Raw genomic sequence first — 144,179 nt, 5'->3', positions numbered from 1 at the left:
TCGATACTGTTGTTTTTTTTTTTTTTAACTATAAGGATACATCATGAAATGTACCAGAAGTGGCACAGGCTTTACAGTCAGACAGACCCAGGTCCCAGTCCCACCTGATCTACCTACTAGCTGAGTGGCCTTTGACAAATCGGTAGCCTCAGTTGCTTCATGTGTGCAGTTGGGTTAACACTACCCCCCTGGCAGGGTCATCATGAGTGTTAAGGGCAATGAGCCCACGGCAGGCGTGCAATAAACAACAGCTCTTGATGCTCAAGAAATGTTATTCTGTGTTGGCTGTTGAACGTCAGTGAAGTTCCCTGTCTTCCTGAGTCCACAATCTTCTTTATTTTCAAAGGTGGTCCTGCTCCAAGGCTCAGCGATGCTGCTTACCACCCTCCTTATTCACGCTGTTCCAGCCATTCTGGCTTCCATGCTGTTCCTCAGACATGCCCAGCACGATCCATTCTCGTGGCCTTTGCACTTGCCATTCCCTCTGTCTAGAACACTCCCAGATGTCTGCACGCCTTGTTCCCTTACTTCATTCAGGTCTCTACCCAAATGTACCATCTTATGCAAGAGGCCTTTCCTCACCACCCTAAACAGACACTTCCCCGTCCCTCTCTATCACCCTAACCTGCTTTATTCTCATTTAAAGGCTTTGTCACCACCTGACATATGTATTGATATTTGTGTACTACATGTCTCCTTCCATTAGAATGTAAGCTCCAAGGAAGCAGAGCAGAGATTTTTGTCTCCTTTGTGAACTGCTGTATCCCTGGTGCCTAGAGCAGTAGATGCTCAACACATATTTGTTGAATGAATGAATGAGTACCTAGTCTAGCTGAGAAGAGAAGTAAATATTCAATTATAATGCAGTGTATTCAGAGCTCTGATCTGTTTGTACAGGGTAGGGGCCCCTAGTCTGGCTGGAGGCTGGAATGGGCGTAAGAATTATTTTAGAAAATTTTCTTGGGGCAAATACCATCTCAGCTGAATCTTGCAGCATGAATAGGAATTTCCACGTCTGGAAGGTGGGAGATCAAACAGTGTTGCAAAGTCCCATAGACTGGAGATCTCAGAAATTTTGATAGTTCAGTGTGACAGAAAGGAAGGATGGAGGGAAAGAGGGAGGAAGGGAGGGCGAGGGAAGGAAGAGGAGGGAGAGGAGGAAGAAGAAAGGAAGGGAGGGAAGGAAGGAAGAAGAGGAGGGAGACAGGAAGGAGGGAGGGAGGGAGGGGAGGAGGGAAGGGAGGAGGGAGGGGAGGAGGGAGGGGAGGAGGGAGGGAGGAAAGAAGGAAGGAAGGAAGGAAGGAAGGAAGGAAAGAAGGAAGGAAGGAAGGAAGGAAGGAAGGGAGTCTATGCTTTCAAGAAGCTCACAGTTTAGTCCAAGGGATAACCATATAAACAATTAAAATACAGTTTGTTAAAATTGGTGGTAGAGAGATTTTCAGGGTACTGTGGGAACCCATAGGGAGAGGTCCTCCCTCTGTGAAAGAGGCAGGAGCTGTGGAGGGAAAGAAAAGGCTTAGCAGAGAATCATTCACTAGGCAGACAAAGGGGAGCAGCCCCAACTGAAGAAGTACCAAGACTTGCAAAGATGGGCTTCCTTGACGGTCCAGTGGTTAAGACTCTGCGCTTCCACTGCAGGGGAAGCGAACACCAGCGATGTGAGAGGACTGGAATGCCCAGTGCTACAGAGGAGAGTGGGCCTTGGAGGCTCGTGGGCATAGAGACCTTTGGTGCCACAGGAGAGGGTCTGGATGGTATTCTAAGAACATTGGAAGCCACTGGGAAAATTTAAGTGGAGAGAGGTGAGAATGTTACAGATCCACGATTAGCTTCTAATCATTTCTATCTTCTATCTTCTCTAGGAAAAATCTGTTGCAAGTAAGATCAAGCCTAGAGCCAGGAGACCAGGTAGAAAGCTGCTGTAAATATCCAGGGATGACATGTTATGGTGGCCTAGACCCTGGCTACTCAAAGTGTGGTCCAAGACCAGCAGTGTGCGCGTCACCTGGGAGCTTGTCACACGACCAGAATCTCAGGCTCCACTCCACACCTGTGGAATCAGAATCTGCATTGTAATAAGATCCCCAGGTGATTGGTGTGCACATTAACATTGGAGAAGCATTGGCCAAGACTGAATGGGGATGGAGAGGAGGGTATAGACATGACAGAGCTATTAAGGTGGAATTGACAGGATCTAGCATCAGATGCAGTGATCCTTTCAAAATTAACTTATTTCTCCAGCTGCTGACATTTCCATACTTTCATCAGCGAGAGCTCCAGTTGACGGCACACTCTCCTGTACTGGGTTCACAGCGTGGCTGAGGAGCTAGCCTCTCTTTGGATTCAGAGCTAGCTGTAGACAGAAAGCTGGTTTCTTTACAGGAGCCCCAGCAGATGGCCCCTTAGGCAGCTCAAACTCAATAAAATGTAAAATAGACCAGTGTAGGATAATTCCACACTTTTTTTTGTTTTTGCCAAAGCAGATTTAGACTCCAGCTGTTTCAATAATTTCTTTAAATCTCTTCAAAGACAACAGTTGACTTTCATTTAAAAGCGCTGGAGGGGAGGGAGGAATTGAATTACCTTGAGAAGTTTGGAAAAGTAAAACGTGATCTCTTTATTCTAGTTGCAAAGGACAAAAGTTATCATTGCTTTCATTGTGGCTACATATCTTAAACTCAGGAGTTCACAGGTTTCTATAACTGCTGTTTAAAATATGGGGAATGGTGGGTGGGTTGATCTGCAGCATCCTTAAATACCAGAGGATCCAGAGAAGAATCCCTCCCCTTGAATAATAATTCCCATATGGCATTTTTAGAAGGGAACTGACTTCACCAATGCGTCAACATGTTTATTCCTATTAGATTAGGATAACAGTTGCTTCAGCTGCTGACCTCTTGTTTCTCTGTCCTCTGAAAACTCCAAGGAAAGCTGTCAATTAACGAAAAAGAATACTCTCCATTAGACCATGGCAGCCATGGTGGAAAAGCATGGGACTCCTTACTAATTTCGACTTAGGAGGAAACTTATTCAGCACATATTTGCTGAATGCCTTCCAAGTTCAAGGCATTGTGCTAAAAGTGTTCTTAGTTGCCATCAGCAGAAACTGACTCTGGTTAACCTAAGGAGAAAAGGAATTCACTGGCAGGAAATCAGGTAGCAAACGGAGTTGACAGGAAGGCCGGTGAAACAGGCTTGGAAACGGTCTGAGACTGAGGGAAGCTCAGGGGTCAGCATTCCAGCCAAGTTCACACCCCAGGAACAGACTGGACACTGCATGCTGGCACTGTCACCACCAACCACTGCCAGTGACCACATGGATGCTGCAGCTGCTGCCATCCGAAGGAATTCGGAACTGTCCCTTGCTTCTTTGCAACACTGGCTCCAGATTCAAAGTCCCGGACAGGAGTCCGAGGTTGACTGAGCCTAGGTCACTGCCTGTGTCTGGGCTGCTAGGGGTCAGGGACTGTGAGTGTCTAGCACAACTCATACAACGGGGGTTCCCTAACACACTCTCTCCCTAAGTGATCTCATCCTGCCCCTTGGATTTAAACACTACAACATACTCATGGCTCCCAAATTTCCCTCTCTAGCTAACATGTCTACTGAGCTTTAGACTCATATGTCTACACACCTTCACGACATCTCCATTTGGACGTCTAATTGGCAACTAAAACTTATCATGGCAGACAAGAAATTCTTGATTCCCTCGTCTCTGCTCCTATAAGCCTGCATCTCCCTCAGACATTCCTGCCTCAATGAACAGCACCACCAACCACTCAAGCCCCAGTCCTAGGAATTTCCCTCCCTTTCTCTCTTTCTCCCATCCTCCACATCTAATCCGTAAGGATGTCCTCTGGTTTCTACCTCCAAAATATATCTCAAATGGGGCCTCTTCTCACCATCTTTGTAGTGCAAGCCATCAGCATCTTTGCCTGTAACAACCATCTGTGCCATTCAGGGCACCAACAGATGGCACACTCAAAAGAGATAACCCCAAAAGACTCTAATGACTATTAACTATAAACCTTTGTATATTATTACTGTATATATTATATATTATTACCATAAACCATTATGTGTAAACCATTAACTATTGACTATTAACCAAGACGGGGGGCAAGCTTAAGAAAACAACCCAAAGATGGTGAAGTCCCAGTGAAAGCACCAGGAGCTGCAGGAACACAGCCCCAGACAGGACCTGGGTGAGGAAGGAAGGAAATGGGGCAGGGGGCAGTGGTAATGAGTACCCTCATCTCTCTGCTCTCAACTCTGATCTCCTGCCAGAGCCTCTCGTGGCCTAAGCTCAACTCAACCAGAAACCAGGCAGCAAAGGGGCCCTGGAGATGCTGTCTGCAGTTGTCAGCCTTCAGGGTCAGAGAAGGGCAGATAATGAAATGGTGTAAGAGATAACGAGGGTAAGGGGAATAACCAACACACCTTCTGACTGGTCACTTTGCTTCTCCTCTTCCCCATTCCCCAAATCGACTCTCCACAGAGCAACCAGAGTGATCCTTTATAATGCAAGTCATACCATGGGCCTGTTTAAACCCCTCCCGTGGTTTCTCATCACACATAAAATAAAATCCAAGCTCTTCACCACGGCCTATATGGCCTTACTTGATCTGGCCCTTCCTCTTTGATTCATCTTCCACCACTTTTCCCTTGCTCACGAAGTTCCAGGCATGTGCCAACCTATGCTCACTGCGTGGCGTCCTAATTACCCAAATTAAAACAGACCTTTGTCCAGTCATTTTCTATCACAAGACCGTCTTTCATTTTCTTCGTGGTGTCAAAGGATTTTGAGACCACCCTTCAATGTCTGAGTTCCATTTGAGATGCCTGTGTAATCACCCGTCAATTAAGTAGTTGGATATATGAAGTCTTTTTGTTGTTTCAGGCTTTGGGGCTTTGTGTTTTAATTTTCATTGTATCTTAATTTAATTTTAGTTTGTAAAAATTAATCAATCTTAAGTTTAATGAGTTATATACCTCTGCATAACCAACACCTCAATCAAGCCGTAAAACATTTCCATCACTCCAGAAAGTTCTTCCATGCCCCTCCCCCACCCAATGATCTGATTTCTATCCTGTAGATTTGTTTTGTCTGCTCTTGAACTTCATATAAATGAAATCATGCGGTATATACTCTTATGTCTGGCTTCTTTTGTTCAACATAATCTTTTTTTAAATATTTACTTATTTATTTTTGGCTGCGTTGGGTCTTCATTGCTGCACGTGGGCTTTCTCTAGTTGCAGCAAGAGGGGGCTACTCTTCGTTGCCTTGTGCGGGCTTCTCATTGCGGTGGCTTCTCTCATTGCAGAGCACGGGCTGTAAGCACGCAGGCTTCAGTAGTTGTGGCACATGTGCTCAGTAGCTGTGGCTCACGGGCTCTAGAGCGCAGTCTCAGTAGTTGTGGCGCACGGCATGTGGGATCTTCCTGGACCAGGGATCGAACCCATGACCCCTGCATTGGCAGGCGGATTCTTAACCACTGTGCCACCAGGGAAGTCCCCAACATAATATTTTTGAGGTTCATCCGTGTTGTCGCATGTATCAGTAGTTTGTTCCTTTTACTGGTGATTAATATTCCAGTGTATTAATTTACCACAGATTCCCCTTTTTCCTGTTGATGGATGTATGTTTTGGTCCTTCACCCCTAGTTTTTGACTATATGAATAAGGCTGCTGTAAGCATACTTATATGACTCTTTTTGTGGACCTATGATTATATTTATTTTGGATAAACAACCAGGAGTGAAATTGTTAGGTCATAGGAAAGATGTATATTTAACTTTAAAAGGATCTGGTAAACAGTTTTCCAAAGTGGTTTACCATTTTATATTCCCACTAGCAATGCGTGAGTTTTCCCATTGCACCACATCTTTGCTAACATTTTATGCTATCAATCTTTTTTATTTTAGCCATTCTAAAGAGCGTGAAATGGCATTTCACTGCAGTTGTAGTGTGCTTTTCCCTGATGACTAATAATGTTGAGAACCTTTTCATGTGTTTATTGGCCCTCCATCTACCTTCTTTTGTAGAGTGTCAAGTCTTTTGCCCATTTTTCTATTGGGTTTTTTGGTCTTTTGTCAGTTATATGTATTGTGAATATTTTCCCCAATCTGTGGCTTGACTGTTCATTCTCTTAATGGTGTCTTTTGATGAGAAATTTTTAATTTTGATGAAGTTTCATTTATCCTTATTTTTTCTTTTATGTCAGTGCTTTGTATATCTTGTCTAAAAACCTGTTGCCTATCCCCAGGTCATGAAACTATTCTCTTATATATTCTTCTAGAAGCATTATAGTTTTAATTATATCTAGCTGCATTTTGGTACATGAGGCATCTCAAATTAATTTTTAAGTAAACAGTGAGGTAGGGGGTCAAGGTTCATTTTTTTTCCTTAAGAATATCTGGCTGTTTCCAGTACCATTTGTTGAAAAGACTATCCTTTCCCTATTTAACTGCCTTTGCACCTTTGTTGAAAATCAACTATGTGTGTGTGTGTGTGTGTGTATATATATATATATATATATATATATATATATAGGCTCTCTATTCAGTTCCATTGATCTATTTGTCCATCTTTATGCCAGTACTACACAGTAGATTTAGAGTATGTATGTATGTATTAATTCATGTAGTGTACACCATCCAAAGTTTTTCTTTTTCAAGATTGTTTGGTCTAGGTCCTTTGCATTTTCATATAAATTTTAGAATCAACTTGACAATTTCTACAAGATAGATTTCTTGGGATTATAAATGGGACTGCATTAAATGCATAGATCAATTTGGGGAGAACTGACATCCTAACAATATTGATTCTACCAATCCATCAACATGATGTATCTCTCCACTTATTTAGGTCTTCTTTAATTTCTTTCAACAATGTGTTTCTTTTTCAGTCTAGAGAGCAAAAATGTCTTTTACTAGATTTTTCTCTGGCTGTTTGAAGTTTTTTTGATACTATCATAAGTAATAATGTGTTTTAATTTTTCTTTTCCCAATTTTTCATTGTTATATATAGAAATACAATTAATTTTGTATACTGACCTTTTATATTGTGACCTTACTTAATTTGCGTATTAGCTCTAGTGATTTTTTTTGATTCTTTAGATATTTTTCTATACACAATTATGTTATCTGAATAAAAAGTTTTACTTCTTTCTTTCTAATTTGTATGCTTCTTATTTCTTTTTCTTGACTTATTGCACTGGCTAGGACCTCCAGTATGATGTTGAATAAAGGTGATAAGAGTGGACATCCTTGCCTTGTTACCAATCTTAGGGAAAAGTACTCAATATTTCACCAGTAAATATGATGATATATAAGTCTCAGAGTGAATACTCTCTCTGCTGTGTGAAAAAAGGGCTCAGTGGATAAGAAAGGCTAGAGATAGAAATTTGTGACTTATAATTATAGATGGTATATAAAGCATGAGTCCTGAGGAATAATGAAATTTAGAGGTTGGGTAATAAATTAAGAATAAATCACTAACAGGATGGGAAAAATGAAAAAGATGCCATCAGAAGGCCAGAAATAATAATAGATACTTAAGTGCTTACTATTTACCATGAACTATTCTAAACACTTTTAATGTATTATCTTATTTATTCTTTGCATGAATAGAGAAAGACAGGGATCCAGCAAAAAGACACTGAAGGAGAAGCTTGAAGAAATTCAAGATGTGGGTGGTCACAGGAACCAAGAAAAGAGATTGTCCTAAGAAACAATGACTGACTTCTGGATATTGCTGAGACACAAGGTAAAAGACCGAAAAATGTTCCTTTGATTTGCCAACACGGAAGTTGGCTGCCTCGGCAAGGGTGGTTTCAGTAAAGTACAGTCTGGAAGATAGATTGAAATGGGTTGAGGAGTAGATGGGAGCTGAGGAGGAAGAAGCAGTGTTAAGGAGATGATCTTTGGAAAAGTTGGGCTATAAAGGGGGCAGGAAAAAAGAGTATCAGTTAGAGAGGACTGTGGGGTCAATGGAGGAATGTTCATGCCCCCAGGGCTCCTGCAGCACTGGCCTTCTCAGATTTCTTCCAAAGTTGCCTTTGTCCACACTATTCTTTCTACGTACAAAGTTCTGTCTCCACTCTTCTCCACCTGACAAGCTCTTATCCTTTAAGATCCATATCAAATGTCCACTCCTCTGTGAGGACTTCATTAAGTCATGGTAAAGTGAACCACTTTCTCCACCACGTTCCTAGGTACCACATACACAATTCTATTAGAACATTCAGCACGTAGATTTTAGTGTAAACATTTTGTTTGTCATTTGTCTCCCCTATTGAACTATGCCTTCCTCCAGCGCAGAGGGCAGCTCTTACTAATTTTTGCTTATTTCTTTGTTAAAAACCCTCCATTGGATGGAATATTACTCAGCCATAACAAAGAATGAAATAATAACATTTGCAGCAACATGGATGGACCTAGAGGTTATCATTCTAAGTGAAGTCAGAGAAAGACAAATATCATATGATGTCATTTATGTGTGGAATCTTTAAAAATGATTCAAATGAACTTATTTACAAAACAGAAAGAGACTCACAGACATAGAAAACAAACTTATGGTTACCAAAGGGCAATGGTGGGGGGAGGGATAAATTAGGAATTTGGGTTTACAAATACACACAACTATATATAAAATACATAAACAACAAGGACCTACTGTAAAGCACAGAGAACTATATTCAACATCTTGTAATAACCTATAATGGAAAAGAATCTGAAAAAGAATATATATATGTATATATATATATATCTGAATCACTTTGCTGTATACCTGAAACATTGTAAATCAACTATACTTCAGTTAAAAAAATAAAAAATAAAGAATAAAATTTTTTAAATTAAAAAAGAAGATGTGGGGCTTCCCTGGTGGCGCAGTGCTTGAGAATCTGCCTGCCAATGCAGGGGACACGGGTTCGAGCCCTGGTCTGGGAAGATCCCACATACCGCGGAGCAACTAAGCACGTGTGCCACAACTACTGAGCCTGCACTCTAGAGCCCATGAGCCACAACGACTGAGCCTGCGTGCCACAACTAGTGAAGCCCATGCGCCTAGAGCCCGTGCTCTGCAACAAGAGAAGCAACCGCGATGAGAAGCCCTCAACCGCAAGGAAGAGTAGCCCCGCAGGCTTCTCTGGTGGTGTAGTGATTAAAAATCTGCCTGCCAATGCAAGGGACACGGGTTCAAGCCCTGGTCCGGGAAGATCCCACATGCGGCGGAGCAACTCAGCCTGTGCGCCACAACTACTGAGCCTGAGCTCTAGAGCCCGCAAGCCACAACTACTGAGCTCACGTGCCACAGCTACTGAAGGCTGCGCGCCTAGAGTCCATGTTCCGCAACCAGAGAAGCCCGCGCACCACAACGAAGAGTAGCCCCCGCTCGCCGCAACTAGAGAAAGCCTGAGCACAGCAATGAAGACCTAACACAGCCCAAAATTTTTTTAATTAATTCATTTTTTTAAAAAAAAAAGAGTATCCCTGCTCGCCGCAACTAGAGAAAGACTGTGCGCAGCAACGAAGACCCAACACAGCCAAAAATGAATAAATAAATAAATTTATTTTTTTTAAAGATGTGGTATTTAAAAGAAAATCCTCCATTGGAAATGAGTGACTGGTTACACAGGTGTGGTCAGCTTGTGAGAATTCACCAAGCTCTACACTTACACTCAACAAAAAGGATTTTTTTTAATGCACAAACAATAAGAAAATAAAATACTGTTTCCCCTTCCCATTGTCTTCAGGTTAAAATCCAATTACTGAGCACCTACTGTGTTCCCAGCACTGTGCTAGGTTCTCAGATGATCCCAGCAAGCACCTTTCGGTCCCCCTGTCCCTCCCCAGCTCTTAGTCTATGCTGGCTGGAGCCTGGAGATATCATACTCATGTCCTGCTCTGGGACTGTGGGTTCCAGAATGGTCAAATCCTTGCTTGGCTCTGTAGGATACTTTACAAGGAGTTCAAAACTGCTGGATAAACAAAGAGAATGAATTTACAAATGTTTTGGGCTGCATGTTATACTTCTGTTAATATATTCTGGAAAATAGCAAGGTCTTTTGCAATAATATCTTCATATTTCACATTCTGCTTGTGAGCAATTATCTATACATTCCTGTTGGGCCGCATGCCATTAACCAAAGTTCTGAGAAATTGATTTCTGGACCAGTGTGATGGAATGTTCTACCTACTTTTTTTTTTTTAAACATCTTTATTAGAGTATAATTATTTACAGTGGTGTGTTAGTTTCTGCTATATAACAACGTGAATCAGCTATACGTATACATACATTCCCATATCCCCTCCCTCTTGTGTCTCCCTCCCACCCTCCTTATCCCACCCCTCTAGGTGGTCACGAAGCACCGAGCTGATCTCCCTGTGCTATGTGGCTGCTTCCCACTAGCTATCTATTTTACATTCGGTCTACCTACTTTTTTAAGGTTCAGCATAAACTTTCATATGTTTCTCCAAAAATGAAGACGCAACCATCTTATTTCTTCACTTACAGCACTGGAGTGTATTACTCACACTTAATCTGTGTTTAGCAATCTGAAATGGGACCTTAAGGCTGTTTGAATTCCTGGAGCCTTTCACATTTCCGGACTTCAATTGAGTGAGATGAACACACTACAAGAGTAGCCATCTGTAAACAGGGGAAATCATCCCATATTAAGCAATTAGAATCAGAATATGGCTTGTGTAACAGTCCGGTTTTGAAGTCTAGCCCTGGCTAAATGTCTGACTTCAGCTAGATTGTTTAATTTCCCTGCTCCTTAGGCTCTCCATTTTATAAAATGGAACAAATACTGTAATCTTTAAGATGAGTAGTTTGAAGGAATATGCTAACAATTATAGAGCTGTTTGCTCGGAGAGAGTATGATTACCCATATGAATCCCTTTATTTGAAGGAAAGAGAATAATTCTGTCCTCTGCTTACAAATCTCCTTAGGTGTTCTTAGGCAGACGTCTTTAAGAAAACATAGGGACACCGAGAACTGTACACTTAAAATGGGTGAATTTTACGGTATGTAATTGATCCCTTAACAAAGCTGCTTATGAAAATAGATATAGGTCCACTTCAGCACCATGTCCCCAGTCTAATAGGATTCATGAGAGAAATTTCTCTCAGGTTTCTATGCCAGGAAAAACTGAACTTATCCTGAGCAACACTATGGTTTATCTTATAGACAATATGAACTTGGTCTTGCTTCCTCCTTTCCTTTGTTCACCAGGAAGCCCATGTCTAGCTTTGAGACCCACTTGTAGCATTCTAGCATACTGTTTTAACTTGACTTTTGGTTTTATTTTTTTTTCCTACCTGAATTTTCCCTCGGTAGTGAACTTTATATATTGATTATTGTTTTATCCTGTTGTAATACATGGATTTACATGACCCATTTCACATCCTCTTTGGAAGTAGGCAGTATATAACTGACCAAACTACTACCTTAGTTACTTACTAGCAGAGGAAGGCAGTACAAACATAACAAATATTACTCCATGTTGAAAACACTGTCCCTAACCATTTTAGAGAAAGTGAAGGAGGAATGAACTCAAGCTCCACCTGGCTTACCAGGTTAAATGGTCGTAGTGATCTACAAGAGTGGGTCTGGGGAATTCCCTGGTGGTACAGTAGTTAGGACTCCACGCTTCCACTGCAGGGGGCATGGGTTCAATTCCTGGTTGAGGAACTAAGATCCCACAAGCCATGCAGCATGGTCAAAAAAAAAAAGAAAGAAAGAAAAAAAGAAAAAGTAGGTCTGCATATTCAAATGTTCAGTTGGACATCAGTGAAATTTTTAAAGCCAACACTAGTTTATTCTGCTTTCAGACATTTCACATTTGTTTTAAATTTTTATTGGAGTATAGTTGCTTTACAATGTTGTTAGTTTCTGCTGTACAGCAAAGTGAATCAGCTATACGTATACATATATCCCCTCTTTTTTGCATTTCCTTCCCATTTAGGTCACCACAGAGCATTGAGCAGAGTTCCCTGTGCTATACAGTAGGTTCTCCAGACATCTCACATTTCTCAACAACCCATACCCATTTTCCCAATGAAAGTTTACAGAGAAAGACTGTCTGGACCAAAAGAGCAAGGAACAGTAGACTGCATTTTTTTTCCTTTTTTTTCTTTTCTTTTTCTTTTCTCAGTGCATTTAGAATAAGAATCCTGTTCCTCATGCTGGGCTGGAGCTGGCCCTTGTGGGTTTCACCGAACTTGCTTCCTTCTAGTCTGCCTTTTGTTCACTAGGCCACACTGGCCACCTTTCTGGAAATGACCAGCTTTTTTCCATCTTGGAGACTTCAGATTTTCTGTTCCCACTGCTTGGAATGTTCTTTCCCCAGCTCTGGGCTTAGCTAGTTCCTTTTCACCCATGGAGCCTCAGCTGAAATAGCACCCCTTGGGAGAGGTCTTCTCTGACCATCCTTTGTTTCTTTGTTTGTTTCTTTTATCATAACCCACAATTAGGTTAATTCTTTTGTTTGCTTATTTGTAGTCTGTCTCCCTCACTAGAAGGAAAACTTCTCAGAGCAAGGCTGTCTTATTCCTATGAAAAATGTTGACCCCCCCCCAGTAGTATCCCCTGCCCCCCCATGGCTCTTACCATGCCTCCCTGTTTATTCCCATTGTAGCTGTCCTTACAACCTGAAATGCTCTTTCTTTCTTTTCTTGTTTATGGTCTGGCTCTCTACTAGACTCTGAGCTCCATGAGGGCACAGAATGGGCCTGTCTTATTCATTTCCATATCCCCTGTACCAGCACAGGCCTGGACACTGGATGAATGTCAGAGCCTTAGCATTTGTGTTTAGGACAAAACACCATGGTCACCTCTTCCTGAGTAAACACTGACTGCTTTTAACTGTCTAGTCTAGAATTGTGGTGGTGTTGGCTGCTAAGTCCAAAGGCATCTCAGTCTAGGCTGCCATAACAAATTACCACAGGCTGGTTAGCTTATGAACAACAGAAATTTATTTCTCACAGTTCTGGGGGCTGGAAGTACAAGATCAAGGTGCTGAGAGATTTGGTGTCTGGTGAGAGCCTTCTTCCTGGTTCACAGATAGCCATCTTCTCTCTGTGTCCTCACATGGTGGAATGAGCAAGAGAGCTCTCTGGAATCTCTTTTATAAGGGCACTAATCCCATTCATGAGGGCTCCACCCCCATGACCTAGCCACCTCCCAAAGGCCCCACCTCCTAATATCATCACATTGGGAATTAGGATTTCCACATATGAATTGTGGGGGGGCATACAAACATTCAGTCTAGCAAAAGAAATAAGAATAAACAAGAAATGATGTTTCCTATGCCGGTTGTGCATCTAAATCATGGAGAACTTAAGCACAACTTCTGAATGGTATCATAGGAATGCAGACGTGCATAATCAAGTGTTTAGGAGACTGGAAAACTATTTGTGTTACTTAGCAGCTGCAATGTTGAGAAACATATTTTATGCCTTGTGTGCACTGTGAAAATACAAACAATCTCTCATTTTTGAGCATTCTCCCAGCTCTTAATTTTTTAAATATTTTTCATATTACAGAAGTAGCCCTGAAGCCAAACCAGATAATACAAGCTACATTAACTAGCTTAGAAAATCCAGAGATTAACAGAGTTAATTGCTACAAGTTGGAGCAAACTGGGAGGGTCCCAAATTTTGAAGGAGATCTTCTTTGAGGTAGAGTACCTGCTGAGAGTTGTGGTGGGGTGGACCCAGCTCCCCACCTTGCCCCTCACCGCCACTAACATGACTCTTTTGTCTTCCACCCCTGTATCTGGCTTCTTGCCTTGGTAACTTTTCTTCATGCAGTTAACAGATCTTTTTTATTTTATGGACACAATATCATGTCATACTCAATAAGACTCTAAACTTAAATGCCTAGGAATTTGCAAACACTACACATGGATGAATGGACTTAGTCTATACCCTGCCTAGCAATTGCTGAGATGGTGGGGTTTATATGGAACCTTGCCTTGCTTGTGTCCTTTACCCATCTACTTTTCCTTAAAGTTAGATCTTCAGAGTTCCAAGAGGATTCAGGAAGTGGGCTTGCAGATTAAGTGTACTCTCAGTTGTTTTCAGCTAGGAACCAACATGTCTTTCTTGTTTTCTAATATATTGATGCAAAACTCCTTTGGCACTGCTTATAGACTGTTGTACAACTTGGTATAATACTTCTCAGGCACTGAGCCTTTTGAGTTATTGCTTTCTCAAATTCCAACCAAGTCTATGGGAATTCTGTACAAAATTCTGTTAAAATACCTTGTTCGACGGGCTTCCCTGGTGGCGCAGTGGTTGAGAGTCCACCTGCCGATGCAGGGGACGTGGGTTCGTGCCCCGGTTTGGAAAGATCCCAAATGCCGCGGAGCGGCTGGGCCCGTGAGCCATGGCCACTGAGCCTGCGCATCCGGAGCCTGTGCTCCGCAACGGGAGAGGCCACAACAGTGAGAGGCCCGCGTACCGCAAAAAAAAAAAAAAAAAAAAAAAAAAAATACCTTGTTCGAGAATATCCAGATCATGGTTTTTCAACTCTGTCTTTGATCCTGTTCTATTTGCTAAAGACAAAGAGAATGGAATCTTGGAAACCCTAAAGCTCTTAGGTCCAGCTAGAACAATCCCTACCCACCATCCCCACTAACCATTTACCTGGGGCTACACACATCAGCGTTACAGAGCTTGCCTGTGCTCCTGTAGCAAGCTGTCACCCTGCTTTCCATAAGGTTAAGTGGGTCCCACTCTATTCTGTCATTTTTGGGGCAGAAGAGACAAGAATGATATAGCTATTGTTTTATTGCCATCTAAGGAAGCATTTATTTTATAAATAAGCACCACCTTAGGAATCAGAAAGAATACAAGCTGGCCTTGCAAAAATGTGTCAAGATTTATTCATTCACTCACTCAACAAATATTTATCAAGTTTCTACAGGTGTCACTCACTGTGCTATATGAGGCAGATACTGTAGTGAACAAAATAGATAAGGTCCTTTCTTGGAAGGAGATTACATTCTAATGAGTCTCCTAACAGAAAAGGTCTTCGTGAATATAAATTGAATAAATCTGGTTGAACATTTGTTTGCCTGACCAGCCTAGTTTAGACCCTTATTATCTCTTGTCAGAGCTATTGCACCATCCTTCTAATTAAGTTTCAACCCTCTCCAGGTCAAACTTCACAACACATCCAGGGTTGGATTTTTTAATAATTGCATAATTTAAATGTGTATTATATAATGTATGAAAATTATAAAAACAAACAATTCAGAATCAAATATCACATAATGAAAAACTACAGTCCTCCTACTCACATTTTACCACACCCTAGTTCTGTTCCACAGAAGTAACCACTTAAATACTTTTTGCTGTTTCTGCTAGTAATTATGACCACATTTCTTTAAAGTATGATTTTATTGGTACTTCTAGGTTCACCAGTTTCAGACAACATCTATTGATTTCTTGTTACACTCAAAGAGCACTAAATAGATGAAGATCTAACAATCTTACACTATACAGTTCTGTTGTAATTATATTTTTAAATAAAACAAGTGTTTACACTGTTACAACTATGTTAATATCTTTTATTGTAGAGTCAAATAATATAATATTAGTTTTTTCCTGGCATGTCTAATTACCTACTGTTTTGTTTTCTTTTATTTTATCTATTAATCTACATACCCTAAATGTTCTACAACTTCTCCATAATATTAGATGTTTCATCAAGTACTCTTTTTTTCCCGCCATAAATCACGCTCCGAGGGTCTCCTATCTTCCCGCACCGGTCTAGACTTAAGGCCTGCTTAAGTTTTCATCCTGAAGCTTCCCCACACTACACTCCCAGGCGGGATCCAGTTTCCTGAATCCCATTTCTTCTCCAGTCTTGTTTAATTCCCTCATTTTGCTAGAACATATCTTCCAGTAGTTTCTAAGAAAGATGCGTGATCCTTTGCTTTTCTTGCATTGAATTAATGATTGAATATTATTTTTCCTCACATTTTTTATGGCATCGCTCCATTACTTTCTAGCCTCCAGTGTCGCTCTTGAGCACCCTGATAGTGTTCTGATTCTCCTTGGTATCATATGTGACTGGTTTTCCAGAAGGTTTAAGATATTTCCATAAGTCCCTATAGTTCTGACATTTCAGCCTCCTCTGTGCTGTGCCTGGTGTCTTCAAGTCATGAGCCTCTCTAGTCCATTTGCTTGGATCTCTTTCTTGAGGATGAGAGGTGTAGTTGTCGCTGTGTGATTCAGGGTGAGGGCGAGGGTGGCGGTGGAGGTAGGGTGGGGGTCAAGGATATCTGTCTAAGATGCAGTTCTGATCAGGTAATGCCCCTGCTCAAAAGCCTTCATGTTTCTTTCTTGCCCAGTAAAGCCAACTCCAAACTCTTTAGCATGGCATTCAATGCCCTCCAGGATATGGCCTAACTTTCCTGTCCTGATTTAGGGGGCCACTAAACCCCAGTGTTCACCTCCAGGCCAACTGGGGTCTTGACATCTCCCAAACACAACAAGGGCCTCTCATTTCCATTGTTTCTGCTGTGCATTGGTATCCCACACACAGCTAGAATGCTTCTCTCACTGAACGATACCTGTTAAAACTCCACTACCCTTCAACGCCTCAAATGGTGCCTGCCCAAATTAAGAATTGATCTTATCGTCATCAGAACTTTTAGTACCTCTTTGGGTTCAGTCTTCACTTTGTCTTCCATGTATTATAGTCATTGGTGCACATGACTGTACTGAAAACTCTTTGTGACGATTCTAATGTAAAATTTAGGGGGTTTGGCTCCAAAGTCACCTAGCACACCAAATGGCATAGAGTAGGTACTCTGTCAGTGTTTGTGAAATAAATAAATCTGCGAGTTTTGTAAATGTGGAAGAATACCGTCACATTTTAACAGCTTCATGGGAATATAATTCGCATACCAGGCAGTTCTGTATAGTTGAATGGTTTTTAGTATATTCATAGACTTGAGCAGCCATCACCACAGTCAGTTTTAGAACATTCTCATCCCCCCAAAGCAAAGCCCTGTAGCCGTTAGCAGACACTCCCCACCCCCCAAATCCCCAGCCCATGGCAAACACCTACTTCCTGTCTCTAATTCTGGACATTTATTAACCGAAACCATAAATATGTGTGTGTGTTTTTAATAAATTTATTTATTTATTTATTTTTGGCTGTGTTGGGTCTTCGTTTCTGTGCGCAGGCTTTCTCTAGTTGCGGCAAGCAGGGGCTGCTCTTTATCGCGGTGCGGGGGCTTCTCATTGTCATGGCTTCTCTTGTTGTGGAGCACGGGCTCTAGACGCGCAGGCTCAGTAGTTGTAGCTCGCGGGCTTAGTTGCTCCGCAGCATGTGGGATCTTCCCAGAGCAGGGCTCGAACCTGTGTCCCCTGCATTGGCAGGCAGATTCTTAACCACTGAGCCACCAGGGAAGCCCAATATGTGGGGTTTTGCAACTGGTTTATTTTACTTAGCATGTTTTCAAGGTTCATATCGTAGCATGTGTCAGTTCTTCATTCCTTTTTATTGACAAACAGTATTCCATTGTATAAATATACCACACTTCATCCGTTCATCAGTTGAACGACATTTAGTTTGTTTCCACTTTTTGGCTATTTTGAATAATGTCACTATGAACACAATATATATAGCACGTGTGTATACACAAACACATAGATACATATATGTGTGTGTGTGTACATATGTTTTCATTTTTCTTGGATATATACCTAGGGGTAAAATAGCTAGAACATATGTTAACTCCATGTTTAGCTTTTTGAGGAACTGCCGAACTGTTTTTCAATGTGGCTGCACAGTTTTTCCACCAGTAATATATGAAGGGTCCAGTTTCTTTACATCCTGGAGAATACGAGTTATTGTCTGTCTTTTTAATTATAGCCATCCTAGCAGGTGTGCATTGGTATCTCATTTTGATCTTCATTTCCCTAGTGGCTAATGATGTTGAACATTTTTTCACATGCTTATTGGCCATTTGTATATTTTCCTTGGAGAAGTATCTATTCAAATCCTTTGCCAATTTTAAAAATTATTTCTAATTGTATAAAATACACATAACATAAAATTGACCATCTTCACTATTTTCAAGCGTACGGTTGGGTGACCTTAAGTGCATTCACATTGCTGTACAGCCATCACCACCATCCATCTCCAGAACTCTTTCATCTTGCAAAACTGAAACTCTGTACCCATTAAACAAGGCGTCTCCCTTCCCTCCTCCCCTTAACCCCTGGCAACCATCATTCTACTTCTGTTTCTATGAATCTGACTACTCTAGGTACTTCATATAAGTGGAATCATACCGTATTTTTCTTTTTGTGACTGGCTTCTTTCACTTAGCATATTATCCTCAAGGTTCATCCATGTAGGAGCATGCCTCAGAATTTCATTCCTTTTTAAGGCTGAATAATGTTCCATTGTATGTGTATACTACATTTTATTTATCCATTCATCCATTGAGGGACACTTGGGTGCTTCCACCTTTTGACTGTTATGAGTAACGCTGCTATGAAAGTGTGCATTCAAATATCTCTTCAAGAGCCTGCTTTCAATTATTTGGGGTACATACCCAGAAGTGGAATTGTTGGATCATATAGTAATTCAATGTTTAAGTTTTTGAGGAACTGCCATACTGCTTTCCATAGTGCCTACATCATTTACATTTTCACCAACAGTGTACAGAGTTCCAATTTCTCCACATCCTTCTCCAACATTTATTTTCTTTTATAAAAATAATTTTTCACTTACTTTCTTTCCAGTTTTATTGAGATATAATTGACATATAACATTGTATTAGTTTAAGGTGTACAACATAATGATTTGATATATGTCACATTGCAAAATGATAGCACAATAAGTTTAGTTGACATCCATTAACTCACATAGTTACTATTTTTTTTCCTTGTGATGAGAACTTTTAAGATCTACTCTGTCACTGCGGTTTTGATTTGCATTTCCCTAATAATTAGTGATTTTGAGCATCTTTTCATGTGTTTATTGGCCGTTTGTATGTCTTCTTTGGAGAAATGTCTATTCAAGTCTTTTCTCCATTCTTTAATCGGGTTGTCTTTTTATTATGGAGTTGTATTTTTTATATATTCTGTTACAGGCACCTTCCAAGATATATGATTTGCAAATGTTTTCTCACGTGTGTTGTTTTTTCACTTCCTTGATGGTGCCCTTTTTTTATTGAAGTATAATAGTTGATTTACAATGCTGTGTTAATTCCTACTGTACAGCAAAGTGACAGTTATACATATATATACATTCTTTTTCTTATATTCTTTTCCATTATGGTTTATCCCAGGAGATTGGATATAGTTCCCTGTGCTATACAGTGGGACTTTGTTGTTTATCCATTCTAAGTAGAATACTTTGCATCTACTAACCCCAAACTCCCAGTCCATCCCTCTCGTACCCCCCCTCCCCCTTGGCAACTACAAGTCTGTTCTCTACGTCTGTGAGTCTCTTTCTGTTTCATAGATAAGTTCATTTGTGTCATATTTCAGATTACACGTATAATTGATATATGGTATTTGTCTTTCTCTGTACGACTTACTTCACTTAGTATGGTAATCTCTAGTTGCATCCATGTTGCTGCAAATGGCATTATTTCGTTCTTTTTCATGGCTGAGTAGTATTCCATTGTATATATGTATTGATGGTGCCCTTTTGAAGCACAAAATTTGTTAGTTTTGATGCATTCCAATTTATCTATTTTTTCTTTTGTCACTTGTGCCTTTGGTGTCATATCTAAGAAGGTTTCCCCTAACCCAAAGTCAGCAAGATATACTCCTATATTTTCTTCCAAGAGTTTTTTTTTCTCTTCATATTTTGGTTTATTTCCTTTCCATTTTAAATATTTGACTGTTATAAAGGGTACTAGTTTTGTTTCACTAAATTGTTATTGTTGAGCATAAGATTGTTTCTCATTTTAGAGTAAACATTCTCATAGTTAAAATATCGTATTTAATTTTTTTCTTTCTATTTTTAATGGTATTTATTGTTTTCTTTCTAATTTTATAAGCAATACCTATTCATAACAGACAACTAGAAATGCATAAAAGCATAAAGTAAAAAATAACATTCACCCATAACCCCCCCATCAAGATAACCCATTAGCATTTTGATACATTTCCTCCCAGTGTCTCCATATTTTTTTCTTTTTTAAAATTCTTTTCCATTATGGTTTATCACAGGATATTCAATATAGTTCCCTGTGCTATACATTAGGACCTTGTGGTTTATCCGTCAAGAGTTTTATAGTTTAGCTCTTACACTAAGGTCTTTGATCCATTCACAGTTAATATTTGTATATGGTGTGAGGTAGGGACCCGAGTTCATCCTTTCACATGTGGATATCCAGTTCTCCCCACATTTGTTGAAGAGACTATTCTTTCCCCACTGAATGGCCTTGGCACCCTTGTGAAGAATTAATTGATCATCCATGTTAATGGGTTAATTTTTTGACTCTCAATTCCATTCCGTTGTTCTATATGCCTGTCCTTATGCCAGTACCACACTGTTTTGATTGTTGTAGCTTTGTAGTAAGTTTCAATATTGGGAAGTGTGAGTCTTCCAACTTTATTTTTCTTTTTCAGTATTGTCTTGGCTATTCGGGATCACTTGTGATTCCATATGAATTTGAGGATAGGCTTTGCCATTTTTGCAAAACAAAAAAGCTGTTGGAATTTTGATAGGGATTGTATTGAGTTAGTGGATCAGTTGGGGAGTATTGCCATCTTAACCATGTTAAATCTTCTGGGGCTTCCCTGGTGGCTCAGTGGTTAAGAATCCGCCTGCCAATGCAGGGGACACGGGTTTGAGCTCTGATCTGGGAAGATCCCACATGCCGCGGAGCAATTATGCCCCTGCACCACAACTACTGAGGCTGCACTCTAGAACCCGTGAGCCACAACTACTGAGCCGGAGTACCACAGTTACTGAAGCCTGCGTGCCTAGAGCCCATGTTCTGCAACAAGAGAAGCCACCGCAATGAGAAGCCCATGCACCACAATGAAGAGTAGCCCCTGCTCGCTGCAACTAGAGAAGGCCCATGCACAGCAATGAAGACCCAATGCAGCCTAAAATGAATAAAATAAATTTTTAAAAAATTCTTTTAAAAAAAACTTCTGCTCCATTAATGTGGAATGTCCTAATTTATTTAGATTCTTCTTTAATTTCTTTGCACAATGTTTTGTACTTTTCAGAGTAGAAGTTTTATACCTTTTTTTTTTTTTTGCGGTACGCGGGCCTCTCACCGTTGTGGCCTCTCCCATTGTGGAGCACAGGCTCTGGACGCACAGGCTCAGCAGCCATGGCTCACGGGCCTAGCCGCTCCACAGCATGTGGGATCTTCCCGGACCGGGGCACGAACCCGTGTCCCCTGCATCGGCAGGTGGACCCTCAACCACTGCGCCACCAGGGGAGCCCTTATACCTCTTTTAAAAAATTTATTCCTAAGTATTTTATTCACTTTGATGCTATTGTAAATGGAATTTTTCTTAATTTTATTTTCAGATTGTTACTGTGACATTTTGAATAAGAGGTAAAAAATCACCATGAGCAACTTCTAAGTTTAAAATCAAACGTTGTTCATATTTTTATGTTGCTGTTTTCAAGGGGTCCCAATGTTTTACAATACTTTACACAGTAATACAGCTTTAAAAAATTATCTCATTAGTATGTTTTGGTAATGTGGAAACAATTGACTTCACTAATGGATTTAATATTATCATAAAAATTCCAAGCCAACCCCATCCTATCTGAGAAAAGTTAATGTGAAACTGCTTACTTTGGTTCTTCCAGAAACTTGTCTGCTAATAAAGTATTTAATATGTTTCTTTCATGAGTGGGTATTTCTATATAGTTTTCTAGAGGACATGGAAAATTCCTGGGTGCCAGTATTAATCTCCTCCTTTCTTTAATGAACTGAGAATCTGATCCAATGAGATTAAACTTTCCTCACAGACCAAGATCAGGACTCTGCTGTTAAAGTTCTGGATGAATTTTGGTTTTTGCACTGGACATAAATTCACAGCAACTCCTCACCTACAGAGGTTAATCTCTCTATCTCTTCTCCACCCTGACCTTAAGACATCACAGCTAGCATGCTCTCCTATCCTTAGATGGCTGGCTCCCCTTGCTCTATGTTTAATTAAATAGTGAACAACTTCATCAAGACATCTAGTATATTGGTCAGAACTCAAGTACACAGTGAATATTAATATATTTCCCTTGAAACAATGTCTTCTTTTGATATTAAAAAAAGGTTTCTGTGCTAATTAGGGGCTTTAAATTATTTATCCAGATTTTGTGTCAACTTTGAAAAAGAAATTTCATAGACTGGAGGCATTAGGGAAGTTGGAAGGAAACTTAGAAAGCCAGGGCAAGGGCCCATGAGCCAAGTTCAGCCTGTAGACATGTTTTATTTGGCCCCTGTGAATATTTTAAAACTATTTAGATTAGTTGCCAACATTGAAAAATCAGGCAGTTTCACATAAAAGTCTGGATTTCTGGCTTTTCTTGAAAAAGTGGGTAAACCTGGCCATGTCAGGCCCACACTGCAGCATGGCACATATGGGGGCAAGCATGCTCCCGGGTGTCAAGGTCCTCCCTGCCTGACCTGTCTGACCCCAGGAGGGCTTTGAGTCTGTGACTCCTGAGCTAATTCAATTCCCTCCTGAGGTGTGGAGACAGGCTTGGAGATTACTGCTCAAAACTAGTCATCAGCCGATTACTTATCAATTCCTCAATTTGTTTTGACTCAAATGCCAAGAGTATTATTCATAAACAGATAAAATTAGGGAAGAGCTAATTCTTCTAAATGTTCAAAGGATTTTCTTGCTTGAATGGCATCTCCATTGGTGTGTTTAGGCTTTTGAAATATAATTAACTGAGAGAGGAGCTAAAAGGAGCCACAGCTAAACAAAGATCAGACACATCTTAAAACAATAAAATGTGCTTGGAATCATTAGTTTTTAAACCTGTGTCCCACTTAAACTCTGACCTCCTCTTTACAATTTTCTTTCATTTTTCTCCTCTTCTTCTGAACTCGTAAGCTTTACTTATAGACCCGGGTAACAAGTAAGTTAGTACTTAAGCATTCATTCATTTAATAAATATTTATTTGAGCACTTACGAGATCTAGGCACTTGGGATGGCACAGAGGACAGAGACAAAAGTCCCTTGTGCAGTTTACAATATATTGGTCATGGCTTATATTTCTTGGGAGTCTTCCACAGCAGACTGCACAGTGTTAGACACTTAGTAGTACCTGAATAAATACTAATCAATTCATTAGCCAATTGATGGTTGAGTCAAGGACCCTGGACCGTCTTCTAGGAGCAGGCTGTCAGTAGGAGAGCCTGGTATGGCAGGGCTTAGGAATGCCCTATTTGCAAGAGATAATGTCCCTGGGATAAAACAAGGGGAATAAAGCAAGCATGAGGAGTTCTTCAGTCTTTTTACCTCTGACATAGGTCATGAGAACTCTGTAATACCTCTATGGAGAAGTGAGCAAACCTGCACATCAGCCCCTCAAACGTGAAAGGAGACGTTGTAACTGAATGTCATCCGTGTCCATCCTCTTGGGTATAAAAGATAGAAACAGGTCTCCTCCGAGAGGAGAAGCAGTGACCAGGTGGGGCTCTAGTGTTTGGCTGTGGACAAGCCTCTTGTCTGGCCCTTGGAGGACTGCGGGTAGCAGTTGGTGTGTGTATTGGTGAGGGGGAGGTTGGCCTCTGGAATCTGCTCGGACTATTGAAATAGTTCAGAAATTAAGACAGAAAACTCCCAGTAGAGATCAGAGAAACCAGAGATGGTCATATCTGATGATTACTAAATCGTATCTTAGTAAAAACTAGAGGGGTTCCACTGAGAACTCCTGGCTGCGGTCTCAGAGTTCTGAACCTTCCATTCCTTCTATTATTAAAAGTGACAGGGAGAAGGGAATCTTGCCGATCTATGATCCAAAATTCCCCCCAAACAATTATGTAAGTCAATGGTAAATCATGATCCAATATCTCTTTTAAAAATTATATGCAACGGTGAGGAACACATACATGAAAAGAAGTCAATCTGTGCAAGTGTAGTGGAGTCAGAGTGCCTAGGGTTGAATACCGGGCAGCCCTCTTGACTGTGCAAGCCTTGGTAAGTTGCTTAACTTCTCTGAACCTTCAGTTTCCTCATCTATTAAATAGGATAATACAGTACCTCCTCTGTAGGGTTGCTAGGTTGGCATATAAGCCTCAACTGGCCGACCTGCCTTTGGGTCTCATATTTTTATGGAGCTCCTGGACATAAGTAATTAAATTTGTTTTTCTCTTCTTAAAAAGAAAAAGATTCAGTGAGGTTGTACATGTAAAGCTCTTTTTAAAATGTCAGGCACAGAGTGGTCAACAAACATGAACTATTTTTCTTTCTTTATTCCCGCCTTGTTTTAAAAAATCACATAGAACTAAGGCAGTTTATATTTGTACTGAATTCGCAGCAATTAACAATGTGGTATGCGAGCTAAGAGACTGGGGGTTGGAGCAGATAAGAAAAAGTGATGCCTTAAAGCGATGGTAATTTCAGTCAGTCTCTTCTACTTCATGGCTATCTTCATAGTGAGTCTTGCAGAGAAGTGCCTCTTATCCAATTCCCAAATATAGACCTAACTTCACCGAGAATGGCTCTCACTCCTAAATCATTCCAGTCTAGAAAACAAGTCAAGAATTATTTTGCCTCCATTTTTGTTCAATTTTGCCAAACCCATTAATCAATAAACAACGTAAATCATCTAGCTCTTCAGAATTCAACTGCTGTTAACAGTCAGCCAACTCTAAGCTCGATTTAAACTGAGGGTGAGAGAGTGATGTGTATTCTTACTATAAGCATATATGGTAGGAGTCTGCATGTGATGATCTGGACTAAGAAAATAATTATACTGACATGATTTAATCCCAAACAGAACAAATCTCCCAAGCCTAAGCTGGCTTTTCCTCACTGGGTCTCTCTGGCCTCCGTCATCTCCAGTAATTCTAAAAAGGGAATGCTAGGCTATGATACGTGTGACCGCGTTTAAAAAAAAAAAAAAGTTTTACAGTTATCAGTGGCTTTCAGTTCTCAAGTAGCAGAAAAATGGTTGACTATTACACCTAAATATTCTGAATACGTATGTGCCTTTGTTTTGAATTGCTTTTTCTCCAATGATATTGTTTGCTATTAAACAGTGAACAACTGAAAAATTAATGGTTGAAAAGTAATGTTTAATTAACTTTTTATCAGACACCAAGTCCACTGCTATATTTAGCAACTGAACTAATAGAGAAAGCTGCTGCAGAATTAGTCAGCAAATCAACCTGTTAAATATCAAAGAGCAGAGGAGGCCTTTTGTCTCAGCGTTGAACCAGAGACTGAAAATGCATCTAATTTTAGCATTTCCAGAGGAGGATAAAAGGATGTGAAACACAATAATCGGGAAAAATGTCATGCACAGCCTAAGTATGTGTTTGTCAGAGGAGAAATGCTGGGAGAATGGCAACAGAAAGTAAGAGGCCTGCCCAGAAGCTAGAATTCATCATCACAAGTAAATTCTTTAAAATAATTTACCATTAAGCCAAGACTCCCATCTACACAAGAGGTCCTACAGACTAATACAGAATATTGATTAGGTGGCGGGTTTTTTTTCTAGAAGCAGTTGCACGTGGTCTACTTTCGCATTTAAGGGCTCCAGGGCATCATCAGTGCAATTGAAGGGAAGGATTAAAGGGATAAAGGAAAAGCTTTCTTTTCAGGGTGAGTTTTTATTTTCTATGGAAGAGCTTCTTTTATTTTGAGGGTGTATATCCAGGTACAGGTGGAGGGAGGAGAAAGTGGGTGAGATGGACACTCCAAGAGATCCCAGCAATCCTAATATATTTTAATGTTTTAATTGTATTATGAAGGCAAAGTTCACATTCTTAATGAACAAAGTGGAAAGAAAAAGAAATGTGAGCTTTGATTACTTATGATAATTTTTTTATTATTATTATTTTTAACATCTTTATTGGAGTATAATTGCTTTACAACGGTGTGTTAGTTTCTGCTTTATAACAAAGCCCAGAGGTAAACCTACACACCTATGGTCACCTTATTTTTGATAAAGGAGGCAAGAATATACAATGGAGAAAAGACAGCCTCTTCCATAAGTGGTGCTGGGAAAACTGGACAGCTGCATGTAAAAGAATGAAATTAGAACACTCCCTAACACCATGCACAAAAATAAACTCAAAATGGATTAAAGACCTAAATGTAAGGCCAGACACTATAAAACTCTTAGAGGAAAACATAGGCAGAACACTGTATGACATAAATCGCAGCAAGATCTTTTTTGACCCACCTCCTAGAGAAATGGAAATAGAAACAAAAATAAACAAGTGGGACCTAATGAAACTTAAAAGCTTTTGCACAGCAAAGGAAAACATAAGACGAAAAGACAACCCTCAGTGTGATAATTTCTTGAAATTTATTTCGGTATCCCAAGACTCTGGACCAGTGCTTGGCACATAGTAGGTCTCAATAAATATTTGCTGAATAAATGAATGAATGGTTTCATGTCAAGATGGTGAAGTGAGCATGTGCATAATTCTCCCCACACTATTTCAAACACATAGGAATGATCTATAAGGTCTTTAAAGATATATTTAAAAGTACATAATAATCAAATGTGAGAAGAAAATCAGCATGGATCTAAACTCCAGTGGTAAGCCACGAGCAGTCGGGGCCAGGACTTCAAGTCCGTGGGGGAATGGGGCCAAACTTGCCCAGTATGTGGTACAGGACTGGAACCAGGATCCCAGTGTGAAGCCAGAGTCTAGGACCATGCTTTTTCCCTGCAAGCAGTGGCTGAAAGACCTCTGCCTACCCACGAGGATTGCGCCAGGATCTCCTGCTTGTCTTAGGCGGTGGCTAAGGCAGAGAACTCTAACTAACATGGGACTTATACCTGGGCTTGTGCCATGTGGGTATGGGCATTAGGACTGCTAAATCTTGCAGGGAAGAAGCCTTGAGCTGAGCTCCTAGTAACCTGAGGCAGCTGAGAAACCACCCCCACAGGGATAGGCATGCTGAAGAAAAGCCCCAAAGAAGATTAGCTCCCAAACAAAACTGTTTAATTTATAGGAAGTTGGACACCATGAAAAGTAGTCAACAGACCCAATATCTGAGGAAACAGAGATAACAGAATGGTCTAAAAAGGACCGTTAAGCAAGCTTGTGTAAAATCTTCAAAGACTATATTGTGTTTGCACAATGTGAAATACCATTATATAGTATGCTAGCTTTTGTGTGAGAAAGAAAGAGAAATATGTATATATGCATCTGCTAATATCTGCAAAATATATTTTGCAGGAAGGATAAACCAGAAATTAAGGAAATTGATTGCCTAAAGTAAGTGGATATGAATGGGATGCAAGGGAAGGCAATGGGACTTCTCTGAGGGTATTTTTGTATATTTTGTCTGCTAATTACATTAATATTTTAGATTTTTTAAAAATAAAATTGAATCAGTATGAGAAAAAAACTAAACTTTAATATAAACAAATAAACTAACCTAACTGTATATCACATTGAAAATATAACTACATAGTAGAATAAAAAGGAATTAGTCCAATAACTTTTAACGCAGTACTCTCATTGTACACCCTCAGTAGGCTACATTATACAGATAAAAAATAGCTGCAAAGCAATCATGAACATTTTTAGTAGGTTTATTATTGGTAAAATATTGCTATAGCAATTCTGAAGCTATTTTGTACATATCATTGGATTGAGCAAATAAGTAAATATACTGTAAATGAGCAAATACATTGGGAGTCAGGATTCTCACTGTGGGTAAAGGGAAGTACAGACTACATTTTGGGGAAAAGAGAGGAAGAACCATGTGGTGTTAGACTGGCATATAGCTATTAGAATGAACTCATGATTTTAAAATATATATCTATCTACTAAAAGGGCTTAGAAGCAATGACATCCCAGTTGTGATGAGCACACAGCACCTTGATCTTGTACTCTAAATACCACATGCCTCGGGTTGAGTTCTCTGCAAACAGACATTGGGATGGAGTTCAAAGTACAAGATACTTACTAGGGATCAATAAATGTATAAAGATGGGGGAGGGGAGGAAGCAGTGTTGAGGAGAGAAAGAAGATTGCAAGCCTGCCAAAGCTTTAGTAAACCCAACAGGGAGCTCTGGAGCTGGTATTTTGCCCCCAAAGAGTGACCCACATCCAGGTGAAAAGCTGGGTCTTTATATCCTTGTCTCACTCAGTCACTGGATGTGGGCTCCTCCAGGAGGGCATACATATAGGTGAAGTGGTTTTGCAGCTGAGGCAGACCCTGAAGGAGCTGACAGCTAGAGGCTACCCACTGACTACACTCCCCACAGCTGGGCAGTAAGTCCTTTCCTACAGGGTGATCTGGACGGCACATCCCCATGACTACCATGCTATTCCTCACTAAAAGGAGCTAGATCTCCTTGGAAAAGGGGCTCATTCCATGTCCAGGGCAAGGAAAGAACAAAGTGAGCCTGGAACATCTTGTTATGTGAGAAAGTGAGGAAATACCCTAAATTTGATAGACTTTTGTAAAAAAAAAAAAAAAAAAGGAGCCAGCTAGAAGGGGCCCCCACTAGCCAACTTTGAGATAATGTGAGCATCAAAATGAATAAGGGCAGGAAAGAATTATAACACATTGAATAATAATAAATAAAGAGCCCATGAGTTCATACTGATACTGAAAAAAAGTTCCAAAAACAGTGGGAGGAAAAGGGAAAGCTCTTATTTATAGGAGAATTCCAACTAATCAATGTAGAAGAAATGATAGAAAGTCATTTTATAACCACCACACTAACAACTGATTCAGGCAAAAATCATCACTGGGGACTTCCCTGGTGGCACAGTGATTAAGAATCCTCCTGCCAACGCAGGGGACAGGGCTTCGAGCCCTGGTCCGGGAAGATCCCACATGCCACAGAGCAACTAAGCCCGTGCGCCATAACTACTGAGCCTGCGCTCTAGAGCCCGTGAGCCACAACTACTGAGCCCGCGCACCTAGAGACCGTGCTCCACAACAAGAGAAGCCACCACAATGAGAAGCCCGCGCACCGCAACGAAGAGTAGCCCCCAGTCGACACAACTAGAGAACGCCTGCGTGCAGCAACGAAGACCCAACGCAGCCAAAAAAAAAACAAAAAAACACATCACTGGATGCTAAAACTATCAGGTGAAAGCATTTTGAGGACTAGGACATTCACACTGTCTCAAAATATCACTTCACAGATCTTACTAATTACAAGGGGGGAAAGGAACCGTTACAATTGGGAAGTCTGGTGGAAACCACCTGAACCAAGTGGTCAAACCTTCCATTACAATAACGGGACAAGCCGACATCATGTGCCTTCCAATGTGATGCACTAAGGCACTAAGAACACATCACTTATGTTGTATCCCTGCCAAAATGTAAAAAGTCACACAAATCTAAACTGAGGTACATTCTAGAAGAAAAACTGACCTGGGCTTTTCAAATTGTCAATATTGTGAAAGCCAAAAAATAAAACTGGGAAATCATTCTAGAGCAAAGCAGACTAAAGAGACATGACATGTAATGCTGGATTCTTGATTGGATTCGGGATTAAAAACAGCTATAAAGGCTGTTATTGGAACAACTGGGGAAATTTGATTATGGGTGCAAACTCAATGATATTACATCAATGTTAAATTTCCCAAGTGTAATTATTGTACTGTGGTTATGTAGGCATATGCCCTAATTTTTAGAAAATGCATGTTGAAGTATTTAGGGGTGAAGTGTCATGTCACGTGTAACCACAGCTACCAAATAGTACAGGTAGGTAGATAGACACATAGATACATAGATACATAGATAGACGCATAGATAGATGGATATAGACATCCACACACAGATAAAGCAAATGTGGAAAGCTATTAACAGTTGGTGAATCTAAGTGAGGTATATATGGATTTTCATTATACTGTTCTTGCAACTTTTCGAAAGGTTTGAAATATTTCAAATTAAAAGTTGAGAAAAACAAAAAATACAAACAAAATACCCACAAAATTTCCAATGATAAAAAGGGGAAATTAGCATACATAAAATTATAATAATAGATTTTGAAATCAGAGCATGCAATTATAAATCAATTGAATAAAGAATAGAAGAACAATAGAACAAAACAAAAAGATGTTTCTTTGAAAATATCAACAAAATCGAAAGCCTTTAGTTAGAATGTTCAAGGGAAAAAAGTAGAGAAGACTCAAATTATTAAAATCTGAAATGAAGGAAGTTACATTACTACTGAACTTACAGAAATTAAAAGGATTATAAGTGAGTACTATGAACAAATATATGCCAACAAATTAACCTAGATGAAAAAGAAAAATTCCTAGAAAGACACAAACTACTGAAATTGACTCAAAAAAATAGGAAACCTGAAGAGAGCTATAATAAATAAAGAGACTGAATTAGTAATTTTAAAATTTCACACAAAGAAAAGCTCAGGACCAGATGTCTTCACTAGTGAATTTTATCAAATATTCAAAAAAGAATTAATATCAATTCTTCACAAACTCTTCTAAAAAGTGGAAGAGGAGGAAACCCATCCTGACTCATTCTATGAGGTGAGTATTACCCTGTTACCAAAGCCAAATGAAGACGTCACAAGAAAGAAAACTATACACCAGTATCTCTGATGAATATAGATGCAAAAATCCTCAACAAAGTACTAGCAAAACAAAGTCAGCAACATGTAAATATATAAGAAGTATTATACACCTGACCAAGTGGGATTTATCCCAGGAATGCAAGGTTAATTTAACATCGGAAAGGCAATTTATGTAATTCAACATATCAGTAGAATCAGTAGAATTGATATAGAATATCTATATCAGCAGAATAAAGGACATGTGATCATCTCAATACACTCAGAAAAAGCATTCTCAAAATCCAACATCCCTTCATGATAAAAACACTCAACAAACTAGCAAGATAAAGGACCTTCCTTTACAAAAAATCCACCACTAACATAATATGTAATGGTGAAAACCTGAAAGCTTTCGCTCTAAGAGCAGGTATAGGACAAGAATGTCCATTCTTATCACTTCTACTCTACCTTGTACTGGAGGTTCTAGCCAGTGTAATCAGGCTAGAAAAAGAAATAAAAGACGCGTCCAGGTTGGAGAGAAAGAAGTAAATCTATCACTACTTACAGATAACATGATCTTGTATGTGAAAGTGTGTACAGAGCCCACAAACAAACCTATTAGAACTAATAAATGTGTTCAAGAAAGTTGCAAGGTAGATGATCAATACATAAAAATCAATTGTAATTTGATACGCTAACAATGAACAGTCCAATAGTGAACTTAAGAAAACAATTCTGTTTATAACAACATCAAAAGGATAAAATACTCAGGGATAAATTTAACCAAAAAAGTATAAAACCTATACTCTGAAAACTATAAAATACTTTTAAAGTAGGCCCAAGTAAATGGAAAGACATCCCATGTTGATGGATTAGAGGACTTAATTTGTGACGATGACAATACATCCCAAATTGATCTACAAATTCAATGCAATCTCTACCAAAATCCCACCTGGCTTTTTTGCAGAGATTGACAAACATCATTAGTCATCAGGGAAATGCAAATGAAAACCACAGTGAGATACCACTTCACACATACCAGCATGGCTATACTAAAAAAGACAAGCAATAACAAGTGTTGGTGAGAATGTGGAGAAATTGGAACCTTCATATATTACGGGCGAAATTGTAAAATGGTGCAGCCACTTTGGAAAACAGTTTGTCGGTTCCCCAAAAGTTTAAACATAGAGTTACCATTTGACCCAGTATTTCCACTCCTAGGTCTATATCCAAGAGAATTGAAAACATATGTCCACACAAAAACTTGTACGCAAATATTCGTAGCAGTTTTATTCATAATAGCTAAAAAGTGGAAACAACTCAACTGTCCTTCAACTGATGTATGGATAAACAAAATGGAATGGACAAACTAAATATCCATGTAGTGGTCTGTTATTCGGCCCTGTAAAGGCTGAACCTTGAAAACACTGTGCTAAGTGAAAGAAGCCAGACACAAAAGGCCACATGTTGTGTAATTTCATTTATATGAAACATCCAGAATAAGCAAATGCATGGAGAAAGAAAGTAGATGAGTGGCTGCCAGGGGCTGGGAGTGGGACATGGGAAATTGCTAGCGGAGTGACTGCTCACGGGGTTTGTTTTTGGGTCATGAAGAGGTGCTGGCATTGGATAGTGGTGATGGTTGCAACTCTGTGAATATGCTAAAAACCAATGAATTATACACTTTTAAAGGGTGAATATTGATATGTCTCCGTAAGTGCATCAAGTGTGTGTAGAGCGGCATAAAAATAAATAAGTAAATAAAGGGTGAATTTTGTGGTAGGTGAATTAAATCTCAATTAAAAACCAACAGGTGTTAGTTAAGGCTATAATGGCAGTCATATTGTAGTATATAAATGTATCAAGTCAAGATGTTCTACGAAAACAGCAAAACAAAACTTGGAACTAAAATCATAAACAACAAAAACGTAAGAGTTGCAGGTGGAGGTGGGAGAAGTGGTTTGGGAGAAGGATAGAGATACTCATTCCAGTAGGCTAAATGATCTAAATAGAATGTATAACTTCTAAAATGATGGTGGCAGGGAGAGAAGGAGAGGAATAAAGTCATGATGTTGAGTCAAACAGATAAACAAAAATAAGTTGCAGAATGATATATACTAACGGTACCAGTATTGTACATCAAACATAAAATCGCAAAACAAAACCAACTCATAAGAGTGGTTGACTCAGGAGAGAGAAGGGAATAGAACTGAAGGCAGTGGCCAGTATTAAATATTAATCTGTACTATTTAATTATCTTATTTCCCAAAAGAGACTTAAAATATAAAGTGTTAACAGCTGTTAATTCTGAGTGGCAGAAGCATGAGTGTTTAGTCTATTACTCTTTGTACATTTATTTTAAATGTCTGAAAATTTAAAAAAATATATAGGGAAATGTCAAATTAGATTTTCAGCCCACTTTTATTGATTTCATGTGTAATCTTGAGCAAATCACATAACTTTTTTCTAACGTGATTTTTAGACTGTAAAAAAAAAAGATTTACCAATTGTACTTGTAAAAATGGGCATTTCGAGGTGGAAAGGTGGGGAAGGAATCTAATATTTGCCGACTGTATGTCTGACATTAGGCTCTGCTCTACATGTGGTATGTAATTTAATTCCATCTTCATATTAAGCCTGTGATTTAGATAATACCAGTCCCAAATTGCAGATGTGGAAACTGGGATGAGGAAATTAAGGCAAACTAGGTTACGAATATCACTGGGGATATGTGAAGAATTGCCAGGAGTTCATGCGCACATTGAGTTGTAAAGAAATCAACGTCTAGACCTTCAGCTCCCTAACATGGATCTGCAGAGAGCAGTGAATCTCCCGCAGGCGGGTTCTGCATTCCCACCTCCTCTTTCCCTAACAAAGGGACCAGCCAAAATAAAGGGTGTTGATGTGGAAAAACGAATGACCCTAATTACTGCTTAACAGGAACTTTTGCAGCAAAGGTGGATTCTAATGCTTTGTTTTCAACAAAATTGCTGAAGGATCTAATGGAGTTGTCAGTTAATAAAGCATTAAAATTAATTTTTGATGATAGATCACGATGGGATCTTGGGGATGCACCTCAGAAGAAATACAAAGAATTGTGTGACAATGCTGTGAGAAAAAAATTTCATTTCCTTCTGTTTCTGGGACCAAAGCTTCTTGGTGTTTACGTTCTTAAATAGTAAAAAAAAGAATCAAAATAAAATCGATACTGAACCCTATCTCATTCTAGCAATAAGTAATATTTATCCACAAATGCATGAACTAATTGAGAAACACCTTATCCATCTCTAAGATACATTTCCAAAACATTTTTACACTGTACATTTAAATTATTTTTCAAATTTTATAAAAGAGTTAATTTTTTTGATCAATTGTTTATTAAGGATAACTCTATTCAGATAACTTTTTTAAAACACATAGAGCCTTATGGTGATAGGAAATATTAAAATTTCAATTGAATTGCTCTGGCTGTTGGTGGGAATGTAAATTGGTGCAGCCACTATGGAAGACAGTATGTACGTTTTCAAAAAATTAAAAATAGAACTACCATATGATCCAGCAATTCCATTTCTGAGTATTTATCCAAACCAAAAACACTAACTTGAAAAGACAAATGTGGGACTTCCCTGGTGGCCCAGTGGGTAAGACTCCATGCTCCCAATGCAGGGGGCCCGGGTTCGAACCATGGTTGGGGAACTAGATCCCACATGCATGCTGCAACTAAGAGTTTGCACGCTGCAATGAAGATCCCGTCTGCCACAACTAGGATCCAGCACAGCCAAAATAATAAATAAATAAATATTTTTTAAAAGAAAAGATAAATGCACCCCCAGGTTCACTGCAGCATTATTTACAATAGCCAAAATAGGGAAACAACCTAACTGTCCATCAATGGATGAATGGATAAAGAAAATATGGTTTATGTATACAATGGAATATTATTCAGCCATAAGAAAGAATGGAATCTTGCCATTTGAAAAACATGGATGGACCCTGAGGGCATTACACTAAATGAAATAAGTCAGACAGAGAAAGACAAATACTGTATGATCTCTCTTATATATGGAATCTAAGAAAAAAAAAACACACAAAAAACAAGCTCATACATAGCACTGATTAGTGGTTGCCAGGGGCAGGGGGATCGAAAAGTAAAAATAAATTAAGTTTAATTCATGTTTTTATTTTTGTTGCAGAGAATTATATAGAGAGAGCGATCAGAAGCCAACTTACAAACATAAAATATGTTACATTAGGACAAAATTCTGTGGGAGAAGTGGAATGGAGATATGAGTTTAAGGAAATAAAAAGGAATGATGGTGGGTATGAAACGGCTATTGTATTCAGATTCAATTGGACAGACTCAAAAAGTGATGTAACCATTTTATTTTAGAATGTCAGTATTTACTTTACACCCCCAATAACTTCCCTTGTAACTATTTAAACATGGGATGAAAAACGTTTAGATATCAACTTCCAATACGTGAGTGGGTAAATAGGTTTTCAAAATTATTTTAGGGAGCATGTGAGCAAAAAATGTTTTACTTTAAAAATGTTTTGTTTTTAACCTTATTTTCTTTTTACTATAGTCACCAGAAGAAAGTTTGAAGACACCTGAGTTTATAATTTGCCCTAGATCTTACAGGCAACAGGTGGCCAAGCTCACTAGCTACAGAGCAGTGGTTACAGCACTTACTTCAAAGAGCTGGAAACTTTATAGGTGAGATAAGCTGTCCTGAGTATATTAAATGCAATCAGAGCAAGAGACATTTATGAAAAATGCTATGAGAAAAGGGAGAGGTTATTTTCAGCTGGGGTATCAGAGAGGAGTCTGAACAGGTTCTGGCATCAGAGAGATGGGTCTTTGTAAAATGGGTACAATTTGGATCAGGGGAGACGTGGGTGAGAGAAGGTATGAAGGATTAACTCATCCATCCATTCATCCAAGAACCATTAACTAGAAACATATCAACCAAATATAATAAATGAGCCTCAAAAATATCCTGATTGGAATAAACAAACTGTAAAAAACGTTTGGGAGACACCTGGGAAATTCTGAATCCTGACTGGGTATTTGTTGATATAAAGGGATTTTAGTTAATTGCTTTGAGGTGTGACAATGATATTGCACTTATGTTAAAAAAAAAAAGAAAATCTCTATCTTTTAGCAACATATACTGAAGTATTTCTGGATGGAATATGATGTGCTGCATTTGCTTTAAAATAGTACAGTGGGGCTTCCCTGGTGGTGCAGTAGTTAAGAATCCACCTGCCAATGCAGGGGACACGGATTCGAGCCCTGGTCCAGGAAGATCCCACATGCCACGGAGCAACTAAGCCCGTGCGCCACAACTACTGAGCCCACGAGCCACAACTACTGAGCCCACGTGCCACAACAACTGAAGCCCGCACACCTAGAGCTCGTGCTCCGCAACAAGAGAAGCCACCGCAATGAGAAGCCCGTGCACCGCAACGAAGAGCAGACCCCGCTCGCCGTAGAGAAAAGCCCGCACGCAACGAAGACCCAGCACAGCCAAAAATAATTAATTAATTAATTAAATTGTAAAAATTCCTTAAAAAAATAAAATAGAGTGTGTGTGCACGTTGGAGGAAATGGATAGGGAAATGTAAATGAAATAAATAAAACTGGTGTTGATAATTGTTGAAGATGGATGTTGGGTACATGTTAGTTCATTATACTATTTTCTCTGTTTTGTATACGTTTATATTTTATAATGAAATATTTTAAAACAAATATTAATTGAATGCCTACCATATTCCAAGTGACTAGAGGTATAAACAGGAAAGACACGTTGCCTGCCCTCAAGAAGCCTATGATCTGGTGGGGGAAAAATATCCCCCAAATCAACAGGTCTGTAAATGATCACCTGCTGTACTCACAGTATAAACCAATTGCCTTGGGAGCAACTAATTCTGACTGACTTGGTCAGGGTTTACTCTGAAGATAAGGTAAGGCTTGACTGTTTCACGAGTAGAATTTACAGGACTTGGAGACCTATTATACATAGAAGAAGTAGAAAGAAATGGAAGTTTACCTTGGGCACCAGGGCGGGGGTGGCACACCATTAACGAAGACAGGGAATACAGGAAGAGAAATGGGTCAGGGTAGGGGTAGGCATCAGGGGTATACCTTTGAAATGTAGAGATGTCCAGGAAGACGCTGAAACTGTGTTCTAGGCAGAAGTAACAAAGGTTTCCAAGGGGGATGTACAGGGTGCATTTCAAGACCCTCCTAGACCTCAGGCAGATGGCCCATAGGGTCTGAGAGGGAAGAGGTGGGAGGTAAGCCTGGCCAAAGCAGTAATGTGCTCACTGGGAGTTAAGCTGTACTCCACCATTGCCACCATGTGTGATGATCATGAAATGATGCAACTGTCAGTAAGCTTGAGGCCCCTTGTGGAAGAAGACAGTTGAACTCTGTGGGTTACAGGGATAGAGAAGTCATGAAGATGAAATATTCAGCATCACTTTGTAAAAAGAATCATTTACCAGAAAGAAGCAGCCACTTTGGATGACCACAGTAAAAGTGATTAACTCTCTTCTTTCATTGTTTTGGAAGTGTAGTATACTGATTTGGATTGTGGGCTCTGGATCCATGCTGCTTGGTTTTAAATCCCGGCTCCAAAGTTTCTTAACCTCTTTGAGCCTCAGTTTTCTCACCTGTACAGTGTGGATAATAGTGTCTAACGCAAAGAGTAAATAAAATGAGGAACAAATAAAATGATGCATATAAACTGTCAGGTATGTAATACAGTTTCAATAACTTAGAATCATTGGTCAGAATGCACTTTTTGAAGAGAAGGCAAAGGACTCGACTACTTCATATGCCGATAAATGCTTCATATTTCCTTCCCAGGGTGCTTTAAATTCTGTCGAAATCTAAGACCCTTCTCCTCAGGCCTATTTCATTACTCAAACAGAAATGAAAAAGATCAGATCTGAGATCATACCATCTGATTTCAGTCTGTTTAACTTCTTTTTGCTTCTTGATGCTGAAAACATGACCAGAATGTGGCACACAAGTTCACAAGTTGGGCCGCCTCTTTCTTTTCATCTGTTTTGCTTGTTCTGCAACACAATCTCCCACATATTTTAAGTGGAACATTGTGTTTCCATGACCCACAAAAGTTGAGTTCAAATCCAAGGAGATGAAGTGTTCAGAGGCAGACAGGGCGGGCCTAGGGTGTAGACCAAGCGTGGGCAACGTGGAAGATCTGGGCCTTGCACCTAGTAGGAGCACATCAGGAATATCTAAAGAATGGGGGAAGGGAGGAAAGAAGGTGGGGGGCGGAGAGGAGGGGGGAAGGAAAGATGGAGAAAGGAAGTGGGGAGGAAGAAAAGGATCTTGTGAGGAATGAACCACAACTAACACTGATGAGTGCCAAAGGATGGCCAGAAGGTTCCCTGGGAGAAGGCCCTTCATAGAGCCCTCCATCTTGGATGTCTCTTGGCTGTTTGGGGGCTGGGCGCTGGGCTGCTACTCTATTCCGGGAGTTGCCTGCAGCGGAGCTAATTGTTCAGAACCTTCTTGGGATCAGGGTCGGGCAGATCGACTTCTTTTCCTAGCAAGCATGAAGCCACAGCCTCTCCTGCCAACCAGAAAGACCAAACATCAGTGCTTCTGAGGGCTCGTTATGAGAAAATGGAAGGGCCACGCGCCTGGTGCCACGGGAGAGAAGGGAACCTTCCAAGGGCTTAGGCTTTCTCATAAGGGAGGCCAGCGCCCAGTTTGTGCACCCCTGGGGAAAATAGGAGTCATCAGACTGGATTTGCTTGATCTATACTTACGGCTGGCCGCCCTCCACCCAGCCCTCTGATCAGCATCTTAACAGTGGAGAATTCCTTTAAGCAGATGGAGGGCCCGTCTTCTTCGTGGACCCCAGCTGTCATTTCCTCTGGGCTAGGCAGGCTTCTCTCATCAGCAATCCCTCCCTACTGATTATCCCGCCACATGCTGTCATCTCTCAAATGAAAAAGAGAGAAAGGAATCTTCTCTTGTCCCTAATTGTCCCTCCCGTTCCACTCCACTTCTGTTCCCCTTTACAGTGAAACATCTCAAAACAATTGTCTATACTATGCTGTCTCTACTTCAACTCCAATTTCCTCTCCGAACCTGTTCCATCAAATCCTTCCACTTCCCTACACAGGCACCACCTTAATCGAACCACCATCCGCTTTGATAGGGACTATTGGGAAAGCATCTTAACTAGTTTTCCTGTTTCGATCCTCAGTCTCCTCTGAATCTTTCTCCACATGGTAGTCAAGGTAGTCTTTTAAACACATGAAAGGATGCTCAACATCACTGATCATTAGAAAAATGCAAATCAAAACTACAATGTGATATCATCTCACACCGGTCAGAATGGTCATAATCAAAAAATCTAGAAACAATAAATGCTGGAGAGGGTGTGGAGAAAAGAAAACCCTCTTGCACTGTTGGTGGGAATGTGAATTGGCACAGCCACTATGGAGAACAGTATGGAGGTTCCTTAAAAAACTACAAATAGAACTACCATATGACCCAGCAATCCCACTACTGGGCATATACCCTGAGAAAACCATAATTCAAAAAGAGTCATGGACCAAAATGTTCATTGCAGCTCTATTTACAATAGCCAGGACTTGGAAGGAACCTAAGTGTCCATCGACAGATGAATGGCTAAAGAAGATGTGGCACATATATACAATGGAATATTGCTCAGCCATAAAAAGAAACGAAATTGAGTTATTTGTAGTGAGATGGATGGACCTAGAGTCTGTCATACAGAGTGGAGTAAGTCAGAAAGAGAAAAACAAATACCGTATGCTAACACATATATGTGGAATGTAAAAAAAAAAAGGTCATGAAGAACCTAGGGGCAAGATGGGAATAAAGACGCAGACCTACTAGAGAATGGACTTGAGGATATGGGGAGGGGGAAGGGTAAGCTGTGACAAAGTGAGATAGTGGCATGGACATATATACACTACCAAATGTAAAATAGATAGCTAGTGGGAAGCAGTCGCATAGCACAGGGAGATCAGCTCGGTGCTTTGTGACCAGCTAGAAGGATGGGATAGGGAGGATGGGAGGGAGGGAGATGCAAGAGGGAAGAGATATTGGGGATATATGTATATGTATAACTGATTCACCTTGTTATAAAGCAGAAACTAACACACCATTGTAAAGCAATTATACTCCAATCAAAATGTTAAAAATAAATAAATAAAAGTACAAATAGGACCTAGAATACCACTCGACAATGAAAGAGAGCAAACTATGGATACAACTTGGATGACTCTCAAGGGAATTAAGCTGAGTGAAAAAACCAGTCCCCAAAGGTTACAAACTGTATGGCTCATTTACATAACATTCTTGACAGGGCAACATTGTAGAAATGGAGGACAGATGAATGACTGCCAATGGCAGGAGACTGGGGGAACTGGGGAGGGGGTTGAGGCTAAAGGAGCAACAGGATGGATTCTTGTAATGATGGAACTATTTTGTATCCTGACTGTGGTGGTGGATATATGAGTCTACACGTGATAAAGTTGGATAGAATTAAATACACACACGAGCACAAGTAAAACCAGGGAAATAATAAGATTTGTAGATTGTACTAATGTCAGTATTCTGGTTATGATCTTGTACTATAGTTTTGCATCGGGGGAAACTGGGTAAGGGGTACATAGGACTTCTCTGTATTATTTCTTACAAACGTATGTGAATCTACAATTATCCCAAAAGAAAAAATAAATAGGAAAGAAATATAAATCAGGTCATGTCATGCCCCAGGGGTGAAGCCATTCATTCACTAGCTTCCCATTGCTTTTGGAATAAAACCGTCTATTGACTAGGATGCAGTCCATGATCTGGTCTGTGTCAGCCTGTCCAGGCTTATGCTACCCTCCCCAGCTCTCCTGGTGCCAATCACAACCACCACCTCTTAGTCCTAAAGCAGCAAGATTTGCCCCCTCCTGGCTTTCATGTCTGCTCCCTCTTTTTGCAAGGCTTTTCCCTGGCTCTTCCTATGGTTGCTTCTTTCATAACTTTCAGGGCTCAGCTTAAATGCCACCTCCTCCTTTCCTAACCACACAATTTGCACCCTCTCCTTTTGCTGCACAGGCCTAATCCCAAATTTGATTATTTTCTCACTTTTTAATCGTCTGTCTCCCCACTAGATTGCAAGCTCCCAGGGCAGGGTGGCGGGTGTTCTGCTTGACTCTGCCATGTATCCTCAGCGCCTGGCACTGTGCCTGGCACACGGTGAGGGCTCAGTAAACCGAAGGTTGAGTGAATGAATGAGTAGCCACGTGCCGCTTTGCCATCAGTGCTTTTTCGAATGATGCAAAGCCCTCTGTATGGTAGCTTTGGGCTCATGATGGGGCTCCTTTCGCTCCCCCCCGGCCGATTACTAAGGGAAAGGGTCGCCAGTGGGTCCTTCGGCGTCCCTCAGAACCACGGGGCTCCTGCAGTCTGGGCCGAATCCGGGTGCGCTCCGGACACGGGCCGCTTTGCAGGGGGTGTGCTGGCTAGCGTAGGCCACCGGTGAGGCCACCTTCGCTCGACTCTCTTTGTTGCTCCCACCTCCCCAGCGCTGGCCGCGGCTGCCTGCAGTGACTCGTGACTCCCCGCCGGCCTCGAGGGCTGCGGCGCGAGGGCGGGGGGACCCCGGGCGCCCCCAGCCCGTCCTCCCCTCGGCCTCCGGGGCGGGAGCCGGCCCTCCAGGAAAGCGCTCGCCCCTGTCTCCTCGCAGCCACCTTCCCCGCGCGGCCGCGCCTTGCAGTCAGCCGGCCGCCCCCCGAGACGGAGGCACGTGGCCGCACGGGGTGCGTGGCGCCCTCGCCCGGCCCCCGGCCCCCGGCCGGGCCGGCTCCCGCGCGCGCGCGCGCGCCCCGCACCGCAGCCCCCGCAGGCCGAGACCCGGCTGGCGCACGCCCCGCCCCGCCCCGGGCCAGCCGCGCCCGCCCCCGCCCCCGCGCGCGCGCGCGCGCGCGCCCTCCCTCCCTGCCTCCCCCACGTGCCCCTCCCCTCGCGCCCCTCCCGCGCCCTAGATCCACCGCCCGGCCGAGGGGGCTCAGTCCGCAGCCGCCGACGCCGCCGCCGCGCCTTGGCCTCGGTGCAGGCAGCGGCCGCCGCCGAGACAGCCGCGCGGGCGAGCATCCCCAGGCAGTAAGCCCGCTTTCTCTCCGCGTGTGCGTGCATGCGTGTGTGCCTCCCGCCCAGCGGGCCCGCGTCCCGGGGGAGCGGCTGCCCTCCTGCCCCGCCGCCGCCGGTCGCGGGCTGGCCCCCGGGGCGGGTATCTGGGGCCTCGGGCCTCGGCCGGCCGGCCGGGGACGGGGGCTGCGGGATGGCCGGCCGCGGGGTCCCCTCCTCTGCCCTCCCGCCGGTGCGTGCCTCAGCCTCCCTCGGGCTCTCGCCGCAGGGGTGACGGGCGGAGGGGACCGGGAGCGCCTGGAGGTGGGGGAAGCGGGAGGGAGGAGGGGGCTCTCCCTGGTTTCCTCTGCGGAATGGTGGGGAGTGGAGAGAGAGGGAAGGGGTTCCCTGGGCTTTCTGCCCGAGGATGGCGGGCAGTGGCGGGGGGTGGGGCGAGGTGGGGGGCACCTCTTGGTTTTCTCAACGAGGATAGCCGGCTGGGAGAGAGATAGCCGGTGGGGAGAGCGGGTGAAGATGAAGTGGAGGGCTCCCCTCGGTTTCCTCCTCGAGGACGGGGAGAAAGTGAAGGGGAACCGGCCTCGGTTCGCACGACGAGGCGGGCGGGGGTGGGCGTGGGAGGGAGTGGAGGTGAGGGGCTTCCAAGGTTTGCTCGTCGGGGATGCTGTGGTGGGGAGGAGGGGGGAGCCGCGCTTGTTCTTATCTAAGGGTATGGCGGGGGGGGGTTGGCGAATGGGGGGGGAGGGGGGGTTCAGCTCCAGCGCGAAACCTAGGGAAGCAGGAGGAAGGTTTTGTAACATGGGTTGAGCCTTAGAAGGTGGATTTTCAAAACTGCAGGGTGTGACCTTTCCGTCTCAAAAAGCGTGAAATCCCTACAAGGTGCCGTCTGTTCTAGGCTCTGGGAGAGAGGTTTCTGCTTTCGAAGTTTCTCTTTCTCTTCCATTCCTCGCGGCCTCTTCTCAGGCATCCAGGACTAGGTGGAGGTTTGGAAATCAGCAAGGAAAGATTGTGTGTGGTTCGTGTTCGGTGCTATATTATCTTCTGCGTTTGAGACTGTGCGGGATTCTCAGGTTTGTTTTGATTGCCCTTTACAATAAAAACCCTGTACCAGCGAGACCCCTTGGGAAAAGAAGAGAACAAGGTTTATTAAGGGGACTCCAGGTTTGGTTTTTTAATTTCCTGAAGTGCAAGAGATACGTCGCTGTAGCATTTTGCTTGGCTTTCAGAAGACGTAGTAATAGAATAAACGTATGTCTTTGCTGGAAGTCCCCTATATTCATTTAAATTACTCCATCGGGATTATCTGAGCCCCCTTTGATTTGAATTTGGAATAGATCCAGATTTCCTAATTGGAGCCATCATTTTGTAATTGCCTGTAATTCTTTCCTGGGTTATCAAATCTATGGCAAGCTTATAGAGCACCAGGAATAATTTTTTTTCGTTATCTTGATTAAGACAGTTTTAATGTAAATTTTATGTTGTTCTTTGGAAATGTGAACATTTGCAGAATAGCATACATTTAAATTATGAGCCCCTTGGAATTTTGCAAAGCCTTTCCCTCCCCAGCTCGTCTCCAGGAACAGAACCCTCCCCATTCTTTACACTGAGGAAGGAAGGGCTTCTGGGATGGTGGCTTTGCCTTTGGAAACTCATGTTCATATTTGCTTAGGAAGAATACATATTGAAAAGGTTTAGGCCTTTAATGTGGTGGTGCTATACGTGCTTTCCCATTTTGGTTACATAAGGTTCCAATCTAGTCTTTACCTTCAGTCTTTAAAAATGCGTATTTAACATTTTTCAGAGCAAATATAATCTTTATGCAACAGGAAATTGGTCAGATACGCCATGATTTGTGTGAACCACCTACCAATAAGTATATAGTCTAAGACTACCATATGGATTCTGTAACCATATATGGTTTTTGAAATTCTAGGCTGCCATTCCCATATTGAATTTTTGGAGGAGGAAAGCGCTCTTTTGTTTTTTGGGTTTTTTTAACCAAGTCTAGATTTTTGAGTGAAACTTTTAAAAAATGGTGTAAGATTTAAATTGGGAAAATTCCTCTTATATGATACCAGGAAATTGAAGCTAATTTAATATGGATCAAACTAATGGACCACTTAAACATGATAATTTACTTGTGTACTGGAAATGATAAACTGGAAATGTTTTAAGTGGAAATAGAGGTTTTGGTCTCAAAGGTGGACGAGAATGCATTTATTGTTTTTTATAAATTTATTTATTTTATTTATTTAGTTTTGGCTGTGTTGGGTCTTCGTTGCTGCACATGGGCTTTCTCTAGTTGCGGCGAGCGGGGGCTACTCTTCGTTGTGGTGCGCGGGCTTCTAATTCCGGTGGCTTCTCTTGTTGCAGAGCACGGGCTCTAAGCGCGCGAGCTTCAGTAGTTGTGGCGCATGGGCTTAGTTGCTCCACGGCATGTGGGATCTTCCCGGACCAGGGCTCGAACCTGTGTCCCCTGCATTGGCAAGCGGATTCTTAACCACTGTGCCACCAGGGAAGCCCCGAGAATGCATTTAAACACTATTATTTGCACCATTTCTAATGTTAATGTGATACCCATTCTATATACTGGGCAATGATCTTAAAATAATACTTTAAGAATACAATTTAAATCTGACTGTTTTTTTCTCTTATGAATAGAATGCTGGGAGTGGTGAAATCTTTTGCAGAGAGAAGCATGTGATGGTGGTGGGCCTTAAGTCTCTCTAGACAAAAGGAGTAAATGGAGTGTCTTTTACGCAGCTTTTTAAGAACCTGTTGTTTGCCCTGCGGGACTGGAGGAGGGAAAAAAAAAGATAAGGAACCTTGAAAAATTAACAAAAATATGATCAGATACCTTTCTAAATATTCTTTAAATTTTTGCTCATATCCATTTGAAAAGTAATTTGTAAGTCAAGGCTTTGCGTAAGACATTGACTCTTACCTCTAAAGTTTTGACGTTAAAAAAAACCAAAAAACTGTTCACTGAAGGATGGCAGCTAACCTCCTGAGGCTGATCCATCCCTGTTTTCCTGCTTCCACCTCCCGGCTGCCTCCTTGCCCTCTTGTGCCAGCAACTTTGGCTTTTATAATCTTGTGGGAGTTGAACAAATGTTCGTGCTTGCTTGAACTTTGGGCCTTATCTGTTTGGCTGCTTTCCCCAACTTTTGCCTACAAAATTTTTTTGGTTAATTGAATTTTCCAGTTGTTTGGGTTTGGAGTAAAAGGGAGCAGACTGTAATTATTTTCTCTTAAAAGATCTTTTCTTTCAGCTCCTGTTGAACGAGAGCAAAGAAAGTTTCTTTTTTTTTTTTTTGTCAACAGAGTACTTAATTAAGCAGAATATATGACCATTTATTTATTCAACCAACATTTACCGAGTTACCGCCTCTGTTGGAGGCTCTGTGCTAGGTGCTGGGATGCACAGTGGATAAGAAATGGCTCCTGCTTTCTGGTGCAGTTATTAAAATGAAAAATAGACAGTGAATTCGTTGTGAATAATCAAGAGTTGTCCAGAGTCTTTTGGACTTTAACATAGCACTTTATGTACAGTAAACATGCTTCAGCCATGCAAACAGGGGAGCCGTTTCTTTCCAGGGTATTAGTCACTGCATAAATTCCATCTCACCTTCCCAATGAAGACATACTTAGTCAGTTTGGGTAATAACATGGTTTATAAGTCATCTTAAGGTCAATGACCTTTTAACGTTTTATGTAAAGTAATTAGGACATAGCAGATTCCTTGATATTAAAAGTTCAGCATTTTGTATGACTGTATAGAGTAGTGAAAAGACAACCAGGCCAGCATTCCTTCGTGTGACTTAAAGCAGCTTCTGACAGCAAATTGGGCCAAAAAATTTATTTTTCTATGGTCACCTTTGAATTACAGGTACTAATGAATGATGGAGCCCAGAGGAGTAGATAAGACTAAATGGGAGGGCGAGTAAACCTTTGTCCTCCTGCAAGGCTGCCTACCGAGGTGGCTGAGAATTCCCATCTGCAGAAAGTGCTAGACAAGTGGTTTTTAACTGGGGCAGTTTTGTCCCCTAGGAGACATTGAACAATGTCTGGAGACAGTTTTGGCAGTCACAGCTTGGGGTGTGTCTAGCGGGTAGAGGTCAGGCAAGGGGCTTAAACATTCTAGGATGCAAGGGGCAGTCCCCCGCAATGGAGAATCATCTGACCCAAATTGTCAATAGTGCTAAGGTTGATGTAATTTCCTCCATGAAATGCAGTAGAACTTAACTTCAGGAGAGTAGAGAACACTAACAGTGTCTTGATGTGACTGAGTTGTTGGCCAAGCTTACTTTACTAGTCTTTAAAGTGACTAGTACCTGAACATCGACCCAAATCATGAAGACCAATAGAAGCTACCATTTATGGTACTTAGCTCTGTGCCAGGCACTTGTATACATTGTCTAGTCTCTTCATTTTTTAAATTAAGAACCAGGCTCAGAGAGGTAAAGTAATTTGCCCTCGGTTGCACAGCTGGGCGCGGTTAGAAGACATCAAAATTAAGATTGTCTTACCCCTCAGAAGTTCATGGTTTTGAGCACAACGTCGTACTGTCTCCCTTGCGGTGTGCTCTATTCAAAGTCTTAACAAAATTAAAATTACTACATGTGCTATATACCATTGAGTTTGCTGGAGAGTAATTAAAACCATGAATGTTAAACTTGATCATACTTGGAGTAAGTGGCCAGGAGTAGGGGGCGAAAGGGAACTGGTTACTCGAAGGCCTACTCTAGTTCTAGAAAATATGTGGGTTGAATTTACACCCATTATGTAATTTGATCCTCAGAGGAACTCTGCAAAGTGGTTATGATGCACATTTCATAGATGAGGTTAGTTAAGTAACTTGTCTAAGATTGTACAACTAATAAGCGGCAGAGTTGGGATTTGAACTTCAGTCCTGTGACTAAGCCACTGTCCCTTGCTGCTTGGTCTGGAGCTTGGTGTTGCTGAAGGGGAGTGAGGCGAGGACCCTGCTGCAGAGAGGTGAGTGACTGGTCCTGGGTAAAAAGTCGTTTCGGAGGTAATGTGTTGTAGACACAGATCACATCCAGGTGGAGAATGGAGAGGTGAACTATTAATGCTATACCTTCCTCAACTGAGGAGAATTCAGCTGAACATGAAGTTTGTTCTAGAGATCTACCCTCACTGAGCCTGCAGTTGTCATTTTGGGGAACTTTATTGTCTATCTTCCTTGAAAATTGTACTTTTTATGGTGGTGAAGCTGGAAATTACCTAATTGTGTTTATATCTTTTCCGCAGCTTACTTTCAACCTTTTTTGGACTGTTGTATAGAACTTAACAATGATAGCATTTAGTTTTGTAGTCTTTGTACACAATTTAAACATTTATTTTTGCTGTGGACGTTGTTTTTATAACAAGCGTCATCAAATTCAATATTTGTGTTTTCCATATGGGGGGTGTGTTTTGTTTTGACAGCTAAATATTTATTTTAACTTTTGATGTGTTGTGTTTTAGAGCATAGCAAGAGAAAAAAAAAAAACAAAACCCAGCCCAATAGCAACCATATTTTGTCTGGAAAGCTTTTTTTTTTTTTTTTTTGTGGGTAGAAGAAGTACCTCATGTTTCATTTCATTTACTTTAAACTGGAAAGGAATTTTAACCATGCTTCTCAAGGGCCAGGATGCTGGGGAAAAAAAGTTATTTAGATAAAACGTATGTTTTGATTTCCACGTAGGACTGTGAGCCATAGATTCTGATTATAATAATAATGTCCTGATTCTGACTACAGCAGCCAGCCACTTGGGTAATCAACCACTGTGTGCAGACTCGCATTGTGATACTGTCTGACTTCATATCACCGCCCCCCCGTGATTTTAGAGTAGACTTGAGAGATCTGGTAAAACTTGCAAGAATGCACTAATCCTTTTGAAAATCTATTTTTTAAATGATAAGAGTGGTACTTTTTCATTGTAGGGAAATTTAGAAAATACAGACAAGCCTAAAGAAAATAAAAATCAGTTATAATCCACCACCCAGAAGTTAGTGACAATGTTTTGTATTTCTTTGTTAAATGCAGTGATTTTTTTCATGGTGGACTCAAGTCCATTGCAGAATCTCCAACTTATAAGTGTAGTCTAAGGTTTTTTAAAAATTTTACCAAAAGATCCACTGAATTACTGTTGCATCTCTAGATAGAAGTCATGGTCATGAAGAGTGAAATGGGAACGCCACCCGAGAGTTAGAGAATGATCATGTGGCCTCCTCATGTAAGCTCCTTAAAATTCTTTCTCCTCCAAGTTGAGTAGTAGAATTTCAGCGCTAGAAAGGGCTGTCAAGACCCCGCCCCCCCGCTTTGTTTTAGAGGTGAGAAAACTGAGGCTCAAAGGGGCCAAACACCTGATCCAAGGTCATGTGATGTGTTAATGTCAGAGTTCCAATTTGAAGTTTTAGGTCCTCCATACGTAGGTAAGTTTTATTTTCCTAATTAAAAACTCTTCACAGCCAGAACTTTTTGTTGGCTTGTCCCTCAAAAGAACAAGGTATTATGGTGAAAGTATATTAACTGTATACTGAAGGATACCAAAAAGGCCAATTTTTTCCTAATTTCAGAAAATGATCAAAACAGTTGTTTGCAGAAATTTATCATATTATTTGCTTTACTGAAATTGAATATTAGTGGTGGGGAGCCTCTTTTGTGCATCTAGCCTTTAATTTCCTCTGGCCTAGGGAGCAAGTACAAGTACCAAGGCCTATGGAATATGCATAGAGTCACAGAAATGCAGCAACGACTTCGTAAGAGTCTTTACACATACTAGCCTGAAAGACCCCAGTTGGAGCCATCGCTACATGAAAGTTTTCTTTTCCTTTATAAAACGAAGTGTCTGTTAAAATTGTGGTAAAGTTCAAATTGTGGGAAAGAAATTGTAAAGAGTGCATTTGCTTCCAAACTCAGGTAGGAAGTTAAGTTGTGGCAAATGCGGGCACAGGCGCATGCGTGCGCACCCTCACATGCGGTCGTTGTTTTAAATCTGGCGCTGTTAAAAAAAAATAAGTTCTTCAGCTTCCCGCCCTTTCTTTCTTCGCCCTCTTTGTGCTTTCTGTAGCTGTGTGGGCCCCTCTCTCTTCGTGTCTCCTTTGCCTGGGTGTCTATTTTACTCTCAGGGTGACCTTTTTTCGGTCTGATGGACTCTGCCCACTTTAATTTTTCCGGGCTCCAGAGTCGTCATCAAGTTTACCTGCCGCTGCGTCTTCCCCTTCCCGCATTTGCCAGTATTACAGTTACCCCCAACCTGGGCCAGGTCCGTTTTCCAGCCTAGGATGGTCAGGAAAGCTGCTCTCCAGAACAGGTGTCGGGTGAGATCTGGTGTCCCTTGATACAGAAATGTCACTGTTAGAATAGAATTAAACAAAATACATCTGGAGATTACATAGGCTGTGTACACATGTAAACCTGTGAACACAAAATCATCCCTTTTCTGTGGCCAGGGCCCCAGCAAACGCTAAAGCTACGTGAAATAATGAATGTGGATACTCACTGCCAAGGGCTTACTATTGGAACAAGTGAGAAAATTGTACCCTTGCCTATAGGGCTGTGCTGTGAAGTAGTTTCCCCTCCTGTTCCTCATTATTGCCTGCTAATGAATATGTGCATTGTCAGCGAGCCGCCAGCTCTTCCCAGCTTCCTGCGGCACACTGCACTGCTCTTCTGAAAATGGGTTTTGCTCTGTATTTAAACCAATGAGATTTGCTTGAGCTTCATTTTGGAGCTACTATGGGTGTAAAATACACAGATAGAAGATACACGTGTACCGGCTTTGTAAGTGCAGTGAAACCTAGGAAAAGAAAAGAGCAGTCAAAGTAAGTCTTGGTTGCCAGCACTCTACATTTTGTGGGATTTATATTTTATTCACGCACCTAAAAACTCTGGTTCTAGGGGCAGGACAGGAAGAAAGATGCAGCCGTAGAGAATGGACTTGAGGATACGGGGAGGGGGAAGGGTAAGCTGGGACGAAGTGAGAGAGTGGCATGGACATATGGACACTACCAAATGTAAAATAGATAGCTGGTGGGAAGCAGCCACATAGCACAGGGAGATCAGCTCGGTGCTTTGTGACCACCTAGAGGGGTGGGATAGGGAGGGTGGGAGGGAGGGAGACGCAAGAGGGAAGAGATATGGGAACGTATGTATATGTATAACTGATTCACTTTGTTATAAAGCAGAAACTAACACACCATTGTAAAGCAATTATACTCCAATAAAGATATATTAAAAAAAAAAAGCGAGTCATGTACCAGAATGTTCACTGCAGCTCTATTTACAATAGCCAGGAGATGGAAACAACCTAAATGTCCATCATCGGATGAATGGATAAAGAAGATGTGGCACATATATACAATGGAATATTACTCAGCCATAAAAAGAAACGAAATTGAGCTATTTGTAATGAGGTGGATGGACCTAGAGTCTGTCATACAGAGTGAAGTTAAGTCAGAAAGAGAAAGACAAATACCGTATGCTAACACATATATATGGAATTTAAGAAAAAAAAGTGTCATGAAGAACCTAGGGGTAACACAGGAATAAAGACACAGACCTACTAGAGAATGGACTTGAGGATATGGGGAGGCGGAAGGGTAAGTTGTGACAAAGCAAGAGAGTGGCATGGACATATATACACTACCAAACGTAAGGCAGATAGCTAGTGGGAAGCAGCCGCATAGCACAGGGAGATCAGCTCGGTGCTTCGTGACCACCTAGAGGGGTGGGATAGGGAGGGTGGGAGGGAGGGAGACGCAAGAGGGAAGAGATATGGGAACGTATGTATATGTATAACTGATTCACTTTGTTATAAAGCAGAAACTAACACACCATTGTAAAGCAATTATACTCCAATAAAGATATATTAAAAAAAAAAGCGAGTCATGTACCAGAATGTTCACTGCAGCTCTATTTACAATAGCCAGGAGATGGAAACAACCTAAATGTCCATCATCGGATAAATGGATAAAGAAGATGTGGCACATATATACAATGGAATATTACTCAGCCGTAAAAAGAAACAAAATTGAGCTATTTGTAATGAGGTGGATGGACCTAGAGTCTGTCATACAGAGTGAAGTAAGTCAGAAAGAGAAAGACAAATGCCGTATGCTAACACATATATATGGAATTTAAGGAAAAAAATGTCATGAAGAACCTAGGGGTAAGACAGGAATAAAGACACAGACCTACTAGAGAATGGACTTGAGGATATGGGGAGGGGGAAGGGTAAGTTGTGACAAAGTGAGAGAGAGGCATGGACATATATACACTACCAAATGTAAAATAGATAGCTAGTGGGAAGCAGCCGCATAGCACAGGGAGATCAGCTCGGTGCTTTGTGACCACCTAGAGGGGCGTGGGGTAGGGAGGGTGGGAGGGAGGGAGACGCAAGAGGGATGGGATATGGGGATGTATGTATGCATATAGGTGATTCACTTTGTTATACAGCAGAAACTAACACAACATTATAAAGCAATTATGCTCCAATAAAGATGTTAAAAAAATTAAATTAACAAACAAACCAAAAATAAAACAAACCAAAAAAACTGGTTCTTACATATATTCAAAGCATAAAATGTTCCATAGACCTTCTAATCACAAGAATCTGCAATATCCACCGAGTTCTAAATGTGCTTTTCAGTACTAAGGACATGATAGGTGGGAGTGTAGAGATGTTACCGGCAAGGTTGTTTTGACGAGGATGGTACAAAAGTAAATTTCTCTACTCGATTAACAAGTTTTGTTATTCACTTTCACTTTTAGAGTGCGGATTAGGCTGCTTGGCTCCTGTCAGATTAAAAATGTGTGATTTATTAGGAAGAGGTTAAGGGCTGGTTTTTCAGTGAATCTCTGCCGGGTCTAGTATTAGACTTTATTCTTGTTTGGGAAGCTGATGGCCAGCGTCTGTCTATAGACATAATCAGTCATCTGTGCTTTCGTGTGACCAGTTGAACTGAAGTAACAGGTGCCCCCCCCAGGTTCCTTAGAGACTAAAGCATACACACACACACACACACACACACACACACACGCACACAAATTCCAAAAATTTTTGTATCACTAAGCCATAGTAGTGGATTTAGACATTTGAATTAACAAAAATTAATGTTTTTCAATAGTTTGTAAGAAGCACCCTGTAAATAATGGTAGTTTCACATACTTAAAACGATTTTTATAAAAGGTCCTCAGGCAGATGGCTTCTAGAAGCTAAGGAGACACTTTAAGTTCCTTGTCAAAGGTTCTGTGTCTCCAGATGCCAGGGTCAGTTCAAATTTTCAAATTCTAGGCCCTTCCCTTCTAGGCCATAAGATGCAGAATTTTCCAGTGTAGTAAGCACACCTAACCACACTAAGGAAAGAAACCAAGCAGCCCAGCTAATAGGAGGTGAAAATGTATACTCGCATCTACAGATAAAGCAGTTGGCCTTTGTTAGAGACACTTTTAAAATATCAACCCCCCCCAATTTATTAAAGAATAACTAACAGATATAATTGTATATAGTTAAAGTGTACCACATGGTACAATAAATAAATCTATTTTAAATAAGTTACAATAGATAGATGAGTTTGGGATGAACAGATACACACTACCGTATACAAAACAGAGGTTCGACTGAGGGGAGGGACGCTTCAGGGAGAGGCTCAGCCACGGTCAGCAGGCTTGTTGCTTTTCTGGTCGCCACTCCCCCGGCCAGCCCGACAAGATGCGCCAGTAGCCCAGTAGCGTGGCACCGAGTCCTCTCGCTCTGAGCAGCCTCACCCTTTATACCGGAAAGCTGGAGGGCACTATGGGGAAAACAAAACAAGAAGAAAGTGGAGGAGGTGCTAGAAGAAGAGGAAGAAGAACAAGCGGTGGAAAAAGTTCTCGACTGTCAAGTGGTAAAGGGCCAAGTGGAGCACCTCCTAAAGTGGAAGGGGTCCTCAGATGAGGACAGCACATGGGAACCAGTAGAAAACCTGGATCGCCCCGGCCTCATTGCTGAGTTCCTGCAGTCACAGAAAACAGCACACGAGACAGATAAATCAGAGGGAGGCAAGTGCAAAGCTGATTCTGATGTGCAAGGTAAGGGGGAGGAGAGCAAACCAAAGAAGAAAGAAGAGTCAGAAAAGCCACGAGGCTTTGCCCGGGGTTTGGAACCGGAGCAGATTATTGGAACTACAGACTCCAGTGGAGAACTCATGTTCCTGATGAAGTGGGAAAACTCTGATGAGGCTGACCTGGTTCCTGCCAAGGAGGCCAATGTCAAGTGCCCACAGGTTGTCATATCCTTCTATGAGGAAAGGCTGACGTGGCATTCCTACCCCTCGGAGGATGATGACAAAAAAAGATGACAAGAATTAACTCTCCTGACTACCAGCCCCTGTCACATCTGACTGTGGGTTTCAAGTGGGGAAAGAAAGAGTTCTACTTGTCTTGACACCATAGAGGTGGCTTGAGAAGATGTCCTTTGAAGAGCCAGTATAGTTTCTGTGCCCTACAGCAGCCCAAGTGCTTTAAAGCCGCTCCATGCTGTATAGTTTGCACACCCATCCCAGTGGAGAGGAAGGTGGGTCAGTGTTTCAAGGCAACCCATTCTGAACTTTGCTGAGAAAAGCAAAGGGCCTTCTATGAAGGACAAAACTTGCAGAATGGGATGTGGGAGAGCTATAAAGATGCTGTGGATCTTCAAAGAGCATCTCCACAACCCACAGCCTTCTTCCCAATAGTGTTAACTCTGCACTTTTACAGCATAGCATGTATGTAGTTTTTGAGTATTACTGGTGTATTATTTGGGGTGGGAGGGATGAGGTGGGAAAGAAGGGAGATGGGTTAGGGTCATTTTTGTTCAAATTTGGGGCCTGATGGCGGAAGTGGTGAAACAAAGGAAAGAACAACTAATGATGATTTGGTTCTGTGTCCAGAATATTTCATCCTTTCAAAAAATGTCATTGGCAACCTAAATGAGGACTGAGACACTGTTTAAAAGCTGTGAATGCCTGAAACTTAGAAGCCAAGGTGTTCCCTGCCTGAGCTTAATGCTGTTCCCAACAAAGGACTAAGCCAGTTAAGAAGTTACCAAAGCTGTGGTCCGTGGGATGGAAACTGGTTGAGGAGGAAAAGTCTTATTGGAGTGTATACACAGGGAGATCATTCTGTCTTAGAGGTGCTAATTCTTGAAATTGACAAGAAGACCCTTTCTTTTCCAGTTATGAAGTTATAAATGTCAGCTTCTCCACCCAAGCCACTGGCTGAAGTATTTGGGGAAGGGCAGCGGGTGGTACAGGAGGTGGGAGAGTAGGGAAAGGCAAGGGCCAATGCTTTTAGGGTGGAAAACTCTTGGAGCCTCTGTTTTTTGAACTTTGAAACCATTGGTGGCAGGGTTCAGTCACTGACAGCATAAGTTCACTGAATCACTTCAGGAGTTGAATGATTTCTGAAGCCCTGGTCTCAGGAGAAGATTAAAATTTCATACTGGGGCAGTGGTTCACTTTAAAACAAAACAATTTTTTTTAATCCTAAGAATTAACTAAAACCCAAAATGCTGTCTTGAATCATGAGATCCATCAGTTCTTGACATCGTCTAGACCTGCATCTAGAACTCCATTGTAAAATCATTTTAGGCATGTGTTAGGTTTCTGTGAAAACTTTTGTTTAACTGTTAAACCTCATACCAACACTGTCAGTTTTTGTCTTAATGAAAGTATAGATTTATTAAAAAAACACTAAAAACAAAATAGATAACAAGGACCTACTGTATAGCACAGGGAACTATATTCCATATCTTGTAATGGAAAGGCATCTGAAAAAGAATAGCTACATTCATATATGGATAAGTGAATCACTTTGCTGTGCACCTGAAACTAACACAACATTGTAAGTTAACTATACTTCAATTTAAAAAATGGTTTAAAAAATAAGAAAACAGGAAAAAATGAAGTGTACAATGTGATGATTTGATATACATGTACATTGTGGAATGATTATCACGATAACTTAATACCACTGTATGGAGTATCATTTATGTACAATAAACTGCATCCAGTTAAGGCATACAACTCGACGAGTTGCGGCAGAGGCATAGAGCCTTTTGCAGCGCATCCTTCCCCAGGCAACCACTGATCTGCTTTTGTGTGAGAGCTGCTTTCTAAACTTAGATTTGAAAGTTTGTGGATCTTTCTCAATCCAAAGACCAGCTCTAAATCCAGAACGCTGTTTTCTTCTCTATATTTAAGATCAAATAATATGACAAGGAGATTCCAGGTTTGACTTCTTAGAACCTTTCCCTAGTGGCCTAAAGGCGAGTACTTAAGATTTTGCCTGCAAGTAAACCACAGTCTCTTTATTGAATAGCCTCATTACATACTTGGATTGAAGGGAAATCAGAGCCAAGAGAGAAACAATCCTGATAAAACAGAGAAGCAGTATATGTTCTTCTGAAGTAGGTAGGGTGAGATGTCAGATCCCCCAAGGACAGGACAAATAAACTAATTTGAATTTTGCTTCACACTTATTCATAAATTAAAAATGAAAGCATCAGAATAAATGTTTTACACCTGTAGGTCTATACCTCCAGCTAGTGTGTGTATGTAATCATTATTCAGGAATAACCCTATCCCTAGAGACTTCCAAAAGATTTGAAATGGGTTTCAGAGGGAATTTTCAGTGGATGGAAGGTGTACCATCTTTACACACTTACGTGCAAAGCCGTCTTTTAACATGCTGAACGTTGCTTTCCCATTGATATATTCAGTTGAATGAATGATTAGGCAATTTAAGGGCTAGAGTGTTGAGACGCACTTTGTCCCTTCCTCACTCACCCCCTCAAAATAATTCCTGTCACCGTCCTTTTATGTCTAGCTGGCTCTCCTTTCCATTGCTGCCGCTCTGTCCTGCATCTCGTGTCCATCTGCCACTCCCGATTTCGACTGTTTCTGCCCGTCCCTGCTTTCCTTTCCCAGTTTTCTTCCTCCTCTTTTCTGTCTCCCGATGCTACTTCTCTTACGCTGCTCTGCTTTCTCATGACAAAGCTGTTTTTATAAACATCTCCAGACCAAGTCATCAACAGACTAATTCCAACATGTCAGATGTCATCTTGGAGACTGCTTTTCTTACTTTTTGTTTTGTGGTCCAAGGATTTCTTCAGACTCGTTTTTTTGGGGCCATACTGGAGGTCTGAGAGTTGTGAATGGTTGGTTTTCACATAATCAGAGTTGAGTATGTTTGCAGGGCTATGTTATAGTCAGTCTTTGAAACCATGAATCATTGAAAAGAAATGAATGATGTACATTACAGCGTTCCTGTGAAACTTGCCTTTACAAAGCTACAGCAATTAAAATGGTCTTGAGGTAAGGAGATTTATTGTTCCTCAGAAGGTACTGGAAACGTTTTTTTTGGTTTGGTGTTTTTTTGTTTGTTTGTTTTTGGCCACACCACACGGCTTGTGGGATTTTAGTTCCCCTACCAGGGATCAAACCCGGGCACTGGGCAGTGGAAGTGTGGGAGTCTTAACCACTGGACCGCCAGGGAATTCCCGGAAAGGGTTGGGTTTTTTTGTTTTGTTTCAAAAAACAAAAAACTTCAACATCTGTCAAAATCTATAGAATGCACAGCAGAAAGAATGAACCCTAATGTAAACTATTGACATTAGTTAATAATAATGTATCAGTGATGGCTCATCAACTGTAAAAAAAAAAAATACAGTAATGCAGGATATTAAAGATAGAGGAAGCTGGGAAGGAGGTATTGTGGAGGTATGTGGAAACTACTTTCTGCTCTGTTGTTCTGTAAATCTAAAACTGCTTTTAAAAAATCTATTTTAAATCTATTATTTTTCACTTGGGATTCAGAAATACAATGAATATATCAGTCACTTTTTATTATTATTTTGTAGCTAAAAGCGCAGTGTTTGCTTTTAAGTACTAGTAATGTAAGAGAAGTGCCTCTTCGTGAGTGCCGTAACTTGTACTATGGGTTCCCTGAATAGTGAAAATGTGAGTTCCCGGGAGAGCTGCCCGACGCTCTTCACCACTGTCTGGTTGCACAAGAGTTACTGAGCAGGTTAGTGTGAGCACTGCGTCGGGACTTCGTCTGTCTGCCACCACTGGGGCATCGTGCCATCTTTGTGGTGGAGTGGAGCCCCGGGCTTGACAAATTCCGTGCCCTACAACCCAGTGAGCCCTTTTTTGACCCTTGCATTTGTGGTATCACTAGCAACAGTGACAATCGGTGAGCTCATGCCAACTCTTGCAGCCAATATCCAGGTCAGAGTTTGATTGCTTTCGGCCAAAGGCTGTTGCTTGGCTTGTAGTAGCATGGACCTGAGACCAGAACCTCTAGGCAATTACTCAGCATGGCCAGTGTGGCAGTAAAGCCATGTGAAAAGATGAGGTCTTTTAAGGTCGTATTGCCAATGGTTTCTGTATACTGGAACTGGGTGATTCTTTCTTTTTGACCTGGGTGATTCTTATGAGCAACTACAAGTACGTGTTGCTTCCTTGAGTTGGCTGTGTGAACAGAACGTTCTCTGTAGGCGTTAGTAGGTGGCGGGGGGGCGGTCAGGCCTGAGAAGGACATTGAGGCTGAGGGAGACAAGCAAACATTGGGATGGTGTTAAAGTCACTGGCAGAGGAAAAATTGAGAAAGCATCAAGAATTGGAATATAAATGACGGCAGTGAAGGAATCAAGGAATGGATGTCTTGGGGGTATGGTTGTTCATGGAATGTGTCCATCAGGTCTGTGATTAGACCAGGGTCAAAAACTTCATACAGTTAGCTGCGAAAATACTCATGAAGGGGGGAGTTGGTTATAGAGGTCACCTATTTAACTTATTAAATTTTATTGTATATCGGAGGAAAACTTTTAATGTATGGATCTGTTACGTATGCTCATTGTTATACCTGTTATTAGAGAAGCTTTCACGTATTTTTTTTCTTGATTCACTGCTTGACCGGTCAACTGTACATGTGGTCCTACCTCTGTTGGAAGCAGCAGATTTTAACGGGGGGAAGGGGAAAGAGGGGACCAGAGAGAACCTCTCCCTTGAGCCACAGTCCATGACGGAGGCTGGGGATTCCAGTTTGGCTGCCAAGGTCACGGGTTACTCTGGGCTGGTGGTGAACCAAGTGGTGGCACAGCCGCTGCATTCCTTGTGCTCACGTTCACGACTGACACCAGGTTCTGTGAGCTGACATGATTGTACAGCACTTCCTGTCCATTGTAGAGGCGGCAGAAGTCACCAGAGCATCCTGTGTTTGCCCCGCAGGTGTAGACAGGCCCGGTCAGTCAGGAGGCCGGGCCCAGTCATGCTCCTCTCAGCCGGGCTGCTGGAAATAGCTCGAAGGCCTGCGGAGGTGCAGTGGCGATGGCAGGCAGGGCGGGTGTGTCACACCGTCCTCTTGCCCCCCCGTTGCTCACCCAGTCGCCGCTTGCTGCCCTTCGGCTGCTCTTCATCTCCCTTCCCCTCTATCTCCTGTTTACCCTTGATTCAGTTACTTGTGGATTTTCTGCGAAGGAACAAGGAAGCAGGACCTCAGCACCAAAAAGTCATGGCCCCTTGGCTGAAGCAGTCCAGCCCAGACTTCCCCCACTGCCGGGCTGTTACAGCTGCGTGGGCCTGTTGGGTGTCAGATGGAACTTGGGGTACTTGTGAAAGTTTCTGACATATAACTTGAAAGTTGATTTGTGTCACCTTATAGACTTATCGCTCCTTCCACTTTTAAAACCCTATAATTTTCCTTTACGTGTGTGTGATTGTCCCTATAGCAGACACTGGCTGCGTGCATGCCGATGTGAAGGATTTATTCTGTGGCTAATTGATTGGAGCAGGGCCGCCCAGTGGCCAGCACGTAAGGAAACAGTTCATAGGATACCAAAGGCAGCTTCTAGAGTATGAGTCCGAACACTTCCTCAAATGAAATCAGCAAACGTCTACTGACTGCTTGCTCTACGTGCTAGATGCTGTGGGGAACGTCAAAAGCAAAAAGGATCTCTTCAAGGAAGGAACATCCATTCTAACTGGAGAAGCTGTTAAGGATGCATTAAGGATGTGGTGGGAAGAGTACTGAGCTGAGAGGGAGGAGGAGGGAGTCGGGAGTGTTGAATCCTGGCCCAAGTTCTACCGATAACCATCTGATCCCCTGGGCAAAGTACTTCCCCTCAGTACTTACTTTATAAAAAGGGAATCGGACTGGATAATCCCTAAGACTTTCTATAGATTGGTTCACAAACAAATGGGTTCAAAAGGTAAACAACAGTACAAGGCAGTAATAGGATTCCAGAAGACGTTACCTTCTCTTTTGCCAGATGAAGTATGCATATAATAGTTACTATTATGTGTAAATGATACATATATTTATACTGTATAACTATACTAGTTATGACTATAGACCAGTATTTCTCAAAGTAGGGTCCTTGGACCAGCAGCATCAGCATTACCTGGGAGCTCGTTAGAAATGCAGATTCAGGGGCCCCACCCCAGACCTACTGAATCAGAAGCACTGGGAATGCAGCTCAACACTTTGTGTTTTAATAATCCCCGCTGCCCCGGAGGTTGTCACGCCCACTAAACTTTGTGGGCTCTAGGAATTCGGGGCGGCGGTTCTCAAACTTGGCTGCACATTAGATTCCTCTGGGGGAACACGGGGGGCACCGAGACGTTACTAGTTGCTCTGGCTCCCCAGGTGCAGCCAATTTGAGAATCACTGGTGTAGGGACGGTGGCGTGCACCCGAGCGCCTGTTACTCAGTAGGGGTGACAGAGCTCAGAGGCACGGAGTCAGCCAGAACCAGAGCTGAGTGTGGGAGAAGGGGAAAAGTGGGTTCGAGTATGACTGGAAGGCCTTGAATTTCATGCTAGAAATTTGGCCTTTAGATTACAATGGAGGAAAGTTGGGGGGAAAGGGAATGAGCCGTTCAAGGTGGTACATTCGAAAGGTTATTCTGGCGGTTCTATGAAGACGGGAGTGCGTCCATAGTCAGGAAGTCTGGTGAAGTAGTCTAGGTGTGAAGTAATCATGAACCAAATTACGAGTGTAGAAATGTGATTAGAAGGAAGAAAAAGTAGGAAAGCTCTCTTGCAGGACAGATGGCTAGGATTTGGTGATAGCTGTGGGGTGAAGGCAGGGTTAGAATGAGGCTTTGGCTCAGGAGTTCCTCTCTTCTGGGACAGCCAGTGCTCTCCAGATGCAGCTATCAGAATGGTCACGTTTTATGCATCTGTACTTATCCTTTGTCCCTCATTGCTTTGATTTTGGAGTTCTAATTTGGGGGGTGTGTATTCCCCAGTGACTTACAGAAAGACACAAATTATAGTTGTCCACAAAGCTACCCATGGTCATCGGGGCGGGGTGGGGGGGAAAATCCTGTTTCTCTTGATGAAAGAATGCTTGGAGTTGTGGGAAAGTTGTAAACTTGGCAATGACTAATTCAAGCCTATCAGTCAATTAAGTGAATTTTTATTTTATCATTTGTTTTATTTGGGAACTGTTGTAATAGTCACTGAAAGAACATCAATCTCCATATTTTTAAAACAAAACGAAAATACCATTGAACATTAGGGCAAAGGGCAAGAATTTCGAGGTTTTACCTTTTGACTTTAGCAAATGTTTGCTGCTCCATTTTTCTTGCTGGATTTCACCATTTAATTTGTTTTTGGTTTGGGGCTTTTGGGGTTTTTTTTGCATTGTTCCAGCTTGTTCCTCATGCCTGATCATTTTAGTTCCCTTTATTCTGTTATTGATGGCTTTTTTATTCCTAAGTATTCTTAATGTTTTAGTTTTTTGTTTGTTTTTCTCCTTTTCTTTAGTCTTATAAAGCTCATTAGCCAGCAGTTATGTAAAGACATATGCAGAAAATAGGTATAGTCTGGGTTTTTTCTAACCTTTTGACCCCTTCACCCATTTCCCCACCCCCTGCCTCTGGCAACTGCCAATCTGTTCTCTGTACCGATGTGCTTGTTTTTTGTTTTTTAATTTTTAGATGCTGTGTATAAGAGAGATCATGCAGTATTCGTCTTTCTCTGACTAATTTCACTTAACATAATGCCCCGGAGGTCCATCCATGTTGTTGCAAATGGCAAGATTTCCTTCTTTTTATGTCTGAGTAGCATTCCATTGCGTATACATGTACTGCATCTTCTTTATCCATTCATCCATTGATAGGAACACGGGTTGTTCCATATCGTGGCTATTGTAAGTAGTGCTGCAGTGAACATGGGGGTGCAGATATCTCTTTGAGTTAGTTTCTTTGGATAAATACCCAGAAACAGAATTGCTGGATTATATGGTAGTTCTATTTTTTTAATTGTCAGAGGAACCTCCATACTGTTCTCCATAGTGACTGCACCAATTAACATTCCCACCAACAGTGTAAGAGGGTTCCTTTTTCTCTGCATCCTTGCCAACACTTGTTTTTTGTGGTGTTTTGATAATAGCCATTCTGACAGGTGTGAGGTGGTATCTCATTGTGGTTTTGATTTGCATTTCCCTGATGATTAGTGATGTTGAGCATCTTCTCATGTACCTGTTGGCCATGTGTTTGTTCTTTGTGAAAATGTCTATTCAGCTCCACTGCCCATTTTTTAAATTGGATTGTTTATTTTGATTGAGTTGTATGAGATCTTTGTATATTTTGGATACTAGTTCCTGATCAGATACATGATTTGCAAATATTTTTCTCCCATTCCGTAGATTGCCTTTTCATTTTGTTTATCATTTCCTTTGCTGTGCAGAAGCTTTTTTATTTGATATGGTCCCACTTGATTATTTTTGTGTTTGTAGCAAAAGTATTCTTCATGTTTTAGTGTGCCAGTTAAAAAGGAACGCGTATATCTTTATTTCTTATCCCCCCTTTGTGACCACAAATTCTGTAAATTTGCATCCAGAAATGGCCCATCGAAATTTCTCCTTAGAGCTTATTGGGGGCCTGGTGGGCACACTGCTTACCTTTCATCCTTTTGTTAGTTTACAGGTTGTGCCATATCTGGAAGGAAAGACCTTTTATTACTAGTTGCAAACCTGTAACAGCAAATTTGATATTTTAAAGTGTTCCATATATTCCAACGCAATATTTTAAAATGGTCACCACTCTAACTTTGGAAAAGTTGTGCACTTTTTAGTTTTCTGAAGGAACTATAAAAATCTAAGGATGACTCTAGAAGGATCACAACTTGAAATGTGTAGTATATCTAGTAGATACCTTTTAAAAATATAACCTCTCTTTTCCCAGACTGAGTAAAGATAAAACCTTTCTCTTTGCAAATTTTGAAGAATATTATATCATATAAAATAATAGATGTAGAAACTTGTGTGGAATAAATGGTCTTCCAGACATAGTATAGAGTATATTATACTCAGTCTAAGGACACAAAATTAGACTTTATTATATTTCTATAACATAATATCCTCTTGGATTTTGTTTATTAAGTTAATGTGCTGGTAAAGACTCGATGTTGCAGATCCTGATTATGTTGAAATTATTAAAATGAGGCATCTTTTATCTGAACCATTTATTTATACCAATTAATTATTTTGCCGGATAAGAGCCACTTTATCAGTTCTTCTGCTAAAGGAAAGAAGTCAGTGGCCATCTCGTTTGTATTTCCTGTTGCGTGTTATGGTAACATTTCAAATGTGTTTTTGGATGGTGCAAATGCCGATGTCTCTAACGACCATAGCAACGTAAGCATTTGAATCGAAGCAGGATAAATGAGAAGTCTAAGCGGCTGCTCAGTACCATCACAACCATCAGTAATTAAGAAGATATTTGGGGTTCACTGCTCTTTGGTTTCTTAGGTAGGAGAGAATATTCTGAAGGACATGATTAAGGAATGGTTACCATGACAATCGCATTCAAAGAGTTAGAGGAGACAGTGAATCTGTGGGGCTCATCCATTTTGATTGATTCAACTGGTCTTTTAGATTCATTCAAACAGCTGTTGTCTCTGGATTTTATTTTCCACGTAATTCACCCAATTGATTGGTGATTTGGGGATCATTTAAGCTTGGCTGTCCATAGTGATACGATTGACAGTGTCTGTGACCAAAATACCATTGTTAAACCTGAAGGAGAATGATTGTGTGTGTTAAATGTCACTAGAACACAGCTTCTGGCTTCTGGAATAACATAAATGGTTTGTCTAATTTCACTTATTAATTCTGTCAGGGTGGGATAAGATTAACGTGATTTATTTTAAAGCATGACTGACCCCAAAGTGTTTGGGTCTTATTTTGGATTACTTTGCTGTCATCACATTTTACCCAGTGTGTTTGGCTGCTGTTCTGTTTTTACTCTTTGACTTGCGCAATATCATCAACACAATTTGTGTTATGTCTGGTCGGAGCCACAGTTACACACTGCAGATTGAAAAGTGTACACAACTCTACGGCTCTGAGTGCCTTTATCCCCAACTCAGTGTTAAGCAGGACACAGTAACGTGAACTGGACGTAGAAATGCTGTTAAAATCTTGCTGTACGTTTTTATCTCTCTTTGTGGGCTAGTTCTTGATGGTCAAACTCTGAACTGTGCAACTCAAGACTCCTCTGGCAGGGGCCCAAGTTGGACCCCCATGCGAGAGCTCTGCCTGCTCAGCCTTTGGGCCTTTCTCTCTTCTGCCCTCTAGAGGCCATCAGGGAATATGACATTCAAGGACTTCCTCTGCGAGGGAGAGCCGGCATCTTGGTGCGGTTACTAGATGCCAAGTTCTCTGGCCTCCCCTGGCCCCATCAAAGCCTGAATTTGCAGAGGTAGGGAGCAGACAGAGAGAAGGAAGGGAAGGTACTGGCAGGGTTGGGGTCTCAGGGAGGAAGCTCTTCTGGTTCTTTAGAGAACGGGATTCCTTCAAGTAGAGCCCAGCGTGTATCAAATCCATCTCTAGGAAAAATTGGTTCTGGAAGGGTGAGTAAAATGGACTAGTATAATAAGGCTAGAGTGTGATGGATTCAGGTTCAAAGTTTAAGTTGGGTTCGCTCTAAGTAGGGGTATATTTGGGGCCAGGTGTCTGAGGCAGCATATGAAATGGTTATCCAATTTTGATAACCTTTTCACTCTGCGCCTGCTGTAATAGTAGTGTTAATTATGTATCTGGTATTCGGTGAGTACCTTGTATGCGTGAGGCCTTGTTAAGTGCTTTATATGCACTGCCCTGTTGCCACCTTACAGCCTCTCTGTGAGGTCAGCTAACATGAGGTTCGCAGAGGTTGTACAGTTAATATGAGGCGGGGCCATATGGGAACCCAGGCAGTCTGACTCTGGCGCCCTTGCTATGAACAGCTGCGCCATGCTGCATTCTCCCCGCAGCTGCATGAAAGGGTGTGGCACCTTCTAGAAACTGAGTTCTGTGTGAGTGGGGTGTGGGTGGTGGGAGAAGAGACTTAGCCAAGGCTTTTGTGTGTACATACCATGCTGAGTCCCGGGAGACAGAAGAGAAAGCAGGGATTTCTGTCCTTGTCACCAAGAAACTTAAAGTCCTGTAAGACAAATGAGGTCTAATATAAAACCAATGCTGCATTATTCATATGATAGAATAAGAAAATATTATCTCTACTTAAGTATAGGCGGGAAGGGGACTAGAAGGTATTCTATTGGAGTCAGTCACTTTCAAGCGTTTGCTTTTGAAAGTTAGCTCTTTGTCGCTGGCACAAATTTGCCTTCCTCTGGGCTTTTTTTTTTTTTTTTTTTTTTTTTTTGCGGTACACGGGCCTCTCACTGTTGTGGCCTCTCCCGTTGCGGAGCACAGGCTCCGGACGCGCAGGCTCCACGGCCATGGCTCACGGGCCCAGCCGCTCCACAGCATGTGGGATCTCCCCGGACCAGGGCACGAACCCGTGTCCCCTGCATCCGCAGGCGGACTCTCAACCACTGCGCCACCAGGGAAGCCCCCTCTGGGCTTTTGATCTGGCGGACAAGACCCCTGTCCCTATAGTCAGCAGACTTGTCCATTTCAAGTTTGGAAGAGTTGTCTTCAACTGTGACAGTTGTCATTAAGGTCTCTAAACAGATGAACCCATTAGCCTATTGAACTAACTGGACCAGTTACTTATTTTCCCATTAACAGTAAAAAAAAAAAAAAAAAAATCTCTCACCCGCTGCTTGTTCGATGATCAGCCTGGAACCGGTTGGTTGGGGCGCGGGGGGCAGTTATGAGCCTGGTTATAATCCTTGGTTTATGTTTGCCTTATTTCATTGGGTGGATGCTTCTTGAGCGCCTCCTGTGTTCCAGGCACTGTTCTGGGTGTGGGAATAGAGCAGTGAACAGAGGAGACGGGGCTGGGGGGGGCCCTCCTCTCTGGGAGCTGCCTTCTCCTCAGATTTCATTTGCTCGTGTACATTTTACAGTTCATATAAAAGTGCCTTTGGTGTGAGTTTCAGGATTTCACACGTTGGGGATGATACAGTGATCACACTGCCTTTCTCCTTAGCCCCAGCCAGTCCTTTCTGAATGATGGGGGGTGGCTAAGGTGGTCATGCCAGCGTGCCCGTGGGGAGGCCTCGCGGGTGCGGAGAGGGCAGCGTGTCAGGGTATATACCGTCTTTGTGTTGTGATGGGAAAAGCACAGGGCACACCTGTTTCCTAGGCATGCCTACCAGCCTGCATCCTAATCCTGTTGTTGATTGGAGATAACTTCAGTGGTCGCAAGGCACCTCATCTCCATGGCAACACCTCTAAATATTCCTCTGGTGACTTGTGCTCTACATTCTGTCTGGATCTGAGCCCTCCTGTGGCAAAATATTCTAGAGCTGTTAAAAGAGGGGGGAAAAAAGGCTCAACTAATAAATCTATTCTAAACGACTGAGTCATTTGTTTTGATTACCCGGGTGATTGCCAAATGTTAATTTAAAACTGAAATAGGCCATGAGCTCACTCCGCTAACAATGCTGAGTGTTTGAGCTAATACAGCTTGATAATGAGGGGGCCAGATCCACTGCCGGTGCGAATGTTATATGATAAACAGACATTTGGGGAAATATGCAGAGCATCTTGGCAGTTTTCCTTTAGCTCTAAGGGTTGTAAATACAAAGCAGAACGTGTTACCGTGAGCCATTTCAAAGGAAGTTGATTTTTGTTTTTGTTTTTTAGGAATTTCTAACTTTTCTTCTGAAAAGGTAACTTGACCTCTTGATTCTCATTGTTTCCTAACTTAGGTACGTTGGAGGTTGTTGTCAGCTGCGTCCCGCCCTCACTGAATACATCCCGTTCTGCACACATCCAGTGTGAGGTAAGTTTTCCGAATCGCCACACATTCTTAACACTGATCTCCACCTCCTGGTGTGTGGTGTTAGGCTCAACGTTGTACAAAGATCTCTGTCTGTACCGTAGCCTTGAAGGGGGTTTGTTTTAATTGAGCTGAGCGACATCACCGCTTACCCTAGATACTGGGTCTCTGGGGAATGCCTTTTCAAGGGCAGACACATCTCATTTGCTTTTCATTTGGGGGCATGGAACGTGAATGTGGCAAGCACAGCAGGATGGTCAGAGGCCTGCTTGAGGGTGTAGCTCTGCTCGTGCTGCTGCGTGAACAGTAGGGAGCAGGAAAGCCGCATGGAGCAGACCCTGGGCCGAAGCCCCGCAAGGCTGGGCCGCCCGGCCAGCTGTCAGGACTCTTCCGCCTGGGGTGAGCCGAGCCGACCTGTGGAGCTGCCACTGCAGAACCTGGTGATTTGGAGTGTTTCCATGGAGCCACACTAACGTGGGCCGCCAGATCTTTTTTCTCGCTAGGACTAAAGTTCTAAGCGCAGCCGCGTGGGTGTGAGCAGTGGGGTGCGCCAGGCCTTCCATTTAACATGCCCTGGATAGGCATCCTCCGTCCTCTTCCTTTCGCCTCGGCGGCTTCTGGACACTCTGTGATGGTGCCGGCTTACTCATTTCCCTCTCTTGAGAGGTGGGGGACGTTCACCTTTGGATGTGGAAAGGAAGGGAGTCTGCAAGACGGTTCCTCCAGGCACAGTGTAAGGCGCCACGGTCTTTCTGCTTTCCTGGGCCCCAGTCTCCTTGTGTTTATAAGAGAGGTGGTGACATTTGCTGCACCGGACCACTCAGGATTTCCACTTGCATCCATCGAAAGGTTGCTGCGTTTTTGCCTTCGCCTCCACCCCGCCCCATTCCATGCTCAGTCCCACATTCAATGTAGGGCCTTTTATTTCAGTTAGGGTTGATGCTTCCTAGGTGGTGAGAGTTGCCTTTCTTACATCTACTTGATGCAGGATTCTCCAGAGATTTTAAAATATATATGCAAGTATATTATATTAAATCCTAAATACGACTATAAAATATAAACCCTAAAGAGTGAAAAAGTAGGACAGCTTTTTAGAAGTGTTTAATCTGAATTTGATCAATTTCATCCATAACGATGGTCGCTGGCAGTCGTTCCCGGGGCCTGGGGCTTTAAACTGGCCCTGTGACAAAAGCTTCGGCAGTTTCCCTCAGCTGTCAGCCTCAGTCGGCTCTTCCATCTTCAGATTTAAGCCCTGGCATTACTATCATCCACAGCCTTCACTTAAAAGGGTTGTTTTCAAACTTTTTTTTAAATGATAAAAGCCTGTCTTCAAATAAAAACATGAGGTCTAAAACCCCAGCAGAGAATACCCAACCAGAGCTGCCTGGGCTCAAGTAGGAGGCTGCGACCCTTCTCCTCCAAGGAGCCCTAGGGCAGTTGAAAAGCAGTGCCCTGTTTAAGGAGCAGAGGTTTCCACTCTGTGCCCTTTCACAGCTCTTACTTTTATTTTTCCACAGCAAGAGAGACTAGATTGTTTAAGGACATACACAGATGAGTTAAAAACATCCTCCCATCAACTGAGTTGGAAATGCTGGCCAGGTGAACCTTGGCCATTCGCATGCATTGTTTGCCCTTAGTTATTCCACAGCAGTCTGCAGCCTTGACAAACTCTTGTCAGTAAGAAAACTTTAATAGAAACTATGTGTACAAGACTGTATTCCTAAAATGGAACATTTTAATTTGAAGTCCTTTGAACACACATTTGAAGTGGTTTTGTGATATTAAGAATACCTCAATGACATCTTTAATTTGACCAAAACTTAGCATCTTTGGGTTTTCTTTTAGAACAGTGAGTTTCTCAAGTGAGTTAATGAAATAGAATCCATTAAATTCTGTTTCACCGTGACAGAAATCTATGGGATTGATGTAACACAGTTCAACAGTCACGATGCAGTGGTATCTTATGATCTTTCTTCATTTCTTTCATTCATTCATTCGTTCAGCCCTACTGTGGACTAGGCCAGGAATGTAGGAGTGAGCAAAACAAAAAGAATGTGATACATTTTCGTCTGATATTCTTCAAGTATAGGACATCCCTAGATTACTTTCCTTTTGCAGAAGAGGAAACTGAAAATTGATTTTCCTATTTAAATTAAATTGCCCAGTATTGAGTAGACCAGTATGGGTTCAGGCGTACAAACCAAAGCCCCTGTCTCCAGTCTGCTCCTTGAGCCTGTGAATTATGCCCCCTCCGTATAAGCATGTGCAAATAATAAAGGATGCCTTAATTCCTGGGGATGCAGCTGTGCCTGGGACCCAAATGCCCCCCAAATGAAAACAAATGTAAACTGTATATTTCACACTCTAGTTTTTTAAAGTTTATTTGGAAAAATTGGACAGTTTAGGAAAATAGACTCTGCAGTTTCCACATGAGGATATATATTTTTTAATGGTAATGTGTCCCGTTTTATGTTCAGTACAGCATTTATCACAGGTAAACTTTATAATTCAGGGACTTGAAATTGTTCCATTTGGCTGCCCTTTAGGTATGGAATTACTTGGAACAAAAACTTGAACACAACATAATTCTTAATGCGTACTTGAGCTGGGTACTCTACGTATTTGTTTTTGTAGTAGAGACGATATTGTTAATGAGACATTTATTTCACATCTAGGAAATATTTGTATCATTGACATATGGTCACTTTCATGATTGATTTGGCAGTTTTTAATATTCACAAAACAAAATTTTTAAAAGCAGTAGTCATAGTTATTTGATTTGTACCATTGATCTTTTTTTTTTCTTTAACTTGGTTGACTTTTTTTTCCCTAACATCTTTATTGGAGTATAATTGCTTTACAGTGTTGTGTTAGTTTCTGCTTTATAACAAAGTGAATCAGTTATACATATACATATGTTCCCATATCCCCTCCCTCTTGCGTCTCCCTCCCACCCTCCCTATCACACCCCTCTAGGTGGCCACAAAGCACGAGCTGATCTCCCTGTGCTATGGGGCTGCTTCCCACTAGCTGTCTATTTGACATTTGATAGCGCATATATGTCAGTGCCATGTACCATTGATCTTGACGTGACCTCTCTTCTTGGTGCACAGATGGGTCACACAGGCTTAAAGAGTTTGGAAACCGTCCCTCTGGAGCCAAGGTCTGAAACTGGTGGGCTGGATCTGGCACACAGAGGGGGTTCCTTTAAAATTTTAAGTGAATTGCCAAGCATTTAGAAATTGAGAGATTTCACATTTTTTAAAAAATGCAGATTTTCATCTTCTCTTGAGATATCAGAAGATCTGACAGCATGGAGCCTGCATTCCTGTTAGGCAATGCTAGGCTGGGGCCAATAGCCGCTGGATCTTTAGACAGAGCATGAACTCTGAAACTTGCCATGGTCGCCAGCGCTGTGTTTATCTCCTTGACACTAAGGACAAGGGTCAGGTGCCATTATCTGAATGTCTTACTCATTTGTAAGACCTGCTTGGCTCTTACGTGCATGTGACTTTTCAATCCCAGGACTGGGTGAAATTGCGACTACAAAGTTAGAGCCATCCTTCCTTTCAAAACCTCAGCATGTGAATTTTCAGGTGCATGGTATGCTGGGTGATGTTCATTTGAAGGGGGTACCTTAAAAGCATTGAGGGTAGACATCTGAGGGGAGGGATACCTTCTGATGGTGCCTGATTCAGAGCAGGGGCGTCAGCAGAGCTGGGGGGAATGCCGTGGTCTACGTCAGTGCTTTTCAGCCTTTAACATGTAGACTCCGGTGCAGCAGGTCTGGAGGCAGGCCTGAGGTTCTGCAGTTCCAACAAGCAGCTGCTCGTACCATGGCTACTCTGAGGACTCGCCTCTTTGAGTGGCGAAGGGGACTCTACCCTAAAGCAGTCCTAAGAAAGAGCAGTCATGCAGTGGTGGTTCTAAATATCTCTTCCTTGGGCCTGAGAAAGAGAAGGAGATCTTAACCAGGCTCTTTGGGGTTGAATCTTCATTAACAAACCTGGGTTCACTTCTGGTTGCAGCAGGATAATTTTTTTTTGTTAATTATTTTTAATACAACACAGCCTGTGTAAAAGAGAAGAAGTCCAACTTTTACTTTAAATCTTGTTTTAAATTAAGTGCTTCTGATAAAAAAAAGCTAGATATGTTAAAGGTCAAGAATCATGAAGTAGGAATTAGAGCTTTAAATTGTATAATTATAGGAGAATATATTTATGAGAGACTCCTAGAAACTTATTTAAATAAGACCACAGAAAATAGGATAATAATCAAATCCCTGGAAGTATGATAACCTTGTAACTATAAAATGATATAAGTCAGGGGAATTCCCTGGTGGTCCAGTGGTTAGGACTCCACACTCTCACTGCTGTGGTCCCAGGTTCAATCCCTGGTCGGGGAACCAAGATCCCGTAAGCCACGCGGCGCAGCCGAAAAAAAAAATGAAAGAGGTCAGAAAGGAAAAGATCAATGGAATCAAATATATAAAAATGTGCCGAGAGAGTAGATCTTAAGTATTCCCACTACACATACACAAAATGGTAACTGTGAGGTAATGGCTGTGTTAACTTGATGGCAGTAATTATTTCACAGTGTATGCGTATGTCAAGCCATCACATTGTATACCTTAAATATGTATAGTTGTTGCAATTATACTTCAGTAGAGCTGGGGAAAAAATGCTGAAAAGGAAAACACAGAACAAAAGGAGATGCTCCATAACTGTTGGCTGAGTGAATTGTCCAGTAGGTAGACGGGTAAAAGACATTCATGTTCTATCACAGAGTAAATGAATGCATGAAAAAACGTTCAGCCTCACTGGTATGCAAAGATGAGCATATTCAAACAGCAGTGAGGTACATTTTCCATCTGTTAAGTCAACAAACACAAAAAGAAAGCCCAGTGCTAATATGGTTACCTTGGAAACAGTAAACACTTACTCATTGCTGGTAACATTGTAAGTTTGGTAAAAAGCTTTTTGGAACACTATTTGGCAGTATATGGCAAAAGTCACAAAGATTGGTACCCCTTGATCCAGTAATCCTATCTGGGGAAGTGTTCGAAGAAACAAGCTGTTCTAAGAAAAGAAAAAAGCTGTGTGTTATGGATATTCCTCACAGTGTTATTTGTAAGGATAAAAAATTAGAATTTAAGCATCCAGCGTTAGAGAAATGGTTCATTTATTCAACAGATAGTTTTGGTTAAGTAACTATGATATCTCTGTGAAATGGAATTCCATGAATTTGTTCAAAATTAAAATTTTGATGCCTGCAGAGCAGTATGGAAGGATCCGTATAATACAGCCTTACTAAAAAATGCAGGATGCGAAATGGTATATGTGCTCTGATTATTACCTTGTGAAGTGATGTGTACGAATGGACAAGAACTAGAAGGCACCTGGACAAATGTAAGTAGCACTCTGAGCTTTTGTTCGCGTTGTTGTCCTATTGTTCGTACATTTTGGAGGTTGAGAGTCTTCAGCTTTGACCTCCTTACATCAACGCCACATCACAAACAGTGATGTTTCCACTGATCACACAGTAGGTGCTTAGTAAATAGCTGTGAAACATGATGAGGACTCCTGCTCAGGGCCTAAGCGCTGAGTTCCAGTGGTATTCTTCCTTCTTGATTGCTTTGTTCCACCATCCCGAGCCCCCCTTTTGCCTCCTGTGGTCGGTGGAGAGGCATCTTGGTGTCCCACGTGACAAAGTGTAAATGTCTGTCTCGGAGCTTCTCATTGACGTGCAGCAGGGCTGGGGCCCGGACCTTCGCGTGCCCGGGTTCCATGTTTGCTGCAGTAGAGCCTCGGTGGAGCCGCGAGGAAGGACAACACCCATTTCAGCTTCTGGTTTCCTTCAGCGAAGCAGCAAACCTCCACCTCAGTGTCCTGAGCCTTCTCCCAGCGCCCCCTCCCCTCCAGTTGTGTTCCCCATCTCCCTGCTCTCAGTATACTTTTCTCCTTTAATTAGGTCAGTTACTTCATGTCTGTTTTTCTTTTTTGACATGGTTTCCTCTGGCTGTAGCGCCACATATTTTCCCCATTTGTCATTGCCTCTGCAGCTTCGTGTTGCAATCGTTTTTCAAGTGGAACAGAGAGCACACTGCTGAGGGGGGCAGCTCTTGACTCTTTGCCTGCCCTTTGCCTGCATGAGTGTTCCTGTTTCTTTTGGGCCTAGTTCTGTTTGGTTTTGTAGTCTTCATCGTCAGTTATGTTTGGACTGAAAGACACTTAAGTAAAAATAACGGTAAGTCAGAGAGATGTCTGGCAAAGGTGCAGCACATTTGTTAAGGTTGCTGGTTTATTTGTCTCCCCTGTCTCTATGGTGACTAAATCCGGGGCTGGGATTTAATGGACTTAATTTTGACCTCTTGTACGTCTCCTGACTTTCCCAGCCTCTGATATAGAAGGAATTCACTTTCACTACAGGAGAGAAATTGCCTCACTTAGAGAAAGGGTCCTAACTGGACTCTGGAAAAGTGGTATCTCCAGAGTCTTCGATTCTTCTGCTGTCTTTGATCCGAGTTCATGCAGCACTTGTAGAGAAAGTGGAGAAGTCTTCTAGATAAATATGCGCACGCGCACACACACGCACGTTACCAGTGGCTCCAGTACGGTTCCCAAATGACCACGTGCTCTGCCACAAAGGGAGAAATGAATTCCTAATTTTACTCACATGGTGTCAGATCATCCGTTCCAAAGGACTAGTGGCATATGTTATGGACAACAGCCTTCAGGGGACTCTTTGAGTGGCCCTCACTTGCTTCCAGACATACCACCCGTCAGCCTTCCTGGCCAACCCTGGTCCTCTTCGTGAACGCTGTTTTCAACACCAAGTGCTCTCTGTCAATGGACCATAACTCAACCTGCCCCCTTGGATAAGAGTAGCATCAGAATTGGGTATGCCTCTTCTGTAGAGCCAGAAACTTTCTTGCTTTAAATAAAATATGTACACTTGAATTATGTGAGGCCATTGCCTGGTTCTGTGCTAGCCCAATTCCCGGAGTTTTAAATTCACGTAGTTGGCTACTGTCAGCAAGCCACCTGAATGAATAGTCTTTCAAGTCCTTTAAAGTGATCTCTGGGTGTTTTGTTAATCCTACTATAAGCGGTCTTTTAAGTTACTTGACCTTTTTTTTTTTTTTTTTACTGTTAAGGAAATTGAGGTTCCCCAGGTCTCACATTGAAGAAAATATAGGTATCAATAATATTTCCCAGGGTCATGTCTTTATTGTTTGTTAATGTGGGTAAACTTTCAGTGAGAACTTTTTATAAGAGAATCTTTTCTAAGAATATTAAATCAATGGGAACATTGATTGGATATTACATTTTTTTTATTTTTAAAAAGCATCTCCTTTATCCATTACAGGATTCTAAGTCTTCATGCATAGAAATGTTCGAACCATGTATCAGAGTTCAAGCGTATTAAACTGTGCCCATGGAAGTCCACAGTAAAGGTTAGGTTTGACTAGGATTCGCACGGAAGAAGTCAGGTTTGGACATTGGAATTCAGATCTAGTGTTCTGTCCATACCTAATTGATGTGAAATGAAGACATGGATCTCTGACCTCTAAGGTAGCTGGAGTCAAACCATCTTGAACTTGAGTTGGTTCAAATGATCCTTTAAAACGTTTTCTCCTCTTCCATATGATGCTTTAAGACTCACAAGGACACTCCAGTTTTAGGAAGTTTAATAATATACCCCAAATCGAGTCAGAGTGCTTTATTTAATGCTAGTGTATACTGTGTTAGTTTACTCATGGATAATTTATCTATTTGCAAGTCCTTTCATCCTCTCTAGGAACAAATTCACATGTGTGAATTTTCTTTAAAACCAAAACAAAGGAGTTAGTAAATGATTAATAAGGATTGTACAAAGACTGAGACAAGAGAAGCGACTTAAGTGCCCTTACATTCTTATTCCTCGATAAAATATTAGCGTTCAGGTCTGTCATCAAGTTCAGTTCCAGTCCAATAGGAACTTGTGAATACTTAATGTTTTTATTAAGATTTTGTAACATCATAAGACTCAATGGATATGGAAGTTGTTTGAAGATTTTCTCCATCATCAACTCTTCTATTAATAGTACAGAGACTTGAGAAGCCAACAACAGATGCTCACTTGTGAAAGAGATCCATACTTGTGAGACGAATGTTGGATACTCATAAAATTCTGGGGTTGAAACCTTGCTCATGTGCCTTATAACCGTGAACTTAGAAAATTTATGAGATTAGGGCCATAGCTAAATCATATACATTTTATTATGGTCAGTACGATAAGCATAGCTCAGGTCAAAGCTTTTTGAGAAATCAAAACGTTAAGGCCCAAAGCTGTTAACAGTGCTCGAGGAAGAGCAGCAAGTACTTTTATTCCCATCACTGTCATTGTCATCATCATTATCATCGTATCAACCTTGTGTGTTGAAAGCCTAGTGTGGAGAACTGTGCTAATAATAGTTATAATTTATTTCCTCATCTCTTTAATTCTTAATGTTTCAGTTTTGTTTAAACAGCTCTAGGGATCGAATCAATTTAAATTTTAAAAGGAGAAAGTATATAAAAATGTACTTGGAATAGTAGCCTCATTCTCCTGCCCTGTCAACCAGATAAGCTTCCCCCTTTGTATAACATCTCTCACTGAAGGATCTCCGTTTACTGGATGAACAGTTAGTTTCTGTAACGGTTCTTCACCGAGGTAGGAAAGCGGTGGTCCTTAGGTAGTTTGGTGAGAATTTGTGGCCTTTGCGGGTCTGTGGACACCACTTAAACCGTGTGATACGTGTGTGTGATATGACCATTTTTATACCTTCTTCAGGGCTATGAATTAATAATTTACTTAAGATATTCCAAGTGTTTCTTTACCAGAACCAGTGGAGTTTTTTTCTGTGGATTCTGGTGACGGGTTTGTGGACGTGGTTCTCAGTGTACGTGCCTAGGGGATTCATGATCCATAGCGTCTTTTGCTCACTAAAGTGGTTCAAGTGCTCACTAATTGGAGAGGCTGAGTTCCACCCTTGGCACTGGGCTCACGTGATGGGTTTGAACCTGGAAGCAGTACAACATATTCTGTTATTTGTAGCCTGTCCTTTATGTTCCCAGCTGTGTCCTCTGTATCGTCAGTCCTTGTAGACTTTACATAGGATCTTGACCCGGCTCCTTTGGTCCTCTCCTGTGCGCTCTTTTTTATTACTAGGACAATCTAAGGCGCGAATTGAGTCAAGGATTTGGTTGGGGTTACTGCCCTAAATAGTGCTCTCTTTCCCCAGGAAGCTCCTTGGGAGCAAGAATTACTCATGATTTCTCTGGTGTCCTCCAAGTCATTTAGGATTTATGCCAGAGGCATTTCCTGGAGATACAGTTAATTAAATGAAAGGCATTTTATAAATTACAAACCATAGCATTACTGTGGTATTACATAGGACGATCTCAGGATCTTTGTTTGACTTCCTGTTCCTCTAATATCAGTATTCCTGACATGGTTGGAGCATATTCTTGAATAGAACAGTCCCTCCTACCTAATCCCTTATAGCATAGCATCACATTTTTCCAGCACTTTGTTATGAAGTTTTTCAGACAGACAGAAAAGTTGAAGTTATACAGTGAACACTCCTCGCCCACCACCCCGATCCTATAGGTAAACATTTTGCTAAATTCGCTTTACTACGTACCCTCCGTCCGTTGGTCCCTCTTCATTTCTTGGCTGCATTTCAGAGCAGCCCGCGGGCATCCGTACACTTTACCCCTAAACGCTGCAGCATGCGTATCACTGTGTGGTTGCAGTTCTGACATTCTTAGCCCTGCTGTCAGATTTGCTAAGATTCTGACATTTATTTTGCTGGTGGCTAGGAAAAGATGGTAAGTTGAATGTGAAATAAGCTCCATTTTCAGACCCGGGGGAGTTTTTGTTTCTAACTACCAGCAAGTGAACAAACACTTTGTATCACTGCCCCTTTTCTCCCACTTTACACGGTCACATTATTTGGACTGTGGAAATTTGAAAGGCCGGTCTAGGAAATAAAGTTGAGAGTCTGGTTTATATGAGTAAAAGCGGAGAATTGGGGTTGAGGATAGCGGGGCAGGAAGTTACCAGTGTGATACCGCTTACTTATACAAGGTCTCGAGAGGGTTTAGTGGCTGTTTATATCCCCCAAGGGTGGTAGATTTAATAAACACTAACAGTACGAATAGAGGGTCCTTCTAACCTTTTGGTTATATTCCGTGGAAGCCTAGAACTCATAGAAATGTTTCAGAGGTTTCACCAACATTTAAAAATCTAACGTGAATTAGATTTCTTTAGAAGTGTATCGAGCTATTTAGAAAGCACTGATAAAAAACAACAGACAAGACTCAACTGTGTTTTGTAGTAAATTTTAACATACTGGAGAACACTTACTGAATGACTTTAAAATAAGTAAAGGTTATTCATGTCAGCTTAAAATAAAATTTTGAATAACACGTGTCATTCATCAAAGTCAGGATAATATTTCTGTTGTGGGAATAAAGACAAAAGGTCTTCAGTGAGACCATTACACTAAAGCCATGGTGTTAGGGCATCGGCCTGCAAAAGCTGAAGTTACATTTTGGTTTCCAGTTACAGTGAGCACTTATCCATCTGTTATATTTAGATTTTTTTTTCTAGTACCTTTAGGAATCTGGAAACAGACAAGTATATGCTTTCAACTTGAAACCACCATAAAAGGGGAGAGGTAGTGAAGAGGCCGGAGGCTGGCTCCAGTGTCATCCCTCTGATGGGGCTGTGTGAATGGATTAGGGAACCTTTCAAAAGGTCTCTCTCTTGGCCCATAGCTCAAACCGCTCAACACAAGTCTGAAAATGCATGGGTGCAATAGTACGGTTCGTTATGAGATTTTCAGGGCTTCTTTGATTACGCCCGCAAAGCCTTACAATGGCTCTGGCAGATTTCTTTCACTTGGAGGCCACCGTTCTCACTTTGGTCCCTTTTTTCTGGGTGGTACCACATTCTGTGCCTGTATCTAGGCCAGTACCTGCTTGTTTGTAGCTGCAGTTGATTTTTAAAATGTTTGCTTATCTATATTTTATTTTCTCCTAACATTTTATTGTGACGATTTTCAAAGTTGAAATGATGTTGCAGTGAACACCTGTATCCCCAGCATCTGGAGTCGTCTCCCATTAGCATTTTACTCATCAATGCATATGATTTGGGGATGCATTTCAAAGTAAATGTGGCAGATTTCACCAGTCAAATAAGCTCATATATTTTACACACTTTGAGTCTGGCTTTTCGAGCATTATACAAGTGTGCCTAAATTGGCATTGAGTCCTGTGAAAGAAGCTGTCAAATAAATGCCCCCTTTTCACTGGGAAACAATTCAGGAGCCTTTCTTAAAAGTCACAGATTTTCTGGGGGACTTCCCTGGCGGTCCAGTGGTTAAGGCTCCACGCATTCACTGCAGGGGGCATGAGTTCGATCCTTGGTCAGGGAACTAAGATCCCCGCATGCTGGAGCACGGCCCGAAAAAAAAAAGTCGCAGAGTTTCTGGAATTCTGGCATGGAGTTGGAAAAGAATACTGGCTTATTTTGAAATCTGAACTTTTTCGTGACTCAGACGTTGCTGACCTCTTGATAGAGAACGGGGGTTATACTTGTAAATTTTGTTTTCATCCTTGAGACAGGAGCCAGATAACTTCCAGTTCTTATAGAGAGGCAGGATCATCTTTTAAAGTGTTACAAAATACATGGTGTTGGTCACTCCAACAAAACCTGTTATATTTGGAAAACAGGGGAGCAGTTAACTAAGGACTAAATTTGGTCTATGCTGGATCCCATCCCAAACCCTGGTGTCAAGGTGTTAAGTGCAAATTATTAAAAAAAAAAAAAACACTCTTGTTACAGTTGGAACCGTGAGACCGTGCTGGAGATGAGAGATTTTAGTGTGTGGCTTTTACCCCCTTTATGTGGAAAGCACTCCCTCCATCCTTGCAAAGCTGCGTCGTTGTTCCCTTTACTCTCAATCCCCAGAACCTTGTCTAAACACTCTCCCTTGGCCCCGGGGGGGGGGTGGGCTGGATGGGTGTATTTCCTTCTGGAAGTCTTCCCTCACGCTCCTGAGTTAGCTGGCGGGAGATCCCTTAAAAGCATTTCCCCCTGTAGGGGCTAATCCTGCAGTTTCCACCTCAGTTCCAGCTGCTGTTGCCTGGGTAGAAGCAGATCTCTGCGATGCTGCCAATCTCTGGACCTTCCAAGAAAATTTAATGTTTAAGAACAGAAAGTTAGGAGAGAAAATCTTTGGGGCAGGGACTAGGTGGCGGGGTGTGGGTGAAGAACTGGGCGGTTAGATATATCTTAAATGTGTCAGTAGAACATGAATTTAAAAATTACCTATAGGGAGTTGTAAAACCTTAAGCAGCGCCTTCAGACAGACACGCTACTCTTTAAAACCTGTAAAAAGTCCTTGGCACCATGGAAGGGTAATGCCCTTTGGTCTTGGAAGAGACTATTAGGTTGCAGAGGTTTCAGTTCCTCTACTACCGACTTGCTCTTTGATCTCAGAATGTGGCTGACTTGTTCTGTGATGGTTTCTTTCATAAGCACCGATAATAAAACTGATTTACTGTATATAGTATAATAGGGACGTTTAAAAGTATATCTAGTTTCTGTTATAGCTCAAGTTTTTGAATGATTAACATTTAGGTATTAACATTACTCTGATTTAATTTTGTTTGAAAACTGTTGTATATGAATACTTTATATTCTGTCATTCATGTGTACAGTACCACCCTTAAGTAAGTGATATGTCCACGAATCAGTTTAGAAGGTTCATTTCCTGACTGCAAAACAAGGTGTTTAAAACACATAGAAATTGATTAGACTGTGCACCTATTGCTGGCAGGAAGGTGGAAAGTTTTCTAGATTTATGATTACGACAGGTGACAGTGTGAGCTTCTATTCTTAGTTTGACCTTGCTCCCCTCTCTGAAGGCAAGACACTTAATCTTTTTAACGTCTCAGTTTATCCGTGTGTAACACCTGTACTCTTCTTTCATGAAAACAGTACCTGGTTTATATTTGATAGCGTTTGAGGACTTGATATAGAAGGTGGCATCAGGGTTCAAATTACTCTGTAGAAACTATTTGTATGTTGAATGATAATCTTGACAAATTACTAATTACTACATTTAGAAAGTTACGACTCTGGAGGGAACTGATATTTGATATTGTTGTCCTGTGTGTTCTAAGTTACCATCATAACAGTAGGAAAATAAACCCTGTCTTGGCTGTGTTACAAAGGGATAAACTCACTTCTTCAAGTGGTTACTAAATCTCCAGCCCTTCAGACAACAAATAAAAAGTGCCCCTTGTTTTATTTAATTTTTCTGGGAAAAAAGTCTTCTGAGTAACCGTGGCTTCATTTTTCCTCTTGTTGAGAGCTTGCCAAGTTGTTCTCTTTGTAAAGAATGAAGGGTAAACCATGTCAGTTACTTAAAGCAACAAAAATTACCCTCTACAAACAAGCAGAGGAGTATATGCTTTTGATTTTTAGATCAAAGCAAAGAACCAAGATTATGTGGAGCTAGCTTATAATACATTTGTACCCAGCTCCTCGTGCCTTTGCAAAGAATCAAATGTTAACTAAATGGCAAGAGGATTAAATAGCTAGATCCTGAGTAAAACTAGAATACCCATATGACTATTTTTTAAATTCTGTATCCTTGGAAGTTTGGGCTAATGTGAGAGAGATCGCCAGTCTTTTCACAATGATCTGCTACTCGGTTTTACGGTGTGTGGTGTATAACTGTGTATGTGCTTACTGTGAAAACTTTGTAAGTCGTGTGAAAAATGGAATCCACTCGGAAACTTAGAAGACACTGTCTGCTTAGGTACAAAGCCTGATTTATATATATATTTTTTCTTTTACAGATACTTTATTTTGACATGACTTTTCAGTTCATACTTTTCAGTTCAGTACTTGGACACACGTGATTTAATTTGGTTCCCAAAACAATCCTATAGAGAAAGCAGGAGCGGTATTCATGTCCCCGTTTTCTCGATGAGGAAGAAAAAATAACTTGGCTTGTGAGCAGGTCAACAGAGTCAGGGATTCTACCTGGGATTTTTGATTCCATATCTGTTGCTCAACTTAAAATGAATTTAACTTTTACAACGTTGTCTCCGTTCACTTTGACAGAATTAACTTGTAATTGATGTTGCACTTGCTAAAACTTTCAGAATTAAATGTCCTGTTTCACAGCTCCTGAATTCGTCTCTTCTCTGTACACTGCCTCGTCCAATATGATCATTTATGTAGCATGTATTCAGCATTTGTTTATGACATTAAATGAGTAGACAGTTTGAAGTGAACTGAAATGAATTAGTGTTATAATTTTTATTACAGCCCTGGTTCTCCACACTGACCTGCTGCAACACCATGACTGAGGACCCCTATTTTAACACCTAACAAAAACTGCTGGTAGACATACTTTTTAATGATTTACATATATTATGCTGATTTATAAACATGAACCCCTTTTCCCGAAACCCAAAGAGTTAATTTTTTAAATGTTCACTGTGAGATTGGAGTCGGGGTACAAATGACACTTCTGTTTCTTGTCTGTTGGAGAAACAGGGAGGTACAATCTAAGTTGCGAAATCAGTGACACACAGAGCACGAGTCACCTGGCTTCCGTTAGCTATGCGTCCTTTTAAAAACCAAGTGCCCGTTTCAGAAAAGACTGACTTTTGAGACGACAGACATCAAGCTACTCTTCTTGCAGGGTTCATTTAAAGCTCTGATGCAGACAGAGCTGGAAAATCCCTGACAGGTTTCCATAAGGAAGGTGTGCAATGTTGCCTTCCAGGCAGGCAAGGTGAAGGTCAGCCTCGTGACTCAGCTGCACCGGCTTGGTGCTGAGCATGGGCACCCGTGCCCAGCTCAGCTGGCTCCAGACCCCGGCTGAGAAGCCACCTTTCATTTTGCTCAGTAGATAAAGAAGAGAATGTGAACACTTGAAAGTCAAATACCATAGGCACTTTATAGCTTTTCCACCTAAAGACCTGATGAACGCTAAGCACCTCCTTAATCTCAAGGGGTAACGTCTCCGTTGCCACCAGTGCGTCACGGTGCACCACAGTGAGCACGTGTGTACGTTGTCAGGATAAGCGTTTGACTCAGTTTATTGTCTTGTAATTCATTGGCCAAGACTTGTGGTTTGGTGCAAAGAGCACTGGACTTGGAATCAAAAGCCACTTCCTGTCTGGGTGGCTTATTAGCTGAGGGTAACCTTAGCATAGTTGGCGTGGGATTTCCAGCTGGCGTCTTTTCTGCCTGAACAAAAATAATCTATCACTTCAGTAAGCCTTGGGGGGTGCTGCCTGATCCACTTGAGACCCCTTCATCCTTTTCCTTTCTCTGTCTCTCTTTCCTTGTAAATGAATCACAACTCTGGTTCTTTGAGTGCAGCTGACCCTTGTCGGGTATTAGGGGAAGGCAATCTGGTCAGACTCACTAACAGTACTTTTTCTAATTGATTCATTGCATCGTTTTAAACTTTGTGTATTTCTTACATCATTGTTTGTAATAGCAGGCTGGAAACCACTTAAATGCCTATCAGTAACGAACTGTAAATTGTGGTACAGCTACACAGTTGAATACTATGTACATGTTACAAAAGTGGAGGCTCGTGACGTACTAACATGGAAACTCTCTAAAATGTATCTATCGAATAGAAAAGGCAAGCTGTAGAAGAGTATGTATAGTATCTCACTGTTACGTTTTTAAAAAAGGAAAAAGAAAAAAGTGTACGTGGCTGCCTAGTTTTCATATGCCCAGTGCCTCTGGAAACATAAGACACCGGTATCATTGGTTCCTGATGGAGAGGGGGAAATAGGTGTCTGGGGCCGGCAGGAGAGGAAGACTTTTCACTACCTTTTCATCAATAGATATTTTAAAAATGCAATAAATCCACGTGCAAAAAAAGGATGTTCACAGCAGCATCTTTCATAATAGCTAAAAAGTAGAAACAATTCATGTCCATCAACTGGTGAATGAATAAATGGGGTGTGGTATATCCAGACAATGGAATATCATTCAGCAATAAAAAAGGAATGAAGTACTTACACATTTACAACATGCACGAGCCTTGAAAACATGCTAAGTGAAAGAAACCAGCCACAAAAGCTCACACACTGTGTGATTCCATTTGTATGAAAATGTCCAGACTAGGCAGATCCCCAGAGACAGAAAGCAGATTGGTGGTTGCCAGGGGCTGGGGGAGGGGGAATAGGGGGTGGCGGCTGGTGACTGTCGGGTCTGTTTTCTGATGATGAAAATGTTCTGTAATTAGATGAGGCTGATGCTTGCGCGACTTTATGAATGTACTGGAACCCACTGAAGTGCACACTTTAAAGGGATGAATTTTACGTTGTGTAAATTGTATCCCAGTAAACAAAACAAAAAACAACGTGGTGAAGTCATGAGCACGGAAACTTTAAGAATCACCGTGAGTAGATTAAACAGGGAGCAACTTTCTTAAGTTTCCACCTAAGAAACCTTTCCGTCGTGAAATATTTTACGTAGTATCGCTGATGACGCCGGAAGACTTCGTATCCTTTAGGTACTTTCACTAACACCCACCAGTGATCTTTTTAGTTTCTGGGGGAATATTGTTAACCCACATGAAGCCCTGGTTGATTGAATTTTAAGCAAAATAGCCGGAAAAAAGGATTTACAGTTATATGAGATTGAGAGATTGTGGCTGCAGGCCTTCCCCACTCCCTGCCACGAGGAGAGAAGGTTATGGGAGTTGTCAAAGGAGCCTCAGAATCTTTGGAGCAGCTGCCCTTCCTCTTGCCGTAGCTGATGTCAGAGCAACTCCTGCCCCTAGCCTGCCTTGCCAGTGAGCCACCCCACACCCTTCCTTGGGCTCTCCTGGGTCAAGCTGAGTCTCGGGGTTTGAGGGGCCATTCCTAATCGGAGGGGGTTAGCCTTAGGGCTCTCGGGTGAGATCGGTGGACCTGACTGTGTGACCTCTCGTCCCCCAGTCACGGAGTGTTCACAGGTGCTGGGCCGTTGCCGTCATAGCATCGGCCTGTCCATAGGTTGGTCAGATAACAGTCTTCTGTCAGTCTTCCCAACTCCAGGTGCCTAAACCTGAGCTCGTCTTGGGGTTGGGCCTGGGGGGTTGAGCACAATGTATCTTTGCTCAGGGGTGGGGTAGACGACGCACAACTCAGTTCTGCCGCCCCGAGGCTTTCGGCCTGACTGTGCTCACTGCTGAGTCCTCCTTGTAAGTGGCCTAAGAAGATGGCGTCTTCAGATGCGTGTCCTTGGCATTCATTCCGAGTGAACTCATGCGCCCCAAGACTAACCTGTGTTCTGGCCGGAGCTGTGGCTCCCAGGGATACAGGCAGCCTCTTCTCGTTGTTGATCTTCGTAGGCCAGCTGAAGATCAGAGATGTGAGCCGCAGGGGCCCTACCTCATTAATTAGTCTCATCGAAGCAAGGCCTTATTCATCGTGTAGGAAGGTCTGATCATCCATTGGGCTCACGGGGCCCTTACTTGTAGGAGGGATGTAGGGAAGATCCCTCCCCAGCCGAAGACTGAGCAGGAGACCTAGACCTAGTGGGTCTTTTATTTTCACTAGAGGATCGAAAGGGCAGAGTTTTGTTCCCCGTAGGTCTCCGTCACGTGTTCATAAACCCTCCTTGTCCGTATGGGAGGTACAGCTGTCCCCTCTGGGCTGATTCCTCTGAGTTCCTAGGACTTTCAGAATTGTTCTTGGGTGCCCCAGTCATTCTCAGGCCCATAATCCTTGCAGCTGGGCTCTGGGCCAAGATCCTGAGCTCTTGTCTCTTTCCACGTAGCCCCTGTGGATTGGTAAACTTGAGGATAAATTCCTCTTTTGCAGGAATCTGCTTCTTGGGACATCCGTATTTTTAGAGTGAAATTGAATAAATAATGACACGTTGTGCTTACTGTGTGCCAGTCACTGTTCTAAATGTTGCCAGTATTTACTGTTTCTCATGACAGCCCTGTTAAGGTAGGTACTCTTGTTATCCCCATTTTAAAGATGAGCAAATTGAGTCACAGAGAAGTTAAGTAATACTTGCTCGCACACAACCACTAAGTGGTGGAGGCAGGAGTTGATTCTAGACGTTCTGGCTCCAGAGTCCATGCCCTTAGCCACTATGCTGTATTCCCTTGAAACTTTATGAAACAACCCCGTATTAAACCCAGGGCAAATTCTATGTTATTTGTCTTAGAACAATGTTGGTTGCTCAGACAATCTCGTATAAAGTTAAGACTTGAATTTCTTTCATGGAAACCTTCAAAAACAGTCATGGTCCAGTCTAAACCATTTCATCTGAGTTCCGTTGAATGCGGTGATCACCGTCACTGTTCATTTGGGTTTCCCTACCTCCGACAGTCTGGTCTTGTTTACACTCGGTCCGTAGTCACATGCTTGTTCTCTCTGATTGTCACACTGCTGGAAAACCAACAGGAAATGTTGGGAGTTTGAGGTGAACGTGATGTAATCTCTCCGAGGGCGTGACCTGTGGTGGCTTCTGCCACTCCAGCTACAGACTGCTTCTTGGGCTGTGTTTGCTGGACCTCGTGTCCCTGTCGTTCTGGTCGTGTGCTGCCCGCCTGGCACGGTGAACGTGCTGCTTGACTTCCAGAGCTTTGAAACGACTCGCTCGTGCTTCTGGAGTGTCAGCCGTTTCAGGGAGACCCTCTGCTCCTCCATCGACCGGGCCCTGCCCTCTCGGCCCCGTAGCAGCTGCCGCTTCCCACTGAGCTCGGCTGAAGTGTACGGTCACTTTGACTAGACCCTGGCTGTAGCGCGAGAGAACCTACGAGGTGTCCCTTAGTCTCGGTGTCGGTGACTCAGGCACCCGGCCTCTGCCGACGATGACCAGAGGTCAAGGGACCGTGACCCCCACTGAGCATAAATAAACCCGCGAGCAGGTTTTCCGGCGTCGTGAGCAGAGCCCTTGCTGGCGGCAGCGTGATGTGCCCGGAGCGGCGCCTCGGGGGGCCCGACACCCGGGTTCCAGACCTGGAGCTGCTGCTAACGCAGTGAGGAAGTCACCCCCCCCACCCCGTCTCTGGGCCTTAGTTTTCCCGTCCGTAAGATGAGGCCTCTGAGGTCGCTTCCGACTCTGTCATCATGCGGTCTTGGTGAAGGTGGAGCCTGTGCCCCCGTGCCGCGCCCTCCCCGTGCACAGACCGACAGGGGCAGTAACCTCACGGCAGGGCGCACTGGCCTTTACTCCGTCTCGCCACTGAGTTTTCCGGCAATAGTGCCTGTCGTCGCCAACAGGGTAGCTCTTTCCGCAGAAAGTTCTTCACGTTTGCTCTCCCAGACGTGAGTCGCCGCGGACCAGCACCCTCCTGGGTCAGGCAGACAAATAATGGCCCTCGGCGAAACTTGGCAGATGGGGACCAAGTGAGGCTTTCGATCCTCCAGGAACGCGATCGGCCCTGCTATCAAACTGTCAACCCTGTTGCCTGACAAGAGCTAGACTTCCTGAGTGACGCCCAGATCACAGCTTGACGCCCTTCCTCCCGCTGTGCTCCCACACCCACTTCTGTGCCCCATGACCAACCCCGCAGAACCGCTCATGTTTCCAACCTCTACCCTGAATTCTGGGGCTTTCCCCTGTTTCGGAGTTGAAAGCACCAATGCATAATGAGGGGATGTAGTAATTCCAGTCCTTTGGTATACATGAGCACAGGTTGTATGTTACTAGTTGAGATCTCACACCCCAAAGCAGGGCTCGTGAGTTACTATGATCACACCTCTGGTCAAGGCAGTCGGTCCCAGGTAGCAGAATTAAGAATAAGGAGATGGAAGCTTATTTGATTTGCTGTTCTGTCCTGTTATGGATACTGATCAGCTGGCTAAGTTATAGCCTAGGGTCATGGAATGTTTAGCTCTCAAGCATCTATCAGAGGCTTGAAATGTCCATAACAGGTGGGCTTGGTGAGTGCCAGGAGTTAGCATGATTGAAAGGGTGTTTTGAGTCATGGCACATGGCAACATGGAAATAAAACAGATATATCACAGGTGGGTGGTGGTGGTAGAAATAGACTGGAAGAGAATTTTAACACCTAAAATATGAGAAAGATTTATCCCTACAGGCTTCTCCGTTTCATGAAATATTCGTTTTCCTCTGATCTGAAATTCTGTATTTGTATTGCCTTCTAAAACTCTTACTGATTTCTGTTTCGTTTCTTCTATCGCTTTCTCTTTATTTCCTCTTTTAAGTGCCACTTCAAATATATATTTTTAAATCTGAGATCATCGTAGTGGCTAACTTTGAAAGTCATTTGTTCATGTTGTCCTGGTGGTGATTTCTGGTTAGAAGCCCACAGAAATATCTCTGGGATGTGCTTGGTACAGTTCCTACGTCTTGGCAAGAGTCTAGGAGCAGTATAGGAAGGGGCAGGCTTTGGGGACAGGAGACATTTAAAATTAGTTACTAATCATGGAATGACATTTTCAAAAAATCAAATGGCAGAGGCCACGGCACGTGTTTAAAATGCTTAATCTCTGAGTCTTACACGGAGATTTTCTAAGCCCTGGTGAATTGTGAAATGAACAGGCCTTCCCTGGAGTGAATTAGCACTTGCAAGGTGCTTGGCCATTTCCAGGGTCTTCTGTTTCATGTATTTTATCTCATTTGTAACAGGTCTTCCCCTTTCACAGCCACCCTTTCCTTCGCTCCGAGATTCAGAGGCCCTTTGGGGAGGCAGAATTCCAGGTTTGCTTTCATTCGGGCCTTACCTGATATAATTGGCCCTCGTGTGGTTCTGGGGCGTCCCCTCGTTTTATTCTTTGACTGGTTGTGACACTGAGTTGTGACACTTAAGCGGTGACTATGCAAAATTTGGCTGCTCGGTAAGAAAAAGTACTCTTTCGCACCCTGAAGGTTGACAGGAACATGAGATGGCAGAAGCTGTCCTGGGCTTTTTCTTGCCAGAAATACTCTGGAGAGCTCAACGTTGAATCACACCGTGTCTCGGTGCATGACTAGGTGCCTTAATCGCGCAGTTGGAGTCACTCGGGAAGATTGTTGGTGGGGGGACTGGGGAGTCTGACGAAGTTATATTGAGAAAAAACTTGCCGTGTGTTAATGCATTAGTAGTAGGCGTGGGGAGGAGAAGAAGAATGGAAGAGAAAAATTAAGATGAAACCACTGATACATCCACAAAGACTCCACGCTAGCTTGTTATCCTTCTCTTGCCTCTGGCGGCGACTCACAGCCAGTAAGTGAACCTGAGTACGTTTTCAGATTTCTTCGGGAGAAGAAAACTGCAGTCGGGAGAAGGGTGACCACAAGCCAAGCCGTGAGTGAGGAACTCCCGAGATGTGGGCCAACTAGGTCACTGAATTTGTCATGTTCGACTCTTAGGTTGCACCCCTTTGAACTTCGGAAGTTTGATCCTCCCAGTGGTATTTGTGAGGTAGAGATTCTGAGGTTCGATTGCAGGGCAAGAATCCCCACAAACATGATTCCACTGGAACCTCCCCCTCATCCCTGGTTCTCTCTTGGCTTGACAACTTGGACCCCATTAAAGGGGCTTAGTTGTTGACATCTCAGAAGAACCTCCTTATAAAGCCCAAAATAAAGTGCCGTTTTTCCCCACAGCGGCTCCGCCTCCCACGTCCCCCGTCGCGTCCCCATCACCCAGAATCACGACCTCACAGGGGTCACGGCTCCTCCCCTAAGCCGTCCTCTTGGTCCTGGCCCACAGTGTCCCTTCCAGCTCTCCTCTCCGTGCCCACTGCCCTGAGTGCCCTCATTCAGGCTGGTGCCCGCGCCATTCCTTGCCAGGCTGTGCCCTCCCCTTGCGCGTGTCTGTGTGTGCCACCGCGCTCTCGTCCTGCGCTCCCGCCCGCAGGGGATTGCGTCCTGCCTCTGGAGCGGGCCCTGCCCTGCTCGTACCTTTGCTCGCGCTGTACCCTTTCTTGGAGTGGCCCCTGCCCTTCTCTGTGTGCTGCAGTATCCCCCGTTCTTCAGGGACCAGGGCACATACCGTCCCAGCCATCTAGTCTTGTCCGGTCCCCCAAACCCGATGTGATCTCTGCCTGTGATAAATCTCGACACCACTTCCCATCTGTGTGGTCGCACTCGCCGTGCTGTGCCTTGCATTGCTAGTCATCTGTATGTCGATCTTGGTACACTGCAAAGGAAGGACTGTCTCTTATTCTTTGTGACCAGCAAAATATCTTGCACTGCACAGTAGGACACGTGTTCAGCAAGTGCTCTTGTAACATCAGCGAACGCGTGGGGCGGCACTCTCCACAGTTGGAGCCAAAGGCAGGTTAAGTGGAAGTGCAGTGTGGTTGGGGGACAAGAGTGTGTAGATACGCTGAGGCAAGCGGAGGGAGCCTCAGGGGTCCCCACGCGACGGGGGCCCGAGGAGCTGCGATGCACAGCACTCACTGACAGGTCATTCTGATGTTCGCGAGAGCAGGGGAGGCCGGAAGGCCCGAAGCGTGGCCTTCACACACTAAAGCGATTTGTTCATGAAACACCAGCCAGCTCCACCAGCAGTGTAGGAAGGTGCTTTGTAAACAGGACAGTGATTATTAGGGATGCTGGTACACGTCCTGCTGGTGAAAGCAGTGCCCGTTCGGGTGTCCGCTGAGTGACCGTCAAAGCTTCGGAACCACTGAGCCCCCCACTCTTCTTGCTGAGAAGTTGATTTTCAGCTGACAGAGGGCCTTCTCTGTTTTGGTTTTGTGAAAGTTACAGCTTTGTGACTTGAGGACATGGGCAGTGGGGACAGATGTCAGAGCAGGTGTTGGTCACACCTCGTGAAGCTCCTCGGAAGGCCGACTGCACCTGGTTGGCGCAGACTGCAGAGTAAATGCTGTTGTCGTCGTCCAAGCTCCCGGCCCACACCGGCCGGTCGGAGTTGACTAATTAATGAACGGTCAGAAAGCAGTTCTCTCGTTTTTGTGTTTTTTCTCGTGTTTCGGGCAAAAGAGATTTACGCGTATTTGCTCATTTTGTATGGCTCTCGGTCTGTCCGTGTTCTGTTGTCACCTTTCACTTCCTGGAGGAGAGCCTTGGGCGCGCCGAGCTTATTGTTCGTGGCACGGTGAGAGGGGCGTTTAAAAATACCTCAGCTCGGGCTTCCCTGGTGGCGCGGTGGTTGAGAGTCCGCCTGCCGATGCAGGGGACGCGGGTTCGTGCCCCGGTCCGGGAAGATCCCACGTGCCGCGGAGCGGCTGGGCCCGTGAGCCATGGCCGCTGAGCCTGCGCGTCCGGAGCCTGTGCTCCGTGGCGGGAGAGGCCGCAGCAGTGAGAGGCCCGCGTACCGCAAAAAAAAAAAAAAAAAAAAAAAAAACTCGGGCGTACCTAAAAATACACCTCACTAAAACCGAAAATTTAGGGTTCGTAAAGGTTAATCCTCTAATAAACTAAGAGCGTTTCCTCTGGGTGAAAAGTTTGAGTTTGTTTTAGGGGCGTGGCGTCCTTCAGACTGGCCAGTCTCCCTGCCAGAACGCAATCAGCCGAGATAAGAAAGGCTGCGGAGGCGTGGTGGGAGCGCAGCGCCCCTTCCCTTCTTTTCCCAGGCTTTCTTTCCTTTTTTTTTTAATCTTTATTTTCTTGACATGTAATAAACCTGCCTGTAACGTCCGGGGTTTTACTGTTACATCATTTTCCAGCTAACTAGGAGTTACTGACAGTTTTAGCTATCTTTTAGAATAACTCTTTTTCTTTTAAGTTGGATGCATACCATACTTTAATAATCCAAGACAGTTCAGCTGTGTTTCCTGAGTATGTTTCATATAACCCGTATATAACAATATTGCTGTGTTCTTAGTCATTTTTACATTTAAGGGTCCAAAATATATTTCGAATAACTTTTCATTAAACGTTTGAAGAGCATAAGAGCCGGGAAGTTCATTGATTCATTCATCGTGAAGCGTGTATCGCTTACCTGCTGGTTCTGGGAGCAGGAAGCCAAGTAAAGCATGACCCCGGCCCTCAGCCTGGGGGGAAGATGCATGAAGAGGGTGAAACCAGTGACAAGCGCTAGACGAGACATGGCCTGACCCGGAGCGCAGGTCGTCCCCTTTCCTTGAAGTTCAATGGCTGAAGCCACTTTTGGGTTCCAGGTGGGGCTACGTTTCCGTTTCATATGTGACTTGATTAACAGTTCCCACGTCTTTTAATTCATTTTTTCAACATAGAGTTTTCGCGGGGGACAAATTGGGGAAGAGGTAGGGAGAGCGGGGGTGGGGAGCATGTTTGCGATGTTCAACAGGGTGGCCAAAGAAGACGGCACTGAGAAAGTGACTTGGAGCAAAGCCTCGAGGGAAGCAGAGGAGCAGCTGGGAGAGGCTCCATGTTGAGGGGATGGCCACCAGGACCCTGAGGTGGGGCGTATCTGGAGGGTGCAGGGGCCAGCAAGGCATGAGGGCGAGGGGGGCAGGGATGAGGCTAGAGAAGGATCCGGACGGGGGTTGGGGAGGGACTCACAGGCCCCTCCTAGAGCTCCATCCTGATGACCAGCCTCCAGCCAGTGGATGACCTGTTGAGCTGTTACAGCATGTTAGGGCGCCATGTTTTCATCCATATTTTTACATTCATTGTTTCTGACAGTGAAAAGCGAGAGATTCCGTTTGTGGGACGGTGTCTCTTCCTTGGTGTTCATAGCGGGCGTGTATGTCTCTCTCCTGCTCTGCTCTGACACTAAGGAGATACGAGGCTAGGATTGCTGTCTTCAGTATTCTCCTGATCTCTGGTGCAGACCAAGTAGGACAGAGATAATGCCCTTGATCTGTATATTCATACTGTCTAATCCCTTTTAATTACACTGGTAGCACAAGTCTGTCTCTTATAGTTACTTTTATCATTAACGGCACAAAAATGAATTCTTCAAAGGACCAAATGCAAGCTCTTTAGGCATATAAAGTGGATTAATGAGGGTGGCTCAGCGTTAAGGTATGCCAGGGCCGAGTCCAAATTTTATTCCGGTACAGGGATCACTTTCTATGTGGCCTCTCTGGCTCTGGAGCTAATTTGGATGCTGAGTAGCCCCACAGGTATTTATATGTAGTGTTTGGTATTTTTACTGGGTCCTATTCTTCTCCCTTGGATCACCTAAAATGGTTAAGAATTTTCTAGTGGGATTAAGGTTGTGATCTCTGGGGAGGGGTGGGCCATCTGCTCTTGGTTATTTTTGTGTTAGCCGCTTCCCCTTAAATGTATGTTCACAACTGAGCCACAGCCTTATCAGCTGGGCTTGAGGGAAGACTGGTCTAGGTGCCGCTCCTGAACTTGGTCTCTAAGCCATGGCTTCCCATAGACACTCAGGTAAAAGCTGCATATTCTTTATCTTCTAGGAAGCACAGTTTTATTTGGGCACTGAATCTTATGATTTGTCTAAAAGATACTTTTCGACGAAATGATTTTAGCCTTGTCTATAAATAGTAAATCGTAGCTCGTCTCTGTTCTGTCCTTGCCTTCTTCGAATGCTGTTTCCAAGACAAAAGATTATTCTTATTCAAGTAAAATCAGCAGTTTGAGTGCCTTATTTATTTTAATGTATAAACATACTACTGTATTGTACATTTTCCAGGACATCTTATGAAGCTGAAAGAGATTGTGTGAGGAAGGAGGTTTTCTTTGTTGTTTTAGGATTTTTTTTGTTATTTATAAGATACAAGTCTTCATCTTGACAGTGCTATGAATCGAATTTAAAGTGTTTAGAAAAGGTCAATCGAATATGGAGCTGGAAGGAGGAAGATTTATAACTAAGGAAGTCCATACTGACTTAACCACATCTCCTCCTTTTCTGAGCCGTCTCTTTTCTTCCTGAAGAAATTGCTGTGATACTTTTGATATGACACATAGGTTATTAATTGTTCTGATCAGAAAAAGGGGCAAAGGTTCGGAACTTCTAGACCGTCATTACCGTGAGACTCTTCCTGACACCGAGGAAGCCCTTGGGCCATGGGCAAGACTCCCCCGGGATAGGGACTGAAGGACCGCCAGTTTCCCCAGAAAGCCCGGTTCTCTGGAGTCAGCCTGCTGCCACTCTCTCCTGCGAAGCCAGGAATGTCGCCGTGGCTCCGTTGCCCTCTGCCTAAGTAACGGTCCCCTTTCTTAGCAGCCAGGCACTTTGTCCCATCTCCCAGCTTTCAGATTAAGGGGCAAAGTATTATGATTATCAGCGGCAGTCTTTTGGAAAAATTGATTTTGAAAGCTTGTAACTGCTAGCCAGTAATATATATATATATATATATATATATATATATATATATATATATTTTTTTTTTTTGCCTGTCAATACTTAAACAGTGGAAATACTTTGAGAAATTTCTCTTTCGTTGTTTTAAGACGAATATGCTGTGATGGAATGCACTGCTTTAATGAATCAGTGTGCCATGTCTTCCCTGTTCCCAAGGGTTCAAGAGCCGTCTGTTTTTCTCCCCACCCCCCAGGAGCCATTTTACAAACATGGCACCACACGCCTGACATTGTGGTAATCGGCCAACATACATATTCTCTGGCTGTAGACAACAGTCAGCTGTAGCAGTTGTTCCAGTGGACCTTGAACTCACGTTAACTCCCCGTTTTATTTACTAACTAACTGACAGAATAGGAAAATGGATCTCAAAGGTGACATATTTATAACACGCCCAACCTTGGTTTTTAAAGTGCACCAAATCCCGACGTTATTCTTATAGTAAATCTGGAGGCTGTAACCGTGACTGACTAGACAAATTACTGACACCTTCTAGATGATTTTTAAAATCGGGAACTATCATCTTGCGTTACATTAGGTTCATAGGTCCATGAAAGCAGTTGAGAAAGAAGTGCTCACAGAAAGAAGCCCCACAGTACCCTGAAATGGGCTTTGTGTGGACACAATAGAGGCTCGGATAATTGGATGGATGAGAATCCATTTTCAGGGACCATCCACATACTTGAGAGGACGTTTCAAGGACAAGAATTGATCCTTTTGTTATTGAACACTTACCGTCTGCAAAGTTGTGCAGATTTCATTCCTTTACCCTTTGGCCTTTTAGGTTGAGGATGGGGTGGGTGGGAGGGCAGGGAAGTCACCCGGCATCCTCTCCAGGCAGGGATGTGACGGGAATGGGTGGGCGAGGGGAGCAGACCCGGTGGACTGGCTTCCTGAAGTAACTGGGAAGTGGTAGTCAGAAGCCTTGGTCTACGGTGAAACTGAACGTTTTGTACTTTTAATGACCACCAAACGACCACCTGCTACTGTGCCACAACTAGAAAAGCTGAAAACGCATGTTGTGTTGGCTACCAGGTCAGAAGCCGTTTCTCTACGGTGCGAGAGGCAGAACGTGCTGCACGTGTTGTGTGCGACGTTCAGAAAAGCCCCGTGTCAGGACAGAGTGGCTCTGGGATAGGATCTGCCCGGGGTAAGTTCAGGGGCACGTAATGTTTCGTTTGATCATCTCTGTGCAGCCCTCCTGATCCCGGGTGTCATCTAAACCGGGTTACCTGTGACCAGCAAAAGCCAAAGGAGAGTTGGCGGGGGTTTTCCTAAACGCAGCGTACCGGCGAAGTTGCTAATAACATGGAACTGTTACCTGGTCTGTTTGTAAGGGAAAAACCACTTTCCGATTTTCTGTGAAATTCTCTGAAAGCCCACTTTTCAGTGACTCGTGAGCCCCTCCCTGTCGCAGCTGTGCAGGTGTTTATCCCCCACGTGGGGCGGCGCCTCCAGGTGCGCAGGCGCGACTGCTGCGCAAGCCTCCCTTTCATCAGCGAAGGCTTCGTTCCGTGTGTTGAATGTTCTCATACGTGGAGTGACTAACGTCCTGGTATGTTGCACTTAGCCATTAACAGACCAGAAATAACCTGCATTTTTTCCCGTTTGAGTTGCTGTTCACTGTTTATACTGTACATTATACCACGCAGGGAAAGCACATAGTTAGAAAAATGCTACCTAGTAATAATACTCACTTCTTCCCTAAATATTCTTATTTTGAGCCACTTGGGCAGGAGGGGGAAAATGAAGATTAGCAAGAAATCCATGAGACAATACATATAAAGCAGAAACAAGATTATTAAATACAAATTGGATCTTCTCTAATGAGGTTTATAGTAAAAATCAAATAAACAAACAAGAAAAACCAGATGTTGCAGTGTTATATTTCTTGTATGTGTACATGAGTAAATCGGAAGCCAGAACTTTTTATTGAGATACTGAGGTTTATATAGGCCCCTCTTAGAATGTTGGATGTACTTCAGGAATTTTCTGAAAGAGGAAGCTTGTTTATTAAGTGAAGAATGATGTGTCTTTTGAAGCAGGCATAGCAAGAAAATCAGGCTACCATCTTGGAATAAATACCTAAAATTTGACACATTTCCAACTGCATTCCAACCGGCTAAGTCTTATAAAGGACTGTCAGTTAGACATCAGCACCTTAGGGTCACAGGCGCTGCCCCCTGATTTTCTAAAACGGAAATCTTTGTTATAAAATGATTAGTCAGGGGCTTCCCTGGTGGCGCAGTGGTTGGGAGTCCGCCTGCCGATGCAGGGGACACGGATTCGTGCCCCGGTCCGGAAAGATCCCACATGCCGTGGAGCGGCTGGGCCCGTGAGCCATGGCCGCTGAGCCTGCGCGCCCGGAGCCTGTGCTCCGCAACGGGAGAGGCCACAACAGTGAGAGGCCCGCGCACCGCAAAAAAAAAAAAAGAGAGAGAGAGAGTGATATTAAAATGAGTTGGGTTCAGACTTACTCTAAATAGAGACTTTGGTAAGAGGGAAGGAGGGATTTTCAAATGTGGTCCAAGAAGATAGTCTCTAGCCACGCAGGAAGCCAGCGCTGTCTAATCTTACAAATTCTGACTTCCTGCCAAATGGCATTTAGGACCCACTGATAATTTAATTTCCTGGCACTTACTGTTAGTTACCGGAGATTTATTTGGTTTCTCTACACGGCTCTAAACAAGAAAGTAAATCTTCGCTGAGTGCACAGTTTCAATATGGAAGAGCTAATAAGACAAGGATTTTATGTGACATGTGAAAGGCCAACAAGAATGAATTAAGGAGAGTGATTTTCAACATTCTATCCCTGTGACAGGCGCCCTTTCCGGTGTACACGGGGGCTAAAGACAGTTTAAAAGCTGCCTTAAGTAAACAGTGCGTAGTTCAAGGAGATGGACCCTGGTTTCATCATGTCTCCACTTTTCCTTTCTCACCCAGTTATGTAAGGGAACACCCCAGTTTTCTTTTGGGGGAAAAGTGCCGGTAAGAACCATTCTCTAGTCTCAGTAAATCTCTGAACTGGGACATGACTGTCCCAAGCACCTGTCTTCGCACAAGACTGTCACTGCTTGGCTTCAGTCGTCAGGTGTCTGGAGAGCCGATGGGCCTGGGGCGCTGCTCACCTGCCCTTGTCGGAGGCTGGTCTGAGTGCGAGTCCCCTGCCTTAGCCCAGCCCCGGCGGTGCTCAGACACAGGGTGTGGTTTCCTTAGCTCGCTCTGCTGTTTGGTTGCCTACAGCAACAGGATCCAAACAACTTGGACATGTGTTTGTATTAAAAAAAAAACTGGGAATGGGACCCAAAGTGGGAGTCTGGGGCTGGCCAGTTAGTGGAAGAGCTGCGGTGAGTACCGGGCAACTGCTCGTTTCTTTTCCCTCCTTCTTTCTCTCTAAATTACTCCTGGGGTGTTGTTCACTTGCACAATAACCACGTTTGTGGGTAGTTGGAGAAATAGTCTCTGTGTTCCTGTTTCCTGGGCAAATTAAATAACTGCTGTCTATTTACCCGTGTAAGTTTCTTTCTCAGGGAGAGAGGAAGAAATTAGCCTCTGCTTACAGAAGTTGGGAGCTAATAGAAACTCACATTTGGTACCTCTTTGGTGGCAGGATTAACAGAGTGCTCTTTAGTGCCTGTGATTCCGGGGGCGGGAGTGGGATGGGGTGGGGTGGGGTGGGAGGGAGTAGTTATATGAAGGCAATGGAAGGGGTTCTTGGATAACCATTTTCCCCCAAATTATACCTGAAAATTGCAAATGTCCTAAGTCGTATAGTTCATTGACTGTATTGACCCTTAGTTGCTTAAACAAAGGGGGATTTGATTTTGGCGCATCACAAAACCGAACGTCACCGTGACAGATAGTTCACAAAACTGGCCGGTATGCGTCGAGAGTGCCTTTTAAATAAGTCCTCTCTTGCCTGATCGCTTGGGCCTCAAAAGTCAGTAAACTATCTGGGAAATAATTCTTTAGGATCTCTTCAGGGATTAAAAAGTGCTCTGGCAGACTTAAAAGCGGCCATTTAAAATAAATTAATAAGCATTGCTTACGTGCCTAGCGTGGTCCAGAGTCAGCAGTAAGTTTCTGTTCAGATGAACTGCATTTTGCAGGTAGGAGGACAGCTGGGCGTCCGGAGGATGCTCTCCCCGCTGAGAAAGTTGTAGGCGGGGGTTCCTGGTTGGGTCTGTAGTGAGGGCCTGGGCACCTCCCTCCCTGCCAGCTGGGCTGCCCCCCTGCAGACTCGGCCCAGAGAGCTGTCTGTGTCCTTGTCCTTTGGTGTAGGCTCGGCCTCCCCTCTCCTGCCTGCCCCGTCCCAGCCCTGCCCTCACTCACCCCACCACTTGGGGCCCCGTGCCCGCCAGAACCCCTGTCCCCTCCCCCAGTGTCCTCTGTGAGGCAGCACTGTGTTGGGATGGCCCAGCAGGACTCTCTCTCCCGGCGCCCCAGGGACTCACCGCGGGGCGCTTTCGTCGCAGGAGTCACGGTGAAGCGCCTGTCGCCTGGGTCCCGTGGTGGCCTCCCCAGAGCCCCTCGGGCCACGCTCCAGCCTTCCCGTTGGTCATTTGTCCCACCTGCTCGTCCCCCGCAGGTCCCTCCAGCTACAAGGTGGGCACCATGGCTGAGAAATTCGACTGCCACTACTGCAGGGACAACCTGCAGGGAAAGAAGTACGTGCAGAAGGACGGCCACCACTGCTGCCTCAAGTGCTTCGACAAGTTCTGCGCCAACACGTGCGTGGAGTGCCGCAAGCCCATCGGCGCCGACTCTAAGGTAGCGGCCGTGGGGGCGGGCGGGGCTGAGGGTGGACCTGGACGGGGCACCGGCCCTTCCGCTCGGGCTCTGGTGTGAGGGACCATGTCGTCTTGACGGGACGCCCCGCTCACGGCGTCCGGCCCCCTGCTTGGTTCCCAGGAGGTGCACTACAAGAACCGCTACTGGCACGACACCTGCTTCCGCTGCGCCAAGTGCCTCCGCTCCTTGGCCAATGAGACCTTCGTGGCCAAGGACAACAAGATCCTGTGCAACAAGTGCACCACTCGGGAGGACTCCCCCAAGTGCAAGGGCTGCTTCAAGCCGATCGTGGCAGGTACCGGCCGCACTCAGCCCCGGGGCAGCCAGGGAGGAGGCCCTGGGGGCAGACGTGGCGTGGGGTTGCTTGCGGTGATGGGGCTGGTGCTGCTGGGAGCCGCGGCTGGAGTTCAGCGTATATATGCACGCATATATATACACGTATATATGTGTACACATATATGCTCGCACACACGCACACACGGCAACTAAAGAACACTGGAGAGAACTGTCTGTGGCAAGAGAAGGAAGTGAAAAGTATGTAGCGCTTTCTCACTTGGGATAGTAAGTGATCGAAGCATGCTTCTTCCTCAGGGCGTAATTCCGGGTCACGTAGTCCCCCGTTGAATCTCGGAGTCCACAGAGGCCATGGGGGTGGGGGGGGCGGGGATTCAGGCATCTGACCCTAAATCACTACAGCCGGGGTCCCCTCCCTGACAGAGTCTGGGTTGGCATGACCACAGGAGGACGCGGTAGAGAAGCCCCTGCGGGTAGGTGACTGGAAGCGTGAGGCCAAGAACTGCAGGGCCTGCATTTCCTCCCCTCTGGAGGGCCCAGGACGGCGCCAGCGGATGCAGCCCCCTGCAGAGCACTGTCAGTGGGGCTACCCCGTCTCTTCCCCCCCGCAGGAGATCAGAACGTGGAGTACAAGGGCACCGTCTGGCACAAAGACTGCTTCACCTGCAGCAACTGCAAGCAAGTCATCGGGACAGGAAGCTTCTTCCCTAAAGGGGAGGACTTCTACTGCGTGACTTGCCACGAGGCCAAGTTTGCCAAGCACTGCGTGAAGTGCAACAAGGTACGTGTCAAGGGAGTTCTGCGCTGACCGTTGCTTCTAGAGGCGTTTGGCAGTTTGCAGAGCACTTGCACACACACTATCCCATTCCATCCTCACGACAGCCCTGTGACGTAGGAATTATTATTCTCGTTTTACAGACGATGAGACTGTGGTAGTAGAAAGCCGCGCCCAGGCCAAGGCAGGCTGTCCGTGGGCACACCGGCCCTGGAGGCCGGCCTCCTCCCCCCAGTTGCTGTGTAGTAACCTCGCACGGGGGCCTGCCTTCTCTGAACCTCAGTGTCTTCATCTGTAACTGGGGGATAATAATAGCACCTGCCTCCCATGGCCGTTGTGGCGATTCAATGAGATATTGTAGACCAGAGCGCCCAGCACAGTGCCTGGCACGTAGTAGGCACTCAACAAAATGGTGGTTGAATCTGAATCCGGTGCTACACTCCCTGGTCTAGGCCATCACATCTGGAGGAATCACTTACCAGGATCAGCCCTGGCATGCCGAGTGCTTTGTGTGTGTTACCTGCTCTAAGAAGCTGGCTGGGCAGCGTTTCACCGCTGTGGAGGACCAGTATTACTGCGTGGATTGCTACAAGAACTTTGTGGCCAAGAAGTGTGCTGGATGCAAGAACCCCATCACTGGTAGGCTAAAGAGTCCTTGCTAAGTCTGCCAGGCTAGGTTTTGCGCATGGTAACCATCTCTCATTTTCCTACGTCGTCGGTTTCATCCACAAAGGCCCCCAAGAATGCCCTCTCCCCCTGCCACTGTGGTCCCGAAGGCCCCCAAATAGTTTGGACTCTCCCCCAGGCCAGGTTAGCCTTTGCAACACAGAACACTTCTGACGACTGCCGACTAACTAACGCTGCTGCCGGAGATCACGAGCCTGAGACCCACGGCCACGGGCAGGCACTGCGCGGGGATGCTGGGGGGGTAGGGGTGGGGGGAGAGGAGCGGGGTGGGCTGGGGTGGGGGAGGGGCGGGGAGGGGAGGTGGGGGAGGCCGGAGAGCGAGAAGCTGGGATGAGAACACCCCATAGCGGAAGGCTAGCTCAGAGGTGCCAGTGGGCAGGTTTTTTTGCGATCAGGAGCCGAGCTAATCACTTCATTCCTCATCTCGCGGCCGCGGTCCACGTGCCCTGGGCCCTCTCCCCCGCCTCCAATTTTCCCATCTCCCGGGGAGCCTTGAAATGTACATTTGAGAAGACTTTTGCCATCCTCAGGGAAAAGGACTGTGTCAAGAGTGAGCCACCCAGTCTCTAAAGCTAGGAAGCCCCCAGTGTGCCACGGGAAACGCTTGCCTCTCACCCTGTTTCCCAGCGCCAACCTCCGGGGCAGGCATCCGGGTGGAGAGAGGACTTGTCCCTCGTGGGTGGTGGTTCTTTATAGAAAAAATCGAAGCTTAGCAGCTCCTCGAGGCCCGGTAAGTGCACACCCCACAAACAGCCCAAGTTTGCCTCCTGGTGGCCACTTTGATGCCATGGCCCCGACCTAAATCAAAGAAACTGGTTGTGCTGGGAGGTCGGTGCGCATCAGTCACAGGGCGATGGCGGTGGCAGGGGATGTGGGTTCTGGAGAGCAAGGGGGCCCTCGACTGAGCTCTGGCATCTTCTCAGGTCCCGGCGGCGCGGGGGACGGTGCGCGGTGGAGTGGGGGGCCGGGCGCCGGGCGGACGCTGCCCGCGTGCTTGTCGGCTCCGTGAATGGGCAAGGCGGCGGCCTGGCTGCCACCTGTGTCCACTCAGCTGTCGCTTTTGTTTGCTTTTGTTTCCTCCACAGGGTTTGGTAAAGGCTCCAGTGTGGTGGCCTATGAAGGACAATCCTGGCACGACTACTGCTTCCACTGCAAAAAATGCTCCATGAATCTGGCCAACAAGCGCTTTGTTTTCCATCAGGAGCAAGTGTATTGCCCCGACTGTGCCAAAAAGCTGTAAAGTGACAGGGGCTCCTGTCCTGTAAAATGGAATTTGAGTCTTGTTCCTCGTGTCCTCGCCCTCTGCCCGGCACCACCCACAGGGCGAGAGCGGCCTTTCACCTCTTCAGGGTTGCTCCTTCTGTCTTTCCTCCCATTTTACAGTTATTACTCAAGTAAGGGCACACAGTGATCATTATTAGGATTTAGCAAAAAGCAACCCTGCAGCAAAGTCAGTTTCTCCATAGCTGCAATTAGCAAACGAACACTTAGCTAGATTGACTCTTCTGCATGTTTATCATAGAGCAGAAAAGTGCTGACCATGTAGCTGCTTAGTGACGTAAGCAAGAAGCCTAAGAGATAAAGCCCCCCACTGAGATGCCTCTTGTGGCTCAGCTGGGACCCACCGTGTCGGTCACACGACACATCAGAGTTGCAGCGGCTGCTCCAACTCGGCTGCTCACCCTGTTCTGTGAGCAGAAAGAACTTAGCGAAATGCATGGTTTAACTTCCTCATCAAAACCTTCCTTCTGTTCTTTTGTGCTTTCAAATGACTAACACGGACTTCCAGAAAATTAACATTTGAATTTAGCTGTAATTCTCAACTGACCTTTTCCCCTGTACTAACTAACGTTTGATTTCCCCGTGTGGCGTGTTTTCTGAGCGTTCCTACTTTCAAACATGGAACGTGCAGGTGACTTGGAAAGTGTAGGCAGATCTGAGAAAACAAACAAGCCTGTTTCAGAAGAACGTCATCACAGCGAATACTTCTGGAAGCTTAACAAAACTAACCCAGCTGTCCTTTATCTTTTTTTAATTAACAATATTTTCGTTTTAATTAATAGCAACATAGCTTATTGGGTTTGGAGACTTGCATGGAAATATTTTAGCCCCCTCAGACCTTCCTGCAGTTTTGAAAGTCATCCTACAGAAGTAACCGTAAGACCTCGAGAGGGGTAGGTGAGCAGGCGCCAGGACTGTCATTGACACGGATATGACATTTCCCAACAGTGACAAGTGGAATCCCTTGTAACGTAGTACTTGCCTGCTCTGTGTCCGTGTGTTAATAAGCAGGCCCGCCAAGTCCCTTCTCTTGGGATTCTGAGGACTGTTCCTCAAGAGCTTAGCTGGCTCTCTGGGGGCATGCGGAGGCCACTGTCCCCGCGGGCAGAACCGGATTTCCACGTAGCGCTTACCTGAGATGCAGGATCACCTACTTACTGTATTCTAGCTACATTGATATATTACATAGTATAATGAGACGATATCAAGAGTACACATGTAATGACAGTGCATATTAACATTCTTGTAGGAGTGGTTAGAGAAGCCGATGCCTCATTTCTACATTTTGTCATTAGCTATGATCATCTGACAGTTCAGTGTATCCTTTCAGAAATAAAGCAGCATATAAATAACTTGCCTCCCGACTTCTAATTCCGTCCGGTGCAATTGTTCCGAGGTGATACTGCTGGTCCAGAAACCTGAACAACTAACTTTTCCTTCCTTCGAGGACGTGCTCAGTTCAGTGCGGTTGAGCGCGACTACACGAATTACAAGATAAAACCAACCTGTGACAGCACTTGGATCCAGTTAAAAACAGTAACAGAAAAACCCATTCTGACCCAAAATAACATTTCCCAGATGTTCATATCCCTTAAAAAAAGAGCACACTGATTTCCTCTGGCCAGGGGGCTGGAGGCGGGAAGGGAACTGCAGCTGAAGTTTGTCATTGAGAAGTCATCCCGTCCCTATTTTGTTGGCTGCCCTTTCCCTGTGCCCGCCCCCCCCCCGCCCCGCCCCGGAGCCCTGAGCTGTGGCGAACACCGCTGTGCCTTCAACTGCCGCTCCTCCACCGTCGGAAGAAGGCACCCCCTCGAGGCTGCCGCTCATTTGGGAGGATGCTCACTGGGGCCCCTGTATCTCAGGGGTGGGGGGCGTGGGGACGGTGTGGGCAGAGGTGGAGGTAGCTTGCAGATCACAGCCACACCCACGAGGCTCAGGTTCTTCGGGTGCCCAAGCCGTCCACGCCACGTGGTCGTTTCAGGATGGCGTTGGGTGCCCAGTGACATGGGTGTCTGCTGCAGACTCCTCAGGTGGAAGGGTCCCCAGGATACTTCAGCTAAAGGCTGAGGCAGGAGGAGAGGGCCTCGTCTTTGAGGAGCCTCACGCCCGGGCTAATCAAAGGACAGAACCCCTTTGGGGCTAAGGAGTCAAAACCTGTCTATAGGAAACCGTGAGCATTTCTATGAAGGGGGAATAGACGTGTGTCTCTGTGTGTGTGTGTGTGAGAGAGAGAGAGAGAGAGAGAGAGAGAGCGAGAGGGAGAGGGAGAGGGAGAGAGGAGAGGGAGGGAGGGAGGGAGGGAGGGAGGGAGGGAGGGAGAGCGAGCGAGCGAGCCAGCCTGGCACCAAGGAAGCAGGTGTGGGGTAGGGAGTTGGGATGGTGACCCTCTGCTTCCCAAGGGAGCTTACAGGGTTGTTGTGAGGGTTTAAAATGATACCTATAAAGTACCTGGCACATAGAACGTGTAAACATAAAACTACGGTTATTACAACACAGTTGTTTGGGAAATTATGAGACGAGCCCATCTGGAAACACTGGAACTGGATTGGTGGGGAGGGAGACCGAGGGCAAGGCGGCCTTTCTGGGACCTGCTTCGACTGACCAGGCCTGCAGGGTGTGCAGGGATCAGACTGAGCCCTGATAGGACAGGCCGGGCAGTCTGCCTCCGGGCTGTGCGTCTTGGCACCAGCTGCTGCTGCGGTTCTACGCCCACCTCGCGACCCTCTAGCTCTTGCCAGTGAGTTAGCGACTCCTGAGAACTGAGGGCCCTCCGAGATCCTAGCGCAGGCCCCCAGCCCGCTCACCAGACAGCAACGGCTCAGAGGGGCCGTGACGGGCGCAGTTGCTTGGAGGGCTTGCAGCCCCCTCGGCAGGAATTCGGGCCCTCAGACCTCCTGTCCAGCATCCTTTCTAGTGTTCTCACCGCGTTTTTCTGGTTGCCGGGGATTGGAGCTATTGAAGAGCTTCACTGCACACGGGGGCAGTGGGGGGCGCGGATGACACGGGTGCGGGAAGTGCGCTATCATCTGCGGAATCTCCCGGGAGAAGCCGGGGGCTGCCCTCAGCCTACGGCAAGCACGGAGGCCGGGTCAGCGTCCATCACCTCAGGGCTGTCAGCAGGGTGCCCTGACCGTACTTCAGGTTGTCTGCGCACCAGGGAATGTCCTGGTTCAACAGCCCCAGTGGATGGCCCGGTACTGAATGCCAAGTGGGGAATGGCTGCCACTGTTCTCAAAGCACCAGGTGCCAAAGATCGGGGATAAACAAGGACCTCACCTTATCAAACACAAAACCTAGTGCAGTGGAACATGTTTCCAGATTAGAAACTAAACATGTACGGGCAGATCAAAACACTGGTTTGGCCACACACCGTAACAGTGATGTCATGAAGGGACGCGCATGTTAACAGAGCACAATTACTGCCCGAGTGCACGCTCGGACTTTCAAAAGCAAATGTGTTTGCCTCATGCGCAGCCAGCACCAAATGTGATGTTTAAAAGGGCTGTGGGAGGGGCTGCCCCGGTGGCGCTAGTGGTTGGGAATCCGCCTGCCAATGCTAGGGGACACGGGTTCGAGCCCTGGTCCGGGAAGATCCCACATGCCGCACAGCAACTAAGCCCGTGCCCCACAACTACTGAGCCTGTGCTCTAGAGCCCGCGAGCCACAACTCCTGAAGCCCGCGCGCCTGGAGCCCGTGCTCCGCAACAAGAGAATCCACCGCAATGAGAAGCCCGTGCACCACAACAAAGAGTAGCCCCCGCTCTCTGCAACTAGAGAAAGCCCGCGCGCAGCAACGGAGACCCAACGCAGCCAAAAATAATAAATAAATAAATGTATAAAAAAAAAAAAAAAGGGCTGTGGGAGAGGGAATGGGGAATGACTGCTTAAAGGGTACTGGGTTTCTTTTTAGGATAATGAAAACATTCTGGAACTAGATAGCGGTGATGGTTGTACATTGTAAATGTACTAAATGCCACTTACGTGAATTTTACCACAGCAGAAAGAAAGATACTTTAATCACTGGCCTCAAGTCACAGCCGTCACAGGGAAGAGTTAACAAGCACTGAAATGGGAGCAGGAAGAAGACCAGAGTTCAAAATTCACATCTTAATGTCCCACGGTGGAACGCCACCAAATCACCAAGTGACTGCAGAGGGGCATCAGAGGATCTGATTACTTATCAGAGGATCTGATTACTTATCGAACATACCGGTTGCCTGTGTTCATAGCTTGGTTAACAACTGGTGTCACCTTTATACCGCCACCAGTACATTTTTTATTATTAAAATAAGAAAACTTGCTTTACCTGCAAAGTTTATTGCATAGAACACACACATTTATATGAAGGCGTAACAGTGTTTCGACACGTGAAATCTGTACAGAAAAATATCAGAATCACATCTGTTAAGATGACTGTCTCTGCCTTTTGTATAAAAGAGCTAGGGTATAAAAAGTTTTTAAATCTAAGGCACCAAGCTCTATTCTATAACAAAGATACAGTACTCTGAATAGCAAAGAACTAGGGAGTCAGAAAGAATAACTACTTCCTTTTACGAAGACTGGTGGCTACAAAGAACACAGGCCTGCTTCAAACTATTTGTGATTCACCAGAAAACTCATTAGCACTGGGACCACTAATTTGAATTCAAGTTTTAGTCAATGGTTTAAGCAGGATTCAGTGGATTTCAGGAAACACATATCCTGTACGCGTGTGCGCGTGCGCCGTGTATGTCTCTGTGCCTATCAAGGGGGCCGAAGGGTAACACTGCTCCTGTGCTCACTCGCAGCCAGCCGCTAGAGAAGGCAAAAGCCAACTTTGATTCCACAGCTCAAGCCCGAGTGTACACTGAAGGGCAGGCCTGGAGAGCACAAGCAGAAAAAGATTATACACGGTCAACATTTAGAGGAGCTAAACATACCCCATCAGACAACAGCCAGATACTGCCTTATGTACACAATAAACATAACAACATGTTTTTATAGATAAACCGCAGTATGTACTTCAAAATGAAACACTGACAAGATGCTAAAGATCACACCGTCCAGGGCTCCCAGTATTTGGGGGTATCAGTGCCTGTGTATGGGGCTGGCAGACTATGGCAGAGTTAGAAATATACGTACATAGCGGTAAAATGTGATTTAATATTTTGCAACCTTCTGTATTTGTACGTTAAGAACAATCCAAACAAAGCTCTTGTGAGGAACCTCGAGGCCCTCAAATAAGCCGTCATGTTCTCTACAAGATCAAATGTGAGTTTTTATTGGTAAATTAATTGTTAAATGGAGTAAACATGATTTTAAGATTTCAAATATATACTGAGAAAAAACTATTCCTCTGGTAGAGATTCTCTTAGAAACTCAAGAGTTAGCATTTTATAAAGACACCCTTGATACACACTCAAACGTGTTGGCAGGAAAACACAAGAACGAGAGACATGAAGATTTTTACAGGAAAACAAAACGACTCTTTACTCAGAACCCTTGCTTGTGGGCAAGAGTCGAGATGATATGAGCATCTTCTGAGATATGTTAAGATGACGTTTTGATGTTTCCCGTTTTTTTTTTTTTTTTTTTTTTTTTTTTTGAGAGTCATTTTCTTTGCCAGGTTCAAGTAGGAGGTGGAGAAATTTTGAGAGGTGTTCCTGGAGGTCAAAATCCAGAGTGGAGAATGGCTTCTCTTCCAGGCTGGATGAGGTTTACATATCTGACCAGGGGGAGAAAGAAAAGAAAGAAGGTTAGTAGAGAAAATGCTAGTTCCACACCAAGTGGGCCCTGGCTCTGCTCTGAGGTGCGCCTGGGACCCTCAAGTAGCGCCCCTGGAGTTGCTGACACACTGGTGCTCTTATAAACGTTCCCCAACCCCCAAATGGGCCCAAGCTCCTCTCAATTTCAAAGAGAGCTTCTCAAGGAAAGAAGTTTTGGTTTTGGAAACACAAGTTGAGAGACTAATTCCAAAAAACTCACTAACCCTCTGCCCTGAATGATGATCTGTGTGCTGTAGAGCAGCCAGTGGAGCAGGAGCGCAGAGGAACCTGAGGGGTCTGGGGTTTGAAATGAACCCCACTTTGTATATCTGGCAGGAAATGCAGGCCATAAAAATTAGAATCAAGTCATTTACCCTCTCAAAACTAACTTAATGGAGGGCTCTTCTACATCAACCTAGTTTTAGACCAACCACTGTCTTCTCCCTCACCAAGACAACCCTGGAACAGCTGGAAACACAGGAGGGTTCAAGGTCAACTACCTTTCAAATGAAGTGAAGATGGGATGAGGCCTTACCCGATAGAGCAGAAACAGATTTGCTTATTTTCTTGTTGTCTATAGGCGGCTGGTGACTTAGGCAGGATGTCATGGGACCTTTCAGATGGTGTTTTCGGCTATCAGGAGGGATACTGGACTTAGGTGGTTCTATCTCGCTTGTGAGGTCAATAATCTTGTCGCAGACCCAATCCCGTGCCTCTGAATGTAAGCTCTTGGAAGGTCCCACGGTGTTGCTGGTTTCTGCCTTTCCGGTTTTGGCTGCTCGGTTGGCTGTTCTTTTGGTGAAGGATCTGGAAAGAGATACTTTGGTTATAATCCGGATTATCCCCAAACCAAGGCTTTGCCTGAAAGAAGCTTTATTATTTAATTCTAAGAAATGCCTTGGACATAAATAAACTTTCAGAATCACAGAATGGGAAGGCCGGATGGAAGGGACCCTGGAGATCACAGAACACACTGGTTTCCAAATTGTGTCCTCCCAGGTCCTAGGGCTCCATGGGAACGCTGAGGGGACCAGAAGCAGCTGCGCATGCAGGGCTCTAGGGACGCTGTCCCTACTGCAAGCAGATCCAGGACACGGCCAGTAAGGCAGAGTGAGAACTCATGTGGGTTTACCAGCTCCACTGCTCTTTCCACGCCATCACTGAGTCTCTTGGCAGATTGTTTCCACAGGCCTTGCAGGTTAATGTCTTTTCAGGCCATCGCCCAAGGAGCCCTCCTTTCCAGGAATCTGGCCCTGTTCTTCTGACCTAACCTCTGACCCTCAGTTTCCCATATGTACAGTGAGGACTTTAGTATCAAACTCAGGGTCGCAATGAGAATTAAGATAGTTGAAACGCCTGGTACACTGCAGTCACTCTATCAACGTCCCCTCCCGGACTGTATGAGACAACACTAACCAGCACGAATAAAGGCACAGTTTGGAGTCAGGTGTATCTGGGTTTGAATTTGGGCTCTGCCCTTGAATGGTGGGATGCTGGGCAAATAAGGCCCGTAATCTCTGCACGCCTGAGTTTCCTCGCCTGTAAAAATAGGGATGCTCATCCTCACTAAGCAAGGCTGCTGTAGGGATTAGTTTGTTTCTATAAGTCGAGTGCTTGACACAGTGTTTGGTATAAACTAAGAGCTCAGTCAATCATCTCATGCATCATTCTAAGAATGCCAATCATAACCCCTCCAAGTGTATTCTGATGAACTCACCTAGGGACTCACCTGGCACTCTTTGTCTGATTCAAAGGGTCTTTCACTCTTTTTTGTCTGAAGGTTTTCATGTCACAATTTAAAAGTGTTTTTGTCTCTTTACGGATGTAGCTACAAGTCTCATCTAAAAACACCAGCTTGCGAGTGTTCTTCACATTTTTAAAATGTGTTTTTGGTTTTGTGGATGACTCTGTGCCATTTATAAAAGCTAGAGAAAAAAAAAAGAGCAAGAAGATTAAAACTGGAGTTTCAACAACAAGACAAGCAAGGTGCCTGCCGGCTCGGGAGGGAGCCTGCCTGAAGGCAGGAGCCGTCTCATGGCAGCGCTTCCTGGAGCCATGGCCTGGACTACTGCCCAGGGCACAAGCCCAGCCAGCCCTCAAAGCACAAAGCGCCACCTTTAAGGAACTTGCCCTCTCTCCTTTGCCAGCAAAGAATGACGGCCAGAGGGCAGGATGGCACCGCGCTTCTCGCCCCTCCTCCTGATGACCCTCTTATTTTAGTCTCACCTCTGACCTCAAGCTTTTCCAACGCCCTAAGGTGGAGCCTACAGCTCAGCTGCCCCTACTGCTCCGTTCTCGTGGCATTCTGGCCAAACTTCTTTTAAGTGTGACCAGCCTGTGGCAGCACCACGGTCTGTTCATGTCTAGCTCCCCACTGGCTGTGGTTCCTCGAGGCCCCAGTAGCTAGCAGAGCGCCCGACTTGTGTGTTCGATACCCGCTACGCCATAAAGGGTGAACAAATCGTGTTTTCTCAAATGCCATTACTGTGGCCATTAAGTGGTTCCTATTCACCAGGGAATGAACGAGACTCAACACTACACCTTAGGGGCACTCATATCACGACATGATTCTCATTTTCTCTCAGTGAGGCGGGGAGTGGCATTCTACCTATGGTCAGTCATGAATGTGCCACAAGGCCCTGAACTGCGAGATGCTAGTAAGCCTCACACTGAGCTGAGAAAGAGCTGCCATTTACAGTCTCTCAGCACAACCTGAAACACAGTAACAGCTGTAGCAGCAGCTAATATTTATTGAGAGTTTGCTATGTGTCAGGCACTGTTAGCACTACACGATCTCACTGCAATCTCATGCCCACCCTAGGGAGAGAACAACATTAGCTTCTCCTTTTTCAGACGGGAAAACTGAACACAGAGAGGTTGAGTAACTTGCTCAAATCCACACAGCTCAGAAGTGGAGAAACCTTTGGATGAGCCTAGACAGTCCAGCTTCTAAATACTGACTAACAGAACTCAGAAGGCAAGCAAACCTGATGGATGCATGTCATCAAAGGAATCACTGTCACTTTCTGACTCGTCCTCATCGTCTGCCTCGTCCTCCTCATATGCATCATTGCTGAATGTTTCTGTAGCCTACCATGAAAAATGAAAGTCATGATTACATCTAATATTCAGTCATCCTGACTTAGTTATTTCAAAGAAGGCAGATTTCAGGACTTCCCTGGTGGCGCAGTGGTTAAGAATCCACCTGCCAATGTAGGGGACATGGGTTCAAGCCCTGGCCCGGGAAGATCCCACATGCCGCGGAGCAAGTAAGCCTGTGCGCCACAACTCCTGAGCCTGCACTCTAGAGCCCGCGAGCCACAACTACTGAAACCCGTGCGCCTGGAGCCACCGCAATGAGAAGCCTGCGCACTGCAATGAAGAGTAGCCCCCGCTTGCTGCAACTAGAGCCCGCGTGCAGCAACAAAGACCTAATGCAGCCAAAAATGAATAAAATAAATAAATTTAAAAAGACAGATTTCACACCTGGATTGATGGCTAATTTTTGTCATTTCAGTTAAAAGGTAAAAAAAAAAATCTAACCTCTTTGGCCCACAGAATCTACAGAGGACAGGACAGGTGGCCCGTGTCATGCAGCTCGGGAAAGCCACTCAAGAATGAAAGACTTCCCTGAGTGGGAGCCAAGGGGCAACAGCTTTGGGCTGGCACGGGGGATCTGCCAAGGTGGGGCCCTGGCTAAAAAAGTTCCTGGCTGCTGCTTGAGGCAGGGCATCTCAGGCCAATGGGCTAAATGATCCTTGAGATGGCAACTCCCAGCACTTTTCAGGAATGACATTTCTATTCTAAATTTTCATGGTATGAGTGACCACAACTGGGCAACTGTAAATAGGCAAAATATGAGTTTTGTAGCTCAGAGGGTAAAGAACACAGAATCTGGGGGCAAAAGACCTTAGATGCACGCAAACCATCAAAAGACAGGACACTGGGGCCAGGGAGGGAAGGGTGGCGGTAAACAAATACTTACGAGACATACCCTGAAAGCACTAACCATAAAGGAAAGAAACTGCTAAATTTCAGTTCATTAAAATAAGCTTCTGTTTATCAAAAGACATTATGAGAGTGTGAGGCAAACTACTGCACAGGGGCTAATAACTGCAATACAGATGTCCAAAGGGCTCAGAAGTAGAGCAGGTAAAATCTCCTACAGATCAATAGGAAAAAGGCAGGTGACCGAATGGAAACAGGGGCAAAGGACTTGAAAAGGCACTTCACCAAAGTGAATCTCCAAATGGCCAATAAGGCACCCGACTCCATTAGTCATCCAAAAATATTGATAAATTCAGCGATGTGAAAATCAAGAACTTCTATGTAGCAGCAGACAGCAAGAAGACAAGCCACAAACTGGGAGAAGATATCTGCAACACATACAAGAAAGGAGAAGTTTCTAGAACATTTAAAGAACTACCAATGAGTAGGAATAGACAAGTCAGCCAGAAAGTTTTGGGCAAAAGACCTAAACAAGCGTTCCACACAAGAAAAAACATGAAAGCTAACTAAAGGTATGAAAACATGCTCAACCTTTTTAATAATCAGGGAAATGCCAATGTGATATGTTATTTCATTACCACCAGAGATGGGCAAAAATGAAAAAGTCGGCAAGAATGTGAAGCAACAGGAATTCGTATGCACTGCTGGCAGGAGCACACAGACTACCTTTGAGGTATTTGAATCTGGCCTTCTTGTCCGCTTCATAATTTCCTCAATTCTCTATTTAAAGGAAAATAAAAATTCAAACATGAAAACAGATTAAAAACAAAACACTGGTCCTGAAGAAGTTGATTATTTCCATGTTCCAGAAGCGGACAATATATATCAGTGACTGCTCCAACGCCACAGATATAACCGACGCAAGACCCTGGGCCGGCACCTGGGTGCCTTCCTTCAAGCCCAGTTTCATGATCATCTAGAAAACACCCTGAGCAGTGATGGGCGTACTCGTTATCCTAACACAGAAATCCAAATGACTTCTCACTCCTGATTTTGCCGACATGGAAGTTTATTACTTAGACTAAGCACATATTATTGCAAACCAATTAGAACTTGTGAACATGATTTTAGTCTGAACAGACCACGAGTGAAACCGAGTTAATGAAAAGAATGCACCCCAACAATGCAACCCCGTCAGAGGTTTTGTTACTAGAAGGAGCACACGCAGGAGGGATAAGAGTTCCCTTCTTTCCTGAAGGTGAGGAGAGCTACAGCTCTCTGGCCTCCTCAGGGTGACTGATCTCCTGACAGAGACGCCATGAAGTACCTTGCTTGGTCCAGAGCCTTCCTTGCTCCCAGACAAGCCACGTGGGTTGCACAAAGTGAGGTCCTACCTTACAAACAGCCTGTGCCTTGGCTTCTCAGGGAAGCCTCCACCTTCTGCTTCTTCCCACTCAGTTGCTGAAATTTCCAGCCCAGTTTAGAAACAACTCTAACTTCCACCAACCCCTACCATGACCTGAGTGACTCTGTTCAAAGGACCTTTGTTCCCAGAGATTTGCTGTACAGAGATATCCCTGTAATGGTCATCAGTGGTCCACGAGGGAGACGGATGATCAGTAAGAGGAGATCATTCTAGGGAGAAGGGGTCAGATCCTTGGATAAGAGAGCACAGAGGGAAAACAACCAAGGCTAGCATATCACTTACTTGTCATTTTCTAAAACATGTTTTGATATCACGTGCCCAACATTGTTTTAAACAAAGAATCAAACCCCCCAAACAGAGAGAAGGAGTACCTTTTTTCTTTCTAATCTCTCCTGCAAATTCTGTAACATAATTCTCTCGTGTTCCTTCTTGCGTTTGTCAGCCTCCTCCTGAGCTTTTATTTTGGCATCGCTTTTCTAGAAAATTTGTACAAAAAAATCATTTAATCTCAATATATCTGAATGACATCAGTGAAACAGTAAGATGTTATCCAGAATAGAAGAATGTAACCTTTTGATTGAGAGTACCCACATATATAACATTCATGGATCATCAGTTTTCAAACCATTAGCAAAAATACACAAGAACTAGCCTATTATCACAAGGATTTACAAGCCATGCTAATCCCCTTCAGGAGCTCAGGGTTGTCAGACCACGATTGTTTCAAGTATGTATGTGATTGTGTAGTCTTCCACTGACACAGGCATCAGAAGCCAAGTCTTACACTTCTCAAAAGCAGCAAAAGGATTCCTAAAGGTACTTTCTCGAGGAATGCAAATGCATTACAATCATTTATGTAACATTTATTAATTGATTTTGATAAATGATACACTAAAACTGGAATATAAATTAGGCTACAACAATAATTTAAACTGAGTATGGTCTGAGCTCAGTTTGGGGGTTTAAATTTACATGGGTGACATTCTCATCAGTGAATCTGATGAGGCATCATAACTTGTATCGTATCTGTTGTGGCACAGGTGTTAAGTGTCACCACAGAATGCAGGGCTGGGAAAACTCACACAGGACGTTTAATCTCTGAGCGATCTGGATTTCCCGAAACCAAGCTGTAATATTATTTATGGAGACAAACTAAAGGACTGCTCATCTGTAATTTGCTGCTTTCTGCTTTTGTTTCACTTGTAAAACATTCTGGGATTCGGCCAAGGGTGGCTGAGAACAACTCACAGAGATACTGGTAACAGCGAGACTGTAACGTGAATGCAACCAGAGCATGCAGCATCTGCTTGCTTTCTGTCTTGGAGAAACAGACTTTTGCTTTGGGTTTCTACTGAATTTTAGAATCTGGTTCTCATCCCTTGATCAAGTGGGGAGCCGGCAAACCTGGAGTTCCACTCTTTGGTCTTGTTCTTCTTGACTTCCTTCCTTCTTTATCTCCTTTGGTGGTTGCCCATCTCCAAATTTTGAGAACTCCTCTTGTTGGCCTTCATCTGCTTTCTTTGCTATGTCTTTCATTTTCCTGATGACACAGAATACTTAAATAACTCTTATTATGTGCATTTTTATAGTAAAGCTGCTTGTGTATAGTAATACAATTTCTATTTACACCAGATTCACCACTTTTTCTGTGTTGTTACTACACAGGATTTGCATAATTTCACCTTTTTTAAATGGGGGAAGCTAGCCCTTGGGAGTAGAAAAAGATTTCTATCAAGTAGTGGGCTACTTTGCGTCTTAAAACACAAATGCGCGTGCTATAAAATCACTCCTTCTTAACTGTTTTAGACGTATGCTCACACCCAGTCTCACATGGGGGTGTGAGAGACGAATTTAGAGGAGGGTCTGGTGGTGCTCAGAGGAGAAAAGCCCAGTCTACAATGACTGGTATTCAGGGCTTTTAAAATGTTAAACTAGCTCTGTTTTACATGAAGCAATGAATAATATTCTTCAAGTTATAGGGGTGTTTTTTCTATTCATAATGTCTCCTCCTCCTTTCTCCCAAACCCATATAAGGTACATGGAAAGCATGTGACTGTGATTCAAAAACACTTAATACTTAAAAACAAAGTCAGGACTGTAGTTATTCTTTGCAGGCAGTGGACAGAGGTTTACATCAGAAGGCCCCAAATCAAATGGGCCTTGAGATCGAAGATCAAGAAACCTTTAGATTGAGGTAGAATGCACACAACTGTACATGACAATGGCAGCCCACAAGTCACTGGAAACCCAGTAAAACACAAGAAGTATCCTTTCCAGGTTTACAGATTTTTTCTTTTTTGGTAACTTTTTATTTTCAAACTTACAAAAAAGTTTCAAGCAAAGTTGCTTTACCAGTTACTAACTATGTGTGTGTATATATTATTTTTTATGAACCGTCTAAGGATTGAATTCTGAACTAAAACAAAACTGTATAAAGAATGTCACTGGGACAAATGGCAAATTGAACTGCTGACTCTGAATTAGAAAATAAAATAATAAATTTCCTGATATTAGTTATTATACTCTGGTTACGTCAGAGAATGCTTTTGTTCTTAGGAAGTATACACGGAAGTATTTAGTAGGAAAGGGTCATGATGTATGCAACTTATTCTTAAACAGGTTTACAAATTCTAAAGTTATAAAGGACTTTTGAAATAAAGAAAGGGGCTGATGCCAGTGAATGGCAACAGAAAGAGCCTTATGTGATCACTCAGGTGCTCCCACTGAGATCCAAGCCCCTGACATGAGTTCAGGTCTCTATGCATCTTTACAGCACACCTGATGGCACATGACACATAGAGACTAAAAAGGACCATACAGTCATCTACACACCAGCGTCCTGTCTGCTTGAAATGCTCCCCACATTTGTTTAAAAGGCGACGAGTCATTTCTGATTCACACTGGAGAAAAAGTCAGTTTACTATCTGAGAACTTATAATACATCTAACTTGAGGATAAAGTCTGACTTCCAGAATTCAGGCCCCAGCCAAGATTTACAATATAGAAAGGATGATTTTGTGCCAACCTTTGCTCCATCTCTTTTTGTAGTCTTTCTTCCTCTTTTTCCTTTTGTTCACGAGCAAGGCGTCGTTTCTCTGCCAAAATTTTTGTTGCCTCCTCGGCATTCATAGGCCCTGGTGTGCTTTTATTACCAGACTCTAATTTAAATTAACATGTAAAACAGTTAAGTTTAGGGAACTTACTGCCTCTAAGTCCAACAAAGAGGTGCAAGACAACCTGTGATGTTAAAAAAAACCAAACAGTATGTCCGTGGTCTAAAATGTATAAATAAACTATAAGTGATTTATGTAACAGCTTTTGTTCAAAAGCCCAGCTCCCGCCCCCTCACCCCCACCCCCCAACAACAGAAGTAGCATATTGTTGATTTTTAACAACTATCTGTTCCAAAATGAAATAATGTACTCCTGCTTTGGTTTAGCTGTTTTGAGATACCTGACTGAATTGCCTCTATGGGAAAAAACAAGATATACTGAATATAGAGGAAGACAAGCTTATGCTCGGTCCAAATGAAGTGTACAGATCTTTTATTTTTTAAGTTATTTTGTCATGCCATGCAGCTTGCAGGATCTTAGTTCCCTGACCAGGGATCGAACCTGGGCCCTGGCAGTAAAAGCGTCGAGTCCTTAACCACTGGACCGCCAGGGAATTCCCTGAAGTGTACAAATCTTAATTACTCGATTAAACAAAAATATATCCAGCGTACATTGTGCATCATCTTTACTAAATACATACTGTTTAGCTAACTGTTGATAATAGCATGCTAACATATTTGGTTGATCATAAAGTGGCTAACTGTAGATAATCAAAGAAACCAAGACTATCAGTAAAATCAAGTGACCACATGGAGGCATAACATTTTAGTTCACGTGACGAATTTGTTTTAAGTATGACGAATTTGTTTTAAATAAACTACATGCAAAAATGAGGATTTCAGGGCTTCCCTGGTGGCGCAGTGGTTGAGAGTCCGCCTGCTGATGCGGGGGACACGGGTTTGTGCCCCAGTCCAGGAAGATCCCACATGCTGCAGAGCGGCTGGGCCTGTGAGCCATGGCCGCTGAGCCTGCGCGTCCGGAGCCTGTGCTCCGCAATGCAAGAGGCCACAACGGTGAGAGGCCTGCGTACCGCAAAAAAAAAAAAAAAAAAAAAAAGAGGATTTCAAAAAATCAGGAATAAATAATTTGTAATAAAAAGATCATTTCTGTTACAAAGAATTCACAGTGGAATTCCTTCAAAAAGCAAAATTCACGAATGTATTTAAAATTAAGTAATGTCAATGGATATTAAGAATGCATGTAATACCAAAAAAGAAAATTACAGGCCAATATCTTTCATGAATATAGATGCAAAAATTCTCAAAAAAAAAGTTAGCAAACCAAATCCAATGACACAAAAAAGATCATACACCATGATCAAGTTGGATTCATCACAGGGTCACAAGGATGGTTCAACAAACGCAAAGCAATCCATGTGATACAACACATCAACAAAAGAAATGACAAAAACCACATGATCATCTCAATAGATGCAGAAAAGGCTTCTGATAAAATTCAGCATCTCTTCATGATAAACTCTTACCAAAGTTGGTATAGATGGGACATATCTCAACATAATAAAAGCTTTGACAAACCTACAGCCAATCTAATACTCAAAAGTGAAAAGTTAAAAGCCTTTCTGCTAAAATCTGGAAGAAGACAAGGATGCCCACTCTCACCACTTCTATTCAACAACAGTATCGGAAGTCCTAGCCATAGCAATCAGAGAAGAAGAAGAAATAAAAGGTATCCAAATTGGAAGCAAAGAGGAAAACTGTCATTATATGTAGTTGACATGATATTATATATAGGAAACCCACACAAGACTCCACACAGAAACTACTAGAACTGATAAACAAATTCAAATTTTTGCATCTATATTCAACAAAGTAGCAGGATACAACATTAACATACAGAAATCCGTTGCATTTCTTTACACTAACAATGAAGTATCAGAAAGGGGAAAAAAATCCCTTTTAAAATTGCATCAAAAACAATAAAACACTTAGGAGTAAACCTGACTAAGGAGATAAAAGAGTTTTACGCTGAGAACTATAAAACACTGATAAAGGAAACTGAAGATGATTTAAAGAAATGGAAAGATATCCCATGCTCTTGGATTGGAAGAATTAATATTGTTAAAATGGCCACACTACCCAAAGCAATCTACAGATTTAATGTGATCCCTATCAAATTACCCATGACATTTTTCACAGAACCAGAATAATCCTAAAATTTTTATGAAACCATACATAAAAGACTCAGAATATCCAAAGCAATCCCAAGGAAAAAGAACAAAGCTGGAGGCATAACCCTCCCAGACTTCAGACAATACTACAAAGCTATAGTAATCAAAACAGTGTGGTACAGGCACAAAAACAGACATATGGATCAATGGAACAGAATAGAGAGCCCAGAAATAAACCCACATATCTATGCTCAATTAATCTTTGACAAAGGAGGCAAGAATATACAACAGAGAAGACACGGTCTTTTCTGTAAGTGGTGTTGGGAAAGCTGGACAGCCACATGTAAGTCAATGAAGTCAGAACACTCCCTCACACCATACACAAAAATAAACTCAAAATAGCTTAAAGACTATTAAAATATAAAACTCCTAGAAGAGAACATAGGCAAAACATTCTCTGTCATAAATCGCAGCAATGTTTTCTTAGGTCAGTCTCCCAAGGCAATAGGAATAAAAGCAAAAATAAACAAATGGGACCTAATCAAACTTATAAGCTTTTTCACAGCAAAGGAAACCATAAGCAAAACAAAAAGACAACCTATGGACTGGGAGAAAATATCTGCAAATAATGTGACCTACAAGGTCTTAATTTCCAAAATATATAAACAGCTTATACAACTCAGTAACAAAAAAACAAAAGCCCAATCAAAAAATGGACAGAACTAAATAGACATTTCTCTAAAGAAGCCATATAGATGACCAAAAGGCACACGAAAAGATGCTCAACACCACAAATTATCAGAGAAATGCAAATCAAAACTACAATGAGGTATCACCTCACACCAGTCAGAATGGCCATCATGAAAAAGTCTACAAACAATCAGTGTTGGAGAGGGTGTGGAGAAAAAGGAACCCTCCTACACTGCTGGTGGGAATGTAAATTGGTAGAGCCCCTATGGAGAACAGTATGGAGGTTCCTTAAAAACTAAAAATAGGGGGCTTCCCTGGTGGCGCAGTGGTTGAGAGTCCGCCTGCCGATGCAGGGGACACAGGTTCGTGCCCTGGTCTGGGAAAAGCCCACATGCCGCAGAGCGGCTAGGCCCATGAGCCATGGCCGCTGAGCCTGCACGTCTGGAGCCTGTGCTCTGCAACGGGAGAGGCCACAACAGTGAGAGGCCCGCGTGCCACAAAAAAAAAAAAAAACAAAACTAAAAACAGAGCTACCATATGATCCTGCAATCCCACTCCTGGGCATTTATCTGGAGAAAACCATTAATTCGAAAAGATACATGCACCCCATTGTTCACAGCAGCATTATTTACATTAGCCAAGACATGGAAGCAAACCAAATGTCCATCGACAAAGGAGTGGATAAAGAAGATGTGGTACATATATACAATGGAATATTACTCGGCCATAAAAAAGAATGAAATAATGCCATTTGCAGCAACATATTAGGACCAAGATGTTATCATACTAAGTGAAGTAAGCTAGACAGAGAGAGACAAATAACATATGATATCGCTTATATGTGGAATCTAAGAAAATGATACAAATGAAGTTATTTACAATACAGAAATAGACTCACAGACATAGGAAACAATCTTATGGTTACCAAAGGGGAGGGGTGGGGAGGGATAAATTAGGAGTTTGGGGGCTTCCCTGGTGGCGCAGTGGTTGAGAATCTGCCTGCCAATGCAGGGGACACGGGTTCGAGCCCTGGTCTGGGAAGATCCCACATGCCGCAGAGCAACTAAGCCCGTGAGCCACAATTACTGAGCCTGTGCGTCTGGAGCCTGTGCTCCGCAACAAGAGAGGCCGTGATAGTGAGAGGCCCGTGCACCGCGATGAAGAGCGGCCCCCGCTTGCCCCAACTAGAGAAAGCCCTCGCACAGAAACGAAGACTCAACACAGCCATAAAAAATAAATAAATAAAATTTTTTTAAAAATTAGGAGTTTGGGATTAAAATATACACACTACTATATATAAAACAGAAAACCAACAAGGACCTACTGTATAGCACACGGAACTATACTCAATATCTTGTAATAACCTATAATGGAAGAGAATGTAAAAAAAGAATGTGTATATTTATATATATATATATGTATGTATTAACTGAATCACTTTGCTGTACACCTGAAACTAACACAACATTGTAAGTCAACTGTATTTCAATTAAAATTTTAAAAAAACAAAACAGAAACAGACTCACAGAATAGAAAACAAACTCACGGTTACCAAAGGGGAAAGGAGCAGGGGGAGGGATAAATTAGGAGTTTGGGATTAGCAGATATGAACTACTATATATAAAATAAACAATAAGGTCCTACTGTATAGCACTGGAAACTACATTCAATATCTTGCAATAACCTATAATGAAAAAGAATATGAAGAAGAATACATATATAGCTGATTCACTTTGCTGTATACCAGAAACTAACACAACATTGTAAATCAACTGTACTTCAATTAAAAAAAAGAATGGCAAAATACCAATATGATACTTTTTGGAACCCACATGCTGACCTGACACATGTATGGTCTATGTATGGAAACTGCCCTACAGCTCCTGAAGGAAACCTGCTCAGCCACAAATGGCTGGAGTGCTCTCTCCAAGGACGGAAAATACCTTAGGGCCATCCACTATCGGAGCTGGAAGGAAATGCAGCCACCACCTAGACCATGGCACTCATCCAACCCATCCATACTTCCAATATCAGTTCCAAAAATGGGGGTAAGAAGTTCCAGCAAGAAAAAATAAAGCAGTGTGCCAGCGTGACTGGTGAAATTCTCTTTATTTAAAAGAAAGTTCGCTTCCTAAAGTTCTCTGAACTGGGGAATAAAATGACGTTGACAGTTCCCAAACTACCTTAAGATTTTCTGTGCTGCTGAAATGAACTTCTTAGTGAAGGAACTCACCTTCACAGATCATATCCTTTTGGCTTGCAGTCTCAGAGCTGTTAATGGTGTTAGAGATGGCTTCATTTTTCATTCCAATAGTACCTAATGCATTTTGTGCAAATACGGTACGCTGCATAGGAATTACTCTACAGGAAAAAGAAAACTGTGTCGACTGTTTTGACGTGGCGGGTGAAGGTGACGGGGGGCGATTCTTTTGGATTTGCCTGCTGGGAAAAAGTAATAGTTAATGGGGTAAGTCTGGTATGGTTTTGTAATACATATGTGATGATTTTTAGTGTACCATTTCATAAACTGTAATGTCTTGACTTTATGATATAATGATATTTTATAACAGACAAAGGTAAATCCATTTTTAAAGGCTTTTCCCTTTATATTTACATTACCATGCATACTACATAATTTATGAAACACTGATGTGAAATTTATCCTGGTAAAATACGTATCAGGAACAGTGGCAAATAAGCTACTTACCTAGCACTGATGGGAGATGGAGAACACCACCTGCTTGTAGGAGAAGATGACCATCTATAACACGGTATCTGTGATGGTGATAGGCGCTTCTTTGTAATCGGGTTTGAGGCCTGTTTGTCCGTTTCTGATTTCTGAACAGATCAATACAATCAGATAAGAAATTACTAGCATTACCTTTTGCAGCTGGCTTTTCAAGAGAAAAATATTCTGAATAACATATAATTATAGCTCCTTAAACTCCCAATTTTCCTTTCATGCATGAGCATTAGGTACAGAGATACATTCTTCCAGACTAACAATTTATATTACACAATTCAAGTATGTCATAGAAATAATTTAAAAGAATTCTTTTACTTCAAAACCTACTTTTATTTTTAAATCCTAATTGAGGTTTGCAATAGTTCTCAAAAACGTTCCTTCAGAGTTTAGAAACACAGTTCATATAAACTGCTTTATTTTGTCTCTTCTACTAAAAATTAACTAATATTCCAGCTTTGGGGGGGTAAACTGCGACAACGAATATCATATAATTTTAAATTATTAAAGTGAATTTATTTTATCACAGAACGCTATAAATAAGAAGTTGCTTATGTTGTGAAATCTGACCTATCATAATCTATACAACAAAACATACAGATTTTAATAGAAAATTTCTCAATGAAAGGCACTTGTCGAACCTGTGGAGAGTCTTTCATTTTCACCTTGGAAGACATTCCCATGGTCACCGCAGGGGAGGCCTCGGGGGACGCCTCCATACTTGCCTCAGAGGGCACTTCTGTGCTCTCCTCTGGGGATGCTTCCACGTTCGCCTCAGGAGATGCTTCCACACTAGCCTCAGATGACGCTTCCGTGCTCACCTCTGGGGACGAGTCCACGCTCACCTCTGGGGATGAGTCCATGCTCACCTGTGGGGACGGATCTACACTCGCCTCAAGGAACAGATCCTCGCTTGCCTCAGGTGATGTTTCCACACTAGTGGGGGGTGTTCCTGCGCTTGCCTCGGGGGGTGCTTCCACGCTCACCTCGGTGGATACTTCCAAGCTTGCCTCGGGAGGTGCTTCCACACTCACCTCGGTGGGTACTTCCAAGCTTGCCTCGGGAGGTGCTTCCACGCTCACCTCAGGGGATACTTCCAAGCTTGCCTCGGGGGATACTTCCAAGCTTGCCTTGGGGGGTGCTTCCATGCTCACCTCCAGGGGCACTTCCACACTCGCCTTGGGGGCCGTTTCCACGCTTGTCTTGGAGGGTGTGTCTACTTTCTCCTGGGGAGGTATTACCACTGTTGACTTGTGAGGCACTATGGTACTCTTCAATTCATCACTGCTGTGCTTAAGCAGGGGCATGTTTACATATTGGAATATATTGTGGATGCCTGTAGGTAAATGAGGACAGAGAGTGAAATTCCACACAGCTAGAAATTTGATACGACAGAAATGCACCATGTAACAATATAAAAACAAAGAGACTGCATTTATTAGGAAATGACAGGGATTACACACAACACAGAAATGTTTACTGAAATGGATCACAGACACAGAACAGAAGCATCGCAAAGTTGGTACTTCAGAAGCAGCACCACCACCAAGAGAGGCATTGTGAAGACAATAGTCCACTCCAGACGAAAATAAGATGCTTCTCCAAAGCTGATGTTTGCCGTAAGCCATTTCTATTTTAATCACACTATAGTTCAGAATGATTTTCATAGAAAATTACAAGACCTTCAATGCTTTTTAAAAGTAATCTAAACAATGTCACCAAGGCCAGGGATCTTACCATTACAGGTGATTACATAAGGCATTCTATATATGATCGTTTTAAAATAGAGTATAAAAAAGCATTTTCTCACCCATACTAAAAATTGTAATAAGACATTAATCAGAATGGGCTGGATCTCCAAGGTCTCTTCCAGCTTTAACAATCTCAATATTTTTAGCCTAACAAATGGACAAAAGTCCTAATATCCGGTACCAGCTAAGATGGAGGAAAGTGATAATACCAATGTTGGGAACCAGGTAACCTCATGCACTGCTGGTGGAAGTATGGATTGGTATATGCTCCCTGGGAAGCATGTTGGCAACAGTGTATCAAAAGCCATTCTAAAAAGTACACACTCGGGACGTCCCTGGTGGTCCAGTGGCTAAGAATCTGCCTTCCAATGCAGGAGACAAGGGTTCGAGCCCTGGGTGGGGAACTAAGATCCCACATGCCGCGGGGCACTTAAGCCTGCACGCTCTAGAGCCCACGCGCCACAACTAGAGAGCCTGCGTGCTGCAACTACTGAGCCCACGCGTGCACACCAGAGAGAAGCCTGTGCACCACAACAAAGATCCCGCATGCCGCAACTAAGACCCAACGCAGCCAAATCAATCAATCAATCAGTATTTTTTTAAAATAAAAAGTCCACACTCTTTGTTCTTGCAAGTTCACTTTTAGGTTATTCTGAAGAAAAAATCAGATAAATAAATGAAAATGTATGTATGAGATTACTTACTACAGCATTGTTTAATAATATAATTTAATAATTATATTTAAATATAATCTAAATATTCAACACAAAACTTGGACTATACTAAGGCAGTCATTAAGAGTAATAATATACAATTTTTGGACATAGAAAACGGTATATGTTGAGTTTAAACAAAAGCAGGTTATGATCCCATTCTATTAAAAAATATGTAAACGCAAAGAAAAATATTCAGTTATCAGTGGGTATTGGAATAATAGAAAATTGTATTTAAAAATTTTCTACACTAAATATTTATTGCTTTATAATAAAGTGATTTTTTTTTTTTTTTTTTGGCCATACCACGTGGCTTGTGGGATCTTAGTTCCCCGACCAGGAACAGAACCTGGGCCCTCGGCAGTGAGAGCGTGGAGTCCTAACCACTGGACCACCAGGGCATTCCCTAAAGTAAACATTTTAAGGAAGGTGTTTGGTGGTGGCTTTCTAAAGACTTGGTAAATATAAGACTCGGTTATTTTTTAGTCCCTCACTTTTGGTAGAGAAAGCATTTTACTTACATACTTGTATGTGCCTAAACAGTCACTTATTTAACACTGACTGTGCTACAGAAAATAGAGTAAGTATAATAACTAGATTTCTAATAGCTACAGAAATTTAAGGCAAAATATTGAGGTTTTTAATAGGAGTAATATATTAAAATAAAATGAAAGTAATTAGAATACCTTACAATAGACTCAGGGGAGACTGGTAGAAAATAATGACACACATACAACTAGGCATAAACAAAGTTGAGGATTTGAACCAAGAGAAGTAAAGCTGCACTACCACAAAGTCTATGACAGCACTTTGGTTTACTAATCATATGGATATTGACATAAAAATAAGCAAAGGGGGTGGGATATATTCTGGAAAGGAAAAAGTGGAGAAAAAAAGACAAAAAGGATGGGAACAATGCACTAGAGCTCTCCATTACTAAGGACTTACTATCTAAAGGCATGTCTAACATGATATGTAACCTATAAATGAGAAAATCCACATAACCCTGAAGATCTGTTTTATTTTACTAACAATCTTTATGTTCTTAATTAAAAGCTAAAGAGCCGCTCAATGTTATTCTTCCACATTTTAAGAAAAAAAGAAGGGTGGAGTAGGACCCTTTCTCCCTTGATATTATTTAAGTTTTTCTATATTTTTAAAATCCAGTACTTTTCACAGTACTGTGATACACTTAAACACAGGTTAAGAAACCCACTGTTTTACAATTTAACAACCAAAGGTCCCTATCTCATCCTATAAATTACACTGATAACTATTCTACCCTGCTAGAAATCATAAATATGCAACATAAAATGTTGGGTAGAATCACTCATTTGCAAAGTATTGATTCAGATTATTTTTATGCCTTACTGTAAAAAACTAAGTGATACAACCTACTATTAAGCACAAATACTAACACTTTCAGGCACTCTACTCTATGCCTGTTACCTGGAGTACCGCTTCCAGAAATTAATAATGAAACAGCACTTTTGTTCCTGGCTACTGACACTTTTGTTGGGATGAACAGGAGACGGATTAAATTATTCTCCCAAAGACTAGTGTATAACTGACAAACTAAATGATGAGAAAAAACGAAAGGATTTGATTCGAGGTCTCACAAATAAATGCAAAGCAATGTGAACTGCTGCAAATGATAACTTTCCCAGCCTAAAAGCAGAGGCAATGAGAGCCACACATATATAACAGGACTGAAAACTGCCACCTGATGGGACTACACTGTTAGGGAAAAGAATACCTGAATAGAGGGGCAAAGGCCCCAGCATACCACAAGAACCCCAAAGCAGGAATCCACGTAATGTATCTAGCAGAACCATACCTAATGTATGGAGTCTCTACAGAGGAACTCACACGTGGAGAAAATAGTTGTACATGACAAAACAACTCTGACATGGATTCCTCCAGATGTATGTCACTGACAGTCATATTGGTCAAGTCGATTGCCAATAGCTCCAAGAGACTGAGTGAATTATTCTGTTAAAAGTAAATCTTGTAAATAGCTTGCTCCAATAAATTTTTATGTTCAAAAAGATCCCTGTGGGGGCTTCCCTGGTGGCGCAGTGGTTAAGAATCCACCTGCCAATGCAGGGGACACAGGTTCGAGCCCTGGTCCGGGAAGATCCCACACGCCGCAGAGCAACTAAGCCCATGAGCCACAACTACTGAAGCCCACGTGCCTAGAGTCCGTGCTCCGCAACAAGAGAAGCCACTGCAACGAGAAGCCCACACACCGCGACGAAGGGTAGCCCCTGCTCGCTGCAACTAGAGAAAGCCCGTGCACAGCAACAAAGACCCAACACAGGGCTTCCCTGGTGGCGCAGTGGTTGAGAGTCCGCCTGCCGATGCAGGGGACATGGGTTCGTGCCCCAGTCTGGGAAGATCCCACATGCCGCGGAGCGGCTGGGCCCGTGAGCCATGGCCGTTGAGCCTGTGTGTCCGGAAAAAAAGACCCAACACAGCCAAAAATAAAAATAAATAAATTTATAAAAAAAAGAAAAAAGATCCCTGTGACAATGACATTTGTTATAACAGGATGTGACCTGAATCAATTAAATGGAGAGTCTTCTGTAAGTGAACAGTTTGTTACGGAAAAGAAAGGAAAATTATGTTTAACAGAGAAAACTTAGGGGGGTGTTAGAAACAACTTTACATAAAGAAGTACTTCAGTAATAATTTGGAAATCTTGTGTGTAATCACCAGCAGTGAAAACACGCCCAAAGGATAGATGTAGATTATGCTGTGAAGCAACAAAGCCAAGCTTTGAAGTTCAAAATGTTGCCGGTAATTTAGAACTTCAATGTGCGAACTGATGAAACGTTTGAAGGGAATCAAGTGCTTCAGGACAACTCTGTCTATACCAACATTCTGTGACCTCCTCAGCTTCATTGCAGAATTATATATTTCATTTAAAGAGACTCTTCTGGCTTCAGCCAAATAAGCATGGCACCAAAGTACATTTTTTAGTTAAAGAAGGGATATTTTGGCTTCCAATGTTTTGGAATGGCTTTTCAAGCAGCTGAATGTTGACATAAATATAATGCTTTTAAACCACCATTTAAGATCGGTACATAGAAATAACTAACCAGGTGTTTTTTCTTCCACTTGTTCTGTAGATGAATGCAGTTTGCTACATCTTCTATTCAGAGATGAGCTTCTCCTCTTTTCTGTTGTTTCTGGAGATCAAGGGCAAAGAATTTTACCTTTTACAAGCTGTTTATATATATTATTTCAGGGGTGAGCCACCCGTTCCCAAACATTTTTTATCTTATTTAAATTTCAAGTATTATGCAGAAATTTTACATGCCCAAACTTAAAACTAGTTTACTCTTTAAGTAAGTTATACGAAGTGAAATAAAATTATTTAGGAAACAGTAAAAATTAAGCGGGAAAATCTGATACTGACAACATCAAAGTTCCCAAATTAGGAATATACAACATTTAATTTTGGACACAGTCCATAACATCTATTACTAAAGTAATTTATAGTTTAGTTTTAACTTGGTTTTTTTGTTTTTTGTTTTTTTTGGCTGTGCCACGCGGCTTGTGGGATCTTAGTTCCCTGACCAGGGATTGAACCCAGGCCACGGCAAGGAAAGCACCGAGTCCTAACAACTGGACTGCCAGGAAAGTCCCTTAACTAGCATTTTTTAAATAAAAATGATCATTAACATTTGGTATAGATGTCACAATTTTAGCAACCCAAGCCAGTCATATGGGAAAAGACACTTCAAACTCAAATGAAGACAGGTTTTATTTCAATTTGAAGGGATTTTACAAAGGTAAGCCACTGACAATATTGATTTTATTTTCAATAAAATTATTGGAATCATTAATTTAATGGCATTCATCATTTCAGAGTGTGCAATATACTGTAACTTTAAGCAAACTCTTTCATAAAGTATCTTCCACACATACCTTCTTATATTAAAAAGTTACTTGGAATTGTTCCTTCAGCGCAATTCAACTAATTATTAACTTGAAAGTCATCACCTGTCCCTTCTCTTTACATGTCTCATTGATACAGCAGGCACACATATTAATGAAAACACACTAGTGTTTGCTCATTATATTAAAAATGTAATAAATGTCTGTGCAAGAAATCTCTGCTAATTCCTCCAAGCAATTAGATAGTAAAACATGGCCAATGCTTATGAAACAATTAAAATAAATTAAAATGAAAGTATATAAACATAACATTGCAATGAATGTTACCTAATTTTTCTAAAGGATTGAGTTTGTGAATAATAAATTAATTACATGACAAGCAAGGTGTTAAAGAAAATCCTCCCACATTAATCTATGAATGAACCTGGACTATACATAAAAGTGCTCTGGGAAAGCATATTGAGGGTAAGGGTGGAAAGTGGATCAACTTTAGTTGGACCATTACAAGAGAAAATTAGATGCACCAAGACTGACAAACAATGAAAGACCTCTCAAGTTCATCGTTGGAAACTGTAAGAGTTCTAAAAGTACAAATAACGTAAGGATGAACAAAACAAAAATCCTTTTCAACGTATTAAAACTATAATACTTAGACAAAAATGGAAATCTTTCCTATTAAGTTAGCCATTGCTACAATTAACTAATTATACTTTAAATGAGGTCCAGAATCTTTTGCTGTAGTAGAATTTTAGAGCAATCAGCATTGCTCAAAAAACTGCCAAGGCACTTAATAATACAAAAGAAACATTTTTAATTCAAACTATAATTATGCCTTTGTCACAATTCACAAGGTACAAAGGTGGTATTTCTTCTTTTCTTACGGCTAAGTTTGAGGGAATGATGTGGAGTATGTCTGCCATGTCTTTTTCCTGCCCAGATCACTTCTGTTTTTTTCTCCATATGGGTATGGCTGTCTAATCCATTTCAATTATCAATGAGAAGCACCATGTACTACAAGCCAGAAATGGTCATTGACACACACTCTGGTAAAGACTTTTTTTTAAAGATAAGGAACTCTAGGGAATTCCCTGGCTGTCCAGTGGTTAGGACTCCGTGCTTTCACTGCGTACGGTACGGGTTCAATCCCTGGTCGAGGAACTAAGTAAAATCCCACAAGCCGGGCAGCCAAAAGAAAAAAAAAGAAAAAAAGGAACGCTAATTAAAAGTGCAAACACTAGGAGCAAAAGGTATTTGAAGTATCCATAGTAGATAACTTTGTTTTATTTTACAGAACACTGCATTACCTGCAGGAAAAGTTGTAAGGTGGAGCTTAGCAATACTTCTCTCATTAAACACTGTTACCACTTTATTTGCTTTGGGGGAAGACATGGACTTGCTAGTGGAATGTACAATTTAAATACCATGATCCATCTATCAAATGACTAAAATATAAACCATAAATAAGTATGGTGGAGTGGAAATCACCGAATTTCTTGGGGTCTTAACTATACAACTAGGAAGGTAATTATACTTGCCTGTCAACTTTATATATATGTGAAGCAGATCAACCTGTCCACTGCTATATATATGCTATTATTTTCCTTAAATGAGGTAATATTCATGAAACTTAATGAAAACTGAATGACTAGTCTAGTCCCTAGAAAAAGTGATTTCATTTATAGGTTAGATAGAATATGAATTAATTCTAAAATAAATTATTGTGCCACCTAATGGCAATGTCTTTTGGTCAAAATATGTTTCATATTTGTTGGGCTACCTAAGCCCAACAAACCCATCTGATATGATTATTACACAAATCAAGAAACAAGTATTTATACTGATGAAAATACAGAATAGTAATGACCATCTCTACTGTAAAACAAGGTGGTGTTCTTCTGAATTGTCCTACAATCTAAATAAGTGGTACTGTGGAAATACATATAAAGAATTGATTTCATTGGTTTGAAACTCAGTAGAATACATGAAATAACTACTTACTCTTGGCAATAGAATTTTGAGGACTTGCAGATGACACTTGTTTATGTAATCCAGAAGTCCCCTGTTCAAGCTTTTCAGTAGATACAGAATGTCTGTTGGCTGAGAAAAGATATAAGATTTACTGTACTCATATTTAAAAAAGCATCACTAGCTGAAACAAAATGAGTTCATGATGTACTTCTATGGAGCATAAACTATACAAATTTTACTTACATTTTATGCAACTGTATTGAATTATGTCTACACATAGGAAAAATTTACAGTACATCAATATTAAACAAGACTATTTTTAAAATATGCACTGGATAAAGCTGTGTAAAGCTTATCAATTATTATTCATTTTTACACTGATTACAAGTTTAAATGGTAAGATTTTGGATACAATGGATAAAATACAATTACTATAAAATTTCACCTGGTTCTTTGGCGATCTCACATGACACAAATTTAAACGCATGCCAAAGAGTAAGTACATGGCAGTGTTTTCACCTAGGATACAAAGCTCAAAACCTTTTGTAGTAAATGCAACCTTATACTAGTAGCCAATATTTACATGTGAAAATGAATGAACTTAAAGTTTAGCAGTTGTATTAATTACCTGTTTTATTCTGATAGTTCACTGTTGTAGAGCCTTCCCATGACCATCTTTTTTGATGATCAATACGGCTGCTCCGTTCCAGTGTACGATGAAGGGCAGCTTTGAATCTCTCCTATTTAAAATAAATGCCAACAAATTTTTACATATGCATTATATTGATTAGTATAATTTTGATCTGTCGGTTATAAAATACCCCCACTACCAAATTTTTCAATCAGGCAAATTTTTTTAAATAAAAGATAGAACTGGAAACATCTCAGGTAAAAAGTTAAAGTTCAATACATCTCAGGTATCAATCCACATTCTCCCGAATAACTAGGTTTTAATCTTAGGGACACGAATCGAGGAGCTGGCTGTGCTTCCCTCTTTGCTTATTATATCATTAGGAAATTTAGAACCAAACGTGTAGCCTATTCTAGCAACTATACAAGGACTGAGTGGTACACTTTGGTGTATGCTAATTATACCTTATGTTTTATTATTTTCTTACTTTAATTTCCCCCTCTGCTTGATTCCCTCAACCACTTATTTTCTCATCTGGTTGTGGTATGTCTTTTTTAAAATATACCTTAAATTCTTTGTAGAATGAGGCAGGAAAAACAAATCAACTAATACACATATGTGAAATCTATGCCAGATCATCTGTTATACCCACATTTGTAACATCTTAAATTCTGGCGTTAACTAATCAAATTTTTAAAAAGAGATGTGTTTGTCTGGACCTCAGCTTCAATTTGAACTGGGCAGGATAACAGCTCTACAAATGTAAATGCTACACTGTGGCGAAACAAGGCCATTGCTGGAAATGAGAGGCAGTTTTCTGTTTTCAGCTATTCCTCACCCTGTGCTGTAACATACCATGGACTACACTCAGGTAAGCAAATCAACTCGGGGCCAGAAGGTTTTCTATTCTTCCCTGACAACAATCGTTTCATAGCAACATCATCCTTACGATGTTCCCACCGTTTCTCTGAGGGCAAATAGGGTAAACATACTAGGAAAACAGAGTCACCCATATCCTCTGAGAAAAGCAACTGCAATTCTTAAAATAAAACTTATCTAATGGCAATATTTTAAAATTATATTTTCTGACAGAAAGTAAGTTTTTCTAAATTACTTAGACACCCAAAAAGTATAATAAAGACTAAAAACAGAGAATATTCTTGTATTTCTCAAACATCTCTGATTCCTAAGCATTCTAACCTGCTGTTTCCAGATGCGCTGACCCTCTGTGCTCTTTCAGGTTCCTTCCGGGAGCCACGGCTCCCGTGCAAGCTCCCGGCCTGCCTCCCATGCAGCCCCGCCCACACTCACCCCTCCTCAGCACTCCTCTTTTCCTCCGTGCAGCCTCCTCACAGTGTCGACCTGTCCCTGCTCTGTCTGGGACTCACCCATGCTGGCTCTCAGGGGTCGGTTCTCTTTTGCCCTTTCTCCTTGTCTTCTGGCCTCTTCTCCTGCCCTGTCTCTGGCTCCCGCTCTGTCTACAGTATCATTTTGTTGCTTCTTCTTTCTTGGTGTTCTCTCTCTCAGGTTCCTCTTTCTCTAAGATGGCCCTTTTCTCTCCCAGTCCCCAGGACTCTCTCTCCTCCAGGGACCCTCCCCGACTCTGTGCACAGTTTTCTATTTTACTTTCTTTGGTTGTCTCTTTACCTAGTTCAGTCTCTCTGGCCTTCACTCTCTTTACCACAGAGAAGTAAATTAAGGAGATGTTTCACAGAGGAAGACAGAGAGTGACACAAGTTCTGAATGAGAATTCATTAAATACTGGAATGTGCTAGAAGGAAAAAAAAAGACAGAGAAGGTGCTAGTGGACCATGGACAGGGAAGAAACAGCACAGGAATAGTCCTAGAATAAGGAAGATTTGCCAATTGGGGTAAGGGCTGGGGGGTGAGGCACTTGCAAGAGCCAACTGTGTGCAAAAATTAGGAGGAAAAGCGAGCACCACAGAGAAGGGGGCTCTTAGGGAGAAATGAAACCAAAGAGAAAAGGAGAGGGAAAAACATTTTAAAATTGGACCAACAGAAAAAAAAGAGAGGGAGATAAAAACCCATATACTGAGAGAGGCAGAAACTCTATAAAGATGGGGAGAGAAAAGAGGGAGAAGCTAAGACAAAGAAAGCAGAAAGAAAAGGGAGGTGCCTCGGGCAGAAAAAGGTCAGTCAGTCAGACAGAGAGCCAAAGACAGACCAAGGCTCACTCAGGGACACTTGAGAGTCACTGGAACAAAGAAAAGAGGGAATGACAGCGAGGAACAGGACAGAACATGTGAATTCAGAAGGAGCCAAGGACACTCAGAGGAGAGCTGTGGAACAACCTACAGGGGAACAACTTGGTGCCACAGAGAATCATACAGATTGAGACAGGCAGCCAGATGCCCACACAACAGTCAAAGACAAACTGAATGAAGAGCGCCAGAGGGGGAAAGAGAGGGCACAACAGAGGCAGTGACTCATACCAACAGAGTGCCAAAGACACCAAAGCAGAGTCCCGACAGGAAAAGAGAGCAGGGCTACAAAACAACAGAGAGGAAGAAAAGGAACAAGAAGGGGAGGGGGGAGAGAGCGCGAAGGAGAGAGAGCCAGGGAACCGTGGGAGAGTGCGAGGCTCTCGCTTGGCTGGGCCTCTGCCACTCACTCGATGAGCCGATGAGCGAGTGCTGAGGTGAGAAGCAGAGCAGGTCAGGGTCACAAGGGGGCCTCTCAGGGGCCCTAGGTGAATACTAGGCAATGGGACAACACCTTTTGTAGGATAGAAAGCCGCTCAGAGCAAAGCCCAGGCTGCAGGCACCCTGCAAGTGGACAGGGTTCTCCCTGGACGTGCAAGGCTCGGATCAGGATGGGGCAAGAGGTGCTAATGTTGAAGGAAAGAAGAAAGAAGATTTGGGATTGGTTCCAGTAAAAGCAGAGAAGGGCTAAGAAAAAAGTACTGCAGAACCAGGCAACACAGTGCATCATCTGATTAACAGGCTGGAAACATGTACCCTTTCTTCCTGTAACTTTTCGTTTCTCTTTTTTTCTGCAGATATTCTCCGTTGTTCATCCTTTTCTTTCTGTTCCCTCAGCTTTCGCTGCTTTTCTTCCATCTGTTTTTCGTATACGATCTTAGACTTTCTTTCTTTTTCAAGTAGCTGTGTCTCTTTATTAGCTGAAATATTCCAAATGCAAGGTAAGAGCCAAGAAAATATTTAAGTTTTCCACATTACAGACAGAGAAGGAAAAAGTTTATATTTTATTCTCTTTCTTAAAAATAACATAACCTGTGCTAATGACTAAAGACTTATTATATAAGTGAACAGAGATGGCCACAAAAGAATCATTTCCACTGGGTGTTCATTTAACTCCTGAGAACTGAATTGGCTTAGATGACTCTCCTGTCCGAACTAAAATTCCAAATTCAGAAGAAATGTTTTCTTTCATGTGATGTTTCTGCTGACTTGAGCTGAAGTCAAACCCCATCCGATTAATATGCTGTACATTAAAACAAGATGTAAAAAAACACATGGCCAAAATATACGTTTTTTTCCCTTCTATTAGGAAACTTCTTTTCAAAGGCCTCATCTAGACAGACCATATTAAGCATGCCAGTTTGACCTTCGTGGGCTTTAGGCACATACCACATTACTGACCAGCATGATGCTTTCCTGCGTTCAAATTTCCCCTCACTAAAGCCTGGAGAGCCATCTATGAAGTTGTAAAATACTCTTCTAAAGAGCTACAGGAAGAAACAGCTCCTCACCAAAACAAAGACAATTGCTATTTTATTTGAATGAACTTGAGCACTAGTTTTGCAGTGGATTTACAGGGCCAGATGAGAAAAATACATAGATGAAAAAAAGTATTCTCTCAAGGTGTAGAAAGATTATTCTTTTAGATCCTAATTGATACAAAGTTACACTCGAAAAGCATAGCAATCAGTGAAAGATACCATATCTATGTTAGGATTATTAGCAACTCCATTTTTTGTTTTTTTGGTTTTTGTTTTTGTTTTGGAACCCACCCCCAGCAGTGAAAGCAGACTGCTAACCACTGGACCACCAGGGAATTTCCTCATTTTTGTTTCTAAGTCATTTTTATGAAATCCCATTTTGCTTGTTTCTACAAATGTTGAAGAAATTTTCATACCTTAATTTTCAGAAAATTAAAGCTAACAGAAACTACTAGTTCAAAAATAAAACAATTTGGTCAAAATATTTTTCATGGACCTTCTTTATCTCATTTAGTATAAACTCTTAATCCAGTATAACACATACTGTAAAACGTATAATCTATCATATGAACAGATTAAAAAGTAAGTAAAACCACTTTGGAAATATGTAACTTTAACATAAAATTCACTCATTTTAACTTTTTAAAAAAAAGTCTAAAATATACCATCATCTTGTCTTTTTTTCTCCTCTCTGCGTTCCTTTGCTAATCTTTGCTTTACATCATTTTTAAGCACAGATCCATCTATTACTAAAAAAAAGAAAGAATACAGTTAGACATAGGATATCAAACTTTAAGGATATAACACTTTGACATCTATCAAAGCATTCTAGAAATTATACCTGGTTTAAATGCTGATTTTATATTTGAGGGCTGTGATGGAAGAGCGCTAAAGCTACCCTGACTCCGTCTTTCTTCAGCAATGGCATTAGCAGCAGCAACTAAAATACAGGGAGATAAAGGAAAGGGATTCGATATTAAGAATACAAACAGTGGGACTTCCCTGGTGGCACAGTGGTTAGGGGTCCACCTGCCAATGTAGGGGACGCGGGTTCGAGCCCTGGTCCGGGAGGATCCCACATACCCCAGAGCAAGTGGGCCCGTGTGCCACAGCTACTGAGCCTGCGCTCTAGAGCCCGGGAACCACAACTACTGAGCCCGCGTGCCACAGCTACTGAAGCCTGCACACCTGGAGCCCGTGCTCTGAGACAGGGGAGGCCACTGCGGTGAGAAGCCCACGCACCACAGCGACCCAGCTCGCCACAGCTGGAGAAGGCCCGCATGCAGCAACGAAGACCCAACACAACCATAAATAAATTAATTAATTTTTAAAAAAAGAATACGAACAGCTAATCCAGGGGTGGCAAAGCACAGCCAATTTTATCTTCGATGATAAAGGACAGAATCTCTTCTACAAGGCAAAATCATGACAGACTCTGGGTCAGCAAAGACATACTGCGTACCTATGATGTTCAACAATAATTCAACAAAGAATTAACAGTGTTTACCGTAGACATGCCAGCCTATCTGTGCGCACAGAGTTGTCAGTAGAAGTAGCAGCACGAGCTGGTGGGTGAGTAAGAGCTGATTAATAGCTTTCAAAAATGCCTCAGACAGACATTACAGCAAGTACTAGAAAAATTGAGCTGGCAAGGATTTGGAAAAATGTTTCGCCATAAATTGGGGGAATTTAGAAAAAGATTTGGAGTTTATGGATCTGAATTTGGATGCAAAAGTGTCAACGGTGAGAGCCTCAGAGATTGGGCCCAATATAAGGAGTACATGTATAAATTACCTAGGTCAGGGGCTTCCAACCCTGGCTCCACAAGAGAGTCACCCAAATTGCTTTTAAAAAAAATTAGCAAAGCCTTCCCCTCCCCGCCTCCACTCTCTGAGAATGGGGCCCAGGCCTTTGCAGTTGCTAAAAGCTCTATTCTGATGCACAGTGAAGGTGGAGAAAACACTCAAGGAATTGACAATGTGATGGTATTCTTCTAGGTAGGAAAATGTCGAGCAAATAAATATAAATTATATAACATAAATTTACACATCTTGTGTGAACAGGTAGAAAATGGCAAATAAACTTCAATAAGGGTGAAATATAAGAGTACGGGAGCACAATTTGAGGGAAAGTAAGAAAAACTAAAATTCTAAGATGATACAAAAACAAGTTCTTGGGGAATTCCCTGAACTCTAATTCCATATATGGCTGTATCTAAAATGCCCCATAGTGACAAAGCGAGAGAGAGGCATGGACATATATACACTACCAAACGTAAGGTAGATAGCTAGTGGGAAGCAGCCGCATAGCACAGGGAGATCAGCTCGGTGCTTTGTGACCGCCTGGAGGGGTGGGATAGGAAGGGTGGGAGGGAGGGAGACGCAAGAGGGAAGAGATATGGGAACATATGTATATGTATAACTGATTCACTTTGTAATAAAGCAGAAACTAACACACCATTGTAAAGCAATTATACCCCAATAAAGATGTTAAAAAATAAAATAAAATAAAGAGGTAGAACAAGTTTTCAAATCAAATAAAATAAAATGCCCCATAGTACCACGCATCTTCAGAAAGGAGCTGGAGAATAGCACTGAAAACTCCTCTTCTACTCTCGTATAAAAGCACAGGAAATATGCCCCTGTGATACTGCATACAATTATGGGTTCTACATATCAAGAAAAATATAAAACAGTTGTAGATGGGCAACTATAAAATAAGGGAATAGAGGGACTGTGGTTGTACTCAGAATGAATGGACTTTGAGATGTTACTTGCCACTGAGGAAAAATATCTGAGAGCCGTTTTATAGAGTAACCTTGAAAGTGACATCACAATTGTTGCCAGAGATCGCCATTTCAAAAGGGTAAAAGGATTTTTTTTTAAATCTCAGAGACCTAACAGCTCAGATAATCCATGATCTAGCTATTTTAAGATTAGATTCTTGTCAGCTTCTTCAGTTATTTAACTAGCATCAATTTTGTGGACCACGACTATCCTCTGAATTTGAGTACTAATGTATTAAGAAAATTCTTAACTATAGTCTATAAGTTAATTAAACCATCCTACACATCCTCCCTTCCACTCACATTTCTATGTGAGCATAGAGAAAACCACTGTTGCTTCTGCACATTCAGTTTTCCTGCTTAAAAATCCTAAGGTGGGCTTCCTTGGTGGCGCAGTGGTTGGGGGTCCGCCTGCCGATGCAGGCGACAGGGGTTCATGCCCCGGTCCGGGAAGATCCCACATGCAGCAAAGCGGATGGGCCCGTGAGCCATGGCCGCTGAGCCTGCGCGTCTGGAGCCTGTGCTCCGCAACGGGAGAGGCCACAAGAGTGAGAGGCCCGCGTACCGCAAAAAAAAAAAAAAAAAAAAAATCCTAAAGTAAGTCCATATTTTGGCATAATTTAGTTGGCCATAAGGACAATTTTTCTCAAAATGTACAATTTTACCAGATTTAAGATCTTATTAATCAGAAGTAACCTAAGAAATAGCTGTGATGGCAATAATGAACCAAATCATATAAAGTTTATATCAAATATGATTTTTATTTATTTTTTTTAAATTTTGGCTGTGCCGCACCACTTGCGGGATCTCAGTTCCCCGACCAGGGATTGAACCCGGGCCACGGCAGTGAAAGCACTGAGTCCTAACCACTAGACCACCAGGGAAGTCCCCTCAAAACTTATTTTTAGATCTTTACGTCCAAATTCCTACTGGCAAGAAATACATTCACCAAAAGAACAGGCTCTAAAAATGTCCAAACAATGGGAGAAAGCCTTTATGTCTGGACTTAACAAAATGAACATTTTATTCAACTCCATTCAATGAGAAAATTTACTTAATTCACTTTAAAGTAACAGGTGCAATAGAGTACTTCTATAGTTCTTATACTAACTCTAAATCCAAAATTAAAGTTAAAAGTTACCTTTTGCCTGGAGATTACATAAGAAAACATGTAGAGTTTATTACTAAAACTGAATTATGAATCTTAATCTGTATTTCCAAAAAACTGCCATAACAAATAATGTATACCACCATTTATGAAGTTGTTTTCATTGGTTATTACCTCATTTAATTCTCATAACAATCCTATAAAGTGGATATTATTATTTTCCCCTCTTTATTTTACAGATGAGAAAACTGAGGCTAAACATAACTTTCCCAGATCACACAGGTAGCAACTGGTAAAACCAGAACTTAATTGTAGATTAAGAAGCAACTTAACTTTGAAACATTACAGAATTATCAAAGGACCAGGCTACAAAACCCACATCAACCTTTATATGACTTAGTTTAATATTCCCACCTCAGCTACTTCTAAGGTTACTTCTTTTTAAAATATCACAATGAAGGAATTAAGATCTAAATGTATAAAATTTATTCAACAATAAGTAAATGAAATATATGGGCTTTGGTTTAAAATATACTTTGGAAATACAGCAATGGAAATATTTTAAAATAAAGCATTTACTTTTTTTATCTCTAAAGTAAGCACTGTTATGCTGTGGCTAAGAAAAGCTTAAGTTTAGAGAAAGTGTGTAAAAGACATTACAAAAAGAAAATCATTCTCCATTTTTTTTTTTTTTTTTGGCCGCACCTCGCGGCTTGTGTGATCTTAGTTCCCTGACCAGGGATTGAACCTGGGCCCTCGGCAGTGAGAGTGCAGAGTCCTAACCCCTGGACCACCATGGAATTCCCCCATTCTCCTTCTATGATGGGAAAACAACAAACTCAATCATCCTAGCCATCCAGCCCAATAAAAACCTCAGAATGAAATGAACCAAAAATAGATGCCACTAGGATGCCAAAATTAAAGAATGCTTTACACTTGATAGATTTCTAAAAGATGTCATTGAAATTTTGAGGCCCCTTCTGGACATAAAGCATTTTAGGTCACTACTGACTTCAACATAGTGGAATATTTCTGCTTCTCTCCAGAAACCCCACTCCCCCTTCCTCAACACACACACACACACACACACACACACACACACACACACAATCTGTGTCACAGAGCTCTGCTCCACTAGGGCAAGCTAAATGCAAGAAAGGAATGAAGAACACTTTTCCATGACAATTAGTTTAAGAATCTTCCTAAAGCTGCACCCAAGCACAATCACCCCAAAATGCTTAATCCCATGAGATGCCAATGATAAATACTCATCCCAGTACTTATTAGCAATTCTGTATTGTCTGCCTCAGCTGCTGCTCTTGACATCACTCTCAGTCAGAGTTCGACCTAAAATCTGTAGCCCCGGGCTTCCCTGGTGGCGCAGTGGTTGAGAGTCCGCCTGCCGGTGCGGGGGACACGGGTTCGTGCCCCGGTCCGGGAAGATCCCACATGCTGCAGAGCGTCTGTGCCCGTGAGCCATGGCCGCTGAGCCTGCGCGTCCAGAGCCTGTTGCTCCGCAACGGGAGAGGCCACAACTGTGAGAGGCCCGCGTACCGCACCAAAAAAAAAAAAAAATCTGTAGCCCCACCTCTCCATGACCTTTCTTCTGTACTAATTAGAAACATTAGATCACACAAACTAGTACACTAGTATTTCTCATTAGGTAGCAAAGGGCGTAGATTGCAAAAAAAAAAGGATTGAAAGGTTTTTCTTAAATTATTATAAGAAGGGCTAGGGCTAACTGCTACAGATTAGTGGATACAGTGCTACTCACCATTATTTGGATAACAGAATAAAAAGCAATTGCTACTAAGTCTTATCTTGTGCTCCTGCTGGATGTAGCCCTCAAAGTGTAGGCTGTGGGGTGTCTAGCAGCAGGCTTTCTTCCAGCAGCCCAGTCCCTGACCCTTCGCACAGTTGCCGGCCCAGTCCTGGATTCACCCTCATTCAAAGCTGAGCATTTGGGAGTGCAGATCCATTCCACCCATACCAAGGGTCTCTCTTCATGGCCTTATTACAGTTTGCATGTCATTAGGCCAGGGAGAGGGTGAGAAAATATTTAGAAAAAAAATAGAAAACCAAAGACATTTGCAATCAGGGAACCACAAAAATAGGGGAGGTTCAGGGAGCTTTGCCTAAAACAGCAACAAAAGCTACTCACTGTTATCTGGATAACAGAAAAGAAGCAATTGCCACAAAGTGGCAGAATATTTCACTGACTTTGTCCCCTTCAGGAAAATGCTGAGACCATGAAGTAAGTTCTTTCTGGTCAAGGTGGTCCTCTGTAAAAGTTTAACATGTGATGTTTTCAATTCCTAATACAAAATGGGCAGCAAGGAGGTCAACTAGGTTCTCGGTTAAGCCTTTTTTGCTTAAGTTTTTAGTTTGAAATACTGTGAATTCAAGCAGCTGTCCCATATAAAATTTAAAAATACTTTTCAACATTCAGTATGCAAATACTTTGGGGGGGCTATCCAGAAGGCCGGTTAGTTTAAATCAGTGAAATAATTCAATGTCAGAGGAGCTTAGGTGTCAATAAGCAATAAAACAATGAATGAATTTATTGCAAACTCTCCCTGTAGGTGAACCATAATAAGAGACAGAAGAGTTTTTCACGCTATGCAATAATGAAAGTGTTTTTGCTTCTGACATTATTCTCTGGGGAGTTGATGCAAAGCGTTCTGAAGTAACATAAACCCTCCCAAATCGCAGCCGGTCTAATTTTTCAACTGCAAATGAAAAAAATCCCTAAGGATTTCAGTAAAATCAGCAAGGCTGTTTTATTCAAGTTCATATAGGAGGAAACTAGCCCGAGAACTAAAAGCAACCTCCCACAAGCAAGAAATACTATCTCGCTCAAGTAGCGAAGCAGTCTCCTGGACTAAGCAATGCCAAATCCTGCCAAATTTTATAAAATTAACAATTTCGCGGGGGGTGGGGGGGGACTTTTTGGCGATGGGACCAGTTTAGAAGAAAGCACTCTGAAGCGCTGAGTCCCGTTCAGTTCAGCCTAGGGTCTGCAAGATGTCCCACGGAAGGTGACATCCTGGAGAAGTCATGTGCTGAGGCAAACCAGGAGGAGCAGGGGGACCAAGTTTTATCCCAAATTTCAAAGCCAGACCCCCAAGGCCCCCTCCTCACCGGACCTTAACGAGACCTTGACCAGGAGGATGCGGGAGAGACCGGGGTTGCGACCGTGGGAGGGGATGAAAGCGCGAGAGCCCCGGGCAGAGGGAAGATTCCAGGGCTGCCCCGAGCCACGAGGACCGTCCCGGCTCCCGCACCTCCCGGGCAGCGGCGCGTCCGTTCCGGCGGCTGCTAGAGCGTCCGCCTCTCCCCTACGGCAGGCGGGGCTCGGGACCGTCCGCGGGCTACGGGGTGCCAGGCCCCCGCCCTCCCGCCCCAGCAGCGCCCGTTAGTTCTCTCGCGCCCCGCCCGCCCGCGGGGCTACGGCCGTTGGCGGTGGTAGCTGGGCCGCGGGACTTGGGCCGTTGGTGGCGCGGGCCGGCCGTCTCCCCTCCCGCCCGCGTCCCCTCTCGGCGCCCCGTCCCGTCCCAGGGCGCTCCGGCGGGGGTGAGGGGAGCACCCGACGGCGCGCGAGGCGACTCCGAAGTGAAGGTTTCCGGAGCGGGTCGCGCCGCTCCGACAGTCCCCGGGGCCGCGGGAACCCCGCCTCCCGCGCGGGCCCGAGCCCCCCCCCCGGGAGCCGCCGGCCCGCTCACCCATCCGTTCCCGCAGCCCCCTCAGGGATGTGCCACCACCGGCGCGCTCCGCCATCTTCAGAGCAGCCGAACGGGGAGCCGCCGCAGGCACTGGGTCCCCAGTGCGCAGGCTCTGGCGCGGCCGCCGCGGGGGCCGGGGCCGTGGCGCCGGGGGGCGGGAAGGGGCGGGGCCCAAAGGGCCGCCGCGCGCGCCTCGGACAAGCGATTGCCGAAGCGCTGCTTTTTGTGCACCACGTGGTGAGCCGCTGGGCGGCGACCACCTGGTGTAAATAAACCCTCTCCTACGTCCCGCGCTCTCCCAGCACCCTCCATCGTGGATGCCAGCCAATCATCAGCCGGCGTGGCCCTCCAACATTCCTTTTTTCTTTTCATCTCTTTTACCTAGAAACGCAGTAATGTTCTTTCCTTTCTTCATTCGTTCACTTAGGGAGCACTTCCTGAGTGCCTCCTGGGTGCGCTTGCATCAAGAGTTTGCTAGTCTTTGAAACACGACAGAAAGGCCCAAGTTGGGTGAAGAGGCCTAGAGAGGGGTTGGGAGAGAGATAGGTTCCTGTGAGGTGCTAGGGGTCCTGATCATGAGTAAAGACTTTAAGTTGTTGAGAATAAATCGTGACACTATTAGGTCTCAAAGTTGTGTGAATTATCTTAGGGTGTTTGTGGATCTTTAAAGTGAAGGAGAGGACTTATTGGTGTTAATCTCGCCAGATAGATATATAATATTCGTAAATGATTAGTATCCAGAATGCATAAAGATTTAAAAATTACTTAAGAAATAGGCAACCCCCCAAAAGTGAGCAAAAGGCATAAAGATGCCTTTCACAGGAAAGAAAACACAAATGGTCAATAAGCATAAGAAAAGATGCTCAAACTCTTAAGCACTCAAGAGAATACAAATGGAAACCACAGATATCATGTTACACCTACAGATTTGGCAAAAATTAAAGAGTGGAAAATAAATGTTGGTTAGGATGTAGTTTAATATTAGTGGAGAAAAATAATGCTGTAAATCAACTATACTTCAATTAAAAAGATACTAGTGAAAGGAAAAAACACTAGCGGGGGGAAAAAGTTTGGCATTATATCACCTGAAGCCCTGTTGCTACATATATACAGACACCAATGCTTTGCATGATATACATGATGGTAGCTATGATTATTATGACACACATGATTAGGGCACCAGCAAAACACATATACCTACACACAAATTCAGCTTTGATGAATTTATCTGGAACTTCACAAACAGAAAATCTAGAAAAATGCAACATCAGCTTTGTAGTTTCTTGCAAAACTGCTGAAAGTGAACCCATCTAATAATAAGGAAACATTCACCCAAATCCAAACTGTGGCATATTCTGCAAAACAACTGACCTGGATGCTTCAAAATGAAAGATTTTTAAAAACAAACATCGGGGAAGTGTTTCAGATCAGAGGAGGCGACAGAGACCAGGTGTAATAATGCATGATCCTTGATTAGAACCTAGATTTTAAAAAATTTTTTACAGGGCATTCATTATTGGAACAATTGGGAAAATTCAAATATGAACTGTATATTATATATTATTGTATCAAAGTCAAATTTCTTGGGTGTGAGAATGGTATCGTGGTCATGTAGGAAAATGTCCTTTTTCTTAAGAAGTAACTGCTGGATAAAGCATCATGTCTGAAACTTACTGTCAAGTAGTTCATAGGAACAAACAGAGCAAATATCACGAATATTAAAAACTCGTGAATCTAGATGGTTACACAGAAGCTCGTTTTACTCTTCTTTCAACTCTTAACATGGGTTTGAAATTTTTCAAAATAAGTTGGAGAATTTATTTTAAATCTAGAAAGATTGTCTTCAGCTTACTTCTAAACATCACCACTTTGAAAAATAAAACTTGATTTGGCATTACATATACAGGGAGTCACCCTCCATAATCTTTGCAGCATTTAGAACTTCTAAAGGTCTTAATCCTGCCCAGGTGTGTGTTGTGGGGGGCAAGTAGCAATAAGAGGTCTACAAGAAAACAAATACATAGGCTGGGAGCTGGGTGAGTAATTAAAATGGGTCCCATCAACAAGAACCTACTGTATAGCACAGGGAACTCTGCTCAGTACTCTGTAATAACCTACATGGGAAAAGAATCTAAAAAAGAGTGGATATATGCATATGTATAACTGATTCACTTCGCTGTACACCTGAAAGTAACACAACATTGTAAACCAACTATACTCCAATAAAAATTTTTCAAGAAATAAAATAAAATGGGTCCCAAGAGCTCAGAGGGATGGAAAATCACTCATGGTTGGGGTGATCAGAGAACACTTTGTGGAAAAATTGGCACTTATTTTGGACCTGAGGACCAAAAGAGAGGTCCTCAGGTAGCTTAGTGAGGCAATGCGCCCATCTGTGGCTAGATTGCACTATTTCTCAAAATAAGATGGAAATCTAGGTTTTAATGTAAAATCTCTTTTTAAACAATGATGACAAAGTTAAAAGTTTTGCAAAACAGGGTGCAGGGCAAATAAAATTATCAGATAGCTAATCAATGTTCGACTTTCCCAATTATCTCATTTTTTATGTTCAAATGAAAATCCAAACAAGGTCCACACATGGCATTAACTGATATGCCTTTTCGGTCTCTTTTAATCTATAGATAAACTCTTCTTTTCCTCTAACATCTTTGACAGATCACTGTGAAATTTACAACTCATTCATTCATTCAGTATTGGGGAGAAAGATCCCCTCAGATGTTTCCTTGGGGCTAGAGCAGCTCCCTAAAGAGCCCCCCACGAGACTGTCTGTACATTTCTCAGAAAATTAGTGGAACTGAAGACCGCCAGCTTGGGGAGAGTTAGTCTATTCTGGAGCCAACTCAGTCAGAGCTGGGAAAGAACCCAGGAGGCTTGACTCCTCTCTGCCCCTGTTTGGAAAGCCTATGTTCCCCAGTGAGCGAAAAAGAACTGGAATCCTGCTCACTATTTTTTTACTTGGCTATTTTTTCCCTTAAACCTGATACCAGCAGGAAAAATATTCAGAAACCCCACAGTCATAATAGGTCTGGGAAGTGTCACTAAAACATTGAATTCACATGTAATAAACACCCAGTGGACTTATCAAGTCTAACAAATTTGCATTTAAACTGCCACCATCACAGCTCTGTAGTAAGAGTTTTAAGCTTCACAGCCTTGAAATGGCTGTTCCTCTCCATCCTTAACTACCTGTCGGATTCATCCATCACACACACAGCAGAGTCAGGGCTCTGGTTTTTCGTTCTCCTCTCATTTCTGACTCTTGCCTCGCATCTGTTGCAGCTTGGCTGTGATGCAGGGGGAAGCGTGATGTTTCATTCTGGACTCACCTCTTGCCAATTCTACTCACATTTTCCTTTCTTTCCCCAAATCTGCACTTTCCTTCTCTCCTCAGTTACAGACTCACCTCAGGCTTTGGTCATTTCTTGTTTGGTTGATGGCAGCTTTCCCAGCTCCGGAATTCCTGCTGCAGCACCTCACCCCCGCTCCCCACAATGACCCTTCACCACCCCTCCCCCATTCCCCTTCCCTTTGCACTGAGGACCAGGGTGACCTTGCTCTCTTTCCAGGGATAGGGTGGGGGGCTGATTCTCATGGCCTGAGCTCACCAGGGTGGGGAGGCTGGGAGCTTCCGAGGAGAGGAAGAAGAGGCACCACTGTCAGTTGGATCAGACCAACCTCAGAGGGGGAGAGCACGGTGGCAGTGATGGCAATCTGCTTGGAGCAGTAGGTGCATCTTGGATACTCACAAGTAAACAGTAAGAGATATGTCATTTGTCCAGTGCCTACGCACTGGCAGGCACAGTGCTTAAGGTTTTACATGGATTGTTTCATATAATCCTCACCACTGCTTCATGTGATAGCTTCTGTTATCATCCTCATTTTGCAGATAAGGAAAGAGTTAACCTCCCCAGGGTTAGCACAGCTAGGAAGTGGCAGAGCCAG

General features: G+C 43.0%; 2 protein-coding genes and 1 pseudogene across 4 annotated transcripts; 2 read left to right on the top strand and 1 right to left on the bottom strand.

Moving 5' to 3' along the window:
- The first annotated feature begins 41,760 nt into the window (after positions 1 to 41,760).
- Positions 41,761 to 101,492, top strand: FHL1 (four and a half LIM domains 1). Of its 2 annotated transcripts, XM_022554265.2 has the most exons (7): positions 41,761 to 41,871; positions 65,991 to 66,064; positions 96,901 to 97,082; positions 97,224 to 97,398; positions 98,009 to 98,178; positions 98,625 to 98,811; positions 99,945 to 101,492. In XM_022554265.2, exons 3-7 carry the CDS (start codon positions 96,927 to 96,929, stop codon positions 100,097 to 100,099), a joined length of 843 nt encoding a protein of 280 aa, XP_022409973.1. In that variant the 5' UTR covers positions 41,761 to 41,871; positions 65,991 to 66,064; positions 96,901 to 96,926; the 3' UTR covers positions 100,100 to 101,492. The 2 variants fall into 2 exon arrangements, with proteins under 2 accessions (XP_022409973.1, XP_089760186.1); XM_089904060.1 differs by lacking the exons at positions 41,761 to 41,871; positions 65,991 to 66,064 and adding an exon at positions 99,390 to 99,589 and having other exon boundaries at positions 96,904 to 97,082.
- On the top strand, positions 52,626 to 53,541 carry LOC111164576 (chromobox protein homolog 1 pseudogene; annotated as a pseudogene).
- Positions 101,493 to 105,384: 3,892 nt separating the features above from the next.
- On the bottom strand, positions 105,385 to 140,334 carry MAP7D3 (MAP7 domain containing 3). 2 transcript variants are annotated; one of them, XM_022554254.2, is made up of 18 exons: positions 140,217 to 140,334; positions 133,443 to 133,541; positions 133,267 to 133,350; positions 131,877 to 132,040; positions 128,896 to 129,007; positions 128,298 to 128,396; positions 125,498 to 125,587; positions 120,574 to 121,268; positions 119,897 to 120,027; positions 119,423 to 119,631; positions 114,284 to 114,416; positions 112,663 to 112,798; positions 111,630 to 111,734; positions 110,559 to 110,612; positions 108,872 to 108,974; positions 107,614 to 107,809; positions 106,420 to 106,691; positions 105,385 to 105,844 (listed from the first exon to the last, which is right to left on the bottom strand). In XM_022554254.2, exons 1-18 carry the CDS (start codon positions 140,269 to 140,271, stop codon positions 105,837 to 105,839), a joined length of 2,745 nt encoding a protein of 914 aa, XP_022409962.1. In that variant the 5' UTR covers positions 140,272 to 140,334; the 3' UTR covers positions 105,385 to 105,836. The 2 variants fall into 2 exon arrangements, with proteins under 2 accessions (XP_022409962.1, XP_089760185.1); XM_089904059.1 differs by having other exon boundaries at positions 119,423 to 119,628.
- Between the last annotated feature and the right edge of the window lie 3,845 nt (positions 140,335 to 144,179).

The sequence above is a fragment of the Delphinapterus leucas genome, chromosome X, assembly GCF_059928025.1.
Source record: "Delphinapterus leucas isolate spDelLeu-1000000601 "Yukka" chromosome X, BTC_Dleu_Yukka2, whole genome shotgun sequence".
NCBI lineage: Eukaryota > Metazoa > Chordata > Mammalia > Artiodactyla > Monodontidae > Delphinapterus > Delphinapterus leucas.
Note: the sequence above shows the minus strand (reverse complement) of the source record. Positions and strands in the feature narration are given on the sequence as shown.

Excerpts from the sequence above, each read along its gene's own strand:
- MAP7D3 (XM_022554254.2), bottom strand. The coding sequence starts at position 140,271 with ATGGCGGAGCGCGCCGGTGGTGGCACATCCCTGAGGGGGCTGCGGGAA. Across the intron at positions 121,269-125,497 it reads AGTGGAAGAAAAAACACCTG|GCATCCACAATATATTCCAA; the intron begins GTTAGTTATTTC and ends ATTTACCTACAG. Across the intron at positions 111,735-112,662 it reads ACCAAAGAGTGGAACTCCAG|AAAAGCGATGCCAAAATAAA; the intron begins GTTTGCCGGCTC and ends CAAATTTTCTAG.
- FHL1 (XM_089904060.1), top strand. The coding sequence starts at position 96,927 with ATGGCTGAGAAATTCGACTGCCACTACTGCAGGGACAACCTGCAGGGA. Across the intron at positions 97,083-97,223 it reads CCATCGGCGCCGACTCTAAG|GAGGTGCACTACAAGAACCG; the intron begins GTAGCGGCCGTG and ends CTTGGTTCCCAG. Across the intron at positions 99,590-99,944 it reads TAGCAGCTCCTCGAGGCCCG|GGTTTGGTAAAGGCTCCAGT; the intron begins GTAAGTGCACAC and ends TTTCCTCCACAG.